General features: G+C 35.5%; 2 protein-coding genes across 5 annotated transcripts; both read right to left on the minus strand.

Moving 5' to 3' along the window:
* Window positions 1–26476: 26476 nt before the first annotated feature.
* On the minus strand, window positions 26477–38303 carry LOC131145235 (nucleolar GTP-binding protein 1-like). 2 transcript variants are annotated; one of them, XR_009134025.1, is made up of 3 exons: window positions 38134–38287; window positions 34277–37698; window positions 26477–26754 (listed from the first exon to the last, which is right to left on the minus strand). XR_009134025.1 is itself a non-coding variant. In XM_058094384.1 (3 exons), exon 2 carries the CDS (start codon window positions 37675–37677, stop codon window positions 35653–35655), a length of 2025 nt encoding a protein of 674 aa, XP_057950367.1. In that variant the 5' UTR covers window positions 37678–37698; window positions 38134–38303; the 3' UTR covers window positions 26477–26754; window positions 35643–35652. The 2 variants fall into 2 exon arrangements, 1 of the variants encoding a protein (XP_057950367.1); XM_058094384.1 differs by having other exon boundaries at window positions 35643–37698; window positions 38134–38303.
* A 3764-nt stretch (window positions 38304–42067) lies between these two features.
* Window positions 42068–89572, minus strand: LOC131145236 (uncharacterized). Of its 3 annotated transcripts, none has more exons than XM_058094385.1 (10): window positions 89255–89572; window positions 81248–81613; window positions 72228–72386; window positions 64805–64882; window positions 56016–56111; window positions 55671–55763; window positions 55378–55521; window positions 49146–49253; window positions 42672–42723; window positions 42068–42582 (listed from the first exon to the last, which is right to left on the minus strand). In XM_058094385.1, the coding sequence occupies exons 2-10, from the start codon at window positions 81578–81580 to the stop codon at window positions 42551–42553; spliced, it is 1095 nt and encodes a 364-aa protein (XP_057950368.1). In that variant the 5' UTR covers window positions 81581–81613; window positions 89255–89572; the 3' UTR covers window positions 42068–42550. The 3 variants fall into 3 exon arrangements, with proteins under 3 accessions (XP_057950368.1, XP_057950369.1, XP_057950370.1); XM_058094386.1 differs by having other exon boundaries at window positions 81248–81600; window positions 89255–89492; XM_058094387.1 differs by lacking the exon at window positions 64805–64882 and having other exon boundaries at window positions 89255–89492.
* Between the last annotated feature and the right edge of the window lie 38003 nt (window positions 89573–127575).

Below are 127575 nucleotides of genomic sequence, written 5' to 3' on the forward strand. Positions count from 1 at the left end.
CTTTATTTCAATTTTTATATTTTATTTTCTAAATTGTCTTATTATTGTTAATTTATTCAGATGTCGAACTTAAGTAAAGCTGAATTTGTTCCCCTTGATATCAAAAGTAATATTTATTATCATGTATTCTTGATGTTGATATCTATCTAAATGCAATGAAAAAATCCACTCATTCTATGGAAAAATTTAGAGGATAGATTTAATTACCAAAAAACTATGATTTTACCAAAAGCTTGATATTAATGATTGCATTTGAGGTTATAAGACTTTAAAACAGCCAGCGAATAAAATTAAGTTCTACATAAAATTAGCTCGAAACTAAAATTATGTGGTAAATATATTATTGATGAAGACATGCTAGAAATTTTTTTTACTACTTTTCATCCCACTAATGTGCATCTACAACAGTAATAAAGGGAGAGAAAATTTACTAAATTTTCCAAACTTATATTATATCTTCTTGTTGCTGAACAAAAAAACGAGCTTTTGATGAAAAATCACTAAACTCGTCCAACTTGTTCGACCTCATTCCTTGAAGTGAATATGAATACATCTCGTGGTCGAGGACGAGGTCATAGGTATGATCGTGGCTGTGGTCAAAATAATCATTGGCATCGACATAAGGTTACAATCCCCTAGAAGAGGGATAACCCCTAGCAGCAGGTTAATGATCAAAATCAGTAACCCAGGTAATATGAAACTGAATGTTATAGATGCGGAAGAAAAGGTCATTGGTCGCGTACCTGTCGTACGTCCAGGCACTTGGTAGATCTATACCAAGCCTCTATAGAAGAAAAGGAAAGAGTAAAGAAGTTGAAACTAATTTTTCTAATAATGTTATTCCAATAGATCTTAATGTTGGACCATCAAACTCTGTTTATCTTGATGTTGCTGATTTCCTTGTAAATCAAGATGAAAATAAAGATGTAATATTTTGAGGATATATTGTCACGACCTGCTCATTTTTCATATATATATATATATATATATATATATATATTATAATATCATCATATCATAAAATCAATACTACGTATCCCACAATCCAGTTCAGCAGATCATCATCCACCTGGACCCGTGGGTACTAGGGATATAACAAAATATACAGCAGAAGTCTACGCAGCAGAAAGTATAAAATCATATACATGTCATCATAATGTGCATAACACATATCAGAGTACTACAAATACTATCTCTCAGTATATACATCCCAAAAATGAATCTAGGGACAATTCCCACAAAAATCCAACTGTCCCTACCAAAAACTTACCCTTCCAAAAAGGACTGATAATCCACACTATGTTAGCGGGGCTTTTCCCGCTCTCCTATCTGGGTTCCTGAAAAGTTGATGAAATTTAGGGGTGAGACACCTCTCAGTAAGGGAAATAAACTAATACTAGTGTGTGGTAACATGAGTATTCTATGTTCTACATATACCATACATAACATATTCAATACTGTTTATCAAATCTGGGAAAACATATGTATATCAAAACATGGTAGAACATACTGCATTTTCATAAACGTATCTCATCTCATATCATGATAATAATAATAACATAAAAACCGTCGTGGTAGGTTAGCTGGCTGTTGTCATGTATTTCCCCCACATGACTGGGTTGTGTGGCGCGAAGGCTGGACCTGACAATGGTTGGCCGACCACTGCCAAGTCAATAGTCTAGTCTGTAGGTCCGATGGGTCTACCCAGACTGGTCCGTACACCAGGGGCGATAACAGCACACTTCTTAAAATAACCACATCGACCATCCAATTTCACACCACTCCGTACAGCGGCATTAACACAGATATCATGATCACGAGGACCATGGACACATAGCAATGGTACCATGCAAGTGTTAGCCTAGACCAAGCCAACCAGGTTCTGATATCATATACATATACTGAAACCGTGATACATAAGTATCTCATATCATTTATTTTCACATCAATCATATCATTTCACATATATACGTGTATCATGAAAATCATCGGTCCGTACGTCGGTAGTACACATTTTATCATAGCTCGGCCCGTACGCCAGCTACACATAGCATAGCCTGTACGCTGGCAAACAGTTATCACATAGCACGGCTCGTATGCCAGCAAATCACATCTCATGGTACAACCCATACGCCGGCAAATCACATCACATAGCAAGGCCCGTACGCCGGCAAATCACATAAAAATCTCGGCCCGTACGCCGATTTTCCATCATAAAAATCCATATCATTCATATTCCCAAAAAACAATATATCACAACATTTTTACTCATGCCACACAACAGATTTTCCACATATTCAACATACGATCATTTTCACAGTATTTTGTAAATATAAAACATATATATGTAAACATATACGTTTTCCATAAATCAAATGATAAGTATATATATATAAGCATTTTTTCAAAAACAGAAACTAGTTTAGTTTATCTCCTTACTTGATTCCTAGAAAGCCCCTAATAAAACTGTCCCGCACCCGCAGAGTTCCTAACTCAACACCCTGAAAATAAAAAATCCCAGAATTAAAATTCAGTATTTCGAAGCATACAATATTTTCCTCAATTGCCAAAAACCCAAATATTGAGTAGAAAGTTTTTACCCAAAAGCATTCAAGTTTAACACCAGAGGGGTTCCCTGACCAATACCCTGAAACTGAAAACCTCTAGTATTAAATTTTAGTATTTTCATGCGCACAACATTTTTTATAACTAGCGCAAGACCAAATATGGCTTAAAAGCCTTACCTCAACTTTGGGATGATTTCCAACTAGCTTTCTCCCACGATCCGCTCCAGCAGATTTGGAGAGAACTCCGCTAGGAGCATCGTGGTGACTTCGGACTGTCGATCCGGCGTAAAAATAGCCCAAAAATGAAGAGAGAGAGAGAGAGTGAGCCGAAGGGGGAAGAAGGAGAGAGTGTTAGCTTCTTTGAGAAGCTTAAATTATCTGGATTTTCATATATATAAAACAGAGGAGTTCATCGACGAGCCCGTTCTTCGTTGACGAGCCCTTCACAAATTTCGTCGACGAGACCCTGTATTTGTCAACGAAATTCAAACTGTCTTAGAACCCTTCTCGGTATTTTCTCGTTGACGAGCCCCTGTGTTCGTCAACGAATTCTTTTAAGTCTTTGTCGACGAATCCCCTATATTCGTCGACGAAGTCCTGCTGATCCCCCCCTTTTCCGTTAGTCCTTCCAAAGTTAAATGCCGTCGACGGCCTCCTTCTGTTTCCGGTTTCCATATCCCTTTTCTTTTATTATTTAACTACCATTTGATTTGGGTCGTTACATATATAGGAAGAACTATTGTATATTGATTTTAATAAATAAATTATCGTGTTTATTGTTGCTATGATCAATTATAATAATGAGTTTTTACAATATGTATTGTAGTATGAATTATCTTAAAGCTTTAATTGATTCTAAGATGTCTTTGGAAGAAGTTTGTTTAACTGACAGTGCTACAACACACACAATTCTTTGAGATAGGAAATGTTTCCATTACTTGAATATATCTTCAACAAATATTAATATAATATCTGGTTCTACAAATTTAATTGAAACCTCCAAAAAAGCTAATATAAAGTTACCCAATGGTACTTTATTACAAATTGACGAAACTTTATTCACATTGAAATTACAAATGAAGCCAGTAAAGAATTCCTTTATATTAATTTTATTGTTTCTGGAAGGAAACAAATTTTAGAAAAACTATAAACTTTATCTTCTGGATTATATTATACAAAGATTAAAGCAGTTGAATCATATAATGTCTTGCACCAGAAGTGCAATGACCCAAAGTTAATTACATTTTGGCATGATCGTCTTGGACATACTGGAGATGTAATGATGCAAAGAATCATTGAGAATTCACTTGGTCATCCACTAAAGAACTATAAGATTCTTTTATCAAATGATTTCATGCGTACTACTTGCTCTCAAAGGAAATTAATTGTCAAACCTGTTGACTTTTTGAGTCCTATCTCGTTTTTGATAATGACAAATACAAGATATTTAATGTTTGCCGAATTTGTGTGCAGGTTGAGTCTTGCATGAATTGGGAATATCATATGGTGGCACACAATGACTTGAAGAAAAAGAAGACCCAAAGTGTTCAATTTCTTTGTAATTCATATTCAATTCATTGGGTCTGTAATAATTAATTATCGATTTGTAATAATCTGTATATCATGCATGTAGGAACTACAAGCTCAAAGGCTTTAGAATGACCCTAGGTCCCTACACATCACTTGGAAATCGAAAGACCTTAGTCAAGACTTGGTCGACCGATGCCAGGTTTTTTAGGCTAAGTTAAAATGCCTAAAACCTTATAAAAAACCCTAGGTCCTTACACTTGCACTTAGGTTAGTCCCCATTATCACATAAACTATCATGGTAAACAATTGAATTGAAACAGGACTTAAAGGACTAAAATTATAGGGCTTCGGGTGACCGAACCTTGGTGTTCAAAACACCTCGGTCGACCGAATCGTTGAATGATCAAAAAGTTGACTTGACTTCTAGCGACCGAATCAAAAAGGACTTCACCATCCTCGGTCAACCGAATATGTGCCCTATCCTTTTCCAACAACTCAGACGCCCGAACTTCACGTTCAAAATGCCCTCGGACGACCAAATGTGCAAGTTCGGCAGACCAAACTTGAGACCAGGCGACCGAACCTTGAAACATTTTGGAAAATCGCCTTGGTTTAGCAAACCGACCCTTTCTTCGGGCACTTGAATGTGAAAAACAACTTTTTCACCTGTATCTATTCGAGCAACCGAACCTAAGGTCCGAGTGACCGAAACTCTCGGGTTGCTCAATTTTTACCATAGTTAATTGAGATTAATTAAGGGTAAATTTGATTAACAGCTTATTAAACAATTTTAATAATTCCTTCCATATCCCAATGGTTATGTTTTTTTTGAAGGCTATATATATACCTTCATTTGCAAAAATTAGAGAGTGATTAGAGATTAGATTAAATTTGTTTTTCTCTCTAAAATTCCTTGAGCATACAAGCCTATAGACTCCAACCTTTTTATTCCTTTGAAAAATCAACCACTGTGAGAGTATCTTAAGTTATTCCATATAGTTCCTACGTGCTTATACTCTCATATAAGTGTATTGATTTTTTGATTTTAGTGAGAGTAAGCCTAGAGGTCTTTCCCAGCGATTTAATTTATAAATTCATTGTGGGGAAACTGTTTTAAGCTTGTGAGTCTTTGCACTCTCATTGTCAAACTCAAAATCTTGTCTTGTGTTGTGAAGAAAAATATTTTTGACAAGCTTGTTTTCACACATTTCTCTTATGCTTAATATTTTCGAAAATCATTTTTGAGATATTTGACATTCTATTGGAAATCTTTGAAACCTGATTTGTGATTGATATATTGTTTCAAAGATAGTTTGAGAATACACTCTTGTTCTTGATTGACTATAGACATTATATTGAGTATTATCACACATATTGCACTGAGCTTATAGTTCTGATCTTGTTGATGTGCATTGATTGATATCGGTATATATCTGCTTATTGGAGAAGCATTTGAATTGTACACAAAAGTTTGTATTTCATTATCTGTTGTATTTTAGGCGTGGCCTGAGGGGGTTTGATCTAGCTCGGGAGGATAAGTTGTTAGGGCCTTCTCCGCCTTGTAAGGGGAGTGTAAAGGTTGAGGTCAGTCCTAAGAATTGGACCTGGTTGTAACTGGAGCCGCTCCACCCATTAAGTGAGCAATAATGGTAATCCTCTTGCTTGCGAGCTGAGGTGGGGACGTAGACAGTATTGGCCAAATCCTGATAACATATCGTGTGTCTATTATTATTTTTCAGCACTTTATATTCCTATACATGTATGTTATATTTAATATATTGTGAATGTTGCTCATGATTTAATTTCTGCATATCATTATCTACGCAATTGGTATATGATTAGAAAGACCCTAGGTTGTGTTATACTGTTATCTGGTTTAACTTAGGAAGAAAGTTTAAATTTTCAATTCACCCCCTCTTGGGAATACACCAATTCCAACAAAACTATCTGTTTCAAAAGTAAGTCTTGAATCTCCCAATTTTTTACAAAGAATTCATGGTGATATATGCATCTAGACAATTTAGATATTTTATGGTCTTAATTTATGCATCTACTAGATGGTCACTTGTTTCTCTACTTTCTACTCGTAATATTGCATTTGTTGGACTTCTTTTTCAATTGATTAGATTACAAGCTCATTTTTCCTAATTATTTGATTAAATTAATTCGTTTGGATAACGTTTGTGAATTTACATCCTAAACTTTTGATAACTATTGCATGTCACTTAGAATAAATGTTGAACATCTTGTTGTTCATATCCATACACAAAATGGTTTAACTTAATCTTTTATTAAGAGACTTCAACTCATGCTAGACCTATGATTATGAGAACCAAATTGCCTTTTACCTATTTGGGGACATGTTATTTTTCATGTTGTATGTTTAGTTCGTATAAGGTCAACTGCTTCCAATAATCTTTCACCCATGCAATTAGTTTCTGGGCAACAACGTGATATTTCTTATTTAAGAACTTTTGGTCGTACAGTATATGTTCCTATTGCCCCTCCTAAAAAAACTAAAATAGGTCTTTAATGTAAGCTTGATATCTATATTGGTTTTGATTCCCCTGTTATTATTAGATATTTTGAACCTTTAACAAATGATTTGTTTAAAACACGATTTCAAGATTGTCATTTTGATGAAACAGTTTTCCTTACATTAGGGGGAGCAAAATCAGTGCCTAAAGCACAACATGAAATTACATGGAATAACATGAGTTTATATCATTTAGATTCTCACACAAATCAAAGTGAACTTGAAGTTCAAAAGATTATACATTTGCAAGGGGTTGCAAATCAATTACCAGATTCTTTACGTATTAATGTCCCTGTAGGACTACAACCGGCTAATGAACTTGAACCGCAAGTTAAGCGTGGAAGGCCTGTTGATGCAAAAGATAAAACTCTCAAAAGGAGAAAATCGAAATCTGTAAACACTCCAGTATAGGTTACAAAGGTGGATAATTCATTCAACATTCACAAACTCATTTCTCCTGAAAATGAAATCTATATCATGGAACCTCCTGAAGAGGATCATCCTGAAAAGGAATCTCCTGAAGAGACATCCCTTGAAAAGGGACAGATACCTGAAAATAATAATGAGATCTTAGTTTACTACAAAGGAGAATTGTGGGATAGAAATAAAGTTGTTGTCAACAACACATTTACATATGCAGTAGCTATTGACTTTACCATAATAGTAATGAAGATCCTGAATCTAAATCTATTAATGAATGTTGATTAGCTAAAATGAAAAGAGGCTATCACGTCAAAATTAATGTAGCGCCCCAAACCCAGTGGGGTCCGAAGTGCTATTTCTACATGCATAATTCCCTGTAATAGTCTTTGATACCATAAATTACACAACCCACCCCCAGAAGGTGATCTCAGGTGTTCCTGTCCATAACTGCAAACAAAACATGCAACGGAAGACATACAACCTCAAAACACTTTACCAAAGTTCTATTTATCCTAGTTATACATATGGATCTCCATATTATATATTACATCCCAAAGACCAAACATAATAAGCTAGCGTCTCACTAGCACTTACAATAACTACCAATAAGTCTAATCCCAGCTCCGTAGCCCGCTAGGCACGATTCCCTGTAGGACTTGAAATATTAGATAGATATTGGGGTGAGACACTTCTCAGTAAGATGTATTAGATTAACATCACTGTGTGATTAACACGAGTTTTAGTGTGAACATAATATTTCCATTTATTTAATTGAACAGAAAATGACATTTGAAAATTGTACTCACCTGTATAATTGAAAATACATATACTTTCTTTCATAGCATATTTTGGCTCAATATAGTTCATTTCTTCTAAATTCACAAATATATGCATAAAAGAACCAACCTTGTTGGGCTAACTAGGCTAACGATATGGTTCCCCCCATGACAGGATGTGCGGTTCGAAGACTGGACTTAGCATATGGCCGACTGACCAATGCTAAGTCAAAACTGGTATGTCTGTAAGTACGATTTGCCTACCCTGTCCTAGAATGTTTTTCAGGAGGAGTCTCTCGGAATTTCCTTCAGGAGTAGTACTATACCCAGGCCAAATCGACTATCCCACACCACATTATCATACTAGTGGATTAACGACTTGAAGAATAATGGTATTTAAATAATAAAAAGGGAGAGAAATGGAAACAGAAACAGAAGGAGGCAGCCGACTTCGTCGACGAACGCACTTCGGGATGTAATGACCCAAGAAAATTTATCAGGTCCTCGTCAACGAAGACATGTTTCGTCGACAAGAAAATGCCGAGAGGTTGTTCCTAAGCTTTAAATTTCGTTGACGAGAAGATAATGTTCATTGACAAACTTCCTTCTTGGCCTTAGCGACGAGATGATGTGGCTCGTCGACGAATCTCGCAGTATAAATAGTGTTAAATGAAGATTTTTACACAGAAAATTCACTGACACTCTCTTTCTCTCCTCTCCTACGGTTCTTCCTCCTTCTCTCTTCGATTCTGGCCCTGTTAGTCGTCGGATCGACGATTTGAGGCCACCACGACGCTCCCGGGAAAGTTCTCTCCAAGTCTGTCGGAACGGATCGTCGGTTGGACAGAGTTGGATTTCATCCCAGATTCAGGATAAGGTCTTTTAAGCAATATTTAGCTTACCAGCAGTTGTAGGAAATATAGTAGACGTAGAAATAATGATATTTTATTTTGGGATATATGATTTTTAGGGTGTTGAGTGGAGAACCCTGCAAGATGTAGGACCCATCATAGTAAGGGATTTTTAACAGGAATCAGGTAAGAGAAATATATTATCCTAGGTAGTTCTAAAATGATTTTCAGTATGAAATGTATATTTTTACCAAGTTATTATTCACAGAAGAACTTTATACAGTTTATCAATTATGAATAATATGTTTTAAATTATTGTGTGGCTTGAGAATATAGATATAGTACAGAAACATGCTTTATAGTATTTTTCAGAGTTATGTTATACAGAATATACAAACAGTGGATATGCTTTATAGCAATTACAGAGTACCATGATTATACAGTTTATAGTACCATGACATACAGATTTACAGTTAATTTTAGAAACACAATTGATATAAATACAGTTTACTACAACGTCATGATTAATACAATTATTACATAATCATGGTAAAACAGATAGTTGTATATAGAGATGTATTATATAGTATTAGACCTTGATGGATCCTTATAGATACAGTTTACAGAGTACGGTACCGTTGCTATATATAGAATAGAGTGCAACGACCTATTTAGATAATACGTGGTAGGTAGGCCGATCGTGCCCACGTGTGGACAGGCTCTCCATCAGATATGGGTTGAGGAGGGTTGATCAGATTGACAGAGTATAGTGGTTTATCCTAATCGGCTAGTCAGGATAGATCCCGCTTACGGGCCGCACAACCTTGTCATGAGGGGTTATATCATGACATATAGTTATCCTTCCAGGGAAGTTTTCAGTTATTATTATGTATGTACAGTTTCACAGAAACAAGGAATATACGTATATATATTAAAAGTATTATGTATAGAAACCTAAAATACAGATATGTTAAGTAACATGGGAAAGGTGGTGGTTTATATTATTTATACTATCTTTACAGATTCAGTTATACATGATTATAAAGAAATAGATCTTCATAGTATCGTAACTCATTTGCCATACACTAGCAATAGCATATTTCATCTTATTGAGCGTCGTTTCATTCCATTAAATTAATATTTTTTAGGTGATTCAGTTAGGCGAGCAAATTAGGCTCGCAGATAAAGGAGGTTACGGTTTAGGCCTATCAGTAGAGTGAGTATTTTAGGAAGATTACCTAGTTGAGGGTATTTTGGGAAACAGTCGTATATGTATATTTTGGGAACATTTTAGCACTCTAGTATTGTATATTTTCTTGATTGTGTTTATATGAATTTTTTTTCTTCCTGCTCAGGTTGATGGTTTGGTTTAATCTAGTAAGTATTAGAGCATTATAAATTTCATAGTATATAAAAAAAAAACAACAGAACTGGAAAATAAATAGTAGGTCGTTTCAGTTTGGTATCAGAGCTTCGGTTGCTAGGTTCTATAAACTTTAGAGTGCAGCGGAAGCAATACCAAAGAATAGGAAATGACTTGAGGGTTGTTCTATTGTTTGGGCACAGGACTTTCCGTGGTGGTTTCTGTTTTTTCGTGGGGTGACGGTTTCAGTGTAACACCCCAACCCCGAGGGGTATGGGATATTAACTTTTTACTATTGATTTACAGCGGAAGCAAATAAACTCAATTATTATTAAACCAGAGCACTAATTATCCATATTACAATCATTTATTTTAAAAAAAGAAAAATTACATAAACATAAATATCTGGCATCATACTAATATTTCTAAAAAATCTTTATTTTTCTATCCCCACCCACATGCTTGCTAAGCCTGATTTCCAACATGCTCTTCAGAGTTATTTGAAATAAAAATATGATTGGAGTGAGATAATGCTCAGTAAGTAAATAAGATTATTATTAGTGTGTGGTCAAAATGAGCTTTTTAAAAATTTTGTAAAATAATATTTAATATTATAACTTCAAAACTGTCTCTAGAATAAATATAAATTTAAAAATTTCTGCATAAAACTTTTACCATCAACTATAACAGTAAAATTTTATAATCATATACTATAACTATTAAATTAAACTTTTAACTTTAAAATTATATAAATATTTAATGATAAATATACATATACTTTTCCTTATACGTTTTCTTTAGATCGTCATTTAAGCACTAGAATGATCCTTTTCATGTAAACTTATACTTTTCCTTCAAATCATCAGTGACTTTGTATACGTAATTAACTATGTATAAACATATATTGTAAAAACCACCCTTAGGCCTATTTGCCGTAAGTCATGTTTACCCCTATGACTGGGTTGTGCAGTCTGAAAACTGGACTTAGCTGGCTGGCCGATTAAACTAAATCAGCGTACGTAAACTTTAAGTGAGTTTCTTTATTAAGTCCTGATCCGGAACCAGGTGTGCACTTAGAAGAAATCCACTAACATAAATAACCACTCTGTAAACGGTGTGGGTGCACTCTGATCCATATAAACTTTAAGTTGCAGTACCGAGCATCTGTAACTTTGAACTTTCGTTGCCATAAGGGGTTTTAAAATCATCTTATTATAATTTATGCAATTTAAAATAATATCGTAAAAATCTCATCTTTACTCATATTTTCATAAAAAAAATACAACGTAAAAATAAACTCATACCACACAATTTTTGTGTTAAATATATATATAATTTTATTTTTGAATAGAAAAAAATTGCTGAAAATTTACCCGAGGGGATTAGAACATTTCTTAACTCAAAAATAGATGCAAGTATATTAAAGATAGAACTGGTATAATTAAATATGCGTAAAAATAAACTCATGAAAATTTTGTGGAACTAATTAACATAATTGAAATTTACTTATAAAATAAACTCGGGTATGAATTTTAAATAAAAAAAACTAACATAATCAAAATTTACTTACCTTCTTCCTTACGAACACTGTAACTATCTCTAAGAAATGAGATCGGAAAGAGTGGGTGATTGAGAACTTATTCAAAAATTCTCTCTCTACCACAAATTCTTTCACTCACTAATCATTCTCTTCCTTGAAAAATTGTTGTGAAAAATGAAGGTTGAGAGCTCCCTATTTATAGGAAAATTTTGGAGAAGGAATAAAATTTATAAAAGTGTGGGGAGATGGGTGAAATTATAATTTTTAAAAATTAAAGAATGGGTAAGGGATGGGGAAGGTATGAGTTGAGTATGAGATGGGGATGGAGGCCATGTGGGAGTACTTGCCACCATTTTCATTAAATAAATTTTTAATTAATCACTTACCTAATTAATTAATTAATTAGTTAATTAATTATTTTATTATTTTATTATTTTATTATTTTTATTAATCATTATTATCATTATTATTATTGTTGTTATTAATTTTAAACCATTTTTAGTATTTATTTATTTTATTATTTATTTTTGAATAAGAATTAAATTTGAATTTTAAAAACTCATGTAGGCCCCACATGGTCTTGTGGGCCCCACATCACTTCGAGACCCAAATGGATCCTACGTAACTCCAATAATCCTCATACGATTTTATGAGCCCTACACAGCTTTGAGACTCGGGTAAACCTCCACACGGCTTTGGGACTCATATAGGCCCCGCATATGATACTTATATTATTATTATTTTATCATATATTTCTACAAATTATGTCAGTCAAAATATTATTTTATGTACTTATTTACATATATAAACAGTGTCTACACTGTTTATCCTATGAAATTCCATTTTGACCAAGCCGACCTCCAGGGAGCGACTGAGCCGCAATAGTCTTTGAGCACTTGCTAAGACAAGATCTTTCTTAGGCATCAAATATGGAATCATGGAATTAAGGATCCTACAGAAAAACACTTCTATATTGATATTAACTTAATGACCATTTTTATTATTATTGTGCTTTAATTATATATATATATATATATATATATATATATATATATATTTGGGTCATCACATTCAGGAAAATCATAGTAAACTATTGTCAGGTCATGTGTCTAGGTAACATAACTCGATATTGAGTTAAGGTCAGGGAAGGTAGTTAATTTTGAATTAGTATAGGATAGGGTCGACGCAGGAGATAAGGTTCTTAAGTGTGTTCTTGTTTTTCAGGATGGACCTAGAAAGCAGTGGTACGAATGTTGGGGGACATAGGCCAGGACCTTCCAGCATAGGTGGAGGATATACAGATGTTGTACTACGTAGCGTTACTTAGCAAGTGATGACTGAGATGGCCAGGAGCTCTGGGGAGTGTGACTATTCGATCGAGCAATTTACGCGGATGAAACCCCCATCCTTTGTTGGAGGAGATGACCCAATTGCAGCTGAGAATTGGGTCCAGGACATCGAAGAGATGTAGGCAGTGATTCCTTGTTTGGATGAGCAGAAGGTAGTATTTGCAGCATTTAAGCTGACAGGGGAGGCGAGGCATTGGTGGAGATCAGCGCGATTGATAGAGGAGCAGAGGCCGGTTCCAATAACTGTGACTTGGGATCGATTCAAGGAGCTGTTCTTTGAGCGGTATTTCCCTGTTATCGTTCAAAGTGCGAAGGCAGCAGAGTTTATGCACTTGGTAAAGGGGCAGATGTCGATATCTCAATAAACGGCTCAGTTTATTGAGTTGTCGCGTTTTGCTCCACATCTAGCACCTGATGAAGAGAAAAAGGTAAGAAAGTTTGAAGAGGGATTGAGGTAGAACTTGTTTGAGCAGGTGATTGACTTCAGAACTCAGACATTTACGGAGGTTGTAAAAAGAGATGCGATCATTGAAAGTGGTATACAGAGGGGTATAGCGGCTCAGAGTCAGAGGAAAAGGCCTGCGACTCAGGGCTTTCAGGCTGGCTCCAGTAGGGGTCCATGGAGAGGAGGTCATGATAGGGGAGATTAGAGGCAGATGGCAAGACCTCGTGAGAATCAGGGTGCGCCGACTTTCCTAGTGTGTCAGACGTGCGGAAGACATCATTTGGAGGAGTTTTGGGTAGGGAGAGATGTATGCTATCACTGTGGGAAACTCGACCACATGACACGTGCATGCCTAGGTCCGCTAGACTAGGTCCTAGTTCCCAGGCCCTATCAGGGAGGATATCAGGCGCCTCGTGGAGGACAGTAGAGGAATGTGGCCCTGACGAGGGTTTATACGTTGACGCTGGGTGATGTTGAGGCTACCGCGGATGTGGTGACAAGTACTTTTACTGTTTTATCACATTTCGTTATTATTTTATTTGATTCAAGTGCTACTCATTCATTTGTCTCTACATCCTACGTTAAATATTTGGAAGTGAGACCCAATTTTTTAGATATGAAATTGTCAATAGCTACACCTTCAGGGTCAGTGATATGGTGTTAGAAGATGCTCAGAGGTTATCCAATAGAAATTCAGGGGAGAGTGCTACCAATAGACCTGATTGTGTTTGAGATGTGTGGATTTGATGTAATACTGGGTATGGATTGGTTGGGTGTTAATCACACCAGTATTGCTTGTTCTTAGAAGGAAGTAATTTTCAGACCCCCTGGTGAGTAAGAATTCAAGTTTGTTGGCTCTCGTGTACGTGCTCCATCGTAGCTAGTATCAGCAATGCAGGTGAGTAGATTGCTTCTTGACGGAAGTCAGGGGTTTGTGGTTTTTGCAAAGGAAGTGTCAGAGAATGAAGCGAAGCTTGACAGTACCCCAGTCGTATAAGAATTTCCAGATGTTTTTCTAGAAGAGCTACCTGGATTGCCTCCTGAACGCGAGGTGAATTTTCCTATAGATTTACCCCTAGGGACGACACCGATTTCTAAGGTTCCTTATCGTATGGCTACAGCTGAATTAAGAGAATTGAAGAATCAATTGCAAGACTTGCTGAATAGGGGATTTATACGACCCAGTGTATCGCCATGAGGAGCTTCAGTGTTGTTCGTAAAGAAGAAAGACAAGTCCTTGAGGATGTGTATTAATTATAAAGAAATCAATAAGGTTACTATTAAGAATAAATATTCGTACCTCGTATAGACGATCTGTTTGATCAGCTCCAAGGTACACGGTTCCAAGATCGACCTCAGATCAGGTTATCATCAAGTGAGGGTAAAAGCAAAGGATGTTGCAAAGACAACTTTTAGGACCAGGTATGGGCACTACGAATTCCTCATTATGCCGTTTGGTCTGACGAATGCCCCGGCTGTGTTTGTGGACTTAAAGAGTAGAGTTTTTTACCAGTATTTAGATCAGTTTGTGGTGGCTTTTATTGATGATATACTGGTGTACTCGAAGAATTTTTGGGATCATGAGGCGTATTTGAGGTAGGTACTGCAGACACTCAATAGGAAAAGTTTTATGCTAAGTTTAGCAAGTGTGAGTTCTGGCCTGAGCAAGTTGCGTTTTTAGGCCATGTGATCTCAGGGGATGGTGTTTCTGTGGATCCCAATAAGGTTGACGCGGTGGTGAATTGGGCCAGGCTAAAGAATGTGCAAGAAGTCAGAAGTTTCTTGGGATTGGAAGGTTATTACCATCGATTTGTGAAGGGATTTTCAGCCTTGTTAGGACCTCTCACGCGTTTGACTAGGAAAAATGCCAGATTCGTGTGGAATGAAGAATACGAGTAGAGTTTCCAGGAATTAAAGCAACGGCTCTTCACTGCACTAGTTTTGACGATTCCATCAAGAGGTAATGGGTATGTGATTTACAGTGATGCGTCTTTGAAAGGATTCAGTTGTGTATTAATGCAGCACAGTAGGGTGGTAGCGTATGTGTACAGGCAGTTGAAAGAGAATGAAAAGAACTACCCTACTCACGATCTGGAATTGGCTGCGGTGGTACAAGCACTAAAGATCTGGAGACATTACTTATATGGTGAGAGATGTGAAATATTTTATGACCATAAGAGCCTAAAGTATTTCTTTACACAGAAAGAGTTGAATATGCGGCAAAGGAAGTGGTAAGAACTCATCGAGGATTATGACTGCACCATCAGTTACCACCCAGGTAAAGCAAATAGGTGGCTGATGCTTTGAGCTGTAAAACAGAAGATACAGCACAGTTAGCACCAGTAGTTCAGCGCCCAATTCAGATGGACTTGGAAAGGCTTGGTGTGGAATTAATAGCAAATGATCCTCATGAGTTTATGACCAATTTGGTTGTACAACCTATGTTTTACGAAAGGATTAAAGCCGCTCAAGGGAATGATCTAGAATTGGCAGAAGTGATAGCCAGAATATAGGATAGTCAGGGAGAAGAATTCAGTATTTCTGATGATGGCGTTTTGAGATTTCGCACCAGATTGTGCGTGTCTGTAGATGACAGTATCAGAAGAACGATTCTAGAAAAGGCACGCAGATCTTTATATACTATTCATCCTGGAGTATTTCTAGTGGAGTGGCATGAAGAGGGAAATGGAAAAATTTGTGCAGCAATGCTTGACGTGCCAGCAGGTTAAAACTGAGCACCAGAGGCTGGCTGGTTAGTTGCAGCCACTTTTCATTCCTGAATGGAAGTGAGACCATGTATCCATGGATTTTGTTACTGGGTTACTGCCGACGCCGCATGGTCAGATTGCTATCTGGGTAATTGTTGATTGGTTGACGAAGACTGCTCACTTTTTACCCATTAAGATTAGCTACCCTATGAACATGTTAGCAGATATTTACATATAGGAGATTGTTTGACCCCATGGAGTGCCGGTATCCATAGTCTCGGGCCGTGATCTAGGTTTTACATCGCCGTTCTAGAGGATTTTGTAGGAGGTATTGGGGACTCAACTAGCATTCAGCACCGCTTTCCATCCTAAGACAGACTGTCAGACAGAGAGAACTATTTAGGTGCTTGAGGATATGTTGCGAGCGTGTGTATTGAATTTTGGGGGTAGCTGGACTCAGTATTTGCCATTGGTGGAATTTGCCTACAACAACAACTATCAGACTAGCATAGGCATGGCTCCTTATGAAGTACTTTATGGTAGGAAGTGCCGTTCCCCTTTATACTGGAGTGAGCTGGGTGAGAGGCGAGTTTTGGGGTCAGAGATAGTACAACAGGTGTACGATAAAGTTTGACTCATTCGAGATAGGATCAGTGTAGCACAGAGTCGACAGAAAAATTACACAGATACTCGCCGTTGAGAACTGGAATTTGAAGTAGGTGATCATGTATTTCTGAAAATAGCACCACTGAAGGGAATAATGAGGTTTGGGAAGAAGGGTAATTTGAGTCCTAGGTTCATTGGCCCATTTGAGATACTTGAGAAGATTGGATCAGTTGCCTATTGGCTGGCTTTACCGCCATCTCTATTCAGGATTTACGACGTGTTCCATGTTTCTATATTAAAGAAATACATCCTAGATCCTTCCTATATCATCAGCTATATAGAATTGGAACTCAGTGGTGATCTAGCATATGAGGAAACTCCAGTACGAATCTTAGATAGAAAAAATAGGAATTTTGCAATAAGAAGATACCGCTAGTAAAAGTCTTGTGGATGAATCATATGGTAGAAGAAGCCTCGTGGGAACTTGAAAATGAGATTAGACGGAAATATTCGCACTTGTTTAGTGGGTTATAGCAATGATGTGTAAATTAAAGTAGTTGTAATTTTGTTTATTTAGTATAATGTAATTGTAATGTAGAGTATTTGATAGGTAGTATTTTGGTTTTGGGGGAATTTTCTTTTATAGTTGTAATTTCCCAGAACTACCCATGTAACCACGGTATTCCTTCACCATAAGGGAGGGCAGGTAATAAAATAAGTAGACCATTTTTCCTTTAAAGGATAAGGAGTTATAAGAATAGTAATTTTCGAGGACGAAATTTTATAAGGAGAGGAGAATGTAACGACCTGAAGAATAATGGTATTTAAATAATAAAGAGGGAGGGAAATGAAAACAGTTAGAGAATGAGGCAACTGACTTTATTGACGAATGTTGCACTTTGGGATGTAAAGACCAAAGAAAATTTATCAGGTCCTCGTCGACAAACACAAGGGATTCATCGACGAGGGTACAAGAGGGCCTCGTCGACGAAGACATGTTTCGTCGATGAAAAAATGCCGAGAGGCTGTTCCTAAGCTCTGAATTTCGTTGACGAGAAGATAACATTCATCGAAGAACCTCCTTCTTGGCCTCATCGACGAGATGACGTGGCTCGTCAACGAATCCCGCAGTATAAATAGTGTTAAACGAAAATTTTTACGCAAGAAAATTCACCGGCACACACACTCTCTCTCTCCTCTCCTACGGTTCCTCCTCTTTCTCTTTTCGATTTCGGCCCTGTTAGTCGCTAGATTGACGATCTGAGGACACCACGACGCTCCTGGGAAAGTTCTCTCAAAGTCTGCCAAAGCGGATCTTCGATGGGACGGAGTTGGATTTCATACCAGATTCATGGTAAGGTCTTTTAAGCAATATTTGGCTTACCAGCAGTTGTAGGAAATATAGTAGACGTAAAAATAATGATATTTTGTTTTGGGATATATGATTTTCAGGGTGTTGAGTGGAGAACCCTGCGGGTGTAGGACCCGTCATAGTAAAGGATTTTTAACAGGAATCAGGTAAGGGAAATATGCTATGCTAAGCAGTTCTAAAATGATTTTTAGTATGAAATGTATATTTTTACCAGATTATTATTCACAGTAGAACTTTTTATACTTTATCAATTATGAATAATATGTTTTAAATTATTGTATGGCTTGAGAATATAGATATAGTACAAAAATATGCTTTACAATATTTTTCAGAGTTATGTTATACAAAATATATAGATAGTGGATATGTTTTATAGAAATTACAGAATACCATGATTATACAGTTTACAGTACCATGACATACAGATTTACAGTTAATTTCAGAAACATAGTTGATATAGATACAGTTTAGTACAACGTCATGGTTGATACAGTTATTACAGAATCATCGTAAAAAAGATAGTTGTATATAGAAATGTATTATATAGTATTAGACCCTGACAGACTCTTACAGATACAGTTTATAGAGCACCGTACTGTTGCTATATACAGAATAGAGTGCAACCACCTATTTATATAATATGTGGTAGGTAGGTCGATCATGCCTACGTGTGGACAGACTCCCCATCAGATATGGGTTGAGGAGGGCTGATAAGACTGACGGAGTATAGTGGTTTATCCTGGTCGACCAGCTAGAATAGATCTCGCCTATAGGCTGCACAACCCTATCATGAGGGGTTATATCATAACATACAGTTATTCATCCAAGTAAGTTTTCAGTTATTATTATGTATGTACAGTTTCACAGAAAAAGGGAATATACGTATATATATATATATATATATATATATATATATATATATATATTAAAAGTATTATGTATAGAAACCTAAAATATAGATATGTTAAGCAACATGGGAAAGGTGATGGTTTATATTATTTGTACTATCTTTATAGATACAGTTATACATGCTTATATAGAAACAGATCTTCTAAGTATTTTAACTATTAAAATAATAAGGAAGACAATAAATGGAATGGGGAAAAATAAAAGAAAGGGGAAAAGAAATTTTAAAAGTATCAAGCAAGGACTCGTCGACGAGATTGATCTTCTCGTCGACGAGCGATCTTCTAGGTTTCATCGAAGAGTATATACCGAGAGCAGGGAAGATTCGAGTTTTAAATGCCTCGACGATGAACATTTTTTACCTCAACAACAAATGTTCTTCTTGGCCTCATCGACGAATCCACGTGTCTCGTCTACAAGGTCCTGGTTATAAATAGGCGTTGACACTTCTTTCCGCAAAATTCTCTCTCCTCTCTCATTTTCCCTCTCTTAGTTTCAGTTTCCTTACTTGTTTTCTTCAAATTCGGCCCGGATTTAGCCTGATTCGACAATCGTAAACTACCACAAGATTCCTGGGAAGATTCTCTGCAACATAGGCGGAGCAGATTTTCAATTTGGAGTACTTGGGCACTACTCCAAGACCATGGTAAGGGGGGTATTTTTAAGTTTCATTAATAATATGGAATATATAGGGCTTAGGGAATGATAAAATAGCAATTTATTGAAATTTGGGTTGATGAAACTTGGGTTTTTGAATTAGGGTTCGGGTGAGTACCGCAGGCGATGTTACGAGGTTTCCGTGGGCGTGACTTAGGAAACCAGGTAAAGGAAAAACATTATAGCTGCCTTTTAATTAATTTTTGAACCGGTTAAATTCCATTATAAAATTATATATATTCAGGTATAATCTTCTAAATGCTTAAACTTTTGGATTAAGGATGATTTTAATTAAATATATGGTATTTGGGAAAAATTGTATGGCAAGGAAAATAACTTTCATAATTAAGTCGTTACAAGTACTACGGGATTATGATTTATTGTGTGCTTGTGGTTACTGTTTGGGCTACAAATTATGCTTGATTGAAAATACTGATCGGTTGTAAATACTGTCTGATTGTGTATATTGTGGTAAATATGTGGATGCGCTTGAGTGGTTGGTTTTGTTATTGATATGTGTTGTGGTTCATGTAAATTGCGATATAGCGTTGGTAGTGGTATGAGGAGGTCGTTATATCATACTTGATATAAATCACCATATAACGTTGGCAGTGGTAGAAGAAGATCATTATATGGACATTTATATTAAGGGGGTAAAACATTGGCGGTGAAATGAGGAGTTTGTTTTACCGATTTACTATGAGCGGGATTGTGTGTGTGAAATAGTAACCTGTGTGGTTGATAGTCCTATGTGGACCGTGTAATATGTGTGATGTTAGTCCTGTGTGGACGTTGTATTTTATGTGGTTATGAACCTTGTGTGGGTGTGAATGAAGATTGTGTAAATAATCCTGTGTGGATGTGGGTCTTGTGTGGACTGTATCATTTGTGTGGTTATGGACCCTTTGTGTATGTGCATGAACTATGTGTGTATCTTGTGTGGATTGATTATGGTATGTGTATATACGTGGATCTCTGTGAAATGATGGCATTGGATGCGTGTATCTATAATTACGTAAGTATTTATGGTAAAGTAGAATTCTCCACCCGAGGGCTTGCTGAGAAAGGCGAGTGCCCTAATAATTTTCTGTTGTTACCAGAGTAGAGGGAAGCTACCTGTATGGGTAGGTAATTTATCCTATTCTCGGAGAATTTACCTAGATACATAACCCGAGAGCTTACTGAGTAAGGTGATTGCCCTGGTGTTATCGTTAGAGTAGAAGGAAGTTACTTGTATGAGCGGGTAATCTTCCTTATTCTCAGAAATTATCAGTAAAAATAAATATGGTTGTATGTATGTATAATATCATATGACAGTGTGATTGTTGGTAAAGTGACTTCTTAGCTTCTATGTTATTGATAATCAGATAATTACTTTTGGTATGTATTAAACTCCGCCACACACTGTTTATAACTTTTTCTTCCTTACTAAGAGATGTCTCACCCCGGTGATTTATTAATCTTTTCAGGCCCTCCAGTTGATCAAGCTTAGAAAGCTCCGAGGCGGGATTAGTTTTGTGAGTAGTTAAAAGAACGGATATGTGTACAGTTCTGTGTTTAATAATTTTGTCCTGGTTTTGTAATATGGAGAATTTGGTTGTACCTTTTTGTGGGGTTGTATATGTAAATATAGTATTTTGGTATTTTATTTAAGGTTGTTTAATTAGTTCTGCTGTGTGAATGGTATCAGAGACATCGAATTTGGTCTCATAACACCCTGGACCCCACATGGCGGGTACAGGGTGTTACAGTTGGTATCAGAGCCTAACAATCTTGCAGACTTTAAGAATTAATACCATAGTATAGGTTTGAGTTGAATAAGGGTAGGAACGCGTAGATTAAGGTACTGATAGGAATTTGAGTTTTGTTTCATAGCCTGAAGGTAGAAATCCCTTGACGAAATTCTATGATTTTCTAAATTAGTCAACGGTTTCAAAAAACCATGGTAAATCCATCGACGACAATGATTCCAAATAGAGAAACTAAAATTTGGAATTTGAATTTGGAGGTTAAGATGATTGCCGATAATTGGATGTTGGATGTTTAATTGAGGGTTTTAATATTAAATTGGTTTCTTGTTTTATGATTTTGTCAGATATATTAAGATGTTGAGATTTTAAACTTGCCTCTATTATATATATATTTAGGATGGATCGTAGAGGTAAAGGTGTAGATGAAGGAGGAGGAAGTGAGTTCAGAGCTTCCAGCGGGAATGAGATTGACACCTCTCGACTATTGCAAGGAATAGCTCGTCAGGTTAGGGAAGAGATGAGACGAGACTTTGGGGGATCAAGCTATCCACCAGTGCACCAGGGTTGTACGATTGATCAATTCACCCACCTGAAACCCTCATCTTTTGAGGGTGGTACTGACCCGATTAAGGCTGAGACGTGGATGCAAGAGATGGAGAAGATACTAGCAGTGTTGAATTACACTGAGGAGCAGAAAGTTCTTTTTGCCACCTTCAAGCTGATCGGAGAAGCTAAATGGTGGTGGCATGCGGTGAAACTGTTGGAAGAGCAGCAAGCAGTACCTATAGTGATGACTTGGGGTCGTTTCAAGCAGGTCTTCTACGACCGATATTTTCCCGCCACCACCAGAAATGCAAAGGCAGAAGAATTTTTCAACTTGACTTAGGGACGTCTCACTGTTCAGCAGAATGTTGCTAGGTTCCTAGAACTTTCCCGCTTTGCACCTTCCATGGTTCTAGATGAATACCAAAAGGTGAGGTGGTTTGAAAAGAGCCTAAATTAGAGGATTCACGAGCATATGACATGTTTGCAGATTCAAGATTTCGCATAACTGGTGGAAAAAACCACTATTGCAGAGTCAAGTTTACAGAGAGGTGTAGAGGCGTCAGAACAAAGAAGGAGACCTGTGTCTCCTCATCCCCAAGCAAATGTCAGACAAGGGTCGTGAAGGGGAGACATAGATGCTTCAGGTCAGGGGTCGGAAAGGAATGATTGAGGACGACATGGTGATTCGTCACGCCCCCACTTTTCCCCAAATATAATAATCAAAACTATCATTTTCATATGCCTGATTCGTTCAGAAAACATATATACTATTCATGTAATCATATACTTCAATTTAATCGGTTTATATGTTAAAAATGACTGACATAATCTAATCCCCTTACCTGTTCTTGAGAAATGGCTTACAGCTTTGGAAAACGCAACCCTAACTTCTTAACCGGCTGAGGACGAGGATCAACAAGTCGGGAGGAGGGTGAGAGGACCGGAGAGTATGTGTTTAGATATCCTGGGCTAGAGAGAGAGTGAGAGAGTGAAACCCTAATTTGGAGAGAGAGAGAGAGAGAGAGAGAGAGAGAGAGAGAGAGAGAGAGAGAGAGAGAGAGAAATGAAAATTATAAAATTTTTAAGCTTACTTCTCACTTAAGTAAGCTCAGTCTGGGGGAAATTGTCGACGGTCTGGTCTTACCAAACCATTGCCCGGTCGAAACCATCGACAATTTTCCTAAAACCGTCGATGGTTTGGTCTTGTCCCAAATTGTTTTCCTTCTTTTCTTTTTCTTTCTCTTTTTATTTTTTTTTTCTTTTTCTTTTCTTGGTTCGGGTTCTTATAATTAAACTCTATCAAAAAAAGAGAAGTTTTTGGACTTGTAGTCCAAACACCAGAAGATGTCCACCTCATTGGATACAAATGGGTATTTGTGCTCAAGCGAAATGAAAATAATTGAATTATACGATATAAAGTAAGACTTGTGACACAAGATTTTTTGAAGAAACCCAAAATTGATTATGAGGAGATATATTCTTCCATAATGGATGGAATCACTTTTAGATTCTTAATTGCGCTAGCAGTCGCTGAACAACTGAGCATGTATTTTATGGACGTAGTAACAACATACATATATGGATCGTTGGATAATGAAATTTATATGAAAAACCTCAAAGGATTTAAATTGCCTGAAGTCAAACCTATAAATTTATGTTCAATTAAACTCCAATGTTCTTTATATGGTTTAAAACAATCTGGATGCATGCGGTACAATCGATTAAGTGAGTACCTTGTAAAAAAAGGATTCATAAATGATCCAATTTGTCAATGCGTTTTTATTAAAAGATTAGAATCCATATTTTCTATGACTGCTATTTATGTTTATGATTTGAATTTAGTTAGGACTCCCGAAAAGCTTACTAAAGCTACTAATTATTTAATGGCGGAATTTGAGATGAAAGATTTAGGAAAAATAAAATATTGTCTTGACCTACAGATTGAACATGTAAATAGCGATATTCTTGTTCATCAATCTAAATATACCAAAAAGAGGTCAAGGGAATTATATATGAACAAAGTTCATCATTTGGGATCTCCAATGATGGTGCATTCACTTGATGTTAAGAAGGATTCATTTCGACCTTATGTTGAGGATGATGAATTACTTGGTCCTGAAGTACCATATTTAAATGGTATCGATTCTTTAATGTATCTGGCCAATTGAACAAGATCCAACATTGCATTTGCTATAAATCTACTAGCAAGATATAGCTCTGCTCCTACTCGGCGACAATTGAATGAAATTAAGCACATTCTACGCTATTTGAGAGGTACATCTAATTTGAGTCTATTCTACTCATTTGATTCCAAATCTCAACTAGTAGGATATGCAAATGTTGGATATCTTTTTGATCCTCACAATGCAAAATCTCAAATTGGATATATTTTTCTTTATGGAAAAATTGTTATATCTTGAAAATGAGTAAAACATACAATTATAACAACATACTCCAATCATTCTAAAATACTAGTTATCCATAAAACTAGTAGAGAATGCGTTCCATAAAACTAGTAAAGAATGCGTGTGGCTCAGATCAATGATTTCTCATATATAAGCAAATTGTGGTTTTCAATCAATTAAAGATATTCCAACAGTTTTATATGAAGACAACGCTGCATATATAGCTCAACTAAAAGGACACATAAAGGGTGATAAAATAAAACATATCTCTCCAAAATTCTTTTATACACATGAACTCCAGAAGCATGGTGATATATATGTTCAGCGGATCCGACCAAGTGATAATCTTGCAGATTTGCTCACGAAAACTTTGCCTACTACAACATTCATGAAATTGGTTCATCTCATCGGAATGAAACATCTTAAAGATCTTAGTAGGAGTTAATATAGGAGTGACATCCAAGGGGAAGTGTTATGAAAAATATGAATGTCACCCCATCTTCCACCCCTTTGTTTTTCATCCCAATAAATGTTTAACTATCCTTATTGCCCTATAAAAGGATACCCTCCCCTTCTCATTTGGTACAAACATTGCATGCTTCCATGTAAGTAGAGATATAGTAAGGATAAGAGAAGAGGGGAGATAAAGAGAAGGATGGTATTTTTTACAAGGCCGGTTCTAAATCATCTTATAATTCCTTCCGAAATAGTGATTTTTTTATCCCATCCGCCCATGTAGTAGGCATAACCGAACCACGTAAATTTATGTCGCATTTCTATTTATTTTCCTGCATCTTTAATAATAGCTTGTGTATTATTCACGTTTTTTAATATAGAAATTGGTGAATACAATGAACAATACATAAGACATTATTACTTCAAAAATAATTACAAGATAAGAACACAAGACATGCATTTAGAAATTTCAAGATCAATGGTTGGGAGACGCGTGATATGATGACACAGGATTGTTCTCAATGGCTCCTAGTGAATTTTGAGATGTTGAAGGAGATTTAAAATGCAAATAAATTCAATATTAGATGTTGCGGATACTAGGCATTTGACCCAATTATGAGAGCAATTTATAATGCACGTAACTTGTAGATTTCAAATTTCTTTATTAAAAAAAATATATATTTTTAGTAAATTAAATTAATATTAAAGTGGAGTAAGCTTTTCCAAGCATAGATTTGGATTTGTGTAAATTTAGAAAAAATTTAATCTAATTTTGTACGATAGTTTGTGAAAATCTATACAAATCAAAATTCATACCCCAAAATTTATGCTACTAATCGCATAGTAAATGAATTACTAATAGATAAAATTAACATTAAATGAAATTTTGGAGTAGAAGTCATCACCATTTGATTTTATGCAGAGTGTATGGTTAGGTTTTTGATCAGTTTGTTTATATTTCTACGAAAGAAAATGTGTTAACAGAGAAATTCTGAGCTTTTCCAAAGTCATGAAGCTGCAATTTTTGATCCTAGGGGGATTATTCCACGGTTATAAAAGCATCCCCAGCCATGTATGAGCGTATGGAGTGCTTTTGAATGAAAATTCGATACTTTAACCTATCCCTCGTTTCTCTCCAATTGTTTTTTATCCCCCTCCTAAGTGGCGAATTTTGTTTCTTAAACTTACTTCTAAAGTGAACTATTTGGCTTTATAGAGATGAGCTTGGTAGCTTCTCTCTCCATGATGGATTCCATCCTGGGGTAAGCAAAGCTACCAATTTACCAGTCTCTGCATGTTGCTACTTCCTCATTTTCTTCTTTTTCTCATAGCATCTACTTCTCATTTCTAACAACACTATCATGTTGAGATGAAATCTAAGACCCATAAAACTTCTTATAAACACAAACAAAAAACAAAGAATATACGCGTCCCTAGCCACTCCCAAGTTTTGTTTCGCCAACACATTTTATACAGGCTGGTCCTCTCTGGATCGAAAGAAAAAGATGCCCAAGATACAATTTCTATTTAGCAACTTTTTTTTGTTGGATACCCTTCAGTCTTCAGCGACACTGCAATCCTGCAAATTGCTTCTATTGATTTACAAGGTCAGAGTTCCCTTGTTTGTTACTCTTAACAACTCAAAACAGATAAGCTCTTACCAACAAAAGCAGAGGAACCTGAACAATATGGTAAATTTTCCAATATTTTTGCCAAAGAATAGTACCAAAATTAACACAACAAAAATTCAAAACATTTGATAAGAAACATTCATGTCTACTTTGATATGAAAACCCACCAAAGTAATAAAATAAAACAGAAAAAAAGCCAAGCCAAGAAGGTTCCACCAAGCCTATGCTATGAAGAAGACTATATTTCCAAAAAACAAAACTCACTTCACAACATAATGAGGGTGTTGCATTCCACAGCTCAATATACTTTCTCCTGAAGGCCAAAATTGATGTCCACTGCAAAAAATAGACCATAGTGATATTAGTTAAAACATTAACCAAATTCATACCTTCAAAAAATAATAATAATAAAACACATGCAAGCGCTAAAAACTACTGATGGCATGTCCCATTGGAATGTCACATCTAATTTTCCATATGTAAGAAGCTCAAGCTAAGCTTTCCCAATATTTTGCCATGCGTCCAATTTGCTTTACCCTGTGCTCATTCTGAGTGCTGCCCCACATCTGCAATTTCTACAATTTGCAGGAAGCTCAAAAAAATAAAAATAAAAAGTAAAACCATGTTGCATGGATCTGAATGTTACAAATTACTATTTCAAGTACAGAAAAACAAGAATTCAAGCAGGAAGCCTCAAGTCCCACTAGGTGGAGTCTGCTACATGAATCCTTTTTCTCCAATTCACACAATCGAAGGCATTTTCCTCGGCCAGCTTAAAAGCTATTAAATCCTTCCTTACTATCTCATTCCATGTTATTTTAGATCTACCCTTACTCCTAATACCAGTAGTAATGACTAGCTCACTCCTCCCCATTGATGCATCATTTGGTAGGGATGTAAATGGATCCAGGTCAGTGGAGATGCGGCATATCTGGGAGTGGCTAAACTGATCTGGGGAGTTGTCGACAATATTACAATCCAAGGCAGATTTGGGGCAGTAAACAGGAATGGTTTTTTCCTGCTCCAAATCCACCCTGCCCTGATTACCGTGACATTTATAACCTCCCCGCCCCAAATATATATATATATATATATATATATATATATGTATGCATAATTACCTTAAAGCAAAGTCAATAATAATACAAACAAAAAAAGGGAGAAGCAAAAAATGAAATAAGGCATTGGGGGGTAAAACTGGTATTCTAAATGAAAGGATATACATCCTTTATGCTTTAGGAATTTGAAATAAATCATAGAACTAAAATCAGAATATCTGCTTTAGAGACTGGAGTGGCCGAGTGGGACTTGGGAGTGCCGATTAGGGTTAGGCGACTACTACTTTGGATGAGGGAGGAGGACTAGAAAAACATAATTAGGATTTAATGTGCCAAAAGCTTTCAGATTTCTGTATTGAATGAAGCAAAAATGCACATATGTGACACCCCAAACTTCAGTAGGTGCTTATAATCTAACCCTCAAAGTAAGTTGTCATATTGTCTTAAAGAGTAGACGATAAAAGGAACTGGAAGCCCAAGGATAACACACACAGAAACAAGAACACATTAGCGCATGGAGAGTTAGAAGTGCTTTACCCTTTTTAATTGGACAAAAATACCCTTCTTCATTTCCTCAAATTTCACTCTCCTCTCCCAGACTCCCACACAGGCATGTAATACAATCCACTATTCTGATCTCTTTTTCTCTCTTTCGGTCCCAAGATAGAGTCCCAATCTCCTCTCCCTTTCAAATGCATACTCCCTCACCTCTCTCCCTCACACCTCTTATGGAATTTCAGTTCAACAAGAACTCTCGCCAAAATGGAGTCCCAAATTAAAGGACATTGACAATCTGAAATACTGAGTTTCTTAAATTCCAATGTTCCCTCTCCCTTGAAACTACAAGGCCTGCTCTCTCTCTCCAATCCCCCTCGTTCTTGATTTGGAACTTGCTCTCATAAATTTTTTGTGGACATAACTAGGCAAATAATACACCCACAAAGTACACAATAAATTTATGCAAGCAAGTTTTAAGAAATTGTGTAGCCGACCCCACCTAGTAGAACTTGAGGCTTGGTTCGTTGTTACTGCTGTTGTTAAGTCCTAGAAATTGAAACAAATATGAATATCTTCCTCTTCAGAAGATAGGAAGCAGGTCTCCAAGAAATTGACAAGAAAACACGAGAGCGAACTGTAGCAATTAGCATGAGAACAAATTAAGGAAGATCATAGTAGTCAAAAGCATGCCTGAGGCGCACCTAGGCGCGAGGCACAATGAGGCGAGGCAACCTTTAAGAGGTGCAGGCAGGCGCACTGATGCACCATGCGCTGTGAGTCTCGCCTTGAGATTTTTGAGGCTGCTAATAAAGAAAATGTAGCCAGAACGAGCCCTAGCCCTCTTACAGTGATCAAGCCTTCGACTCGAACCAGCACGAAACCAGCCGGAACCCTTCTTCGACCCTTCGAAGCAGCATGACACCAACAGGAGCCCTTCATGAGTTCGTCTTCAAGCCTTTGAACCAGCAGGAGCTTCGTGAGTTCGTCTTCGAGGTTCAAGCTTTCATGAGTCGTCAGTTCATCTGCTTCGAAGTTCAAACCAGTAAGTCGTCTTCTTCTTCATCATCTTCTTCTTCTTATTCTTCTTCTTTTTCAACTCTTCTTCTTCTTCAGTTCTTCTGCTTCTTCTTCTTCTTCTTCAGTTCTTCTGCTGCCTGCTGCTTGCTGCTGCTTCTTATAATATTATATGTACTTAATTATGTAGTTTAATGCATGTTTATAACTGCTATAAAACATTTGTTTACTGAATTTAGCTGCTTCTTTTATTGTGTTCTTTTCTTTTGATGATGAACTATGTTGATGCTTTTGGGCCTTCGGCCTAGCAATTTCATTAAATTTCCAATTTTGATATTAAATGTTTTGGCATTTTAAATTATAATATTAATATTAATGTGTTCATATATCAATTACCCACCAAATAGGCATTGTACATAATTTTAATAATTGTGCGCCTCACGCCGCCTCGCACCTCGGCTCCAAGTACCCTTTGCGCCTTTGAGAGTTTGATTACTATGGGGAAGATTGCAATAGGATGCAGTAAGCGATTATACAAGGCATAAGCAACCTCAGACAATTTATGTCCCAACATTTTAGCTTGTTGAAAATCCATTTGCCTTTCAGTAAGAAGTCATGCAATCATAAACAACCTTTCAGTAAGAAGTCAAAAGTAATAGCACCAAATCTATGAGAACAGAACAGAAATTTTATACCAATCATATGCATTTAATGTGAACTTAATTATAGGGCAGCAGCAAATAGAAAGGTGACACTATCACATGATTGAAGATATCTTTTTGTTGCTGTTTTTATACTATCAGTTTTCCATCCTCATTGCATTCAGCATGGTTTTAGAATATGGTGACGATCAGAACAATGGAAAGTTGGTAATGGTTGCAGCAATGTAACATTTGCAGCCATTGCAGATGTTAGGCAAAGGGTAACAGACACAATGTCTCTGAATTCATTTTTTGCATCAGCAAACTTATTAAAAATATATAAATTCACATGATTTTTTTAAATTATTTTTTATTTTTTATTTTTTTTATAAAAAAACCAAAATCCTACATGCCAATGTTGTAAATGATTTAAAGCAAATCTTAATCAGTCTAAATGAAAAAAATGCAAAGGTTTGACATTACTTTGGTTTCTTTAGTTGCTATTGGTGAGGAGGACGCATTTGCTACTTTTTGCCACTTATTGATTATAAGTGATATTTAAACTAAGAAATTATAAATATAAAAAACATAAAAAATAAAATGTTCAAATTTCTAACAAGAACATAAATGCATAGCAATAAATAACATTTTTGTTCCCAAATCAGGTATAAGAAAAATAAAATTCATAAAATTGAAGGAACTTACAATAAGGCAATATGTACGTTATGTTAATCAGAAAAAAAAAGTGAAGTTCATTGAATGCCAGTTATTAAAGAAATAAATATTAAATATCAAAGTAAATAAATCTAAACATGAATTTTCTTTTTTAAAAAATTCTTAATTAAATTAAAACCACTTAAATTTGAGCTTCCAAGCTTTATTATAGGAAAGTGAGTAAATGCAGAAAAAATGACTCAAAATTCTATTTTAATCATTCACAAACAGCCAGTAATGATCCATAACAGCCTTTACCAGACCTCCAAATATTGCCCTATAATGATCTCCAAAGCCACCAATACTACATATCAATTTCTAAAACTATGGTTGAGCTAAATAAAACTAAGAGCTTTTTCAGGCAGCATCTAAATAATATTGAAGAGTTTGTAAATGGATTTCAAAATTTCAATCTCTGCTGCATAAAAACTTCTCATTCCAACAAATTAGAGAGTACTTGAGGAAACATGAGGCAAGCTCTTGCTATTCAACAAAACATTAGTAGTTAGTACCACTACTACTTAGCACAAGCACCTTCTTCCTTTGCATAGCAATGATGCATTAAAGTGGGAAAAGAAATGGTTAGGCTTTCACAATAATGGACATTTAAATTGATTATCATTTCTAGCATTGATACCGAGGAAAGCACCTTAACAGAAGACGAGGGAATCAAAACGAGCATCGATAAGTTATATAAAGTCCTCTACCCGGAATCCAAAGACTGGCCACTTGTGGTGGATGGTATCAACTTTAGATTTTTCAGCTCTTCCATCACGGAGTGGCTAGAGAGACTATTTGAATAAGCAGAAATCCTTCAAGCTATTAGAGATTGCAGTGGGGATGAAGTGCCTGTCCTGGATGGTTTCCCTTTGTCTTTATTTCAGTCAAACTGGGCAGTTATAAAGCAAGACATCATCAACACATTTGAGGAATTCTTTAGATCAGACAGATCTGTGAGCAGCATTGATCACTTTTAAACCTTGATTCCAAAGAAAATGGGGGCTGTCAACATAACGGATTTGCTTCTAATCAGCTTGGTGGGAAGCATTTATAAGATCCTTGCCGAGGTTCTCGCTACGAGGATCAAAAGCCATTCTGGAAGCCATTTGGTGGTTCCAGCATGCCATTGTGGCTGGAAGACAGATCATGAATGCTGTCCTTATTGCTAATAAGTTGTGGATTCTTATAAAAAAAGACTGAAAAACCGGTGTGTTGTACAACCTTGAAATGGAGAAATCCTTTCCCCATGTCAACTGGAGTTTTCTCCTTTACATTTGAAGGAAAATAGGCTTTGGGGAGCATTGGTGCAGTTGGATAGCTCAAGCTTCTCAGTACTCATAAATGGCTGTCCCTCTGATTTCTTTCACTCCTCTAGAGGTTAGAGACGAGGGGATCCTTTGTCTCCCTTCTTGCTCATCATGGCGATGGAGGCATTGAGCTTCATGCTGAAAAAAGCTACCAAAGGAGGGCTTAATACTGGTCTCAGAGTGGGCAAGAATGGAAGGTCCATGGAAGTGTCACATCTTTTGTTCGCAGATGGTACCACTATTTCCTGTAAAGGTTATCCCTGTCATATTTTCAACTTACGATGCATTTTGGCAGGGCTTGAGTCCGTCTTGAGCTTGAAAGCAAATCATGGAAAAAGTAACCTTATTCCCATCAGTAATAGCACAAAAGGGCATTTCCTTGTGGCCCTCGAGGATGCAAGATGAGGTCTTTCCCCACAACTATCTTGGCCTTCCTCTTGGGGCCAAATTCAAAGGATCAAGGAGTGGGACCTCCATCATCAGAAAGTTCAAAAAAAAATTTGGCAGGATGGAAAAGTAAGTTCTTGTCTAAAGGTGTCAAATTCACACTTATCAAAGTACCTTGACAAACCTTCCCATCTATTTCATCTCTCTCTTTCCTCTTCCAGCTTCAGTTGCCAAGAAACTTCAAGGAATTCAGAGGCAGATCTTATGGAGGAGTATGGGGGCAAATTCAAATTCCACTTCGCCAAATGGGGCAGGGTCAAACAATGTATTCGCTTGGGAGGCTTGTCACTTCACATTTTCAGCAAAGAACTAACGGAGAAATGGTTGTGGTAATTCATGGAAGGGAAAGAAAGACCATTTTTGGAGGGGAATCATTGCTCCCAAATATGGGTTTGAGCATAATGAATGGATTACTCAGGTTGGCAGAGAACCATATGGTATAGGGTGTGGAAATTTATCAGGAAAGGCTAGGATGAATTCTTCCCTTTTATCAGATTTCAAGTGGGGAATGGGGACAACATTTACTTTTGGCATGACCAAGAGGCCCTACATGTTTAGCCATCTACAACTTGGCTTGTGCAGGGGATCTTCTGGAACATTCCCTTTTCCAAAACATGGCAAATTGGGAACTCCACCATCTCAATAATTTCATAGACATCTCTATAACTTCCAAGACCAAAACATTCCAAATCAACCAAAGTGGAACATAGATAAAAACAGGGTCTCCATAATCAGATTCTTCTACAGGAGACTCTAACCAATAAAAACAAAGCACAACAATTCCCCTTGGACTCACATTTGGAAGACAGCTACCCCCACAAAGATAGCTTTTCTTGCTTGGGAGGCAAAACATTGAAAGATCTTAACCTTGGACAATCTGCAGAAAAGGGGGTTGATTGTCACCAACAGGTGCTCCCTATGCTGGCTGATGCAAAATCAATTGAGCATATCCTCCTTCATTGCCCCCTGGACCAAGAACCTTTGGATAATGGCTCTTACCTTGATCAGACAAAGGTGGGTTACTAAGGAGAAGAGAAAGGCTTTCTCTCTCATCCCTCTTGCAAGTTTCCAGTGTGCTTGGAAAGAAAGAAAGTTTAAGAAACAGGAGAGTATCCAAAAACTCTCTTATGCCACTTCAAACTAGCAAAGGGCAGTGAATGGTCATGATGTAATTTTAGATTTCTGCATCATTCTGCAGGGGGGATGACTGTGTACTCTGGGTTGGCATCCCCTTGATGCCCTTTTAATAAATTCGTTTACTGATATAAAAAAACAATAAAGAACATTTATCTTGAAAGGCTTCAATGAGAGTAATAGTTAAGCAATTTTGTAAATGAGGGGTAAATTTCAATCCTATGGCTAATTTCTGTAACACGACCTTGCACTTAAGTTACAATCTCTAACAAACCATACAATGGTTAGACACTTCAGCTCCAGCATATATCACCAAATAATATTGTTTCACCTTTAGGCATATCAATTTCATATTCATTATGCCTTTAAATTGAGAATAGTAAAATGGCATGTATACATAGAGCCCAATGCAAAGCCTGTCATGTATCAGAGCTAATACTTCTATCACAGATCAACCAAGAATGTCAAGTTGGCTATCTGATTGATTGACAAGGTTACATGATGGATAGATTTCCATCGTGTTATGCGAAAGACCAGTTTATCATGGTCAAAAAGTTCATGCATTCGACAAACAGATGGATGGATTTTCTTATGATTTAAGTTTATAAGGGTACTTTGATTCTAATTTTGTTCGTCTCTCAGTCTGAGTTCCTCCGTGGCGGAGATGAGGCACAACCATTTGAGCTTTTTGTTGATCTCTCCTATGCAATAACACTAATGATAAACATAAATCATAAATTTTTCAGTTCAAATTCAACTGATGAGGTTTGTACAGCAACAGTGAGAAAGGGTAGAACCTAAGAAATTGCAATTTAAATGTTCATTGCTTCGGAAATAGTTCAATAGGTAATCTGCAGCTCACAGAGAAACAGTGGGAGGATGATACAAGAGATTTCTAAAGGTGTCAGACTTAGGTTCTTCATTCACCATCCAAATCCCGTACTAGCAGGGTTCAGGCTTGTCATATCCCCCCTCCCCTAAAAAAAAAAAGGTCCTACGAGCAGGCAAGAAAACTGTTCAAAACGAGAAATAGCAGGGAATTTACTAGGATGTGGGCGATGGTGGTATTTGATGGATGGTTGCTTCACTGAAACTTGCTGCTCTGAGCTGTTCTTTTCTCTTTTATTTGTTTTAAGCATCATTGTCCTTGATTGTTCTGATTCTCTGCCGTGTTATGATGTTACCTCGTTTAGAGCTCTGCTCCCTTCTGTTTAATAAATTCACTCTCATACAAATAAATCATATCAACACATATAAACCACAAGTCATAGTTCTGATTCCTATTTCTAAAAGGTAGTACTTAAAATCCCACACACAACAATTTTGAACAGCGCATTATCCGCAGTGTAAAAGTTTAATCAGATTGATTTTTTAAACCATATTTCCATAATATTTTAAGCTTTGAGATAAAACTTTTTCTAAGCAATAAAAAAATGTCTCCAGTTGTTATAATGGTAGAAAAATAAATTAAATATATCGTAATATGAAGAATGATGAAATTATTTTGGAGCCTGGATTCTATGGCCCACTTCATCAGTTGTATAATTTTTACAGTCCCTTTTAACAGATGGAATGACCAACAATTGTACATTTATGATTTACTGAATTATACTCTTTCTCAAAATAAATAGGGACATGAACAGGTTGAGTTCCCATATAGAAGGAAAAAATTCTAGGACTTAAATGTTAAATTGGTAAACCATCGCAAATATTTTTTTTTCCCATTTTTAGTGCAATATATAACCTCATATGCAACACATGACCCCCCACTAGTAGTATGTGTGTGTTTATGAAAAGTCAAAACCAATCAAAGCAAGCAGACAAGCCCTAAAAATATCCAGATCAGAAAATGATATTTACTAAAAACAAAGAAATGAAAATTGGACGATCACATCTATTCGTAAGATGCACATGCATGCACCTCGCTCATGATAAATTGTTCTTTGAATATTTCCTTTGGGTAAGATTCGAAGACTAATATCCATTACCCCAGCCAACACTTTATCACCTAAGTCAGCATTAGAGGTGACAACATGAAAGGTTTTTCTACATTCAACTCAATTTAAGACTAGCTGTTTTTTTTATGCCTAAAAAAAGTGATATGCACATAGAAAGCAATAGAAAGAAAACAATCAATCCCAAGAACAACATGGAAAGACAATTCAAAGGTAAAATGGCCTTTGTACAAATAATCAGAGTGTACTAATCCCACCCCAATATAAACCTACCCCAGCTCACCAAAATACAGAATAAGGAAAAAAAAATACATCCACGGACAAATAAGTAAATGTATATGTTAGCATATATTTAAGCAACATAAAAATTCTCTTCAAATGCGCTTAACCAAAAAGGTCAGAGAAAGAAGTTCAAGAAAAGATAAAGAATGATGAAATGGTAAAGCAGTCAGATACCTTGAACATATCATCTTCTACTGGTTTTTCCAATGGAACGCTTCCCAGAAAACAAGTGCTTTGGTTTCAGATTTGGAATAACCCTATCTGCCTCCCCGCGACGTGCATTCTTGTTTCTCTTCTTAACAGATTTCTTGGCAATTTTCAGAGCTTTTGATTTTTGAGCAGAGTCCTTAAAGCCCTCCCCAGGGGCAACTTCATTGGGTGGTCGTGATCTCGACCTGGACACTGATCTAGACCTCACACGCAACTTTTTGTTTGGCTGATCAATATCCACGTCCATAGCATGACCATTTTCATGGTTAAGAGACCTCTCCCTCTTACGGCCCCTACTAGAGACAGACCTGCTGCGGGCTCGATTAATTGCCAAGGTAGGATCCAGCCCCAAAGCTGATAGTTGCCTCCCCATTCTTTCCGTTGAGAGCTCCCCATCCTTGTTAAATTTTCTTGGTACAATTGGCCGACTCTCAGCGGTGCTTTTCTTAATCCTGTGTTGCTGAATGAGCAAGCTTTTCTTTTTCCTAATCTCAGCCAATGCTTCCTTCTCTTCTGGGGTTAATTCTTGACCATCCATCTCAAAATCATCATATGCCTCCTCCTCTTGTCTAAGTCCATCTTCACGTTCCAATTCTTCAAGCCTTAGCAATACATCAGGATCAACAAAGTCATACACGTTATGTCCATCAAGTATTTCAGGCATTATGTCCTCTTTCCATTCATTATCAGCTAAGATATAATGCTTCTTCAAACTAGCAGAGTACACACCAGCACCGCCATTATCATTCTCCAAGTCCCTTTCAAGCCTCCTTTTCTCCTTCTCTGCAGCTTGCTTAGCTTTAGCTTCCAAAACTGCCTGGGGTATGCAGGGTGGCCTTTCCTTTTGATCACGTGGCTTAGGCACTGCAATATGAAAACGATTCAAGCAGTCATTTATCTTCTTAGACTTCATCTTAAGCTCCACCCTTTGGTTCAGTAACCTCTCACAAGCTGAATTCTTGACTGCAATGACCCCGTCCTCAGTCAAAGTGCTCATGGTCAAGAGCACCCCCTCATCGCTTGCAAGCTCACCTCCTTGACCTATAACAGTCTTCATAGCTTCAGATTTCATCTCCATGACCAATTTCATGTCATCCTCAGGGATTCCATCCAATGGCTGCAAGTCAGTCTTATTGCACACTATAATCAGTGGCTTGTTCATAAAAAGAGACTTGATACTGTGGAAAAGAGCAGCCTGTTGAGCAATGCTATATCCACATGATCCTGAGATGTCCATGAAGAATAACACTGCAGCTCGTAGGTGTGCCAGAGCCGTAATACTGCACATCTCGATAATGTTACGATCTTCAAATGGCCGGTCCAAAATCCCTGGTGTATCAATCACTTGGTACCTTAGGTACTTGTAGTCAGTATGACCAACAAAGAGTGATTTAGTCGTAAAAGCATAGGGCTGAACATCCACATCAGCCCTTGTGATCTTGTTAATGAATGAGCTCTTTCCGACATTGGGGTACCCACATATTAAAATTGTTCGTGTATTTGGGTCAATTGAAGGTAGCCGAGCCATGTGCTGTCTGATCTGTTCTAGATAAGCCAAACTAGGACCAATACGCTTTATTAGAGTACACATACGGCCAAGAGCAGCAACCTTCAAACACTTGCAGCGATAAAGTGAGTCACCATACTTCAACAATTTCACATAGTCCTTAGCAATTTTACCAATAAGGTTCCTAGCAGTATTGATTTGACCAAGAGCAAGCTTGTAGTGGTCTTTGTTGTAGAGGACATGAAGCAGGTCTCCGTAGAATGGATGGATATCATCTAGCCGGGGGAACTCCTCAATGATGGTAGAAAGCTTTTCATGAAAATTTTGTTGGGTATACTTCACTTTCCGCATGTAGAACTGACGGAGGCGGGAAATGGCATAGCCCTTGTGAACTACGGTAGGTGTTTGACGTTGTGTGCGAGATAAGATGATATCGATGAACTCCTTCCCATTGGGAACTATAGTAATCTTCTTGAAATTGTATTGCACCATATTTATGATTTATATTTTACCCTACGAGTTGAACGAGAAGCAAATCAAAAGAATTGATAGATGATAAATAATTGATATATATCAAAGTCTAAAATTTGACAAATGCGATCACATTCATATCGATATAAGCATAATCCGCAACAGAACTTTACATCACATAATCTTTTTTATTTTTTGGCTAGGTATACATCACACAATCAAGTTCATATCAAAGTAAGGAAAATTGTGGTCACAATAAGAGATACTGAAACATTGTCTTTCAAACGAAAATGGTTTTGTAAAAACATTATAGGGCCAATAACAACTGCCACTACGAGAGGAGGAGAACGTTGCACGGTTTTGCAGGTGAGAAGGAGAGAGACATTCGGAGGGTTGAACTGCCCAAATAAGAGAGAGAGAGAGAGAGAGAGAGAGAGAGAGAGAGAGAGAGAGAGAGAGAGAGAGAGAGAGATGTACCTCGAACCAATACCGGAGGAGGGAAGGACGATCGTCGGCAGCGGAAGAGCAGAGGTGGGGCGCTCAGCAGTCGCAGCAGAGGAGGTTATCCAAGGCGGCTGAATGGTGTTTAGCTGAAACACAAGGGAAAATTGCGGAGCTCTAGGGTTTAAGGCTTTCCCTTGGGTTTTAGTTCAGATGTGTGTAGCCCCACTGTATTTATGTAGACCAACTACTCAAAAACAGCCACGTTTTCTAATTTTTAATAATAAAAATAAAATAAAATAATGTCTCGGTGATCCATCGTTCGTTCATTAGAAATTGAATTGAAATCAATAATAAGAAAAATAAAATAATGAACTTAGATAAAAACTATAAAATGGTTTCTCAAAATTTTAGCATAATTGAGATTGTGCCACCTTTGTATTTTCAATTTTTTTTGAATAACTATACTTCCGTGAGTTTGAGAACACGAATTTTGAATCTTAAATTTAAATTTGAGTGAATTTGAACAAATTTTAATATAAATTTATATTATATCTTATATTACATTGTTGGATCATTCTACCCCTACTACCACCTAAACTTAACTATCTCATTCTTCCTCCTCAATTTGTTATTTGGCATGCATTGTGAGTGCTCAAACTTATTGAAAAAAAAATTGCAATGTTGCATTTATAGAGAATAATCCGCACGATATCTAAGATTACCCAATATTTTTTTATTTTATGTGCATTCGCAGGGACTTGATCAATAGGAATTGTAATGTATACCTACCCAAATAAGGAAACTAATAGACAAAATGTCAAAATTAGAAGCAATAGCCTAGTGAAGCAATGTGGATCTTAAAACAAGTAATCATTTGCATACACGGTAACTAAGATTACTAAACATTTTAGCACTCACAAAGCCTAGATCAATAAGAGCCTTAATGTTTGTGGAGAAAGATGCAGTTAGGTTGTCAAAAAAGCTTAAAGTCAACTACTAAAAAGTAATTTCTAACCCTACTATTTGCTAAAAATAAAATCATATTCACTATTCAAATTTCCATTGTAAAAAAATGAATTTGGGAATTGTAAAGAATAAAAATCTAATGACAAAAAAAAATTTAAAGATGTCTTAACAAACACAAATTGTTGCCATTGCATTGACAATGCCCAAAATTTTTTTAAAACTATAGGAACCACTATAAAAGGGAGGTGTGATTTGTGCATGTAAGGCACAGGGTGTGTCATGTGAATTTGCTAGGAACACAATTCACTATTATGATTTGTTGGTATGTAAGATGGAAATAGATGAAATGAAATTAGTTTTTGTAATTCGATAAATTCACCATATACTTTTTCATTTCATTCTATTTAATTATACCAAACATTGGAACAGAACTTTGCATTTCCAATCCCCATTATCCATAGGCTATAAGAATCAATAACTTGATTCCCAATTACATGATTTCGGAAAACACCTTCCCAACTTCGTCATCTTGAGAAATATTTAATTAAATCAATTCCCTCTCGCACAAACATTTAAAAAAACTAGTTACTAAAAAAAATGCTTTTGTTATTAAGAAAAAATAAACCTATTCAAATGGTACCACCTAATCGAATCACTGAAACTAACAAGAAAAAAATATATAAAATGAAGAAGAGTAGTGCTATACTCATTAAACATTATAATTTTATTGACCTTACAGACTTGGGACAAAGCATGCATTTATCCCATTCTTATAATAGTTATAGGGTTATGATGGACTCGTTCAATAATCCCGCGAAGGAAAATGCTTAGCAATAGGCCGGTGATGACACGAACCCATGTTGCAACACTTGACTAAATTTTGCTGCGTAAGAATCAGGCTCGTGCTGCATAGCACAATTGGCCTGCAAATAATGGCTCTTCTATTGGTGCACCTCTTGACATCACACTAGCTGCTGAATTCATCCTCTACAGTCTCCAATAACCCAGCAAACCCCCAATGCCTTTTTTGGGGCATGTAAATTTTAACCTGTTTCTGTCAACTATGTACAATCTATGTTATTAGTACTTTTATACATGATAAGTATATATACTGCTTTTTTCATATTCTTTTAGCCAAATGACTTTTTTTCCCTTTAGATTCAATCATATAACTTATCTAAAATAGCTTTATAAACGTAATTTTATTAAAATTTAGTTGACTTTACTTTTCTTTTACATTACTTTTTAGGAGCATGAATTTTAAAATTTGAATTTAAATTTAGATAGTCTGACATAAAATTTAATGCAATTTTGTATTATATTTTTTTTCAAATCCAAAGAAATCCAATTCCAAGAATTCTCTCATTGGAAAAGTTTTGTTTTACCTTTAAAAAATAGGGATATTATTACCACAAAATGATTACCTACGAATACTTATATATATATATATATATATATATATTTATAATATTTGTTTATTTAACTTTTAATTTTTTTTTTTTTTAGATTCGAACATTAACTTCGGGACATTCTAAGTATAATTTTTATCTCACTACACTTGAATTTACTTTCTACACATAACATAAAAATTTATTTATTTTTTTCAAAATATTTGGTATTACTAGAAAAAGATAAAATACATTTTATCTAAACATAATTAACACTATTTATAATTCAAAATTTTTACTTTTTAAAAAAAAAATATGTTGGTCTTATTTTCAAAAGATAAAGGATATTTTTATATACAAATTGATTTATACTATCCTTACTTCTAGGGGTGAGCATAATTCAGGTTTAACCAAATTAACTGAATTAACTGATTGAGTTCGATCGGTTCGGTTCGGTTAATATAGAGGTTTGGTTACAAATTTGGATAATTTTGAGTATTCGATTTTCAGTTTAGGTATGGGAAATTTTAATTCGGTTAACTGAATTACCCAAATTACTAATTAATTAAAAATTAAATATAAATTGCTAATATTAAATATAACTGGTATATTATATATTATATAATTGTTTGATTTTCTAAATTTATTTATTAACTCAATGTCATTCTCCTGATTCAGCTCTTACAATTTAAAGAAAGGGTAAACATTAATTTTATAATTAGTTTTAAAATTTGCAATCATATTTTATTTTTATAATTAATTTTATATTATTTCGATCGAATTCAGTTAACCAAATTATCCGAAAAGTTGGGTTAGTAGTACGGTCCGATTACAACACCTAATTTAGTCAATTTGATTAGAAATTGTTGTTAACCAAAAATTTTGATTAATTCAGTTAATTAATCGAATTTGGCCAAACCAACCGTTTGCACACCTCTACTTACTTATATACGAAAAAATAAAAAATTATTCTTTCAAGAATATTTGATCTTACTTTCAAGAGATAAGTTCATTTTTATCGACAAAATGATTTACACCATTTGTACTTTCATATATAATATAAATAGATTAAATTAAAATTTGTAGATAAATAATAAATTCTTAAAATTTAAACTTCCTATATGATTTTTCATTAAACATCTTACAAAAATAGGTTTGTTAGCATTTCTTTCATGTTTTCTTTGATTAAACCATTAACATTTTTATTTTTTCTTTATACATTTAATATTACCCAAGTGTTTGCTTGGTCACTCTTGCTTTCACAAGCTCAAATATTCTTTCATCTCCTTTCATTTCTATAACAACATTTAAATTATTACATTTTTTTAAAATTTAGCTTCATTAGTAATCCTTTTTTCTTTTTCTTTTTCTTTTTTTTTTTTGAATATTTTCTTCCTCTTTATACTTCTTAAAGTTCCCCATTTTTTTATTTTTTAACAGTTGTACCATGTCTTAAAAGACTTCCCACACCTCCTTTACTATCATTGACCTTATTGAATAGATTTTAAATTTAAACTTGTATTATATTTAAATAAAACGTAATATAAAATTATATTAAAATTTATCCAAGTCTACTCAAATCCAAATCCAAGATTAGAAACCCATACTCCGAATAAAATGATAAGTAGGTTTTTTTTTTTTTTTTTCATCCAAATTAGATTATCGTTTCTTGATTTTGCTTTGGGTTCCAAAACCTTGTTTGTTGCTTACCCCAACAGGGACAGGTGAAAATAACAGTCCTTGAAGTAAGACAATAATTTGCCATTACAAATAAATTAAAAAAAATTATTGAATAAAATTTCACTCATGCCCCACAAACACACACACAAGAAATAAAATGAGCTAAAACCAAAACTATACTCTCCTTCCTCAATAGCAACACCAAAGAACTGGAACCAAGACTTGCCGCGGATTCGATGCCTGCCAACCAATTAAACATGCCTGCCAACCTTCAAACCATATGCTCTTTGGGGAATTTAATCCTTTGATAAGAAAATCACCAGCCTGAATGGCCAAAACTTCTTGAGAACAATGCAAATTTTCCGTGATTGTACCAGCTGAATTTTCCTTCACAAATCCAACACTTATTCAGCTGCTTAATCCTCAAACTCCTCCTGGACTTGACCATCTGCACCAGCACAGGTAGCTTACCTTCAAAATTGAATCATTATTTGAATAAAACTCAAAAGGAGGCCAGATAAAGCCCGAGTGTCTCACCAGCAAGATTGACTGCCAAGTTTGCTTGTGCATCAGCTTCAGAGTTTAAGTTCTTCAAAAATGTAGAAGAAAAATGTGAGAATGTGGCACAGGACCAACTCAAGCTATAAGTAGCAGCAAGAAAATTATGTACAACTTAATTTATAAGTGATAACAGCATAATATAGAGAGCTGTTAAAAACGCAAATTCAATCTCGTGAACACAAGCTGATTCCTGCTGTAAAATGAATACAGACAGTTGAATGTCCAGTCTGACTAGTTAATTGAAATCAGAGAAATATAAAGTGAGGTGCATCCTATTGTAGAGGAAAGGTTGGGTCTGTAAACCCACGAACCAAGCCAACTGCTGGTTTGCTTATGTTCATCTCTTATTAAATTTAATGGCCCCTAAAATGAGAATGAGCCTTGCTCAATTATCTGAACCAGCTTGAATGGAACTTTACCCAAGCTAATCTTGACTTGAGCCAAAGTAGCTTGATTTTATATAGATTAGAAATGTTTCCAAACTTATTTAGCCGAGCTAGAGCCCAAAATCTACATTTAACGAGCTCAAGAAATATGGTTAATATGGTCCATCTTATGAGAAATACCTGAATGACACTAACCAGAGCCAATATAAATCTACCAGCTTGAGCGGCTTGTTTAGTTTTACAGCCCTACGAAAAGTAGGTCCTAGAAATCAGTAGGTTTCATTATTAATGTGCAGGAAAAATTCAAAATCAATGCACCTCATTTATTTTAAAAAAGATATCCTAAATCAATGTGAGCTTCGAGGCCTGCAACCCACATTCATCATATTTGGCATTTTTTAGAATTTTAGGCAATTTTGTAGTTTTTATTTTTCAGGATTATTTTTATTTTTGCGCATTTTTCAGTCAGATTTTATAAGGTAATAATATAGTAGGTTTTTTTTTTTTTTTTTTTTTTTTACAGTAAGAAATAAGCTCCATATATTAACTAAGCTGGAAAAAAGGCAGTTTAGCCATTACAAACAGAGGAAGTGCTGTGTTTCCTTTTTATTTAGTTGCTGATCCTATGCTGGTTTTCTGCTGTGCTATAAAGGTTTTACAATTATGATGTATTTTATTTTTAGGGATTTGAAATTGTTTCCTAGAGATTGCTTTCATATTTAGTCTTATGAGAAAGGCTATATAAAAGGTTGATGTCTAACCATGAGAGACAGATCTGAATATGGAGAATTAATTGAGTGACAGATCTTAATTGAGTCTTCCTTCGATTTTCCCTTTCTCTTTATTTTCCCATTTATTTACAGTTACCTTCTTTTGGTTTTCTCTTTAACTTTCTATTGTTTTCTTGCTTGCAATCTATTGCCAAGGGTCCTGCAACATATCGCTTCCAAGGATGATACAACCACCAGAATTAGATCAATAAGGAAAGAGGAACACAGGTGATCTATTATAACCACAATGGTCCTGTTTGGATGGGTCATTATGCATCCTCATAGGGCCATCAATTGAATCGGTATTATATATAATACAGACAACTTCCAAGGATGACACAATCACCAAGGGAAGAGAATCACAGACGTTATAACCACAGTGATCCCTCATAGGTCATTAAGCACACTAATGGGGACTAAATAACTAAAATTATGCTACTCTAAACCATGGTACTCACTGTTTTATCTTTAGGTAAATTTCAAATTTTATAAAGCAACAAAAAGAAAATTGCATTAGTTTAAGATGGTAGCTCATGGTGAATAACAGCTTTTCCATCCTTGCAATGCTAAATGCATTCTAGAAGGGGCAAGGAGGTATTGGGATCTTGGGTCCAAAATGGTATTATCCAGTCCCTTAATGTTGTGGCCATCACGAGCCGAGCTTGTTCAGGACATTATGCTTGCTTGTGACCGCTTGTATCGTGCGTTTGAAATGGGTTTCCATCATGTAAATACTAGTGTAGGTTTATTTTCTAGTAGTAGTTTCTCTGTATGCCAAATAAGGCAGTATGACTCCTCAGTCACTTTGATGTTTCCTAGTGCCAGGATGAGAATTGCATGTAAAGCTCTTTAAAAAGGGAGGAGGGGGGGAGGTGAGTGTTCATCAATCTTGAAAAACTCACTAGCTATTGTCAACGTGTTTAGCCTACTTGCCTCTCTCGCTAAACACACAATGTTAATGGAGGTGTTGTTAATGAATTACGTTGCTTCAATGTTTACTGCTTGCTTGCCACTGCTTTCATAATTGCTTATTGCTTCCGCTGATATTTGATTGAATGATAATGAAAGTATTTCGTGGATGAATTGTGGTAAACAACAGGCTGACCAGTTAAGCAAGAGTGCTTTAGTTAGCGCCACACGGTCCTTTCACAAAGGTGTGAAAATAGTCGGCCCGTGACACTTGGTATCAGAGCTCAGTTAGTTACTACATGAATTCAGTTAACTTCGTTGAGGGATTGGGAAAGCTTAGGTAAATGACCATGGCACCAACCAATGCTGAGAGAATCAGCGTGCTGGAAGCACAGGCTGAGACAACAGCCAACAATGTGGCCATGGAGATGGCCCAACTGAGGGAACTTGTTGATAAAGTGATGGAATCACAAAACCATCAAGCAAGTTTGATAGGTGAAATGTTTGAAGACTTTCACCATACTGTGGAAACTTTGCAGTCTCAGATAGCTGATCTAGATGCAAAGATGAATCTGATAATTCTTGCTATGGGAAACTCTAATGCTCCGAGATTTAGCAAGACCAAGGTACCAGAACCCAGGACGTATGGGGGTGCCCATGATGCCAAGGAGTTGGAGAACTTCTTGTTTGATATGGAGCAGTACTTTCGTGCTATGAGGACAACCTCAGAACAGGTGAAAGTGGATATTGCGACCATGTGCTTGGTTGGTGACGCCAAACTATGGTGGCGTACCAAGTACAATGAAATTGAAAATGGACGCTGTGTAGTGGATAATTGGGTAGACTTGAAGAGAGAGCTCAAGGCCCAATTCTTTCCTGAGAATGTTGAGTACAATGCTTGGAAAAAGCTGAGAGACCTCAAGCATATTGGGTCAATAAGGGAATACGTGAAACAATTTTCTACTTTGATGTTGGATATCAGGGACATGTCGAAAAAGGATAAGCTATTCTATTTTCTTGAGGGATTGAAACTGTGGGCAAGAACTGAACTTCATTGGCAAAGAGTTAAAGACTTGTCTACAGCACAAGCTGCCGCACAACATTTGACTAACTTCGCTGGTGATAACACCGCTTCATCCAAAGAGTCTAGCGGAGGGGGAAATAGTGGAAAGTCTTTCAAGAAGGGCAAACCCAAAAGTAGGTGAGCCTATTATAAGGCATCAACTTCAAAGGAAGCTTCATTGTCTCGAGGGTTCAACACACCCAATGGAAAGGGTAAAATTTCATGCTACTTGTGTCGAGGCCCTCATAGAGTTTTTGAGTGCCCTCACAAAGCAACATTTAATGCCTTACAAGCTTCCATTGTGGAGCAGATAGTAGAAAGCGATGGGGAAGAGGGTTATACCCCGAGGATGGGTGCAATGCAGTAGGTGAACGTATTGGAAAAGCAAACAAAAGCACCAAAAGTTACACGAGCAAAAGGATTGATGTTTGTGGACTTGAGGCTTAATGGGAAGAGTACCCGCGCTATGGTGGATACCGGGGCTAGTCATAATTTTGTTTTGCAGCCAAAAGCATGGAGACTCAACTTATCCTCGGAGAAGGATATAGGACGCATGAAAGCAATGAATTATGTAGCCCAGCCTACTCTAGGAGTAGCCAAGCAAGTGATTATTAAGCTTGGACAATGGGAAGGTCATGCGAATTTCACAACGGTGCCACTGAATGACTATCCAGTTATTTTGGGAACGGAGTTCCTAAAGGGGATGAAGGCAGTGCTGATCCCTTCTGCCGGTTCCCCATGTCTGATGGGAGATCACCTGTGCATGGTGCAAGCCGTTGCGACGAAAGGAGACAATGGGAAGTTCCTTTTAACCATGCAACTCAAGAAGGGATTGAGAAAAGATGAGCAAACATATCTAACCAAGATGGTGGTAGATGAAGAAGTAGGCCAAGAGCTGGTGCCTACGACCATCCAAACGGTGTTGGATGAATGCAAGGAGGTGGTGCCGGATAAGCTGTATCTCAAATTGCCATCACGACGGGGTGTGGAGCATGAGATCGAGTTGTTGCCTGGAGTGAAACCACCTGCTAAAGGGTCATATTGGATGGCGACTCCAAAGCTAGCAAAGCAGAGGAAACAACTTGATGAGTTGTTGGAAGCGGGGTATGTTTGCCCTTCCAAAGCACCATTCGAAGCACCGATGTTGTTTCAGAGGAAACATAAAGAGCATCTATAGAAGGTGTTCGACAGGCTGAGGGGGAACAACCTGTTTTTGAAGAAAGAGAAGTGCTATTTCGCTCAACTAAGCATCAAATTCCTTGGTCACGTGATTGAGCAAGTTCATATCCAAAGGGATATGGAAAAGGTAAGGGCGATTTAAGAATGGAAGATGCCAACAACAATGAAGGAGTTGTATTCCTTTCTTGGCCTCGCCAACTATTACCGGAAGTTCATAAAGGGGTATTCGCGGAGAATGGCTCCAATCACAGAACTACTAAAGCAGAGGTATTATTGGCCACACATGCTTGATGATGTGGTTGATTATACCGAAACTTGTCTCACTTGCCAACAAGCCAAGATGGAGTAGAGGAAGATTGCAGGGCCGCTGGAGCCCCTACCAGTACCATCTAAACTATGGGAAAGTGTCTCACTGGACTTCATCACCAACTTGCCCATAGGGGGAGATGCAGGGTCTATACTTGTGGTTATAGACAAGTTTTCGAAGTATGGTACGTTCATAGCCGCACCAAAGTACTGTTCGGCAGAGGAGACAACGCAATTGTTCATTACGAATATTGTGAAGTATTAGGGTGTTCCCCAAGATATTTTTAGTGACCGAGACTCAAGATTTACTGGCAACTTTTGGACAGAACTTTTCAGAATCCTCGGTTCACATCTTGACATCTCTTCGAGTTATCACCCACAGACAGATGGATAGACGAAGAGATCAATGGGCTATTGGAAGAGTACTTGCGTCATTTCGTCAACACTGACCAGAAGAATTGGGTGCAACTACTTGATTTGGCTTAGTTCTATTTCACTGCCCAAAGGAGTTCAACAACCAACAAGAGCCCTTTTGAGCTTGTTACAGGCCAGCAATCACTGTTACCTCACACAGTGGATGAGCCATACTGAGGAAAGAGTCCTAGGAGCGTACATCTTCACCAGAGAATGGAGACATAATGCAGAGATTGCTCGAGCCTACCTCGAGAAAGCTTCTAAGTGGATGAAGAAGTGGGCAGATCAAGGGAAAAGACCGCAACACTTTAGCATAGTTGACTTGGTGCTTGTTAAGCTTCTTGAACAGATCGGGTCACTATAAAGACAAGATAGGAGACTACTTCGCAAATATGAAGGACCAATCCCCATCTTGGCCAAAGTCGGGAAGGTCTCTTACAGAATCGACCCTCCAACTTGGATGAAAGTGCATCCTGTGTTTCCATCAGCTGCCTCAAGCCGTTCAACGCTGACACCAACGATCCGAGCAGAAGTTAGTCAAATAGAGCAGAGTTAAAAACAGTGCAATCTGACAGACGTGAAGTTGAAGATATCCTTGCAGACAGAGAGTTCATATCCTTAAGGAAGAAGTAGCGGGAGTTCTTAGTGAAGTGGAAAGGTCATGGTGATGAAGAAATCGGTTGGATTTCTGCAGAAGATATGCAACCGTTCATGGACAAAATTGAAGTATACCTAGCGTCAAAGTCTACAAGGATGTCGACCGCATAAGTTGGGGAGCGTAATGAGCCGAGCTTGTTTAGCGCATTATGCTTGCCTAAGACCGCTTGTCTCGTGCGTTTGGGATGGATTTCCATCATGTAAAAACTAGTGTAGGTTTATTTTCTAGTAGTAGTTTCTCTGTATGCCAAATAATAAGTTAGTATGACTCCTCAATCACTTTGATGTTTCCTAGTGCCAGGATGAGAATTGCATGTAAAGCTCTTTAGGGGAGAGTGATAGCTATTGTCAACATGTTTAGCCTACTTGCCTGCCTCGCTAAACACACAATGTTAGTGGAGGTGTTGTTAATAAATTACGTTACTTCAATGTTCACTGCTTGCTTGCCACTGCTTTCATAATTGCTTACTACTTCGGCTGATATTTGATTAAATGATAATGAAAGTGTTTCGTGGATGAATTGTGGTAAACGATAGGCTGGCTAGTTAAGTAAGAGTACTTCAACTAGCGCCGCATGATCCTTTCACGAAGGTGTGAAAATAGTCGGCCCGTGACACATAACATCTATACTATTACCCATAATAAAAGGGTTAATGGTGGGCAAATAAAAACATTTCATAAAACCTTTATACAAAGAGAAAAAAATAACTGAACAACACACAAAAAGCTAATACAATAAAATATGGACATAATTGGTTGAACATACCCTTAGAACATGACTGATCTGAAATGAAAGAAACTCATTTTTCAGCTCTTTTGTTGCTGCATACAATTTAGACATGTTCTGGTTTTTTACTTTCCATTGACCTTGAACCTGTAACAAAGTATGCAACATAAAAAAAATTTCAAACAAAAAATAAAAGATAATGTAGATAAATTGCAAATAGCTGCAATAGATTTTATTATAAAGATGCACGGAGCATGGACAGATGAGTTATTTTTACGAAAATAAGCTTGTTCAGAATTCAAAATCCTATAATAGGAAAGCTTGCAAACATATACAGAAGTAGGCCAATCCACATCTTAAGGATGCAGAATGCCAGCTACCCATGCTGTCAGGCCCCATAACACACATGGAAGACAGCCTACTTTTTTTTATTGGCGTGATGTAATTACATGAATCTACCAAGTTTCTCTTCCGCCACATTAAATGCAAGTACAGGCTGCCTCAACATCCTTGCCATGCCCAAGTCCCCTCCCTCTTTGACTCTATACAAGGAAGTGGCCAGTATCCCCCTAAACTGCCACAACAACATGATCCTGGTCCCCAGTTCATCCGCATCGATTTATCTCCTCCTCTGCTCCACCCCTCCATCTGCCACGTTGGCATCCATTTCTTCCAGCAGGAGTCATGAATTGACTCAGTGGCACCAACACGTTTTTCTTCCTGGTTGCCACCTCTCCGCTCGACACTGGCCAGACGTTGCTGCTGACCAACATTGGCAGGATGATGGCATCACTGGTGCAACCCCCATCTGTTTTACTAATGCTGCTAATTTTTATTCTCTCTAACTTAGTACTGCCACTATTCCATTTCAAGCTCAGATACACTAATTTTATGCACATCACTTGGCCCGCAAACATTTCACTATAAAGCATCCGTTTTAAAGCCATCTTCCAAAAATCATCACGCACTCCACCAGCACATATTTATTTTCTTTTAAGATAATAGTACAACAAAGCCTTTAACCCAAATCCTCCACTTCCACCAGGGATAATAAAAAGAAAATTATGGATTTGGAGTTTGGAGAAAGCATATGCTGTGCAACAAGTCAGCTAGGACATGGGCTAAGTGTGCAGTGCCTAGATGTGATTGCATGTAATGCATGATGCTCCCATGTAAGAAAGCTCTTTTATGCATCAGTGGGATAATAAAATATATGTTCTAAGATTCAAACATAAATTTTTTACTCAGGAACAGGTAATAATGCAGTAAATAGTTCAGTATCCAAGGGTGTTAGTTATACATTTATCATCAATAATTCAGTTCCAATGTTTACTTCCCACCTAATTCAATTCAATTATGTAAGCTTGAGCAATAGAGTTTGCACTTTGCAAAGCCAAAAGCTTAACAAAAAGTAAAATACGGCAGAGAAAAATAAAAAGAAATGGCTAAATTAAAAATCACAATCCAAAGGTAACAACAAAAATAAAGCAAGCCTGAAATCCCACACCCACTAGGTGGGGTCAAGTGTCATATACATAAATCCTTACCCGCCAATTTCCACGATCTTGGGCAAGTCCTCCAACAATTTAAGGTTTGTTAAATCGTTATTATCTCGTTCCAATTTATTTTAAGTCTATCCCTCCCCCTTCCACTGCCACTAATAGTAACTAGCAGACTCCTCCCCATGTGCACTATTTGACCTACATTGCAGGTGCTCAAACCATCTCTATGCTTAACTTACAGCGTATACGTTAATTCCTTAATTTATCTTTGACGTAATACAACTCATCCGCCTTAGCATTCTCATTTTGGCAACTTTTACTCCTTGGATAATTGATTCTTAGTTGCCCAATGTTCTAACCAATATAGCATAGTGTTAGGGTCTTCGATTTCTATGACCCTAACACATGATTTTGTTGTATGACTATTGATTTGGAGGCGCAGTCCATTAACATAGATATAATTGTGCGGTTGTCACAAGGATGATTTTGGTGTGTCACTATGACATTGTGGTTGGTCCAGATAATTCTGATGGTGGTGTTCTCGAACTTGAGACTTATGATCATTAAATCCTTGGTGGTTACTTGTACGTGACCAAGAATACTTCAAAGACCAAATTTTGGGGGAACACCAAGTCAACATCCTACATCCCCCAGTATCATGATGGTTACTAAGTGAGCGACCTTGAGGAGCGCTCAAGGGGAGGCTCTTGACATCCTCAAAGGGTGTCTTGGGCTTCCGTGTGGGATTGTGAGCCCCATAGACGATCCATTTGGGGAATGAGATCATGTGGATCTCTTGGCCTAGAGGTTTGGGTGTATGTCCTTCTTAGCAGTCGACTATACAATTAGGCAATATCCCTAGTATCCTGATTGTGTTGTGGGGATAAGATAAACCCTTAGTGCTAGTCGAATAAAAGGTATTTCCCTTACTGTTCGAATTTGGATTCATCAGTTATGGCCTTACTTGGATCAATGGTTGTTGAATCATGAATCTTGAACACTCGATTAGACACTTGAGTGTTTCCTTGGATAAGGATTTGTACGGCTGGGTTGGACTTGGTGTAGTCTTGCCACTACATAGGCGTGACTCTTTAACACTTTATGAGGATATTAGAAAGGGTGATTCGTTTTGGCCATTGAGAAACCCATGTCTGTGACAATTCTTATTAAATCGAATCTCTCGATCTTAAATGAAAATGAGATTAAAACTATTGGCATCGACTCAATGGTGGATATTTGTTTTGTAACATTGAGTGGGGGAAGGGGCAAGTTATCTTTGAGTAGGTTCTTGTCTCAAGCTCCCACTCCTCTTTTGTCTTGTGACCTATTGTAGGCAAATGAAATAAAAGTTGGCATTCAGTAAATATATTGCAAAAGTCAAGTTAGTTGATGGTGCCCTATACCCTTGATAAGGGATGAGGGTTGATCGAAGTGAATAAAGATGAGAATACCTTGTGCCCTTGGGGTGGGTATTGTTGCCAAACTTTAGGAGTCATCCTATTGTGGTTGGCATTGGAGTTTGGATGTTTATTCATGGAGACTGTGTCCTCGTTCTACACGAAGAGGTCATGCACTTAGATCTGGTGGAAGTGGACAGTTAGAGGAGTTTAGCCAAAGGTAGCCTTCATGGAACTTGTGATGTCTATACCATAGACAGAGTTGATATTTTTAGATCTATAGGGAAGAATGAGTTGTGAGCACCTCAGATAGATTGTCCTCGAGCCATGAAGGTGGCTTTGTGTTGGTCACAATGATGAAGTTTACCAAGTGGGGTATGGAGTCGAAGAGAACCATGAATGTTGCTCATTGGACTTCGTTGGAACCCAAGTTGATTGATTGACATGTTACGATGGGAATGTGGTTGGAGACCACTATTGTGGAATTGATCAAAAAGCATTTGCATTGTTTACATTTGTTGCCTTCTTGATGACCCATGCTAGAGGGCACTGGGATAAGTTTTCCAGAGGGCATTGTGACAAGTTTTTCCAGATGGCATTTGAGCTATATTGCCAACAAGCACATTAGTTGTTGTGGTAAGAGTGCCTTTCTTGTTTGTTGTTGTGCAAGTTTGTGCAAAATAGCTGATCTAGAGGGCTACCTTCAGATTGAAGTTTGAGCTCGAGCAGAGGATAGAGATATCAAAATGGTAAACACGACGGACTGTGGAAGAGATTGGTTTTGTCAGAGGACAAGTGTTTGAAAATCGTGGAGCTTCAATTTGGGTTTTGAGACTTGGATGTCTAAGGACTTGGAAGATTGGCTTCAAGATGGACTGATGGAGTATTGTCACATGATTTGTGACCTGACCTTGAGACTTGAGGACTCGGGAAAGTTCTCATTTTGCTCCTGTGGATAGATTTGTTTTGGTTGGTCTAACTTCAGAATTGTGGAATTATGAATTGTGTTGGATATCTCGTGAGGAATTGGATTGTGAACCCCGGATGCTAAGATTGTTCATGTTTTGTGGAGTCCCCTTGGGTCGGACTCATCCTCGTAGTTGTGTTCGTGAGACTCCTTGGGTGGGAACTCGCCTTTCGAGCAATTTATCATTTTCGAGCTTATTTGGCCAGCGAGACATGGTAAGAGACGAAGAATTGTCACTTGAGTTGTGACTTGACCTTGAGCCTTGAGGACTCAGGAAAGTTCTCGTATTGATTCTATGGATAGATTTGCGCTAGTTGGTTTAACTACAAAATTAAGGTATTCTAGATTGTGTTAGATATCTCGTGAGGAATTGGACTGTGATTCTGTGAACCTCGGATGCTAAGATGGTTCATGTTTTGTGGAGTCTCCTTGAGATAAACTCATCCTTGTAGTTATGTTCATGAGACTCCTTACGTGGGGACTCACCTTTGGAGCAATTTATTAGTTTTGGGGCTTGGTTGGCCTATGAGACATGGTAACCCCATGGTTTTGAGATTGATTGTTTGCGAAGAGACTCCAATATGAGGATACATCTTTGAAGTTGTGTCTTGTAAGACTCCTAAGTGCAAACTCACTCTAGCATTGGTTTGTTGGTTTTGAGCTTTGAAGCTTACCTGGTTAGTTGAGTACCAAGAGTTTTGATGGTTGGAATTGGAGGATCTTCAAGTTGGGATCTATCCTTGGAATGGTATGGTTGGCATGGAACCTTGAGATTGTGTTGATCATCAGAAGATGGTACCATATAGAGTATTAGAATTGGGTCGTGATAGAACCTTGATCAGATGAAATTTTGATTGATTGCTTTGTGGGCAAAACTGAGATGAGTCTCAGTTGGTTTCAGATCAAGTTTGATTTCTGGGAAGTGGTTTGCCTCCATTAATCAATGGGCGAATGCTCTTTATAACTTTGGTAAGAGTTTGGTCTTGAGAGACAAGGTTGCAAATATATATACATATCAAGGATTAGGAGTGTGTTAATCTTCAGAATTGCTAGTGTGAGGTTGGTGGTCAGCTTGCGGTGGAGTGTGACCTTGGATGTTAGAGTCCTCGGTTAGTTCAGAGATCTGGATGTGGTTCTCAAAAGAAGTTTCTTTCGATTTTGGCTTTCAATTAGGGTTGAAGACTTTATGTTCTAAGATGTGTGCCACGAGCAATTTCGGATCAAATTGAGGATCAAGTCTATCGTGGGATCAGAGACTATATTGCTACTATGTAGAGTTTCGGTTAGTGGATAGTAGAAGCCTCCTGTTTTGGGGTTCAAAGAGCATTGCTGGAAGCTAGTTCGTGTATGTTCATCAACGAGGATGTTGATACACCAAGTGGAGGAAAATGAAAGGGTCTTAGAATTTTGCGACCCTAACACATGGTTTTGGTGTATGATTGTTGATTTGGAGGTATGGTTGGTTAACCTAGATGCGACTATGCGGTTGCCACGAGGATGGTTTTGTCACTATGACGGTGTGGTTGGTCTGACTAGTTCTAATGGTGGTGTTCTCAAACTCATGATGTATGATCATTAGATCCCTAGTAATCACTTGTATGTCATCGAGAATATTTTAGAGACTGACTTTTGGCGAAACACCAAGTGAGCGTCCTACCTACCTTGGTATCATTCTGGGCAATAAGTGAACAAACTTGAGGAGTGCTCAAGGACGAGCTCTTGACATCCTCGAGAGGTGTCTTGGGCTTCTATGTGGGATTGATTGCCCTTTGCCCCAAAGACGATCTATCTGGGCAATGAGTTCGCGCAAGTCTCTTAGCCCCAAGGTTTGAGTGTTTGTCCTTCTTAGCCATAGACTATATAGTTGGGTGGTATCCCCTAAGGCCCTAGTTGTGTTATGGGGGATGAAAATTACCCTTAGTGCTGGTGAAATGTGAGTTGTTTCTCTTATCATTTGAGTTCGGGTTCATCAGTAATGACCTTAGTTGGATCAAGGGCTCTTAAGTCATAAGACTTGATCACTCGGTTAGATACTTGAATGTTTTCAGGGATAAGGATGTGTACGGCTGGGCTGGACTTGGTGTAGCCTTGCTGCCTCATGAGCATGACTCCTTAACACCTTGGGGTGATTCCTTTTGGCCATTGAGAACTCCATGTCCATGACACATAGTTGGTCTTATAGTCTCCAAGATTTTCTTTTTAATTCAGGGTATCATATGATTACACTACACATCCAAAGCACTTCTCCATTTTACCCAACTTGCTTTAACTCTATCTCTATGTTTGCATCTTCTTCAATTTCTCATGCAGTGTGCATAATTGATCAAGGTATCAAAATCTACTAGTGCTAGTACAATTCAAAACAAATTATTTAACATCTAGGGCATGGAAAAGAAAAAACAAACCTGCATACAAACGAGTTTGGAGTCACCTTGAACACGAATATGTGTATACCCTTTTTTAAGAGCATATTTCAGACCTAAAATCATGGCACGATATTCAGCAGCATTACAAGTTGCTTTGCCCAAACCTTCACGCAATCTACAGATCTAAATAAAATATATGGTTAGATGAAGAAAGTATGAATAGAAGAAACACAAACTCCATAAAAGCAACAATTAGAATTTATGCCTTCTATATTATATTTGTTTGAATATGAAATAAGTTGCTAAGGTGGCCAAAGTAATGACATGCTTACCAAACTTCCATTGACAGAACGCAGAATAGCTCCTGCACCAGCTTGTCCAGGATTACCTTTAGAGGCACCATCAAACTCAAGAATACAGGAATGCTGCACACGATTTCAGAGAAGAGAGATGGTTATGCCACAAATTTATGGAAGAATTAAGATATAAATATATTTTTCAATGGACCTGGAAAAGACAATTATTAAGGTTACTATGATATAACTAATATAACAACTAAGCAGAAGGAAAAGGTGATTGACTGCAAGAACTCAAGACATTTTATTTATCAACTGAAGGAAGGGAAACAAGGACACATGTTCCAGTATCCATCACGCATCATAATGACATGAACTTACACTATCGGTGAATACTGATTGCGTGTCAGCAGGGTCACCTAATTCAGCACACGTTCTCACAGGATCAATTAAAATAGAATTTGATTCAACTGCTTCCTGTAAAACAGCGCGAACACAACCAAAACACACTCAGCTAAAACAAAGTCGAGACAAGGTACATTCTTCAATGAACAGAACCTAATAAACCTCCAATTGTGATCCCAGTCAAATTATATGCAAATGCAAAATTGCAGCAGAATCTACATCACAACAGCATGCAATAAACACAAGCAATAATTAGTGCAGCCATCAAATCTCTCACATGAATATTATGATATTAACCAAACTTTATTATAAAGCTAATCAAAGTTGAAACATGAACATAATCAACAAGTTGCACAAAAAATTCAATACTTGCTTGCTTGCTTTTACCATGTGATTGTTGAATTTTATTGCCATTTTTTCCTTTCTCGGGTTGGGAGAGGAGGCGTATTATCTTCTTGCTATATGTTCTTAATTTATAAAAGGGGAACCTGCTATTTCTTCTTTCATGATTGGCACAGCATCTCCTTTGAAATCAAGACAACATTTCCAATTTGAATAAGAGCTCAAACTTCGAATGGCCACTAATTCTGGCAAGAAATCTAACAAGATTGAGCTATTAACCTAGGACAAAGCCAGAGTGTAGACTATGCTGCTGCACGGCATCTTGGTGCTCAGAATTTTCGCATACAGTAGGTTGGTTCTTCATTTTGACTGTATATATATATATATATATATATATATATATATATATATATTCTTTGCAATTAAGCTTTAGTTACACTGCCTTCCTGATGAACACACAGACAGCAGTCTTCTGATTCGTGGCGGGGATGACCAAGGAAAAGAGCAGGCAGTGAGAATGAGAAGACTGGAGGAAGACCTGGAGAGAAGAGAAAACAGCAAAGAGACATATATAAAGAATTTCAATATAAGACATCTCATTTTTTCCTCAGCATAATCCTTTACAAGATTCTCAAAAAGCTGAGATGCAATAATTACAATATCCAGGTAATTCTGACTATTATCATGCTTCTGTATAATTATATGATCAATTGAATGTTTAAGAGTAACATAAGAATGAAGGTTACCAATAGCTCTTACAGGATTATTAGAGCATGAAGCAACTTTGGAATCAACACCATGCACAATATTTTATCAAGCCTCCCAAGAAAGTTTTAAGGCAAACCATGCTGTTTATATCTTCCAAATCTTCAAAATTTCAGCCTTATCACAATAGAATTTCTTACAGAAGACACTTCCACTACCATTTTCAGGTAGTATACCTCTATGCATCATTTAACAAAAATTATCATATTTCGTCCTTGTCTTTCTCTTAACATGATGAAAACCTTTAATGCCCAAATTGACAGCCAAAACAGCATAAAAGTTGAGAAAAGGACTAGTTTGGAATAATATTTGCCAAAATTTCTCTTTCTCCTATCATGATTTGTCAATGATTAAAGAAAGCATTGAATATAGACTCTAGTAATACAAGATCTTATATGGTGAAGCACATGTATGTAGGAGGCACGAAACACAGGTTTACTACAAAAAGGGCAAAGATATTGCAAATCCAAAAAAATAAAACCAGGAAGCAATGCAGTGGAGACATGTTATTTAGTTAAAAAATATTGCAGGAGTGGTCATACATATACATATATATATAATGTATGTATGTTTTCTTGGAATACTTAGAAAAAACCACCAGGGATCTTCAAATAAAAATGGTTTGCCCTCAAAATTTTGAAGACTTGTCTGTGATTCACTCTAAAATTTGGAAGCTTTGTTTGGAGCAAAAGATAAAAAGGAAAAGATTCTTTGGTATTGAGAATTTCTATTGATGTATTTACGGTGTGCTACTTCTAGGGCCTTCAAGGGAAATTCCAAGATTGAAAAGTTTTATTACTTTTACAAATTTTTTCATTAATTTGCTTTTTTCCTTATTCTTTCTTGGAGGATGTCTTGCCTCTTCATTGCAATCCCTTTTCTCCTCTTTTAATAAAATTTCTTTTTCTTTTTTATTCAAATAATAATCATTATCCAAAACCATGTATCATCGATGAAACAAAAAGCTTTTAATAAGTTATAACATATGTATGTGTTGAAGTGTTGAGTAAATGAAGACCTAATCACAATGATAGGTATCTGACCGTATCTCACTCAATTTATAATATATGTCAAGTACATACCAAAATAACCATTGACAGCATGTATTATGCCTGTTTGTCATGCTTACTATTGTCAACGGAACAGCAAACAGCAAAAGATTTCTTTCCTTAATTCAGCCCACAATTATTTCCTTATTTCTCCATTCATTATTTTGTACAGTTAGCATATATTTAGTTTACATGTATAGGGCTAGAATCAAGCTAGAATTTATTTACTTTCCATTTACTACATTCTTGAAAAGTCTATATATAATATGCAGAACTCAAGGCCAAACCATTCGGCCATTCACACAATACTTTGACATGGTATCAGAGCCTGCCAACTGCTAATTTTTTTTCACTCGAAGATTTTTTATATTTTTTTGTCTTCTCGGTTTCGGAGGTGTCTCTCATTTCTGTGGCTGTTGTGGGTCTATTCTCTTCTGGAATTTTTTGGTTCTTTGTTTTTTGGTATTTCTGTGACTGAGTGGCTGTCAGAACAGCTTTCTGTTGCAGTTCGCGTGCTTCTCTGTTCTTGTGATTCTTGGCACATCAGGTTTCTTGGTTTGCAATTTATTTTTAGTGCAGGCAGGTCGATCGGAACAGCTTTCTGTTGCTGTTTCTGGTGCTTCTCTGTCCTTGTGATTCTCGGCACAGCAGGTTTCTTGGTTCAAGATTTATTTTTTAGTGCCGGAAGGTTGATCATGGTTCTTTCTATTGCTGTTTCTGGTGCTTCTCTGTCCTTGTGATTCTCGGCACAGCAGGTTTTTGGGTTCAAGATTTATTTTTTAGTGCAGGCAGGTTGATCTTGGTTTCTTTGTACCTGCGTTGATTTATTTTTGGGCTTCTTGATTTTCAGGTAGTATTTTTCTTTCGGCACAGTCTATTTTTTTTGGGCTTCTCGATTTTCTCCTTTATTTAGCATGGACTCTGCACCTGTGTTTGCCAAGTTTACGGGCAACAATTATTCTACATGGGCTTTTCAATTTGAACTTTTCCTAAAGGGAAAAGATCTTTGGGGTCATTGATGGCACGGATTGTGCACCCAATCATGATAAATCCAAGGATTCAGCAGCTTGTCCTTCATGGGTTGTGCTTGATGCCAAGGATTCAACGGCTTGTCCTTCATGGGCTGTGCTAGATGTTTGGATTATGTCTTGGCTTCTAGGCTCGATTGAACCACATATTGTCCCCAACTTGCGACCTTATCGCACCGCTCAATCCATGTGCACTTATTTAAAAACAGTATATCATCAAGATAACGGTGTCCGTTGTTTTCAATTAAAGCATGCGATTGCCATGTTTCAACATGACAATCGCTCCATCCAAGACTATTATTCGGTGCTTCTGACTCTTTGGAACGAATATTCTGATCCGGTTACCACGCATGTTCCTGTTGCCTCTCTTCCCATTATTCAACGTCTTCACAAGACTAGTCGTCGTGATCAATTTCTTAAGAAACTCCGCCCCAAGTATGAATCTATTTGCTCCTCTATTGAATTGCTCTCCTGTTCCTTCTCTTGATGTTTGTTTTGGTGAGTTACTTCATAAAGAACAACGGCTTAGTACTCAAGTTACTCTGGCACAATCTTAAGGTAGTTTAGGGTCCGTCCCAGTGGCTTATGATGCTCAACGACAAGGACCACCTATGCATTCTAGCACCTTGCAGTGTTTTTGCTGCAAAGAATTTGGGCATATCGCTGCTAATTGTTCCAAGAAATTCTGCTCTTACTGCAAGAAGAAGGGTCACATTATCAAAGAGTGTCGTATCCGTCCACAAAATCGTCAGGCCCAGGCATTACAGACTTCTGTTATTGTACCCCCCACAATGAATTTTGCGGCCCCTGGCTCTTCTTCAGGTAAGTCCTTTGTTCCTGCACCTCCTATAGCGAATTACCGCACACCCCAAATGGTGCAACAAATGCTAATTTTGGCATTATCAACAATGGGGCTCCAAGGTAATAATTCTACTAAACTTTGGTATGTGGACTCGGGTGCCTCTAATCACATGACGAATAATCCCACTACTTTGTGTCATGTTCAGCCCTACGCTAGTCAATCTGCTATTCAGACTATTATGGCAGTTCTCTGCCAATAGCTGCTGTCGGAGATGCATCTTCTACGTTCACTATGTGTTTCTTGCTCCTCAGCTTTCCACAAATCTTATTTCTGTTGGTCAATTAGTTGATAAAAATTATGATATTAATTTTTCTAGTGATGGTTGTGTTGTGCAAGACCAGGTAATGGGGGAACCGATCGCGAAGGGACCTAAAGTGGGGCGCTTGTTTCCACTACTTTTGCCTGTTCTAGCACTTTCTCCTGTGTCTTCTATTAAGTATTTTGCTTGTAATAATGTTTCAGATCTTAGTATGGTGTGACATCGTCATTTCGGTCATCCCAATACTCAGATCTTATCTCATGCATTGAACTCTAGTTTACTTGGCAATAAAGAACGTTCTTCTTTATCTCTTGAGTGTGCTTCTTGCAAACTTGGTAAAAGCAAAACTCTTCCCTTCCCTTTGCATACTAGTAGAGCTTCTTAGTGCTTTGATCTTATTCATAGTGATGTTTAGGGACCTTCCCCGGCTAGTTCACATGAAATATTTACATACTATGTGACTTTCATTGATGATCATAGCAGATTTACTTGGGTATACTTTCTTCGCTCAAAATCTGAGGTTTTTCGTACTTTCACTGAGTTTTTAACGAATGTTGACAATCAATTTTCTGCTTCTATTTAGACGTTACGCACAGATTCCAGTGGTGAATATTTGTCTACTGAGTTTCAGGCATTTTTGGCTTCTAAAGGTATTATTCATCAACGTTCATGTCCCACTACTCCCCAACAGAATGGAATAGCCGAACGCAAAAATTGTCATCTCCTAGATGTGGTACGTACTCTCTTGAAGGAATCCTCTGTTCCATCCTTGTTTTGGGTTGAGGCTCTGAAAACTGCTACTTACTTGATTAATCGTTTACCTTCTCAAGCCCTACTCATGGAGTCTCCCTATTTCCACTTATTTGCAAAGCAACCTAGTTACGATAACCTCCGTACCTTTGGTTGTGTATGTTTTGTTCATTTACCTTATGAGCAACATAAATTATCTACTCAATCTGTTCGATGTGCATTCTTGGGATATAATGTGTGTCAAAAGGGATTTGTTTGCTATGATCCTACATTACATCGTAAACGCATTTCTAGGAATGTTATTTTCTTAGAAAATCAACATTTCTTTCATGTGTCCTCTGTACCCTCCTCTGCTTCTGTGATTCTCCCCTCCTTTGAGGCACAGTTCTCAAATCCTCAACAAGTCAGTTAAACCAGGTATTGTGTATACGCGACGCTCTTGCCCACAGTCTCTTCTCGTGGTTCATCCAATATCTGATCCTACCACACTCTAGATTCAGTCAATTGCAGCACCTCCAGAGCCTTTGGTACGTTGCTCTCCTCGAGTGTCTGTACTCCCGAATAGGTATGGGTTTCCCTCTTCCAGTTCAAGCAATTTTGTCTCAGCTCTTACTGCTGCATTGTCCAATTTAGATATTCCCACATCCTACTCACACGCTACCAAGCATGATTGTTGGCGACAAGCTATGCACGAAGAAATTGCCGCTCTAGAGGCCAATCACACCTGGGACATTGAGCTTTGTCCTCCCACCATTGTTCTTCTAGGTTGTAAATGGGTTTACTCAATCAAGGTCTGATCTGATGGAAGTTTGGATCGTTACAAAGCTCGCCTTGTTGCTATTGGGAATAATTAGGAATATGGTGTCAATTATGAAGAGACCTTTGCTCTTGTGGCTAAGATGACTACTGTTCGTACGATTCTGGCTATTGCTGCTTCCAGTGATTGGCCACTACATCAAATGGATGTCAAGAATGTTTTTCTTCACGGGAATCTTAAAGAGTGTATTTATATGAATCCAACCCCAGGCTTGTTTCCCTCTCCGACTTTACATGTGTGTAAGCTTCGTCGCTCTCTTTATGGTCTCAAACAAGCTTCGAGGTCTTGGTTTGATAAATGCCGCACCACTTTATTACAATTTTCATTCAAGCAGAGCAAGTATGACACTTCATTGTTTCTTCGGAAATCGAACATGGGTATTGTTGTTCTTTTGGTTTATGTTGATGATATTGTGATTACTGGTTCTGATTCTGCTTTACTTGCTCAGCTCAAGACTCATCTCTTAGAGTCCTTTCATATGAAAGATCTAGAGTCTCTCACATATTTTCTTGGTCTTGAGGTGAATCGTAGTCCCTCTAGTATTTCACTCAACCAACATAAGTATGCTAGTGACTTGGCGGCTACAACTGGCCTTCAGGAGACTACTTTTGTTGATACTTTCATGGAATTAAATGTCAAGCTTCGCAAAGAGGAGGGTGAACCAGAAGTTGGTGGGTAGTCATGTCTATCTCACCATTACTAGACCGGACATTTCTTTTGCTATATAGCAAGTCTACTAGTTTCTTCAGACTCCTCATCATTTTCATTTCGCTACTGTCCGTAGGATCATACACTATGTTCAGGGCACTTCTGTCTGTTGTTTTTTCTTCCCTGCAGGCAATTCTACTCGCCATGTTGCTTATAGTGATGCTGATTGGGCTGGTTGTGCGGATACACGTCGCTTCATCACTGGTTGGTGTGTGTTCTTAAGTGATGCATTGATCTCTTGGAAGAGTAAGAAGCAAAACAGAGTTTATAAGTCATCGACGGAATCTGAATATCGGGCAATATCTCTTGCTTGTTCTAAAATTATTTGGCTTCGAGGTTTTCTTGCTAAGCTAGATTTTTTTGAGACTGATCCTACACCTCTACATGTCGATAACACGAGAGCTATCTAGATTATGGCCAATCCTATCTATCATGAGCACACGAAGCATATTGAAGTCGACTGTCACTCTATCCGTGAAGCATTTGAAGCTCGTGTTATCACTCTTCCACATATTTCCACTGAATTACAAATTGTTGATATCTTCACCAAGGCTCTCACTCATCATCAACATTGCTTCCTAAGTAGCAAATTGATGCTTGTTGATCAACCTGCATCAATTTGAGGGGGGCTGTCAACGGAACAGAAAACAGCAAAAGATTTCTTGGCTGTCAAGTCAACGGAACAGAAAACAGCAAAAGATTTCTTTCTTTCTTTCAGCCCACCATTATTTCCTTATTTCTCCATTCATTATTTTGTACAGTTAGCATATATTTAGTTTAGATGTATAGGGCGTGACAGATTACAGTTTACATGTATAGGGCTAGAATCATGCTAGAACTTATTTACTTACCATGTATAGCATTCTTGTAAAGTCTATATATAATACACAGAACTCAAGGCCAAACCATTCAGCCATTCACACAATACTTTGACAACTATTACTCTTCTTCCCATTGAAATTCTTAATATATCACTTCTTTCATCATGACAACAGTCAAGTTATACAGAGGCTCTGGTTTTATTTACATATCCAAAGAACTCAAAAAAGCAAAAAAAAAAAAAATCATACAAGGGATGTTAGATAAGTGTTTGAACTTTGAACTTATAAATGTATTTTGAAATTGTGACCATGCCTAGAGTGTGTCGAGTGCTGAAGAGTGAGGCAAGTTCAGGTATCCCACACAGACAGCTCCTTTGTAAAGTGTCCGGCCATATAGGTCAATGCTACATCAAACATGCAACCAACACTGCTATTACTTCATGAGGAAATGCTTGCTTAGTTAAACAAAAAATATTCCATTCAAATATACAAGTCTCAACTGAAGGAAAATTGGAAAACAATGCTTTTCCACTTGAGAATATGCATAAGTCCAGTAGTCATGGTTTGAAGAGAACATCAACACCCACGTGATGGATATCACCAGAAAATAATTTGAGGAAAAACTCAATTAATAAACTTCCAAGAACAAATTTTACTCCCATTATGTCAACCCAAAATTGCCAGTGCCAAGGGCGATATCCACCCATTTCATAATCATCTGAACTTTTGGTCCTTTGGAGGTTGGGCTATCCAAACATCAAAATTAATCATGCGGATTTCTAGAGATGTCAATCTGTTGGATCAAACAAAAATCCTATTCTAAGGGCCAAACTCCAAATACAGAAATCCTCTCCGTATAGCATGCTCCTGCAACTAATTCAAATTAATAATGACTCATATCTTAATCAATCCTTTTTAAGTGAATAAATATAATCAATGAGAGGGCATGCAGTCTAGCATTAGAATCAGAAACATGGCTTAAAGCAGCCCTATTAGGGATTCAGTTATTTATCCACACCAGCTCCACCTTTATACCATTATAAGTTCAGCCTAATTCATATCACAGTATGGCATAGAAGTAGTGCAGTTGCAAAATAGGGGTATCAGTGAGCATGAGACCGTACTTCTCTACGAATTTACAACATGAACAAATACGTGGTAGAGGGAAGGGTGGGGGAGAGGGAGGAGGAGAGATAAAGAGATGCATGCAAATAAGATAATGAAAATGCTTCTGAGATTTCTGCCATATACTAAGTTAATAACATTTTCAAATCAACGTCTTCTATGCACAAGAGCATAGATTTAGGACTGATTATCACCCAGACTGAAGATTTTGATGATATTGCTACTGGTTTCCACCTTACCATGATTTCTGATCCAAGCACCTCCTGCGATTTTGTTGTCAGAGGATCTTTGGATATTTCATCTTTAAGAGAGGGTTGCTGAAAGCAACATAAGAAATGTTTCAATTCATAAAAAGAAGATTCCCTACAGTTAAACATTTGAAAATGACAAAACAATAAGCTATGATGGAAAAATGTAGTGTTTCAGCAATTTGTAACAGCTATTGTTTGTTGACACAGTACAAGGTCAAATGCTACATTAAATGAAAAAAATAATCTTACATGACTTTGATGTATGTCTATCATGAGTTCAGAAAAAGGACAGCAATGACAATTGCTTTAGATAGACAGCCAGCATGAAACTTTTAGTCAAATCTTTACAAATTATAGATTATTAAATGCAGGCAATGAAATTTAGAGGAATTCCAGGGTCCAGGCACTCCATGTTCGAAGTTGAAAAAACTCCTGAGGAGATCTGAACACCCACACATGCCGACAAAGTGTTTAGCTAAACAAAGAGAAGTAGAAAATGAATTAATAATAGCACCAAAGCAGTGCACGTGTAGCGCTGACAGAAGCTTTAGAAGGATTGTAATAGTAAACCCTCTATCCGCACAGGCACCCTCAAGAAACACACACACTCTGGGTACCAACCCTGAAAAACAAACCCAAGTTTATTTCAATAATCAACCAGCCTCCAAAGGCTTACAACCCACTAAATATAAGAAATTAGTTTCTTAAAAAAAATTAAAAAAAAAATCCGTAACTTGCTACACAGAAGTATTTCCAAACTCAAATCAAAATAAATAAGAAATAAACAAATTAAATCACGTCATCAAATCAAATCTAGATGTTTAAATCACGCCTCACAGGATTGAAAAGGACTATGTGCTGTATTCAGATTGGGAACCTGACTTTCATCTGGACTATTAACACCTTAGGAATAAGCTTTTGGGCCTGCCCATTCAGTTGGCCCAACTGAGGCTTAACCAGATTGCTTACTTTCTCATTAAACAAGCTCAAAGAAGGATTAAAATTCTGATTTTGGGCCTCCTTAAGTGAAAGGCCGATCATCTTTTTTAAAAGGCCTATGCTGCTGTCAAACAGTTGGCCCAGGTCTAGCGTTATCGTCAAAGACCGTCCAAGCAGGAAGAACTAGCTGCCCCTGGACTCAGACCTTCAGTTGGAATCCTTGTCAGAATACTCAGCCCCTCAGCTGCCACTGGACTCAGCAACTCAGCCGTCACCAGACTCACACACCACCTCCAGCTTACACTTAGAAATTGCACGAGCAACAACATCAACTCTATTACCTGAAACTACCTGACTCCATGAAAGATTATTACTATCCCCAACACCATTAATGACAGGATGAAGAGAGGTACCAGAACACTGAATTCTTCCCCAAAACGAAGCCATCATCGCCTTTGGACCCTTTAGGAACAAATAGAGAGTATCTCGTCTTGCAATCCATGCCCTAATTCCAAGAACTTACCTGCCATCATCGCATGTATCACCATCCGGCATTCAGCAAAACCAACCCGAGATCTTCTAACACCCTTGCTTGACCTTCCATTAAGAGACAAAAATCACTGAGAGAACCATGTTGCAGCTGCCAATGAAAGTCTTACCTATCAATTGCCTATCAGATTCTTCTCAAGAATGAACAGAGCTACCACCTTACCCACTTTATACAATCTCAGATCAAAGGATTTCCCTTCGGTCTGAACTGAATGAAACCCCACCATCGAAATCAACCAGCCCTATGACATAACATGATATCGATATGAGAGACAAGAAGATTTTTCTATGTGAGAGAAAGGCATCATGAAATAGCGTCAACGTCAGAGCACTGCTAGGCCAGTGTTGGACCAGCACCAGCTACATTGGAAACCCTAGGGCTATCGCAAACAAAGAGAGAGAGTTTTTCTATGTCGACATAGAGTCCCCATAATCAATATGATATCCACGCAAGAGCACAAACTATCTTTGAAACCTGCTTGAAATCCAAAAATATATGCACTGTATGAATCTTAAGAACATCTAACGAGTGATGAGCATGTGGATATCAAGTTAATATATGCTCTGGTGTCAACGATGACACTTACTAGTTGGGAACTCAGGATCCCTTATGCTTGATGGGCTTCGGCCCAGCTTTATCACACCTCAGCAAAGAACAATGCAAAAATGTACTTGTTGGAACCCTCTTCCTCACAACTAGGAGGGTCCAAAGGTTCATAGATGTAATCAGTCTACTTCAGCTTAGTCTCTTCTGCTATATGCAAGGAGTTCTCATTAGCGCAGTGCCAAGACACATGACCCTTCTCCCCACTCTAGTAGCATTCTATCAGGGGCTTCTTTGGTTGGCAGGACTCCATAAGCTCTGGAGTACTCTACACTTGAGATGGCCATAGCTTTCAGCTCCCAGCGATCCAGCCACCTTTTTTCTAGTTGTCATTTCTAAAGATGAATTCCTTTTCTACATTTCTTGCATAAGACACAGCCTAATCAACAGGTTTGAGACGTCAGTCATTGAGCTTAAGTCAGATGCCATACCACAGTCCTCCAATGTACCTGATGAGCTGTTCCCTCTCATCAATTGACATTGGGCAAGAAGATGGTGAAATTCCTGAGTGTATCTGTCAACATGCTTGCCATGTTGAGTCAAATAACACAATTGGCTCAAACTTCTGAATCAACATCTCCTTTATGAGACCCACTCGGCTATGGGACCCTCTACTCGACTCCGACGCTGAGACTCTATATTACCCCACCATGCTAACATGCCCTTTAAACAAGTTATGGTGAGCAAGGTCTTAAATTTTGATTTCAACTCAAATTTCAAAGATCCAAAAGTGCGGAAGTTTCCACGCAAATTTAGATTTCAATGTCAATTTCAATTTCAATTTTTAAAAATAGCAGAAATCAGTAGTAAAAACATGTAATTATTTATGAAACTTTAGAAATGGTTAATAGACATAATAATGCAAGTTGTAATCTAGTATGTGTATCAAACATATTTGTAAGATAATGTGCATTAAACATATTTAGTTAATACAAATGAAATTCATAAATCATCCAAATATTATCTATTATACAAATAATGGTAATTTAGACATGAATGGTTAAAAAAAAATGCTGTTCAAAGTTTATTTTTTCATATTATTTCAAACTCACTTGTAATAATCTTTTGTTTCAATAAAAATAAATAAAATAAATTGAGAGAAAAGTTCACTTCACTCATTAATCTCTCATTTGAACTCCGAGGAAATTTCATTGCATAGTTAAGACTTCAACAAGTTCCGCTAAAATTTCGATATTTAGATAAATTTCAGATGATTTGTTGAAATTTGAATGGAAATTATGCAAAATGGAAATCAACTGCCATTTCGATTTGACAATTTCATGGAAGTTTAAGACCATGATGGTGAGGTTGACCTTATCCTCAACTTGTACGCTCCAAGTAACAAAGATGTTCTCTAGTTGGTCAAACTAGTCATAGAGTTCATTCGGCTCACCTTCCCATTGAAATCAAGCAGTGCGACCTTGATTCAATAGTTGTGGCGAAAAGTATAATAATAATAATATTATTATTATTATTATAATTATTATCATTATTATTATTACTATTATTATTATTATAAGAAAGACAAAACACCAATTGCTGAAGTATGATTATGAAAGTTAAACACATGTGTTTCATGACTTCTAGTGTTTGCTCGTTGGAGAAATCAGCCAAACCAGATGTATCTGCACATCCAAGCGAGTCACACTTTGCCCAATTGACTGCCAACAGCGCATGCTCATGTCAACCTTTCAAATTGGGCACATTTTGTTGCACATGCTCAAACTGATGCTTGGTGATGCAGGGGCAACATCAAGGATCTGAAGCCATAGGGAAAAAGAGGAAGAAATTGAATAGAAGGAAGGGGAAGAGATGAGAGAGGAGATACAAGTACAACACAGAAATCTCACATTTACTACAAATTCAAATTTAATAACCTCTACAATAGACAAATATTACAAACAAGCCCTTAAATACACATAATCCTAAACTAAACACACAATAAACTACTAACTAAACCCAACAATCCCTTGACCCAATTCTTCTTAATTATTCTCCCACAAGGATCTTCCCAAGGTCTTGCTTCTTGTCCTACATCACTTGGTCACCATGGTTTTGTAGGAACAACTGAATTGCAGCTAGCTCATGGTTAGGCTTGTGGTTGACAAAGGCAAGGTCACCCTTTTTTTTTTTTTTTTTTTTTTTGAACTAGGGTTGGAAATAGAATATGTTTAGAACTAAATGGAAAGATAGGGTCCAGCCCACAGCGGGTTGGGTTAGATAGAAGCAATTATAAAAATATGGACTTTAAATGGGACGCCGAATGGACTGCAGTTGGCCTAACATGAAGAAGAAAGGCCCAGGTTAACCAAGATGGTATTAGGTCAAAATATCCAAGTATTTTGCGGATGGATCTTGCGATTAAGGTAGATGGGATGGTTTTCTCACGGTCAGCTGCTACAAGTGAATGAACTGTTCGCCACTGGTGGTGGGGCTAGAAGCAGTTTGCTGACAGAGCAAAGGTGACTATGACGTAATCGCTAAGTGGACAATGAAGATTGCAACGAGCTCCACTGATCACGTCGTGATGAGGTGGTGCACGCATGGTTTTAAATAACAGTAACAGTTGCAGTGTAACGATTGCAGCCATCATGGACATCACATAACGGGTAACGATTGACGTGTCCATGAATTCGTTTTTTCATTAGAAAACTTCTTTAAAACATATAGATTCCACATGTTTTGATCCTAGAATCCTATATACTAATGCTTTAAATGATTTTTAGTAGACTTTAATCAATTTAAATGTAACATATACTACAACTATTAGATGTCATCTTGGTTGTTTTAGTTTCTACTGGCGAGAAGAAGCATGCATTTGCTACTTTTCACTACTTTATTGATTATAAGTGAAATTCAAACTAAGAAATCATAAATATAAAGAAATATAAAACATAGAATGCCATCTTTTATACTCTTTTAGCCATTAATGGAATTTTTTGTTATCCATAAATAAAATATAGAATGTTCACATGTGAAACCAGAACAAAAATGCATACAATAGATCATATTTTAGTCTCCAAACTAAGTGTAAGAAAAATAGAAATAAACAAATAAATTGAAAGAAATTAGAATACGAACAAATGCAACTTAATGAGAGAAAAAGTTGGGTTTATTTTAATGGTAGTTGTTTAAAAATTGCATACTAAATGTCAAGGAAAATAAACCCAAACAAATGAATTTTTTTAATAAATAAATCACCAACTAAATAAACCAACTTAAAAAATTGAGTTTCTAAGCTTCAATATAGAGAAATAAAGGGGGAAATGCAAGAAGAAGAAGAAGTAGAATAAAAAACATGTTTTAGTCATTCTCAACCAGTCTGGCACTGTAACAGCCCATAACGGCCCATAACGTTCTATAACAGCCATTATGGTTGTGAATCGGCATACCTTTGAGATATCGCCTCATAACAGTCTCAAAAGCCACTGCTATTGCTACATAACATCCGTAATGGTCGTTATGCACCAATTTTTAATACTATGGGTGCAGGTTTGCACCATAGATGAAGATTGGGAGATAACTTGTTTGGGGTGCTATGCTGATGGATGCCCAACAGACAGCAAAGGTGCTGTTGTTGATGGAAGATGGATGGTGGTGGGAGTGGGAGGGAGATGCTACAGCATAAAGGCAGGCTCTGATAAGCAGTTGATGCCTCACAGGCACACCCAAGAAACACACATACTGGGCAACAACCTTGAAACACAAACCCAAGTTTATTTCAATAAATAACCTGCCTTCAAATGCTTACAACCCACTAAATATAAGATATTAGTTTCCAAAATTGTAAAATACAAACTTCTCTAACGTGCTAGAAAGAAATATTGCCAAAGTCAAATCATATTGTAAGGTTGTGGGCCAACAATAAGCTTTAACACTCCCCCACACGCGCAGCCTGACAGCATGAGAAGAGATAAACACATGTTAAATAACACCCATGATAGGGAATACAATTTTTTTTTTTTGAAACACCATACAATAAATGCAGACAACAAGACCAAAACCCACGACCTCCTGGTAACCAGGTCTGATTACATGTTAGATTACCACTTTACCTAAAAGCTTAAGTTGTTAGGTTGTAGGCCACGGCCAACAATGTATATCAAGCTTTAACACACACTAACTAAGAAATAAAATCAAAATCAAATCATAAATCAGATCACATAATCAAATCAAAATCTAGAATGATACGTAGGACCTCTGGGTCTGTCCAAGCCTCCACAATGAACAATCTCTCTCGCCATCATTTGGTCTCAAATAGATATGAATGTACAAGGTGAAATAAGTCTTGATGCTGATGAACATGCAAATGAAGTAATGAACTTAAAATGATAAGGCTAACAGCTTCAAGATCAACAGCATCTCAATTGAATAATGCCTTATATTATAATGATCTACTGACATTTCAGATTGTGACCAGGATCAATGTTCAGACTGGATCAACTATGACTGAGCATGTTTGACCATAAAGATGGTTTGCTATTAAGTTCATGGAAATAACTGAATAAATGGAAAGGCTCAAGTGATATAAAACTGCACATCCATGGAAAAGATTCCACAAAAACCTAAAACATATTGCAAGTATATTAAGTATGCTATCACGAGTTATGAAAATGACAACCCAAAACACACCCTTTTCTGAGTTAAGTTCCAAATCAAAATATTGTAAGTATTGGTCTTTAAGGTTGCTCAAAAGTTCATATTACAATTTAATACACAAGAATTGTTTCCAAATTGAGGGCGGGCCTTTGATCAATTGTAAGGTTAGTCCTTTGACCAGTTGGTCGAGGGTTCGAGTCAAAGAAAACAACCTCTCAAGCCTTGTGGCCCAGGACGCCCTTCTTTTTGAAATGTTTCCAAATTCCAATAACAACTGTTTTCCCCCTTCTCTCTCTTTTTTCTTTTTCCCACTTTTTTATCTTATATAGAGACAAATGCATTTGCATCTAAAATGATAATACAAAGATGAATCAAGGATGAGTGAACAAATTTTTAAAAATAAAGAATGAATGCATCCGGAGTACGCTAAGTGTAGAACCTGTAGAAGATCAGGAAAAAGAGTTGCAATAATTGGGGCACTTGCAACATAGATCAAGTGGCATTCTAGTACGAAAGGGTGATCAGTTGATGCTAAAGGTTGTAGAGGGGTAGGGGGTGACCTAGAATAACTTGGACCAAGGCAGTAAGAAAAGATTTGACAACACTACAACTTCTGATGAGTTTCACCTCAAATAGACAGAAATAAAGTCGCAAAATGTAAAGATTGATGCAAAAATATATCTACAGAATAATAAGCATAAAATATGACCAATCATCTACCTGAAAGGGGCAGGGCATCAGCATACCAAAAAGATCCTCTTCCAAGTCTGCAGCTCTGATGGAATAGACAGCATTCTTAAGCCCACGAGACAAAAGATATTCCTCTGTTTCCTTAGGCAAAGAATGTCCTTTGTACACACTGACAGGAGGATCACAAATCTATCAGGAAAGAGAAAAGCCAAGCATCTGCTTAGTCCATAGGAACTAGGAAGCAAAATATTTTCACTATGCATCTACATATCCAAAAGCTGCTGCTCTGTGTATCAATTCAGGAAAAGCAACAGACAACAAACTCATTATTATATTAATGAAAGAATAGTACAATACCACAAAGAGATCTACATATCAACAAACAATAGCTACTAAGTCAAAGCCCTCCAAGAACTAAATACATATGATGTAATTCTCAACAATAAAAACCATGTATTTTTGTGCACAAGGTTCCTGCCAAAGTAGGGTCTAAGAAGGGTCAGACGTACATCACATTACCCCCACATGTGAAGAGGCAGTTTCCTCAACTTGAACCCACTATCCCAGATCTCAGCAGGGCAACCTTACAAACACACTAAATCACTAAGACTAGTTGACAAGATAGTAAATGTGCACTTTGTTATTATGTTCTGTTAGAGTCAGATCTCGTGAGGTTGAGGCCTAATCTGTTTCATTTTGAAAATAAGTGGTTGACTCACCGTGACTTTCATTGATTAGTGGCTGGGTGGTGGAGTGGTTGCCATTTGCAAGGCTGGGTGGGTTTTGTTTTTATAAGGAAGTTGAGATTTTTAGAAGATGAGATTAAGGTGCGAGCTAAGGAAGTTTTTGGGGATTTGAAGGTGAAGAAAAAGGAAATTTTGAGCGAGATTGAGGTTTTAGATAGGATTGAAGGGGAGGGGGATTTCAATGGAAGAGCAGGACAGTGAGAGATTGTGAGGATAAAAAAGAGTTAGAAGAAATGTTATTTAAGGAGGAGATTCATTAGATATAAAAAGTAAGGAACTAAGGGTGAAGAAAGGAGACTGTAATACTTCTTCTTCTTCTTCTTTTTTTAATTCATAGGGTAGCCCATGGGAGGAGGCGTAGTAATAGCAAGGTTTTAAGGCCAATGATCTAAATTGGAGTCTTTTTTCTGAGTAGCAAAGTGTTAGTTGGATACACCTTTTTCCCATGAGGATGTGGTGAAGGAAGCAGTATTTGGCATGATGGGGAACAAAGCACCTAGTATGGCTTTCTTTCACCATCGCTCGGTTATTGTGAAAGGATGATCTTTTGGAGGCTATTTTATGAGTTTCATGCTAGTGGAGTCATAGGAAAGAGTGTTATTTCTACTTTTGTCACTCTTGTGCCCAAGAAGGATTTTGGTTAATGGTAAGAGATAATAGACCTATTAGTTTGGTGATCACTGTGTAACTGCGTATACAATATGACGAAGATATTATTTGGAGGATTGGTTGCACTATTGAGTGGCACTGTTTCTCCCTCCCAGGCAGCATATGTTGGAGGTAAGTATAAATGCTACCTTGGTTGCCAATGAAGCTGTAGACGACACTAGAAGAAGGGGATTATTTTAAGTTGGATTTGAGAAGACTTATGATAGAGTTGGTTTGGTTTCCTTGGTAGGGTTTTGGTAAGAAGGATTTTGGTGAATGGGGCAGGAAGTGGACAAGGGTTTGTTTTTCTTCTTCTATATTTTCAGTGAGTATTAATGGTCAACCTAGAGCTAGGTTTTAAGCTTCAAGGCATTTGCACCAAGGTGATAATTTGTCCCCCATTTCTACTTTAGTTATTGGCATCTCGAATAGGATGTTATCTAGGTTTGACTATTTAAGTTTTTCTTTTGGATGAGATTAGCATGAGTAGAGAGGAGATTGTTGTGTCCCATCTCCAACTTGATGATGATACTATTCTTTCTAATAGCTGGTTTAGCGAATTTTAAAAATACTTTAGTTTTTCGATTGTTTTGGGTTTCAAGATTAATTTGTCCAAATCGAGTTCAGTTGGTTCGAATATGAGTGCACTGGACAGCTGTCATTATGCTTCCTTAGCTGGTTGTAATGTTCAAGAGTGGCAAATGACTTACTTAGCTCTTCCTTTGGGAGGAAATCCCCGTCCTACACTTCTTAGATGGGTGGAAGCATGATTATTTTTCTTTATGCAGTTGTACTTTAGTCTCATCCTCCTTGAGCCAAATTCAAAGACATGTTTGGGATCCCATTATTATTGAAAAGCTTGAGAAGAAGCTAGCAGACTGGAAAAGGAAATATTTTTTCAAAAGGTGGGAGGCTCACTCTCGTCAAGAGCACCTTGACGAATCACCTGGTCTATTATGTCCCTCTTCCCTTTGCCCTGCTGTTGCCAAAAGACTTAAAGGAATTTAAAGGAAAATCCTTTAGGGGAGCTCATAGTATGAATCCAAATATCACATTATCAACTGTGGGGGTGGGGGGGGTCATCAAACAAACTATTTGAATTGGAGGCTTAGAGCTAAAATCCTTCTCTACCTTCAATACAGCTCTCCTTGGGAAATGGCTTTGGAAATTCACGAAGGAAAATAACCGCCTTCGGAGGAGAACGATAGCCTCTAAATATGGTCTTCATCACAATGACTGGATCACTAATGTTGGGAAAGGAAAGGTTGGATGTTTTTTTTCCATTTTATCAGTTTTGAAGTGAGGAATGAAAACAGCATTTTTCATTTTCTTTTGGCATGATACTTGGAGTGGCCAATCACCACTAGGAAAAAAAATACACTCCCATTTTCACTGTTTGAGATAAGGATATCTTTGTAAGCAATCATCTTCAAGTTACAGATCGAAGGATCTTTTGGGAATATTCCCTTGGTTAGGAATGTTGCTGATTCAGAAATTGACCATCTCACAAACTTTTATGATGGCTTATACAAATTTTATAAATGGAACCACAAATGATCCAAAATGGATCCTGGATAAAAATGGCAGATTTACAGTCAGATCCTTTTACAGGAAGTTGGGAACCTCTGTTCATTGGAAACAACCAGCAACAACTTCTCATGGAAACCCATCTGGAAAACAGCAGCCCTCGCAAAGGTTGCTTTTTGCTTTCTTTGCATGAGAGGCAATGCAGATCGTCCCTTGATAACTTGCAGAAAAAGGCCTATCCCTTGTTAATAGGTATTTTATGTTTGGATAATGCTAAATCTATTGCCCACATCCTTTTGCACTTCCCTGGAACAGGAACTTCTGGAATTTGGTCAATTCTTAGACCCTGCAATGTGAATGATCATTTTGACTTTGTTTGGACTAGGGTGGCATCCCCTTGATGCCCTTAATGAAATTTTCTTTCTGATAAAAAAAAATTACTTTAGTTCCAGCTTCTCTTATTAGTATTTCTATTTATTTTTCATCTCATGTTGATGTCGGATTCTATCCGGGTGCCAATGGAAAGGGAATAGAGGTTCCCAAAAAGAAGTTTGAAGAAAAAGGGGGTAAAACAGTTGAAAAACATGGAGTCACCACCTTGTTTTTTGAAAACATGAATAATAAGGAAAAATCCTGAAAAAGGTACGGGGAAACGAGATTTTGAGTTCAGGAGTACATTTGTACGTAGGGAAGGTGATTAACCAACCATTTTATGATGATCATCCATTCAGCACCCCTAACGACACCAATTCGCAAAACAGTTACCACAGTTACATATGTGTTGACTTTAAAAAAAAAAAGATTAAAAAGAGAAGACCCCTTTTGATCCTCTAGTGTTAGTATCACTATCTAAGCACTCCAACATGGCTTCAAGGACCCAGAGTATTGCTCTAAAAGGAGTTGGTCTCAGACCCTAATTTTGAGGAAAACATGATAATGATCATGATGGTGATGGATGATAAAAAAAATAGTTGGTTTGAAAACATCAGGCTTGAATTACCGACTTGAAAAACCAAAGTTTGTGAAAAGGGCAGTGGGCTTGCATTACCAGTCTTTGAAAATGGTGAGTAAATGTGGTGAGTTTGGAAAATGAAGTTTAAATTTTAAAAATGTGATGAAATACATGAGTATTAGAAAAGCTAGGACTTCATCCTCGGCCAATTAAAATCAAGAAAAAAGTACTAGAAAACAAGACACTTTTGGGATTTTTTAAAACATTTTAAACACAGACTCTATTATTAAGCAAAACAACCATGGTTCTTTGATCTAACTCTGTTGGTCAGACCACTTGGTGCAATCAAAATTGACAGAAAAAGACTAGAAAAGCTAGAAATGCCAAAAATGTCAGGGTTTTTTCTCAATTTGCATGCCCAAAGTCAAAATCACTGTCAACCCTCCTCTTACCATTTCGAACTGCCCCAAATCAAGTGGTGGAGTTAGATTTGGCAAGAGGACAGAAAATCCCAAAATGATAAGGATTTTGTCTCGATTTGCATGCTCAAAATCAAAATCATTGTCAGACCTTTTCCTACCACTTTAGATTGCTCCAAATCATCTAGTGCAGTTAGAATTGATAGAAAAAAACTAGAAAATCTTGAATGACAGGTGTTTTTCCTTGATTTGCGTGCACAAGATCAAAATCGTTGTCAAACCCCACCTTACTATTTTGGACTATACCAGATCACCCGGTACAGTAAAAAAAAAAAAGCCAAAAGTTAAGCAAAAAAGTAAAAAATAAAGTGTAAAAGCTAGGGAAAAGCAAAAGGAGTTTCCAATCTCTGTTTTGGTCATCCGGTCAAAATGGCCATGGACATCTCTTTTTAGGATCCCTACTATGACTACGAGAATAGGAAAATTTATGAGAGATATTTTTTGACTTATTAAAGGTAGATGATGGTTCTAAAATATGGTTTTAGGAGGATTTTTGGACAATGATACTCCTCTTTGGGATGCATTTCCATGGTTATATAATATTTCCACCATTCATGATGCTAAAATGATGAATTTCTACAGTTGGAATGAGTATTTCTTGGAATCTTTTGTTCTTTGGTAATCTTAATGATAGGGAGGTGGATGAAAGTAGTTCTTCGAGCTCTATTATCAATTCTTTTGGGTTCTCTTTTCTCTATATAGAAGACTTTGATGTTTTGATAGTTACTGCTATTTTTTTCATGCAAATCTTTCTATTTTTATCCGAGCCAGACCCCAATGGATAGTCCTTTCATATTGAATAAGATTGGATAAGTTTATTTGGAAGGCCAAGGCTCATTTTCAAGTTAAGACTTTTGCTCAGTGCATGATTTTAAATAGGATAATTTTTTTAATAGAAAAGAATATCATTAACAGAAAACATAAAGAAATACAAATATTGGAGAATAAGACATCCTCCTGAAAAACCAGACAAGCAGTTTACAGTGAAGCCCCCCTTCTCCAATCTCTCAGAAGGCCAGTCAACAAACTTCCCCAAAAGACCCCCAAAGAATGTGCCCAAAAAGAAGCAAGGAAAACAACTATATCCATATTAGAAAAGAAGGTATTGATTAGTTGTTGATTTGTTATTAAAGACCCTAGCATTTCTCTTGACCCACAAGTCCAAAAAAGAGCCAACACTGCACACTTCCATAAGACCCCATCCCTTTCTTACTCCTCCCAAAACCCCAAAATCTCATCATCAGAAAAGCTTTAATAGTGCAAGGTGATACCATCACCTCATCAAAAACCCAAAAAAAAATGCTGTCCTAAGTCTTTTAGCCACCCTACAATGATCATTTGCATTGGAGGTGGCCTAATAAGCCTTTGTTGCTGCCCAATGTGTGGTGTTTTGTGTAATCAAATTTGTGGGACAATTGTTCAGCTTTTTCTGTGTTGTCCTCATTTCTAGAGGTCTCAAAACCTTCTCTTCAACATTGATGAGGAGTGTTGGGTGTGCTCAATACTGTTGAAGAACTGTTACGCATGAGATTTTGGTGATTTAGACAAAGCAAAGATAGTAGGACTTTATGGATTGTTCCTTAATGGATATGTTGTGGTGCCTTCGGTTAGAGAGGAATTTGAGGGTCTTTTGGGATGCTACTCTCCCCTTTCATTTGACCTGTGGTTTTCTACGCCCTGTTTTGGGCTGTAGTAACTCGTGCTTTTGCAAGAATTCCTTTTAAGTTAAATTCAAAGCGATTGGAAATCACAGCTATACTGATTTTTTACTTGAGCGCTTTGCTTATTGTGGACTTCATGTCCTATATATTATATATTCTTATCCTATATCTTTATATAGTCCTTTTCTCATCAAAATAGTAATAATAATTAAATGTGCAGTTTATAACTTTTTAGAATTCATTTATAGAAGTACATCAAAAACTGCTCAAAATGAAAATTTGACTTTAGAGTTGACGAAAAAAAACCTAAGGGCAAATTACAAAATTTCCTCTAAGGTTTATTAAATTCACAATAACCTCACTTGAGTTTACAAAAATTGTACCAAGCTTCCTTTTACTGTGAACTCAGCATTTTTCATTAATGGCGATTATAAGAAGTCAAGGATACCCTTAGAAAATATCGTCACACAATACACACACACACATACTATTTAGTTTTCTTTTATTAATCTTGATTTAAAATTTTTAATTTTAGTAATTTAATGTCTACAGTTTCTTATGGTCATTTGTTGGTGGCGCGGTCTTTCTTAAAGAACATTAATACTCAAATATATGCAAATTGTAGGAGAAATCTTAATAATATGCACTCTGTCACTTGCACAAATCCTATTTTTTCTTTCCTCTTCAAAATATATAATTGCAAGGTCATCATTTTCTTATTGAAGGCAAGATTATCACCTCAAAAGGTCTGTTTTAAAAGTTCAGTCAATGACATTATCATGTCAAACTACTTTGTTAAGTCAACTAACCGCTAGAGTTATGAGTGCAATCAAAACCAGGAGAAAGGTTTTTGAGTTGCAGTTTTTGAGTCAGCATTGTTCCTAATTCTGGCTTTAACTTTTTGTTTCTGGTTATATTTTATTTATCGGTCATTTAAGTAATTTTTAGGGAGTATGTCGATAGGGATTATTTAAAAAGCCATGCAACTTTATAATTAAATCATGCAACTATTTAAGGGTGTTTTGGTCAGTTTCATGTTTTAATTTCTGCTGAACAGATGGACAGAGATTAGTTCTAAATGAAGGGCTTACAACGGTTTGTTTGCTACAGAAACTCTAGAACCTTATAAAAGGATTGTTCCAAGTTGTGTCCAGCAGAATCTTTTCTTATGATCTATCATTATTTTACAGCCTGCTATGGCAGCTTCTATGGTTCTGCCTCTCCCTTTCTTCTAAGGATTACGATGTGCACTTTTTTACACTCAAATTTTCCTTCTTTTCTTTTTCCTCTTTGATTTGGTACGTGATTTGCATCAAGTTTACCCAAAACCTAAACAAAATATACCACTTTTAGCAGGTATCATTCAAGGCAAAAACCTTTAAAAGAACAATATGGATTAAGCTGCAGTTCTTATTGTTTGCAGAAAAAATATATATATAAATAGCATTAATAAGCAAAGACAATAATATACCAATGAGTTCCCAAAACTGTGAAAAGATATACCATAAAATGCAAAAACAGCAATCTTAGATGTGCATCTGAAAAGGAATAACATATACATACATACATATCAAAACCATAGTAACACGCCTTATTTTTCATTCCATATACAAGATGTATGCTCTAAATCCAATATGTGGCTCCAAACATCGGACTTGCACCCATCTAAACCATTTACATTAAAGCTCAAGCCTCAAACTTCCATCCAAATGGCATTTTCCCCAAGCCTTGCTCAAGGCATACTAATATAACCGTAACTTCTTAACTTTGCTATGGTAATAATAATGAAGTACAGCCTTCAAAAAGATCAAGATAATGGAAAGGCTAAAAAAGGTATGCCCTTGAACATCACCAGTTCAAAGACATGACATTTTGCGCACCCCCCCCCCCCCCCAAAAAAAAGGGTTTTTTGTAGAATGATAGGATCAAGTCATCAGCCAAAAGTATGATTGAAATCTATCCACATGGACCAGACAAATTTTATAACAATAACCATCCATAAAAGGCAAGACACAGATTCCTAGGACCATGGACTGCAAGTTCCAACTACTAAGTCGCAAGCAGTTTTCTTAAACTGTGAAGTCCCGGAGGAAAAAAAGGCACACTAGGTTGAAAAGCACAAATTGATGCAGGCTTCTGTTATTCAATACATTTCATTTCCTAAAAAAAATATTGAAAAAAGAATAAGCAACGAATTGCACCAGATCCACAAGAAAAATATGTTGAGTATCCTCAATCTTGTGCTAGTCACAAGGCTTATATACCATTCAGAATATAGCTTTCAACATTACACAAGTAATAAAGGAGAAAATCCTTCAAGAACATGTGGAAATTGGAAAGACCAACCAAGTTCACAACTTAAAAAATCATGGTGGAAAGACATGGTGTTTTAACAAAAGGAAGAAAACAAAATTTTGAGTCATTGAAGAATTGACTAATACTATGATATAAAATTACTCCACGATTATTTTGTATAAACAAGACCAGAGTGATCGAGGCCCATTGACTGCAAGTTTCTAAGTCAAGAGCAGTTTTTATACAATGATGACTAAGTAGATATTTAAAACAACTGAACTGAAACGCCAGTTGTTGATTGCCCTTGATTGATATGCAGGGATTGGAAGTAATTATTTCATTAGTCTGCTTTCCTTTTATTCCTTTCATTCCTTTTTGTTTTCCTTTCCTAATAGGATGCCCTATTATCCTGTTTCTTGGCTCTTTTTTCTTCTTCTTAATAAAATTGTTCTTTTATCCAAAAAAAAAAAAACTGATTGATGCAAGATTTAATTATTTAACATATTTCATAAATTAAAAATATGTAATTTTAAAACAAAAATTGATCATTGGTTCAAAATCCACAAAATATATACATAAACAATATATATGTTAAAATATTTAAAATTTTTCATTATAGGATGCCAAGACATGTGAAGGGCATGTTAGAGATCCTCTTGACAAGCAGAAATAAATAAGAGGGACATATATAGGGTGCAAAAAGAATTAAAGAAGATCCAAACTGAGGTTGACAATCACTTACAGAAGAACCAACTTGTGCTTGGCAATCACTTAAGCTCTTGTAAACACCAACAACATCCCCCTTGCGCACAACAAAGAATTCAGCTTTCTCATCTTTAATCACTGGCTTAGGATCTGATTTTCGAGACCGAGATGTGCTTTTGCTGCTCTTTTTAGAGGAGTAACAATGAACATGAAATCTCGTCGACAAAGACTCTAAATTAATTGCTCTAATGCCAGCATGCTCACAGCTTCTGTTCCATGAAGTAGAACCACCGCGCAAAGAACTCCTTGCAACAAGACAACCAGCCCTTGACAACAAAACCGTAGAGCATGCATGCAACAAGCAGTTCATCACAGCATGAACCACCCCAACTTTAGCAGATCTCTAGAAATACAAACTCTTTAACTTATTTTGATACAATAGATGGTGCAGGGGAAAAAAAGTGAAAGTAAATGAGAAAGAAAGCATTGTTAGCATTTTCAAAATATTATGTGAAATTGCATTTTTTTTAGCTCTAGTGCACAAGAAAAAGTTCTTCCCAAAATGCTAACTTAATTAAGTGAAATTTTATAATAGACTAGCTTGAAATTCCACCAGTGAAATGAGTGTAACATTTTAATAAAGCAGGTGTTTTGCTACTTAAGTTTAAATATTAATGACCGAAATCTTGTGATCATGTAATTTTCAAAATACTTATCTCTGTCAGAAATGTATTTGATCTGGTGTGCCTTGAACAACCGACTAACTATTGCCAAGTATAAGTCAATAGGAAGAGTCAAAGGAAAGATACGAAAAGTAGAGAAAGGTGAGACAGAAGTGATTGGTTAGCACAAGGCCTTTATAAGTTACTCCTGTATAAGGAGGTAATCGCAACCATTTTCAACCACAGCTTTTCCATCAATCAATAAGTATGTGACAAAGAAGGATAGAGGAATTCATAAAATGCATAAAAGAAAGGAATGCTGGCTCAAACCACAGCTTTCATTCAAAGAAAAGCAGCATTACCATTTCCACTAGTCAAGAACGAGCTCCTATTGAGGTCAGTTGACTAGTGATCGACAAAGGGCAAATGATTCATCCTTTACCAAAGGTGTTATGATTGGAGCTCTAATGAAATTTAAAAAAAGCTTCATTGTTACAATATGATTACTTTATTTCACTTGAAGGTGCATTCTAAAATCATTTACGTCAAAGCAAGAGTACTTAATTATTTTCATTATCAGAAAAATAAAAAGAAGGGGAGCTTAGGCACAACAATAAAGTTGTCGCTGTGTGATCTAGAGGTCACGGGTTTGAGGCATGGAAACGGCCTCTTGCATAAATGCAAGGTAAGGCTGCATACTATAGACCCATTATGGTTCGCCCCTACCCCGGACACATATGCAGGAGCTTGTGCACCAGGCAAAAATAAAAAGAAGCAATGATATTTGATCTTCGTAGTGATTTCACTGTGCCATCAGGCTAAAAAATGTTGTCACAGCCTTAGCTACCCTCAAAGTTTTAAATGATTAATAGACAAAAGAATGTAAGTTTTAGGACTAATATGTTATAAAGTAAATACATTTAATGTTATGTCTGAAGTGCAATAGTTGTACTATAATATGTGTATTAAACAACTTTGATTGGTATGAAGGAAATTCATAAATAAATTAAATATTAATATATATAAATAAGTATAATTTAGACATGAATGGTTCAATAAAATGTTGTTGCTAATATCCAAGTTTGATTTTTCATATAACTTCAAAAGCCCTTGTAATAATCTTTTGTTTCAATAAAAAAATAAGATAAATTAAAAGAGAAATTTCACTTTGCATTGAAATCATACATTTTAATTCCAAGAAAATATCACTCTACGCTGAAATTTCAACAAGTTTTGTTAAAATTTGAAGATTTTGATAAATTTTTTATGATTCATTAAAATTTTGAAGGAAATTTTATAAGACAGAAATTGGATGCCATTTCGATTTCGAGGGTAACGGAAAGCATAAATTTTGACAATTTCATGGAAATTTAAGAACATGGCTATCATGCAACACTAAGGCAAGCAATTTCCCAACCAAGCAAACCATAGCCAGCCTTTCCTTCCTACACCATGAAGAAAACCAAGGTTCCCCAAGAAGATAAGATAAGTAGGAAGACACATGTGTAGAACAAACAGGAAAGCTTGTACCATGCTTGTAAGGAGAGCATACAAAGCTTTGAACGAAGTCATTATAAACAAGGAGAAGACACCCTCGTGTAGGCTCTCATGCCCAACCAAGAACACTAAAAGCATGCCATGTATACTCATATGGATGGCCATCAATTCTCCACAAAATATCCTATCTCTACAACAAGAACACTCTAAAACTTCACACAACTCCATGGGGAAAAGTTTAGATTATTCTAATAAAACCCTTCCTTTCTAGAATCATATTTCATGGTGCTTGCTTGGCATCCATTTTTGGCTCCCACATGCATGGCATGATCCTATCAACACATGACACTCTCCCAACCCATTCTCGCAATGTCCTCATTGTGGTGCTCTAGTGATGAAGCCACACACCAACTTCCTTGGTGTAGCTCCTTCCTTAGCCCTTTTAATCTATAGCCTTCAACTTGTCTTCATTGGTCATTGATGCTATAGTGCAGCCATAACATGGATATTGGATACCCTCCCCTTTCTAAATCAATGCTTTCACCATATATGCACTTCCCACAAATTGGAACACTGTCTATGCAGCCTTTGACTCTTCCAAGAAATACATTCCTAGCACAATCAAATATAATCCATATCCCCCACTACAAAATCCATATTGTTATTCAACCCACCAATACGTAGTTTCTCCCCGCCTAAAACTCCACAAACAGGTACTCTGCTTGAGTTTATAGCTTTAAGATATCCCTCTTCATTGAAGACTTCCAATATGAATCTCCAAACTTCCTTCACTAACAAAAGTCATTAGGGGGTCTCATGCCGTCCAAGGCTTGAGTGGTTTCCCCGTTGCAATCAACAAACATCAAGTCCCAACTTCCTGCCACTCATTGAGCTTCCCTCGCACCCATAAAATTAAGGACCTTCAAGGATCCATCTGCATTTGATGTTCCAACCAGCACTTGGCCTTTATCTTTTCATTTTCCAAGTGTCATACCATGGTGTTCATCTAGTTTGGCATGGGGGAATCCTTGACCAAATGTGGCCCATCGCGTAGAAAGCAACTTAAGCAACCTCAGTCTTTCATATGGTTCTTACACATTTGATCCTTTGTGATTGCCTCCACATCAGTATCACCCTTGTCTCCCCCACCCTTTCCATGGCCATTGAATGAGCGAAATTTAAATGACATAGCATCCATAAGTGACTCTACAACAACAATAGCGCTCCTCACATCTTGCACACCCTTATGTAGACCTAGAAAAGCTGATCAAATTTGTATAACCCATGGTGGATAAGCCAATAATCAAATGAACAAATTAAAATCCATATTTAACTCAATTAAGGAGTTGATTGATGGCAATTCGGATATGATAATCCATGGCCGATGGTAGACAATCCGCCATTCCTAACAATAATTTTTTTAACTACTTGATCATTAATTCATTAATGTAACAACCAAATTTTTGTTTTAGTTTATAAGTTGGTAAACTACAAATCATTTAGTAATCAATTACATGAATGGATGATTGAGGTTCAATGTTCAAACATACTAGAATCAAGAAAAAAATAAGTTCATGAACATGAATGACTGATTTTGTGGGCTGCACCGCAACATTGGAGGAGTTGCGATTGTACGACCAAATTGTGTGCATCTGGGTTGTCTAGTTTCCTTTACACATTTGGGACTTAAGAGTATTGATATGGCATAAGCAGTGTAATGGCAATGTGGGAACTACTCTCTGGGAAGTATGGGGAGGGACCAAAAGAGATAGAAACTGAGGAATGTATGACTGAACTTTTAAGGTTTGATGTGTGGGTTTTTGCTACTTGTGGCAAAGGGAAAAGGAGTTTCAATTATTCGAGTAAGTCAGTAAGGGCCTAAGGGGCTTTGGGATTGGGTATTTGGGAGGGGTCCATGGGTTGTGGCCACATGGGGTGAGGAGTCTGGTTCCCTGATTTAGGGCCCCTTGAGATCTTGCATTGCATAGTCGCAAATGGGCTTGGAAATTGGGCTGGTCAGGTAGTAGGCATTAGGTAAAATGTAAATAGTAAGTAGGCTAAACTCCTTTTCTTAACGGATTAGCGAATATCCATCAAATATAACCGACTCACCCTGTTTAACATTGAGTAATCATTTTTTAAACCATATTTGACTCATTTATCAAGCAGATTAGATATGAGTTGGATTAGGCGAATCAAATTCGGTTTGGATTAATGAATTTCTATCCATAAGGGCCTTTGCAATAGCCTAGTCTTCACATGTGGTTGGAGTCCAACATAAAATTTTAAAAAGAAGAGTTCCCCCTTTGACGTCTTTTAGACATACAAGAGAGGAGAATTCCTTCACAAACTCTAAATTGCCCCCTTCTGCTATAATTCCATCTTTCTCACATGGTGAGCAACATTGTTGAGGAGAATTGCTTCTTGACTTTCTCTCAAAATCTTACCATGTCTAGATCTTACATATACCATTCTTAATGTCCCCATACTTTTGCCGCCACCAAATCGTAAGCATATCTTTGAGATACAGGAAGATTGTGTATACCCTCTCTTCATCATCCACCACCTTTGGGTCTCAAAGTACTGCTCTAAGTTGTCCAAATCCTTCGAATCTTGCGTAACATTATAGGAACTAGGCTTTGGTGCTTCCACCTTAGGAGTAACAACAAACCCATTAACAACCACATGCCTATAGATAGCCCAATTTTCCTTTGTCACCTAGACATATTCCTTCAATCCAACAACCTCTGTCTTTGAGTGCTATGATCCAACAAATATTTCCACAAGTCGGTCAAACACTATTGCATATTATGAGTTAAACCATTAACCAAAAACAAAAACTAATCCTTGACATCATACAGCTTATCTTGTAAATGACCCTTTGTCTTCAAGCTCACCCCCATGATCTTGCATGTCTCCCATGCACTAAACCCTTTTTAAACCCTTCCCATCATAGTTCAATAACCACTTCAAATTAGCTAATTCCCTCTAACCCTTTTTCACCTTGGATTTGCCACCATCAAGCCTAACTTCATTATCTCCTTGATTAGACAACAAGAGGCCTAAGTCTTCCAACAATCTTTAAGTTTCAATGCCCTTCTCAATAATTTCGTCTTGAACGGGAGTAGGCAAAATCTCATCCTTTACCTTTTTAACAACTTTGGGGACCTCCTCTTCAAATAGATTAATACCTTGTGAACCTTCTAATGGAGGAGGCGGCACGAAGTTAAATCTCTGAGACGATCAATGGAAGAGTTAAAGAAATAACCACATTGTTCCCGAATATGGTCCAATAATAGGCCTTTTCACATTCAAAATCACTATTTCCTATGCTGTCCTCATATGAAACATCTCCCTATCTCTTACTTTCCTTGCTCAAATTGCCATATCATTGATTGGCTCTTCCTATATACTTAATATCCCTTCGCAATCCCTCTTCATAATTTTATGTGTTTTCTCACTAGAAAACTCTTGCTTATCTTCAATACATTTCCTCCCTTCAAAACCCATTTTCATTTCCTTACGACATGCATATACCTTACCACTCCTCGAATTATTCAAATAGACTCCCTCTCCAACTTGGCTTCCCACCAAATCAAAAATGAAATCCTGATTCTCAAAATCACAAGAACTAAAATTCTTAAACTAAACTCACCCCTTACAATCCTAGAGCTCCCCCTAGTGTTATTTCCCTCCAACCAAGGAGAAGAAACATACCTATCAGGTCTTCCTCCTTTCGTCTCCTGCACTTTACTTTTAATGAAACATCCCTTATCATGGCCATCAAAGATGTTAGCAAGAGGAGAACAAAATACCGGATCATCTTGTACACCATTTGGAGATGGACTCTGTTTAATTTGTTTTTGCTTCGAAGGACGATGATCGGATCCTCCCTAGGTGAGACGAAGAGACTCCCTGAAGATAGGCTCCTTTACGTTTAAGGAACGATAGAAACTCTTGGGTCTTCCTAGTTAAGTGGACATGGATTTAATTAAGTACATATTCTTAGTAAGCTTTCATGTTAAAAATATAATTATTCTTCATATTTACACACTTGTCAAGGGTATAATGGTAATCTTCTAAAACACCAGCCAAGATTCCCGAACCAAACATTGACACCTAGAATCTGTGTACATTCCTAGGATTTTAAAACGAAAACCAAAATAAAATATTCCAATGAAGCAAGCAACCTATTCCCAAGAATGATATTCCTGCGAACGTCATTCTATAAAAATATTTTTAGTCTAGAAACCAAACGCCCCCTAGGACTGTGTTTGGCCCCATTTTTGGACGAATACTTATTTGATAGTGAATGGTCATTAGTAAATGGATTTTGAGCTTTTAAAAACCAAATTTTATCATTTTATCATTTTTGAGAGATTTTCTTTTAAAACAGGTTATGCTATTTAATGGGTGTCCCTTTTTTTTTCAAGCATTATCAAATATTACTCGCACATTGTTCGCATATCCTAAAATGACATCCATTTTACCCATTTCAAACATCTAATTTTTTTTATGGCAAAAAATTGTTTATTAATAAGAGAAGAATTGACAAGATGGAAAATGAGACATCTCCCAAAGAAAATCTGTAACAAACAAAAAAAAAAAAAACTTAAAACAGAAAGAGAAGAAAATCAACAAGCCAGCACATTCCTCCAATTTCTTTGAATCTCCTAGAAACTATTTCCTCAAAAAAAACCCAAATCCAACGCACCACAATGACACTAAATACTCAATTTTATCCTGGACCGTCTCCTAAATTAATTTATCCCCCGATAATATCCTTGCATTGCGTTCCACCCATATCCCCCATAAAGATGCAAATAAGCCACACCTCCATAAGGCTGCCCTATCCTTCCTTCAAACATCTAAGATTGTGAAAAGCTATGGGATTTAAAGATTTTAAAAAATAAAGGCTTTTTTTAAAAACAGATTATTTTAATTCATGAGTGTCTCTCTTTTTTTTCAAATATTATCAGATTACTCACATATTATTGGTTATCCCAAGATGACATCCATTTTACCCATTTCAAACATCAGAGTTTTTTTTTGGCCAAACACTAGGGATCAACTTTTTCTTTTTCTTTTTCCACATCTCCTTTTTCACAGGGGGCGAATAATTTATGCACAACTAACTAGCTATTTTAGCTATTACCACTACGGATCATTTTTTTTTAAAACTAATTTATGGTGTATGTGTGTGTGTGTGTGTGTGTGTGTTTTCTAATGACAACCATTTTGGCCATTTCAAACATTTAAGCTAATTTATAGTTTTTTTTTCTTTTTGGCCAAACACTAAACATTATTTTCTTTTTTTTCCACAGGTCCTCTTTTGCAAGGGGCAGACAATTATTACAGTAATCTAAATAACCAATTACCACTTAAGCATTTTTGCAAACATCCAATGGGCATAATTTATTGACATGAAGAAAGAGCAAAGTACATGCAATCTTGGTAGTACCGAAGCATACCATACAAACAGTATATATTCAATGCATTCAACAGCTCTAGACAGAAAAATGAATGTTTCATAACCGATAGGGTCTTGGAGCCTGGACGATATTTTATTCATGAAAGTGCTCTTGGGATCTCATGAACAGAATTCAACAATGTTTTAACGTTTGTTGAGGAATATTATCGAGCACACAATGCACAAAAGGAAACAAAACAGTATTGTTTAGAAGAAGAATATCTTCCCACTATGAAATTTCTGACACCCTTTTTTTTTTTAAATCTTTCTCATGAAATTCTTTAACGCCCAGCAGACATTATCCGGGGTTTCTCCAAGTGCCACATTCATATGTCAATGGGCTACCCCCCCCCCCCCCTCCCCCAGGGTAAGATTGAAGAAGAATAATATGATTGAAGAAGAAGAAGACACTTGCCTGAGAATTGCTGGGTTGACGGCACGCGGGCAACGGTGGCTAGCACCGGCGAACAGTGAAGACAGCGGCAGTTTGGCTCAATGGGTTGGGTGTGGGGTACTGGCGTCGGTGCACAGCGGGAGGACGAGAGGCAAACAGAGAAATGGGGTCGCGTAGTGTGCTTGAGGCTAGAGACCTCAGAGTCAGACTCGGACTTGAGATTTTTGAAGCTGAATATTTTCTTCAAAATTTTCGAACATAAACCCAAAAACGTCAAATTTATATGTTATAGACCATAGGTAGGCAGGATAAATAAGCGTGGGCAGCAACTTACCTAAAAGCATAAACCATTTAGGTCTCATACCCAACCATATATCTAACCATCTATTATCTATTCTATTTTTCTAAATATGGAATGTGGGATGAAATCATGAATGAAATTCTTAACAAAGATTTTTTTTTATTTTTATAATTTTATTTTAATTAATATTATTTAAAAACAGCTCAGATAAAACTTTATTTCTCAATTTGATATGTTTCAAAAAATGCTAGTCCATCCAGTATTTTTGGTTAAAAAATGTTGGATGGAGCAACTTTTTTTAATCTGGGCGAGCCCTCCATTGGCTTATGCTATGCGATTAAAAACTATTATACCAAGTAGCATTTTTTGCTTACTTAAATCTCGTCTTTCTCCTTACTCTATGTCTGCAAATGTCTACAATTTGCAGAAGCTAAGATAGTTGAGAGAGTCAAGCGTTGACGAAGCTTGCAAGTCATTTTTGCAGGTGTACATTGTCGTTCGGGTTGTACAATCAGAACGTTCTGCCCTTAGGTACAAGTGAAGGTTGGGGAAGTAGTATATAAGGAACAAAAATGGGGTATGTTTTCTCATGTCAACTTGTTTAAAACCCTAGTTCTTGTAGTCTGCAATTTGAATTGAGATTCTGAAATTTGAGTTAATTTTTTTATTGGTTTGTAGTAAAAATTGGTATTTTGTATCTTGAATTAGATTCTATTGAAGACAATTTGGTGATTTGAAACATCATTGTGGAACCCCTAATTTGAGGTTAGAGTTTTTTTTTTTTATGTTTGAATTTTTTCATGTATAAATGATGAAGGTATATTAAATTTATTTGATTTAATGATCAATGCATATTAAATTTTGTGTTTGATTATTAAGGTTTATTAGTTTTAGTAGCAATGGTGCTGAATTGTGTAGTGCTTGATGATGAAAATTTATACTAAATGAAGGATAGTCAGATAACTAACTGTTATTTGATCCAATTAAATTTTTAACTTTTTTCAGTTTTGCGAGTACAGCCAAATAGCTACCATTTTTTTTTTTTTTTTTATTTTATGATAGTGATACAAAAATTGACCCTTTGGAAAAGAATTTTAATAAAAATAAAATTAAAATCGAAAAAAAAATCTCAAAATTTTCTTGTATGGCCCATATTTCTCTATCACATATTTGATGTGAAATCCCAACATAAAAATATTATACTTGTCACATTATTTATTTTTTTCTTAAATCATATCAAATTGAGTTAATTAATCTATTTAAATCTAATTATCTCTAATTTCAATTTGTACCAAGTCAAAAGTTAATTGAAATTGAAAATAATATTGTAAAAGTTTTACTTCTCATATTTCTTATTTTTTTTAAATCATTATGGGTTCATTGAATTACTTGAGTTCAATTGTGCTCAACTCCAACTTAAGTTGGTTCTTATCAACTCAAATCAAATCAATATATGGTTGAACATCGTGAATCATAGGGTGCAAATTTATGTTGCGTGGTCATTAAGACATTTACTAATCTTTTTAATCTATAAAATGACATTAACATGTAGTTAGGAGAACAGACATTGATATCATGGAATTAGATTATATCATTTGTGTTTTTTATCTTTTCTTTTTGTTACAACAATATGTTTGTTTGTCGTTTTTTATTTTTTATTTTTGTAGTCAATTTTTTTAAGAAAACCCAAAATTTATGGTTTCTAGTTGTTATGTATTAATATTCAAATTAATTTTTTATGTTAAATTATTCAATTTTATACACAATTATTAATTATGATTGAAATAAAATGACAAATTAATCATAAAATAATTAAAATAAAAATATTAACAATATTTAGAAGTTTGTTTAAATTTGAAAAATGAACTTAATCATTCAAAAAGATATTTTTTTACTACCATGTACAATAGAATTATTATTGAAGCATTAAAAAGTGAATTAAAAAAATATAGCAATTAAATAAAATTAATATAATCAATTTTTTATTATTGTATTCTCAATTTGTATTCTTACATATTTTATTATTGTTGTGTTTTCCTTTTGGATTCTCTATTACCTTAGCGGACTTAATATTTTTGTAATCATGGTCTCCTCATGCACTCACCGCTATACAATCCTCATTTGCCTTTGACATTTTTTTAATATATTTTTTTATATAAATGCCGAAAACATAATAATTATCATAGATTAGATGCTGAACTACAAAATTATGTATTTATTGAATGGTGTGTGTCTACCATGATGTGTCCTATTTTTTTTTTGGAATTGCTATTACCCGTTGACTTAAAAGAATAGAGAATAAATTTTAATAAATTTTTAGGGAATTACTAAGTTTTGAGTTTTGGATCAAAATAACCGAACAAGTAACCAAATAGTATTTTTCATGCCGCATTTGAAAATTTTTTTGAAGTATAAAACGAGAGTATGATGTTAATTTATATATTAAATCTATAAAAAATGTTAATACATAATTCAGATTTATTGCAAAACTTAAGCTAATTGATATATTATAATTAAATTAAAAAAATTATTGTAGTAAAACCATTAATTTTATTATTGACCAACATATCAATTTTTAAAATATTGTTTTCATAAAAATCATCATGAAATTTATTTTAATACATCTAATTAGAAAAAAATTATTGAAAAAATGAAGAAATGTTACTTTAGTCAAACTTTTTTACTTTTTCATCCTTTGCTTGTAAGAATTTTTTCATGATAATTTTTTTCCAAATTTTTTATTTTAAAATATATTTTTTGTTAAACTATATTTAAAAAAAATGTATTTGTCTTTTTTCCAATTTAAGTGTTAGATGTACAAAAGATGCAGCTCATCAACCTCCACATATCACTAATCATGTCTTTTTTTCTCTAGCAATATAGTCAACTAATGAAATAGTAGAATTGCATTCACCTTTCCTAACCCACCTAAAGCCAGTTGTTTGCCTCCAACTTCTAACTTCTTCGAGAATCTAATCATTCAAGTTTACCTCATTCTTAAGAATCAAATGATTTACGCATACATCTCAAATGACATGCATAAATTGACAGAGTTTCAAATAAAGTAAAAGAGGAAGGGAAAATGAGAGGTTTGGACTACGATTACATCATCATAAGTAATTAAGCCAAAAAAATAAGATGGTTAAATGGAGGTGGAATAGATTCGAGAAAAAACTAAAAGATATAACATGGATTTAGAAGTACATTATTATTTTCTAAATAGAGCAATGTACTGCATGCCACTTTTATATGATTATTTATTTAAATTTTTAATAACATTACTAGTTAAATCAACAATTCCAATAAAAGATTTCCAACTAATGGAATGATTATTATTTTCACAGCAATAAGTTCATAGCAATTATGCCTAATTGACCACAATTATAATTATGTTCGTATGTAAATAATGACAAAGGTTTTTCACAACATTCATACACAGAAGTTATACATTGATAGTATGTTAAACTTTTGTAAAAATTTCGGTAGACTCTCCTCTTACAATTGTGTATACCCATTTCTGACCACACTCATGTATAGCTTATCCATGTCATACGCAGCCATTTCATAAGAAGGTGTCAGTTGTGTGTCCTCTTCCACTTCAGCAACTTGTTTGACAGACGTCAACGTTTGCATATCCTCAACGACGCCAACTTCCACATTAGTTGTTTTGTCTAGATAAAATTTCACAATGTAAATATTTAGGCATGAGCTGTGTGCACTCAACACAATGCACAAATTGTAATCATCTTGTATAGGAACAACCTGGAAGAATACTGTATTATTTAGCTCCCTTATAGGATATCTTACAGTCACCCACACTGCATACTGGTTTGGATCAATGTGCGGATATTTGTGTTGACTTTTTGAGTCTACTCCCTATTTTGATTATGACAAACCACGGCATCTCATTTGTGCATTTAGTCTTTGAATAGATTTATGATGCAAAAGTCACAAATGAGGGATGCAAAATGGAAGCTAAGGAGTACCTAATTGAGCATAAATTATGGCGTATTTCATGGAGTATTAAGGAGCAGAAGCATGAAGATTTTATTTATTCTTTAAGTTGTAATTGAAATTAGGTTTCAATTTGTGTATGCATAATCATCTGATTTGAATTGAAGCTCTCACAAAATGACCAAGACCTTAGATTGACCTTAAGGGCATAAACTTTTCATGAAAACATTTTTTCCAAAACAAGTTTTTTTTTTTTTTTTTTTTTCAAGAAAACCCTTCATGTTTCTTCCGTCGCATTGATGAACACATTTTCCTATCAATAACTCATTATCATAAAAAGTGTCCAACATAAAGGTTGTGGAATTTTGCCTTAGCTTTCTTTTGATACCAAGTACGTTTAATTTAGAGTTATATAGTAAACTTTATGTGCAAAATACTGAAGGGTGTCCGCAACAGAAAAATTCTCTTCATGTTTCTTTCGTCTCATTGATAAGCAATTTTATCAATCAAAAACTCTTTATCTTAAAAAGTGTTCAACATGAAAGTTGTGGCATTTTCTCTTAGTTTTCTGTTGACACTAAGAACGTCCAATTTGGAGTTATATATGAAAACTTATGCTAGAAAAAAATAGAGTGTCCGGACAGAAAGCACCCCAACGGCCAAAAAATGGTTAGTTTTCAAATTTATTCATATAATACCTTAACAGCCATAAAACGGTTATATCTCCAATTTGCCTATAAATACCAAGTCTATACACTTGGAGAAGACAAGAGAGACACTTGGAAAGCCTTGTTGAAAATTATTTCATTCTTATTCATCTTTTTACTCTCTTTGAAGATCAAAATCTACTTTCTCCTAATCTTTCTTTTTGAAAATATTTTTGGGGAAATTCTTTTGGGTTATACAAGCAAAGCTTGAGTATATATTCTCTTCCATATATTTTGGTTGAGAGCCTTCTTGCTATTGGTTTTTAAAGGTCAATCTTGAAGAAATATTCTTCTCCTACTCTTTATTTTGAAAAATCTTTTGGAGAAAATATTTTGAGTTTTACATGGTAGCTTTGAGCAAATCATTTCACTCTCTCATTTTTACTTAAAAAAATATTTTTGAGAGGAATATTCTTACTCTACCAAACTTCATATTTTATAAATCATTTGAGAGTGCATTAAGGTTTTTATATTGTACAACTCAGCTTATTGAAATGCATTTCATTGTACGGAAAATTCATTCCTCATATCATTTGTATTTACGGTTCGGATTGTGAACCGTGGTGAGGTAGCTACGCCACGTGTGGAAGCAGTGGATTGTAAAGAGGTAGTTATGCCTCGTGTAAGTAGCAGGTTGTAAAGGGAAGTTTCACCCTAGTAAGAAGCGAATTGTAATGGGAAGCTTTGTCCCAGTTTTAAGGGGCGGATAGTGGAATCCTTGGGTGGTTTGCCCAAGGCGAGGACGTGGGCGGGAGTTGCTAAACCTCCTTAAAAACTTTGTGTTTGCACTCCCTCTTCCCTATTATATTTAATTTCCGTACTTTATTTTCCGCACTAGTATGCTAATGTTCAATTTGTGCTGAATGTTATAATTATTTTAAATATTTGCATACATTATTATTTGTGGGATTCATGCTTGTTTAGAAAAATCTTAAGTTGTGTTATACTGATTGTGGAATTAAAATAGGGATAAATTGACCTATAGAGAATTTTTAAATACCCAATTCACCCTCTTTTTGGGAATACACCATAACTCTCAATTTGTATCAGAGCCCTGTTACAAAAAAACTTAAACACATTTGTTAAAGATCGCGATGGCTCACATTCGTGTATCCCTATTTTGTGAGGGACAATCTTGTTCTAGGCCTCCAATTTTTTATGGTAAATATTTTACTATTTGAAAATTAAAAATGAGTGTTTTTATCAAATATATGGATTGGAGGGCTTGGAGAATAATAACTCAAGGGAATTTTGTGCCTATGAAAAATGTTGATAATATTGAAATTCCCAAATTAGAGAATGAGTTAAATAAGCATGATATGAATTTATTGCAAATTAATTCAAGTGCTTTGAACATGATTTATTGTGCTTTAGATGCTAACATCTTTAAGAAAATCATGGCATACTCAAGTGCAAAGGAGATATGGGATGAACTCAATAGGAGATATATGGAGGGACCAAGGAGAATGTAACTACCACTCCGGATGCTTCAAGCTCAAAAGATCAAGAAGGAGAAAATGTTTGCTTTATTGCTCTAACCGACGAAAAGGTATATTCCTCTCCTTCTATTTCTTTAAATAATTCATGCACTGATTCTTGCGATTTATCTTGTGAAAATTCTAGTGAATCATGTGATGAATCTAACAATGATGATAGCATCTTATGAGGAATTACAAAAGGGATTTATTAAGGCTCATAAGATTCTAATAAAGTTGTCTAAAAAGAAAATATTTTTGAAAAATAAAAATAAATTTTTAGCAAAACAAATAGTTGATTTAAAAGAATCTTATAATATCCTAGAGAAGGAAAATATTGAAAAGGAAGTACAAATTAAGGAATTAGAAAACAAGAATAAGACATCATTGAAAAAACTAGAATCTAAAATTCTTGTTAATAAGGAAAAAGATTTGAAAATCATAAAATTAGCAAACGAGAATGAAAAATTGGAAAAAGAGTTAAAAGTCTTAAGATCCCAAATTTCGAGTGATAATACAAAGGATCTTCTTATTTCTGAACTTGAGTGTAAAGCAAACATCACGACCAAAGAGTTCGTAAAATTGCAAGCAGTTTGCAAAGGCTTAAAAGATTTTAAAATGATAACCCTAGAAAAAAAAGTAGAGAACCAATCTAAGATCTTTCACACATTACTAGGGGTAGAGAAAATTTTGACAACCTTTTAGGTTCTCAAAATATGACCTTAGATAAGGAAGGTATAGGTTTTAATGGCACTGAAAATAGGAATAAGAATAACCTATACATGTGGTACTTTGTAAGAACATCTAAATATTATGCTAGTACCTCTTCCGGTATATATGTTCACACCACGTGCTTTTTATTCAAAAAGAAGAGTCATATCAAATTCAATTGTCCTTTCAAAAGAAAAAGTGTAAAACCCAAACAAGTCTGGACTCTGGAGAGTCAAAGAAACGCCAGGTTTTAACCTGCCAAGAGTTAAAGGAGAATGGGTTATCAAGAAAATCAACTCCTTAGAAACCAAGGAAAAATGGTTCCAAAAAGAATTACATAAATTATTTTTTCCTTAGTTTTTAGAATTTGTCTAAAAGGGGTAGTGATAATTAATTAGTGAATAGTGCTTAAATGTCTAGTCTTAGTATACACATTCAATGTTATACTAAGAACCATTGAAAAGCAAGGCAATATGAAAAATTTGTGTGATAAGTCTAATCTAATCGTTTAATGTTAACATATCATAATGATTGTATAAAATATGAAAATTTTGGTTATAGCTTGCTCAAATATATCCACTTTCAAATGGACAAACATGTCTTCATTTGTTAAATGAGTTTAATGCTATATGAATGCTTAAATGTGATTATCTTAATTATAGCATATTTTGTCCATTACACAAGCTTGAGCTTTAGGGAATTGATCATAGTACTATTTATCTTTTATCCCTAAACTCATCAAAGAGCTTTCAAGAAAGATCATAATACTAGAGTTACTAGATTTTCACAATTTTTTTTTTAATAAACATCTTTAGTGGAAAGTTTGGATGATGTTATTAAAGATGGGTTCTCTGAAGATAAATTCTAATACTAATCCAAGAACCCTCACTCAACCTTGAACCTCAAAGTATTTGTGAAATGCAATATGTTTTATTATTCATGTCATACGGTTGAGTTAAATAGAAAGTAAAGTTAGTTTGAATACTCTTCTGAATTCACAATTGATTTATCTTGTGTAAGAGTATTTATGCATTCTCCCCTCAATAGTTCTCGACCTTAAATCAAATTAATTAAAGTTTTTGAATAATGTTGAATGGCTAGGATGACTGCACTAGCTTTCAATCTAAAAGAAGATTAAAATGTCTAACAAACCTATGCACAAGTAGTCAAAATGGAAGGTCATTTGCACTAGTGCCCCTCCTATACTACTAAAATGTGAAAATAGGCTAAATTCACTAAATGAATATTGATTGTGACCTTTTGGTTCCTTAAGCCTATACATTCAAGGTTAAATCTAAAATTATTGAAAATTGAGGGCATAAGATAATAAAAAGTTGGCTGCATTATTGAGGGGGAGCAGCAGCAATTTTGAAATTCATCGGATAAACACTATAAGGCATTGTACTTATTTTAGGAATATCTTTATGCTTTACGTGTAACGACCTGCTTATAAATTCATATAATATAATTAAAATACACAAAACCGTCAACTCGAACCCATGGGTAATGGGGACACCTGTCAATCACAGCAGAAACCTAAACAACAGTAAATATAAATCACATTCTCAAAACCATAGCATACATAATACCAGAGTTTACTATAATCCCATAATACTGTGTTTATATACAATCTCCAAAAGTGCCAAAATAAACCTAGGATCATACAACAAAAAATCTCCTGATCCTAGTACAAGATTTACCCTCCTAACGGGGTAACTTGATAAACTCAACAACGGCCATGACCCGCCGGTCTCTCAGGGTCTCCTGAAAAATTAATTAAGTTTGGGGGTGAGACACTTCTCAGTAAGGGAAAATAAATTAAATACAGTTGTATGGCAACATGAACATTTAATGCAATTATACATATACAGTACATTTCATATTTCTGTAAACGTTCATCATATCGTACTGAATAATCACATACTTTCATATTTGCTAATAAATGATATCGTACATAAAACATATGTTATAATTGATAATACTGAAAACATACTCAGGATGAATAGCTAGCTGATATCATGTATTACCCCCCATGACGAGTTGTGCAGCCCGAAGGCGGAACCCGACAATGGCTGACCGACCACTTCCGAGTCAAAAATGTCTGCAAGTACGATGGACCCGCAACACCCTAGTCCGGACTGTCAAGTCGACGTCCACATTCTACTGAAAGCCACATCGACTATCCATCTCCCACCCCCTCGTGGGGTAGTTAGCACCAATCTGATCATAGATATCTGATCTATAAGCTACGGTACCGTGCTCCTGAACTGAGCTAAACTAACATCTGGGTTCTGATAACATATAATACATGATAATATAGCATCTTTCATAATTTCATAAATACGGCATCGCGCCAAACATTTCATAAATACGACCTCATGCCAATCGTTTCATAAATACGACTTCATGTCGTACATTTCATAATTACGGCCTCGTGCCAAAATTATACATAAATACGGCCTTGCGCCGAAATCATACACAAACACGGTCTCGCGCCAAAATCATTTCATATATACGGTTTCGCACCGAACATTTCATAAATATATACGGCCTCACGCCAAAATCATTTCATATATATATATCATCCTGAAAATAAATCAATTATCATGTATTTTCAACATCATTTGTACTATAACGTTTCATATTCCTAAAAACATGTTTCATTCGTAACAATGTCATATCGTAATACATTTCACATAAAATAATATTCATGCCACACATTTGTTGTATAAAGTCATACATTGTGTTTTAAAAATCATAATTTCTGACATTTCATACATATATATGCATTTCAACATAATAGTAGTATTTTCTCAAATGTGCATTTCCTTTGTAATATACATATATAATACATGCTTTCCTGAAAATAAATTTACTCATACATAATAATAATTTGCATAGAAAATAATTGCTTTAGTTTATTCCCTTACCTGGCTACTGAGAAAGCCCCTAAAAATCTTGGTCTAACACCCGTAGGATTTCCTGATCAATACCTTGAAAATGAAAACTCCCAGTACTAAACTTCAGTATTTTCATGCGAATATCATTTCCTATAACTATAGTAGGATCAAATTCGGCATAAAAAGTCTTACCTCAACTCAGGGATGATTTTCAATGGAGTTCCACTGACGATCTGCTTCTGCAGATTTGGAGAGAAATCCCCTAGGAGGGTCGTGGTGGCTTCAGATCCTTGAACCGAAGGAAATTCGGCCCGAAATCGAAGGGAGAAGAGGAGGGAGCCAAAGGGAGAGAGAGAGAGAGAGTGAGAGATTTCTTAATTATAAAGATTAAATTTAGGTTTTTGATATTTATAAGACTGGATTTGTCGACGAACCTGCATCTTCGTCGACGAATTTCAGGTTTCCCCAAAACCCTCTCTCGGTATCTTTTCATCGACGAATCTTGTCTTCGTCGACGAGGTCCTCTTATACCCTCGTCAACGAATCCCCTGTGTTTGTCGACGAGGCCTTGATAATTTCGTTCAGTTATTCCTTCCAAAGTGGAATGTCGTTGACGAAGTCGACTTCCTCCTTCTGTTACTGTTTCCATTTCCCTTCCTCTTTATTATTTAAATCCCATTATTATTCGGGTTGTCACATTACGCCTTTGTGAGAACTGCATATCATTATCCATATCCTACTAAATGTTTAAATATATTTGATGAATAGTTAATATTGTTTATAGCATGAACTATTATTGAGATATACTAAATTGCAAATTGTAGAGATAATTAGGGTACTTGCATGCTGGAGCTGAATGTCATCTGCATGGCTAATGCAGATCCTTATGAATTGCATGCTGGTAGTTAACTAGGATCTTGCATGTGGTCTTGAATGATCATATACAGTCATACATGCCAACTAGTTGACCGAGGATATATCTCCATAAGACTGATTTTAAATACAAAATTATTTTACAAGTCTTATGAAGCATCATAGTAGTGACAATGTTGAACTTATTGTTTTAAACTTAAGTGGTCAATTAAACTATTGCATATGGGTTGGACTTTAGGATTACATTTATTGAAAAATGCATGCAAAATCAATGGGATAAGTTGGTACATGTTGGATCCTATATGCTTTGCGATAAACTGAAATACATGTACAAATTTTCAAATTTTATGAATTTTCCTAGAGTGCCCTAAAAACTTATGCAAATTCTCTAAGTCTAGGAAAATTTAGTTCATGGACATCACTTGGTCCAAATCTTTGGATTCTGAACTTCACTCAGGACCTAAATGGTAAAACATCATCCTTTTAATTAAATGTTTCATGGTTTGATGATAGTCCATAACTAGGACAAATGCATGACATAGGGTGAGTTTTCATGTTTCACACACTCATTGAGTATTTTGAGTTGTGTTATCTTCGTAATTGAACCCCACAACATAGCTATTGCGTGAATTCTTAATATAAGCCTTGATTGGCTATCATACGGTGGCTATAATGCACAATGTCATGCTTATGTGCTAAATGTCTCATATTTGTTGCATGCTGATATTTTTATTAAGGATGAATATATGATGCATGCCAAATGGATACCATCCTTGGACTAAATGTATGTATGTATGTATGTATGCAAATATACAGGGGAGCTATGCCCCATCATTAAAAATATAATAGAACTTTATTATAGTATCTTGTGGATTCATATGCATCATTGGTTTTGTTTTTGAGTCCTAAGTTTTTATGAAATCCATGAACATCATAGCTTGTTTGTTATGGATTTATACTATGATATGGATTGTTCTGGGATATATGAACACCATTGTAGGACTTAATTTCAATCTTCCAATGCATGTGTATTCTATAGAATGATTTTACTGGCTAGATAAAAGTAGTCTTAATTAATATCCAGTAATTTTTTTTTAAAGACTCATATTCATTACTTATACTGTGTTAACGAATTTTTCACATTTGGTATCAGTATAAGCAATTAACTTCATCTAAACCCTCTTTTCAAATTAATAGGGGGAGCTCTTGAAATTAAATTTCCATATCTTGTTGTACTCACCCATATTTTAACTTAGATTAGAAGTTTTGTGTGGCTTGTGTGTTTAAGAATGATGCTTTTCTTGAATATCAGAAGTAAAATATATTACTTAGCCACAATTTTTCAAAATTTACCATATGATCTGGTATTTAAATTGTCATATATTTAGGATCTATATGGTTTGTTTTTCTGATTATTTGTCAAAATATTATGTGCTTAAGCCTTAAATCAGAAAAATATAGCTTGCTTGAACTTGCATGTTAAAGTTTCTTTTTCAGCAAACATAATCCCTAATACTTATTGATAATATCCAAAGGGAAAATTTTTTAATCTTTATGACAAGAAATGAACCTTTTATAGATATATTTTGTTCTTTTGCTTCAAAATTTGTAAACTTAAATGCATCATGACATGTGCTTTCGTAATGTTCTTAAAATCAATTGTGTCATGAAATTTTAAAATTCAAGGGCTTTATTTTTAAATGGTCTTCTTATCATAGAAGAAATTTGTTAGCCCTTTTGCTAATGACAAAAGGGGGAGAAGTGTTTGGAGCAAAACTATCATATAAATTGCATCCTCTTGCCCTTTTGTTAATTAAAAAATAGAAAATGATAAATGTGTTTAACTGAATATTTTTTAAACCAGTTTCAACATAAACTGTACATTAAACTAAACTAATCTCAAATGCTCAATTTAGAAATTTCTAAAGTCTTCATGTGTGAATATGAACTTTACTGAATATCATTTTAAATTATGCATTTTGTAAGGGGGAGCCTTGTCACGCAATCCCAATTTTGTTCATGTGTTTGTTATCATAAAAAAATGGGAGATTGTTGATTTTTTGAGTCTCATCCCTATTTTGATTATGACAAACCACATCATCTCATTTGTGCGTTTAGTCTTTGAACATATTTATGATGTAGAAGGCCAAAATGAGGGATGCAAAATGGAAGCCAAGGAGCACCTAATCGAGCACAAATTATGGCGTATTCCATGGAGTATTAAGAAGGAGAAGTATGGAGATTTTATTTATTCTTTAAATTGTAATAGTAATTAGGTTTCTATTTATACATGCATAATCATATGATTTGAATTGAAGCTCTCACAAAATGGCCATGACTTTTCATGAAAACATTTTTTCCAAAACAAGCTTTTTTTTTTCAAAGAACCCCTTCATGTTTCTTCTGTTGCATTGATGAACACATTTTTCTATCAATAACTCCTTATCTTAAAACATATCCAACATAAAGGTTGTGGTATTTTTCCTTAGCTTTCTTTTGATACCAAGTACGTTCAATTTGGAGTTATATAATAAAAGTTATGTGCAAAATACTGAAAGGTGTCCGCAGTAGAAAAATTTTCTTATGTTTTTTCTGTCTCATTTATGAGCAATTTTATCAATCAAAATATCCTTATATTAAAAAGTGTTCAACGTGAAATTTGTGATATTTTCCCTTAGCTTTTTGTTGATACTAAGAACGTTTAATTTAGAGTTATATATAAAAAGTTATGCCCGAAAATCTTAAGGGTGTCCGCACAAAAAGAGCCTCAACGGCCAAAAAATGGCTAGTTTTCAAATTTATTCATATTTTAATACCCCAACAGCCATAAAACGGCTGTATCTCCAATTGTCCTATAAACACCAAGTATATACACTTGGAGAAGATAAGAGAAACACTTGGAAAGCCTTATTGAAAATTCTTATATTCTTATTCATCTTTTTACTCTCTTTGAAGATCAAAATTTATTTTCTCCTATTCTTTCTTTTTGAAAATCTTTTTGGGGAAATTCTTTTGGGTTATACAAGCAAGGCTTGAGCATATGTTCTCTTCCATATAGTTTGCTTGAGAGCCTTCTTGCTATTTATTTTTAAAGGTCAACTTGAATAAATATTCTTCTCCTACTCTTCATTTTGAAAAATCCTTTGGAGAAAATATTTTGAGTTTTATAAGGTAGCTTTGAGCAAATCATTCCACTCTCTCATTTTTACTTGAAAAATATTTTGGAGAGGAATATCTTTAATCTACCAAACTTCAAATTTTACAAATCATTTGAGAGTGCATTAAGATTTTTATATTGTACAACTCAACTTACTGAGAAGCATTTCATTGTACAAAAAATTCATTCCTCATATCATTTGTATTTACGGTTTAGATTGTGAACCGTGGTGAGGTAGTTACGCCATGTGTGGAAGTAACGGATTGTAAAGAGGTAGCTACGCCTCATGTAAGTAGAGAATTGTAAAGGAAAGTTTCACCCTGGTAAGAAGTGGATTCTAAAAGGAAGCTCCATCCCAGTTTTAAGGAGTGGATAGTGGAATCCTTGGGTGATTTGCCTAAGGTGAGGACGTAGGTAGGAGTTGCTGAACCTTATTAAAAACTTTGTTCTTGCGCTCCCTCTTCCCTACTCTATTTAATTTTCGTACTTTACTTTTCGTACTTGTATTCTTATGTTCAATTTGTGCTGAATGTTATAATTATTTTAAATATTTGCATACATTATTATTTGTGGGATTCATGCTTGTTTAGAAAAATCTTAAGTTGTGTTATACTGATTGTGAAATTAAAATAGGGATTAAGTGACCTAGAAAGAATTTTTAAATACCCAATTCACTCTCCTCTTGGGAATACACCATAACTCTCAATTTGTATATCTTATTATAGAGTTTGTTTTATTTTTCCCTATTGTCAATTCGAATTACTCTAACTGGTTGAGTACTATAACCAACTTCTTCCACTCTTGTGATTATTTCCTCCCATGTACAATAGGGCAGTCACCGGAACACTGCTCGAGCTTTCATTCATTTAAAGTAGTACTCTCAAAATAATAAATACCTATGAGAAATAGAAAATTGTAACTTTCAAAATTCACTTAATTATAATCTATCGTCTTACATACAAACATAATTATAATTGTGGAAAAAGACACCCAACTGACATCTCCTTATGAAATGGCTACGTGTGGCATGGATAAGCAACAAAAAAGTTTGGCATAAATGGTTATACACAATGTTAAGAGGAGATTTTGCCGAAATTCTTATAAAAGTTCAACATATTGTCAATGTCACGCCCCGAACTCGTCAAGTGGGGCTTGGGGTGTGATGTGATCCAATCACTTGTCTTTGATACCATAACCTCAATCACACAGTGGAAAAATAAATAAACATCCTTAATAATATACTAGAGTACTATATAAACATCCAAAAACAGTATTTCTCAACATCCAGTATCTATATATATATATATATATATATATATATTTATATATATATATCAGAAAAATTAAAAAATATAAACCAAAAATACAACCAAAATATGTACCCTCTCACAAAAATACTATGCCAACAAACCCAATCCCGAGCTCGCTAAGCTCGATCACGCGGAGGTCCTAAAAAAGATGAAATTCATATCGGGTGAGGCACGTCTCAGTAAGACGGAATAGATTAATACTAGTGTGTGGCTATCATCAGGTTTGTGTATAAAATATAATCATCATTTACAAATTAATCCACAATTATGAAATCATTCTCTGTCTCTACTCACACACATGCAGCGTATTTTATTAACGAGAGTTTCCCAATGATTGGGGTGGTTACCCACATATACAAGTAGCATCCATCTGCTCTGATACCTTATACAACCGGGTATGGCTACAACTGATGCTCATTAGGGCACTTACCTTACTCAGTAAGCCCTCAGGTGGATAGTTTGTCTCGTATTCACACACATTCACACAATTATTTATCAGTGACGATTCCTAAGGATAGGGAAAATTACCAGCCTATACAAGTAGTTTCCCTCTGCTCTAATACATTATGCAGCCTAGTATGGCTACATCTGATACCTATCAAAGCACTCGCCTTTCTCAACAAGCCCCTAGACGGAGAGTATACTTCGCGCCAAATGCATACAATACTACAATATATAATACTTTTATTACTTTCATCTGTGTCTATTATCTCTGTATTATTCATCTTTTCAAATTCTCAGTTTTCACACTTCTCAGTATTTCACATCACATAAATCTCACTTTCACATTTCACATTCACATTTCACTTTCTCGGTATCTCCGTCTGCATTCATATAATTTGTTCTCAATTTATTCATTGGTTAAATTAACAATTATGCATTTAGAACTCACTACTAGGTGGATAACACAGTGTCATGCTTTCCCTCATGACGGGTTGTGCGGTCCGAAAGCTGGACTTAACCCTAGTCGGCCTACACAGTTAAATAAAAAAAACAACCTCTTCAGTTTGTAAGTCAGATTGACTTTCCCACACTGGTCCGAACCCTAGGGGGAACTCTACCTTACATAGCACAATCGACCATCTCGTCTCCACACTCTCCACGAGACGTGTGGGTGCACTAACTCTTCAGAAATCACGCACAACAATACTGTGCATAACACAAAACCACAATTTCTCTGAATTCTCAAACCATAACTTGTAATTTAACATTCACATTCAACTCGGATTTAACAATCACACACAATCAATACTCTCAACGCATTTTAGTATTTCCAATATCTCATAAATATATATATATATATATATATATATATCATAATTCATCGCATTATATTATTTTTACTCATGCCACACGATTTAGAATAATACACATATTTATACATTTACTAAAAATACGCCAACCCACATTCATCATTCACGTTACTGAAAATACACTTTTACTTATCTCCATAATTATTCAGAAAGTCCATTACTTTCATTATTCCATTTTTGCAAATAATAACTAATAACACAACCCTAGGATCAAAATCAAAGTTCAAACAGTTGGCTTTTCTAAAATTCGCATAGTAAACATATACTTACATATATTATTTTTCCATTCTAATCAGAAAATTCATAAAATTACTGGCTTAATCTATTCCCCTTACCTGGTTTCCGAAAACTACGCCTGCAGGGATCTCGAAATTATACCCATAGCGCTCACCCGAACTCTAAATTCATAAATCCTAGTTTATCAATACCACCCCAAATAAAATACCATTATTTTCCACATTTCCTAAACTCATAAACTTCAAATAAATAATTGAATTACCAAAAATCATAAATTTGCTCAATTTCCTAAATCTTACCCTAACCTTGAATTGGTGCCTGGAAAACCTAGTTCAAAAATCCATTCCACTAGACTTGTAGAGAAACGCTCCTAGAAGCACGTGGTGGTTTCAGATCGTCAGTTAGGCTAAAGATTTGAGAGAAATTGAGGAAAAAGAGTGGGTTTACCTTATTCCAGGAGTGGTGCCTACAATGCTCCAACGAAAAATCCACTCCGGGAGGAATGTTGGTGGCGGAGAATGGAACCCAATGGTATTTTTTGTTTTCCGATCGGCCGAGTATTTGCCAAGAAAATAAGGAGAGAGAGAAGGAAGGTCGAGGAGAGAGAGATGAAAGCCTAGGGGGGCGCTGCTCTGTTGTTTTCTTGAGGAAGTAAAGTTTACTTCCTATATATATAATATGTATCATTATTCTATTATGTAAATCTTATATATATATATATATATATGTATATATATATGTATATCTATCATATTATTTATTCAATAAATTCAATTTAATAATGCTTAATTAATTAATTAATTCGTAATAATAATTTTTTTTAGGATTACTACCGCCAAATATTTTTGGGGTTGTTACATTCTCCCCTCCTTAAAAGAATTTCGTCCTCGAAATTTGTTAACCGATAATTCTATTTAGATTCTATTATTAACGAACCAACCCTACCACATATTCCAATATGCTTTATAACTATAAATGACTACATTAATTTAAAATCAGAAATAACTATTGCTTATCTCATAATATAAAATATAAATTTATTACCTTCTCCTGCCCTATGGGCAATGTCCACACTAGTCGGGATACAAATATTAAACTGAAAAAAAATCAATAACGTCGAAAACCGGAGTCAGTGCTTAGAAACATGATCGTCGATGGATTTACCATGGTTTTTTGAAACTAATTACTTTTTCAGAAAAATACAGAAGACAATCAAGGGATTTCTACTCCCAAGCTTACGAAACAAAAACTCAAAAGTCCTAATAAGGTCCTGATCTACCCATTCCTATCCTCGTCCTAACTCGATCCTATACTATGATATTAATCCATCCTAGAGTCTGCAGGACCTAACAACCTAAAGCTTTGATACCACTTTGTCATACCCCGAATCCGCCAAGTAGGTCGTGGGGTGTGATGTGATCCAATCACCTGTATCTGATACCATAACCTCAATCACGCAGCGGAAAAATAAATAAGCATCCTTAATAATATACCAGAGTACTATATAAACATCCCAAAACAATATTTCCCAACATCCAGTATCTATATATATATATATATATATATATATATATATATGTCAGAAAAACTAAAAAACATAAACCAAAAATACAAACCAAAATCTTTACCCTCTCAAAAAAATACTATGCCAACAAACCCAACCCCGAGCTCGCTAAGCTCGATCACGCGGAGGTCCTGAAAAAGATGAAATTCATATCGAGTGAGATACATCTTAGTAAGATGGAATATATTAATACCAGTGTGTGGCTATCATGAGATTTGTGTACAAAATATAATCATTATTTACAAATTAATCCACAATTATGAAATCATTCTCTGTCCCTACTCACACACATGCAGCGTATTTTATTAACGAGAATTTTCTAAGGATTGGGGTGATTACCCGTCCATACAAGTAGCACCCCTCTACTCTGATACCTTATGCAACCGGGTATGACTACAACTGATGCTCATCAGGGCACTTACCTTACTCAGTAAGTCCTCAAGTGGATAGTTTGTCTCGTATTCACGTACATTCACACAATTATTTATCAGCAAAGGTTCCTGAGGATAGGGAAAATTACCCGCCCATACAAGTAGTTTCCTTGTAAAGACCTGAAAAATTAAAAATGATTAAAATAATTAGAAAAAAATAATAATAAATAAAATGATAAATAAACAAATAAAAGGAATAGTATAAAAAATTAATATAAAAAATAATAAAATAAATTAAGATTAATTATTAATTAATTAATTATTTAATTGAATTAATAAATTAATTAAATGTTATTTAATTGAAATAATTAAGTAAATTATATGATGGTCATATATATATATATATATATATATATATATATATATATATATATATATATATATATAATGATAAGGATAAGGATAAGGTATATCTATATGGTTAAAGTAATAAGTATATGTATAATAATGTAATGATAGAGTTAAATGAATTGGATTTCAATTTGAAATCCAATTCAATTGGAACCCTTACCTCTCCAGCACCTCCTCTTTGTTCACGCCTCTCAAATCTCTCTGTTTCTCTCGCTTCCCAGCATCTCCGTCTCCGTCTCCCTCTTCCCTCATTTCTCGACAGATATTTGGCTGATCGGGAAACGGAAAGTACCGTTGGATTTCTAACTCCGCCACCGACATTTATACTGGAGAAGATTTGTCGTGGGGGCAGTGTAGATACCATTTTTGGGGTAAGATAACTTTTCCCTATTTCTTCACTTTCTCCTTAAATCTGCCGTTAAATTGACAATCGGGCACCACCACAAGGTTATAGTCATGATTGTCGGCATTTTGACCGGAGTAAATTTCCAATTTGAGTTTCCTAAGCCCCACTCTAAAGCGAGAGTGAGATTTAGGGAATTAAGTAAATTGGTTATATTTAAAGGTATAATTATTCATTTGAAATTTATGAGCTTAGGAAATATTAAAATAGTATTTTATTTAGGGTTGATTTTATGGAACTAGAATTTTTTATTTAGGATCCGGGTGAGCACCACAGGTATCATTTCGGGGTCCCTGTTGGCGTAATTCAAGAAATCGGTAAGGGGGAAATTATATATATTAAATCAAGTTTTTATGAATTAAATAAAAATAGATTATGTTATATATGTATATGAGTTTTCATGTGGGTATAAAATGTCAATCATGTAAATTATGTTTTCTGAGTTTAGAACTGCTTATTTAGCTATGTATATGTGAAAATGAACCAATGAAAATGAATAATATTTTCAGGATAATTATGTAAGAAATGAAAGGTATATTTTTAGTATATAAACATTAAAAGTTGATTGGCCTATTTTTCAGGGAATGTATGAATTTTACGGCTAAATTGTGTGGTATGAGTAATTATAATTCTATGTAAATATATGTTATACATATGAGATGCAGGCTATGTACGAAATGCACTGTTAATGAAATGTTATAAGGACCATGTTGCTTGTGTTTGATAATGCAACCATGTATGCAATGACAGTTAAAAGGAGCTGTAGACTAATTGATGATAACTAAAAGGAACTGTGTTAGCAAATTCTAGTACATATCTATGTGGACTAATTGATGTACAACTAAAAGGAGTTGTAGTACGAATGAATGAAATGAAAATGAAATGAAATGGATATGAAATGTGAAATGTGAATGATGTAAAATGTGAAAGATTACGTAAAGTGAAATGCTATGAAATGTTAAAGTTATGAACATAAACAGATATGGATGGTGTAGTACTCGAAGAAATACTGAAGTTTTGTTCAGGAAAATGTTGTTTTTAGGGTGTTGAACGGAGAACCCAGCGGGTGCAGGGCTGGTTATTTTAGGGATTTTTTAGTAGTCAGGTAAGGGAGTAAACTAAAGCAGTGATTTTTCATGAAAATCATTATTATTTAATAGCAGATTAATTTTCAAAAAGCATGTATTATATATGAGATATTTGTGAAAATTTATATTTGGAAAAATACAATTGTAACATCCTCAAAATTTCTCCATTTTTTTTAAATATCTATATAACCATACCTAAGCAGTGGAAACATGAGTCATACAACCACATATACACTATACAATACCAGAAATCTATATTTCCAAACTACAACCATATAATACATGTTTTTCCAGTAATATCTACCCAAAAATACAAAAACATGCATCAACTTACCCTGAAACTAGGGTAACTGAGAAATCTCTATCCGCGAGCCTGATCCGCTCACCTAACTGACTCACCTGAAAAATGGTAAAGTAATAATAGGGTGAGTCAACGCTCAGTAAGTGAAAATATGCTATTACTAGTGTGTGGCGACTGAGTTGTAAAACTATAACATTAATATATAAATGCATAATCTGGAAAATCTGTAAAACACATGTATAGTAGCTTTAAACATTTGTATCATATGAATTTTCTATCATTTATACTGCTATATCATACTATATACGATAAAAGTTGTAAAACTGTATACGTATACATAAATGTGCTCTTTCCCTAGGATTCTGTATGTCATGATTTGACCCCTCATGACAGGGTTGTGCGGCTCGTAGGCAGGACTTAACCTGATCAGCCCTCCAGGATAGTCACTATACTCTACACTACCTCAGCTCGGCCAAACTGCATACTCTCCTAAGCTTGAGACTAGCTGCTACCTCGTCAAATTGACCCCCTCAACCCAGCGAACTGGGAAGCTGCATTCTCTCCGAGCACAATTGACGGTACCCACACACTATCTGAGATATGTGGTTGCACTCTATCTATATTAGCAATAGTACCGTGCTCTATAAACTGTATCTGTCTGTAATTCTTACCACAGGGATATGATACTATATACATACATACACACACACACACACACACACATATATATATATATATATCTTTACTGTTTTCATCATGTTTCCAAAATAACCATAACACCATAATTCTGTATTGTGAATACTGTGATATTTGTAACATCTTGATTTATAACTGTATAATTTGTCTTTATAAACTGTCTGTATAAACTATCTGCATACTCTGAGTGTTATGACATTTAGGAAAACATATGACATTCTGTAAATACTATTCATATTGCTCTGAAAAAACATCTGTATACAGTTATATATACATTTATCTATGTAATCATCTGACTAAAACTGTGAATATACATATATCTATCTGTGTAATATCCGACTATATCTATATATGCTGTATAACTCAATATATTGGAAAACTGCATAAAACTCTATATCAGGTAATATGTACTCAGGCCACACATACTTTAAAAATACAAATTCTGTAAAATTTACATAATAACTAGTATACGTGCATGTTTGTAAAATTTCTATCAACATATTCAAATCTCCTAACATAACATATTTCCCTTACTTTAAATCTGAAAAGTCTCTTGTAGACACCCCATTTTTACCCAGGCCCAATATGCTTATTATTATTATTATTATTATTATTATTATTATTATTATTATTGTTAATATTATTATTTTGCTATTATTATTATTATCATCATTTTTATTACTATTATTATTATTTTATTATAATTAGTATTTTTTTTATCTTTATTTTGTTGATTTCTATGATTATTATTATTATTATTATTATTATTAGTAGTAGAAGTTTTATTATCTTTATTATTATTATTATTATTATGATTATTATTTTGCTATTATTATTATTATTATTTTTGTTATTATTATTATTATTTTTCTATTATTGTTATTATTATTTTTATTACTATTATTATTGTTATTATTATTATTTATTATTATTATTATTATTATTTTGTTATCATTATTATTTTTAGTTTTTTTATTATCTTTATTTTATTTTTACTACAATTATTTTTATTATTATTTATTTTACTATTATTATTCTTATTATTATTATTATTATTTATTTTTCCAATATTATTATTATTATTTATTGTTAATACTTTTAGGGTTTTGGGGAATGCCTATATAAAGGCCTTATTCACACAGCCAACGGTGGGGGGGGGCTACGAACATAGCCGCGGGCGCACACAGCCGCCGCAACTTCTTCTTCTTCTCCATCTTCCGGCCACCCCTGCTGCTCCTCTGGCCACACCAAGCTCGAAGACCACACTGTTCTATCCCTCCATTCTTGCATCACCTCCAACTCACCCTCATTCGCCCCCTCACAGCAGCACCGCCGTCGCCGTGAACTCCTCACGTTTTCTCAGAAAATTCAAACAGTTGCCGACGGAGCCGGCGCTGCACACACTCCGGGAGGGAGACACACAGCCTGGTTCCCTCAACTCTCTCCATCTCCTTCATGCACAAGTAGCTCCGGCGTATCCCACTAAGTCACAGAACCCCCTGCCAGAGTACCAGCAACCATCAACCGCACCACCCTCCACTGCGGATCACCACGATTCCAGTTCAGACCCCAGGACCTCCGGTGACACACACACACGCCCGAGCCCTACCAGCCATGCCGCTGGTTCCCCCAAGGTCTCCGGCTATCCCACCCGGCGCTTTGGTGAGCTCCCCACGGTACCCCCTGCTGTAAGTCCCCTACACATGAACACACCCCAGCACACACAATCTGTATATATATATATATATTTGATTACGTTGTTATTATTATTATTATTACTCTAATAGTTGTATGTTATTATTATTATTATTATTATTATTATTATTATTATAGATTGTAATTGCCCTTGTTTTTTTTTTTATATATACATATCTCACATCAATTTGTTTCTTTTGCAGGATTTTTCTTCCTTTTGTAGCAACATTTATTTAAGTTATATATAAATTATATAGATTTGATATCAATTTGTCTTTTATGGCAGAATTTTTCTTCTTTCTAATTTTAGGAAGTCCATATTATTTCTGTATTAGTATTTAGGGTTTAGGCCATATTCATTGTTGTATGTGTTTTAGTGTGTCTTGGTTATTATTGTATTCATTTTACGTTGAATAATTGTAAATTCATGGTTGTGTATTATTTTTGGTTGTCATATTGAATAGGTACACATTAATTTTGACGATAACTTGTTTCCATAAGTTCAATTATTTGCTTACCCTTTTCATTGGTTTCCATACGTTAATTTTAAGTTCGATTTGTTTCTTTAATTAATTGTTGGCATATGTGTGTTGCATATCTTTGACAGCGTGTTAATATTAAGCTAAAGATCCTATCAGTAAAATATGTATATTATTAGTTAACAATATTTATTATTATGACTGTTAATATTATTCTTATTACTATTATCGTTATTTATTATTATTATTGTTATCATTAAGGTATTTTTTTTTATTATTATTCTTAATATTAGTATTATTATTACTATTATTTATTCTTATCATTATTAATATTGTTATCACTATTTTTAGTATATTGTTATTGCCTTATATGTTTATTTGTATATTTATATTATTTTGAATGCACATTCCTTTTTTATATAGTTTGTATATTTGTATTATTATCGTGATTGCCTTATATAATTATTTACATATTCATGCACATTCTATTGTATATTAGCTTACATATTTTCATATTATTATTGTGTTTCAATTTTAGGTTTTTCTATGTTTCCATATTGTATAGTTTACATTTTAATTGTAGGATTGATTTGTTTCTTTAATTATTTCCATATTGTATATATTTATATATATTGTTAAGTTGTTATATTATTGTCGTATTGTTATATTGTTATTGTTGTAGCGAATATTCCTATAGTGTATATTGTTATATTGTTATATGGTGTATATGAGTATAATGTTATATTAAATATGTTGTTATATTTAGTATCCTTAGATTACACGTTCATATTAAGAACATTGACATATTTTAGTATTATATTAAGTTTAGTATTTTATTCTATATTATTATTATTATATTTTGTATTATTAGTGTATATACATATATATATATATACATATATATTTTAGTATTCTAATATATATGGTATTATTTTGTTTTAGTATCTTTAATATCTTCATATATATAGTATATGGTATTTTATTGCTTATTATATGTATTGTGGTAGTTTAATATCTTAGTTTTTTTATCCTATTATCATGTATTGAAATCTCCTAGAGAATTTTGGAAAATATTTTAAATTATTTATGAAAAATCTATAAATTTTGAAAATAAATCTGGGAGCTATTTTTGTAAAGTATTTTCTTGATTTTTTTATCCCTATGATTTTATTGCGGGGGTATGAGCCTTCGGGCATCACGTACCTTTAAGCTCTGAGGGAATATATGTATATTATATTATATTTATTTATTTATTTATGTATATTTATAAATTCATAAAAAGGAGTAATTTAAAGACTTATTAGATTAACTTAGGGATAATTTCAAATTAATTAGGTACCGTTCGTAAGAACGGGCGCGTAGGGGGTGCTTGTACCTTCCCCTCGCGTAATCGAACTCCCGAGCCTAACTCTGGTAATGTAGACCGATTCTACTCCTAACGGGGTAGTAATCATGTGTTCTAACCGCACTAAAGGTTAGTGGCGACTCCGATATCCATGTTTTTCCATGAAAATATTAAATTGATTTTAACCTCGCCGCCCGGGGTACACGCGCTCCCGGGACGTCGCGACATCTCTCACTGAACTCTAACCCTACACCCGCAGGGTTCTCCACTTAACACCCTAAAAGCAACATCCCCCAGAACAAAACATCAATATTTTCTTACCTACAACATTTCTTATAACTATAAGGAAGACATATTTTGAATAAAATACCTTACCTTGGATTTTGGATGAATTCCAAACCACTTCCACCAACGATCAGCTCCAGCAGTTTGGCAGAGAACTTCGCCAGGAGCATCGTGGTGGCCTCATATCTTCAATCCGGCGAGAAATGGGGCCAGGATCGAATAGAGAAGGTGAGAGGTGCATTTTAGAGAGAGAGAGAGAGAGAGAGAGAGAGAGAGAGAGAGAGTTTGCGCTGAATTTTCATCAAAAAATTCGGGTTTCAACTATTTATAGGGCCAAATTCGTCGACGAGTCCTGTAGAAATTTAGTTGACGAACCTGCACCCTCATTGATGAGTTTCAGTCAGCCTTAAACCCTCTCTCGATATCTTCTCATCGACGAGACATGGCTTTGTCGACGAGGTCTCCTTATGCCCTCGTCGACGAACTCCCTATGTTCTTCGACGAGGCCCTGTGTAAAATTTTTCAAGCTATTACATTTAAAGTGCAGACGAAGCCTGCTGCCTCCCTCTATTTCTGTTTCCATTTCCCTCCCTCTTTATTATTTAAATACCATTATTCTTCGGGTTGTTACAACTACTGCTACACAGGAATATATATTTTACTATAAAATGTTAGGAAATGTGATTTTAGAACAAAATTCATGATTTTATTCTGTTTGTGTGGCATGAATATTATTTTGGGCATTTTGTATTATGTTAAAACAATTTTACAAAAAAAGCATGTTTCAGTTATTTTTAGGAATATCATGATAATACAGTAAACTATGGTTTCAAAATACATGATAAATAGTACATTTATTCAAATAAGTATATATGAAATGTTTGACACAAGATCGTGATTGATAGCTGGTGCAAGGCCGCAGTTATTTATGTTATTCGGCGCAAGGCCGCAGTTATGCATGTATTTGGTGCAAGGCCGTAATTATTTATGTTATTACAAAATTCAGAAATGCTATCAATCTATTTATGTTAAAACAATATATTATCATGTACTATATGTTATCAGAACCCGGATGATAGTTCAGATCAGTTATCAAGAGCACAGTATCGTAGCTATACAGTTCAGTTTAGTTCAGACTTGTGCTAACTGCCCCTACCAATAAAGGGGGTGGGAGATAGATAGTCGAAGTGGCTTTCAGTGTAGAGTTGTAGACGTCCACCTAGCAGTCCAGACCAAGGTGTGGCAGGCCCATCGTACTTATAAACAATTTTGACTCGGCAGTGGTCGGCCAGCCATTGCCGGGTCTCGCCTTTGGGCTACACAACCCGTCATGGGGGGTAAAACATGATATCAACTAGCTATTTATCCTGGGTAAATTTCAGAATTACTAGTTATATCAGATGATTTTATGAACAGTGGAATAAAATATGATTTAGTAAAACTATGAAATTGTATGTTTACTCAGTTATGATATTATCAATTTTTTCAAGCATGTGACATGTACTATATATTTATTATAGCACTAGATATTCATGTTGTCACACAATTGTATTTAGTTTATTTCCCTTACTGAGAGGTGTTTTACCCCAGCTTAAATCATTTCAAGGAACTCAGAAAGACAGGCGGACCGAGGCCACCGTTGAGGCAGTGTTTACTACCTTGCTAGGAGGGTGAGTTTTTGAACTAGGGTCAATAGGTTTTTGTGTTAGGTCCTAGTTTTATCTTTTCGTGTTTTTGAGGATTGTATATATATACAGTAAATGATGGAATGTAGGTAACTCTAATATATTGTAATATATGGTTGGATGAATGGAATTTATGCTTACTGCTGCTTAGGTTTCCGCTGTGTATGATAGGTGTGTCCCCGTTACCCACAGGTTCGGATTGACTTTGTTATATTTTAAATTAATAATAATTAATGTGGTTGATTATGTAGTAAATTAAGCAGGTCGTTACAATTTGTGCTTTACTGCTAAAACAAAAATGCATTCTTTTAAATGTATTCTTGATATGCTTGAGCTTTAAAGTTTATGTTTTTATTTATGCGTATTCTTAGGGGGAGCCTTTTTTAGGCTAAATCCCATTTTGCTCTGGTGCGTTTGTCATTATCAAAAAGGGGGAGATTATTGACTTTTTGAGTCTAATCCAAGTTTTGATGTTGACAAAGCACAAGGTTCTTATGTGTTTTTAAGTGCTTGAACATGTTTATTATCTTGAAACACACATAAGATAAAGGGTAGATGGAAGCCATAAGGATTTAAAGCTCACATCATCTGGCGTATTCCATGAAGGCAAAAGAGTAAAGAAGAAGAAGAAGACTTTTGGTTTTAATTTGTAAATGCATTTTGGTTTTTCTATTTGGTCTATAATAATGTATGTCATACATGATGTGAATGAAAAGCTCAAACTGACCATAGATAGACCATAGGTGACCCAACATTATCAAGAAAACCTTTTCTAAAATGCTTAAATCATACATGGTTTTTATAATGAATTTAGGGTTAAAAACTGGGACAAACCTAGGTTCTATAAAGACCTCAGTCGACCGGCCACCTTAGGCTTACACCTCGGTCGACTGATCTCAGGCGACCGACCTATTTTCAAAGACTCAACGCTAGCCAACCGACCTTCGTTTTTTACCTATTTTCAATACCTCGATCGACTGGTACTTTTAGTTCAAAATGCGCTCAGTCGAACGAACCTCGAGCTCAGCAGGCCAGTCCTTGCCCACAGCCGACCGAACCTACGAATGTTCGGAATCACCTTTTGGCCAGCCGACCGGTCATTTAGCCATAGCCAACCAACACCAAAATAAATTTCAAAATTCTGAGTGTGGTCAGCCGACCAGCCCTAGTATCAGTCGACCGAACCTCTCAGGTTCTAGCTTGTTTTCAGTGCTAATCACGTTTCAATTTTAATTAATCTTTTTTGAAAATATCGAGCATGTCCCTAACGGTCAAAATTTTTCTAGAGTCTATATATACCCTTTCATTACTTATTTTTAATAAGGAGATTAGAAAGAAAATCCTCCTAAATTAATTTCAGTTCTTTATTTAATTATTACTCTCTTTTCATCTTTCTTTTGAAAAATCTTGTTGGAATTGGTGTGATCCGAAGACGGGTTGAATTGAGTTTTAAAACATTTTAGCTAAATAAAGCATTTCTCTGATTCACCACAAATCATATCCCATCCAATATACACGTGTATATGTAAAATAATAAAACGATAAATGAAGACATGCACGTGTGCAGTATATCTTATTTAAATCAAATGTGTGTATATAAATAATTATGACATCAAATAAACATTCATACACATGCTGAAATTAAAGTGCAAGAATTTAAATAAGATAGAGAGAGAGTGACACACAGATTTGTTATTGAGGTTCGGCCAAACCAGCTTATGTCCCCGCCTTAGGCATACCCCCCAAGGATTCCACTAAACTTGCTCACTTAAACAGGAGGAGCGAAGCCGTTTACATCCTCTCCTTATGGGGCGAGGAAAAACCCTAGTTCAATTTTTGGGCTGAACCGAACCGGTCTCACTTACGAGGTCGAGACTCCCCAGTTCAATTCCGAGCTGAACCCAACTAATTTTACTTATGGGGCCGAGACTCCTCAGTTCAATTCCGGGCTGAACCCAACTGATACAATAAAAATCATTTTTGTACATATAATATGTTTTTAAAAATAGAAGCAAAGATGTACACTTTTAAGCTCTAACAAATGCACTCTCTAATGATATGAAATATGCTAAGTAGAGTAAGGGTGCTTATCTAAATAATTAATGCACAAATAAAACATATGAAAATATCAAAATGATTATTATGTTCTCCGACAAAGATTTTTGCTAATTAAAATGTTTGGAGAATTTGAAGTTTAAGTTCAAGAAAAATATTTGTGCAATAAAGGATTTCTTCCAAAAATGTTTAACAAGAAAAATTAACCAGAAGAAATCTTAAGGCTACTCTCAAACATGATTTTAATAAATGAGATGCAAATGAGAGTAAGTGTATACAAATGTAAAATAAATGCCTAAAATAAATATGCTCTCTTTCAAAATGATTATGAAAAAAATGGGTGGAAAGAGAGTGGAAGAGTTTTGATAAAAAATATGCCCCAAAGAAATGATTTTATCAATAAAAATTGGTTTTGGGAGAACTTTGATTAACAAAGGTTTAGAGAGAATTTGGAGTTAATCAAAGTTGCTAATTTGAGTTATGGAGGTGTATTTATAGATTTTCAGGAAATCTAACCATTAAGGGACACACTCGGTATTTTGGAAAAGATTAATTAAAAGTTAATGACGTTTGAACTCATTTAAAAATTTCTATCGTGAGAGGTTCGGTCGACCATATTAAAGGTTCGGTCGACCATATCATTAAGTTTGGTCGATCTGGACATTTTTGAACTACGGTTTTGGTCATCCAAATTAAGGCGATTTTGAACCCTCCGAGGTTCGGTTGACCAGGGCATGTTCAATTGACCAAATTTTAAGGTTCGGTCAACCATATCCGATTTGAACTAAGGGTTCGGTCGACGAGGGTGTTAACAATCACCCACGTGCCAGTTCAGTAGATAGTAAGTGTCAAGGTCATTTAAAAGTGGTTGACCAAATAGTCAAGAGTTTACTCTTGGAGGTTCGGTCGACCAAATCTTCTATGAAGGTTTGGGTTCGGTCGACCGAACACACTCAAAGTGTGCATTTACGTCCTGATTTTCATTTAAAGTCACCTCTGTTCATATAAGTATAATTTCTAAGTTATAGGGGCCTTTTCATGGGATATTTAGAGACCTAAAGTCAGTCTATGGTTTTTGAGCTAACCCTAAAAAAATCTGGCATCGATTGACCGAAGGGTGATCCCTAAGGTCATTATACGACCATCTGAGCATACAATCCATATCAAGCATGTAACGCCCCGAACCCTTAAACCCGAGTTTAGTGCGTTATACCTGATAAAATCCTTGATAATCCATAAATCAATATATACACAGCGGAAAACATAAACATAGTCTCCATATAACATAATACTAGAGTTTACTAATTCTAACTATAATCCATAATAAATCATCCATCACCTGCATTTCCATAAATCTACATAACTCTCAAAACATTTTAGTATTTTCACAATCATTCCTTACTCAACAACCTTAAAACATAAAGACATAAAACATAAATATTTATATTCCCCATAATTAACATAGAAATATACCCTTTTCTTTTTCTATTTCCTAATAATGTTATAAAAACCTCGAGCTCTCAAAGCTCGATCTCGAGGAAATCCTGAAAAAAAATAAATTCATATTCGAGTGAGACACATCTCAGTAAGGGAAGAAATAATATATTAAACATAGCGTGTGGCTAACATGAGGTATATAGATATCATTTTAAATACATTTGCAAATCATTATTATAACATTAAAACCATTTGCTAAACCTAAACAATCACATGCAGAGATTTACCCACGAGATTACTTGAGGATAGGGGTGATTACCCACCCATACAAGTAGCACCCCTCTGCTCTGATACTTAGGTAACCCTAAGGTCACAATTAAAACATACCAGATCACTCACCTTACTCAGCAAGCCCTCAAGTGTAAGATCAATCTCGTACTCACACAGTTCAACAATAGTTTACTGGCAAAGGCCCTAAGGATGGGGAAATCTACCCGCCCATATAAGTAGGTTCCCTCTGCCCTAGTACGTTATGCGGCTACTGCCTCTGTAGCTACTAGTGCACTCGCCTTACTCAGCAAGCCCTCAAGCGAATGGTACGCCTCACCCAATCATAACATGTTCTACGTACATACATACTTCTAATATCACAATACATCATTATTTCTATCATTATTCAATCATACACATCTGTTTATATTCATAGCTTAACATTGCATTACATTTCACTTTAAGTGACTCTTTCCCATTTGTATCATTCACGTTTCACATTTCATTTCATTGCATTGTACATTTCATTGCATTGTACATTTCAATTCCTAGCTGAACCCAACCGTTACAATAAATGCATTTTTGTACATATGAAAAAACTTCTAAATAAAAGCATGGATGTACATATTAAGCTCATAAAAATACACACTCCAATGATATGAAATAATGCTTAGGGAGTAAGGGTACTTATCTAAATAATTTGCACAAATAAAATATTTGGATATAAAAATGATTATTATGTTCTCCAACAAAGATTTTTTCAAATAAAAGTATTTGGAGAATCTAGAGTTTATGTTCAAGGAAATATTTGTGAAATAAATAATTTTCTTCCAAAAGTATTTATCAAAGAAATAATTTGGGAGAAAACCAAAGCTATACTCTCAAGAAAATGATTTTCAAAGACGAATAATATGTGAGAGTGTAAGCATGTATATATAAAAATAAATGCCCAAAATGAATATGCTCTCTTCCAAAATGATTTTGAAATAAGTAAATGGAAAGAGAGTTGGAGAGTTTTGTTTAAAACTTTAGTCCCAAAGAAATGATGTTTTGCAATAAAAATGATTTGGGGAAACTTTGATTAACAAAGGATTAGAGAGAAATTTAAAATTAATCAAAGTTGCTAATCTGAGTTATGTCTGACTGTTAGAGACATATTAGTCATTTTTAAAAAAGTTTAACTAGGGTTAATAAATTTTAATTGCATTTTCACCTTGGTAATTCTCGCCAACCCGAGAGCATCGGTCGACCGAACTTAAGGTTCGGTTGACCAAGTGGCTGGGTTCGGTCGACCGAGAGAAATTTGAACTAGAAGGATGGTCGATCAGACATGAGGGTTTCAAAGGCGATTTTCCAAATCCGTGTGGTTCGGTCGACCGGGTCAATTTGAACTACGTGGTTCGGTCAATCGGGCATTTGGCATTTCCCACGTGAGGGTTTGGTCGACCAGGGCATTGCCCATATAATTTTGGTCGGTCGACTGAGCGGTCAATTTGTTGTCTTGGGGAGGTTCGGTCAACCAGGGCTTCCTATATATATATATATATAACTAGTCGTTCGATTGAATGGTCAACATGTTGACTTGGTTGGAGTTCGGTCGACCGAAGATCTTAGTATAACTGAGTTCGGTCGACCGAACTTGCCAATTTGGGCATTTTCGGTCCTTTTTTCTTTACAATGTTGTCCTTAATTATATAATGTTTATTTTCAAGACTGTGAAGGACATTTTTATGCAATATTCAAGGTCCTAAGGTCAGTCTAAGGCCTTTGAAAAATAATCCTAAAAATTCAGTGTCGGTCGGCTTTTGGTCGATCGAAGGGTGCCCTAAGATCCTTCGGTTCGCTATGGTCAAACTACGACCAACTGAGGATATAATCCATATCATGTAAATGCATGCATTATTACAGACTAAATATAAAAATAAATGCATATACAAGTAAAAAAAAATGTATTCTTTATCTTCTTTACTCTTAAATCTTCATAGAAAATGCCAGGAAAGTGTGAGTTTTATGTTCATGCTAGCATCCATTTTTCGATATCTTATGTTCATGCTAAAATGAAAACCTGTTCACACATTAAATGCACTGATAAGATACTGGTGTTTTGTCAGCATCAAAATAGGGATCGAACTCAAAAAGTCAACAGACATTAATCAAAAAGAGTAAGATATCAAGAGAAATGTATAACTACTAAGGCATTGAGCAACCATAATCAAAAGTTTGCATTCATCATGTACGAAAAGATAGACAACAAGATCCAAAGTAGCATGAGAAAATACAACAAATTGTACATCATAATTTTCAATGATTTCCAATAATCATAGATCATTATTATTTTTCAAGTCTAACTCCCCCTGAATTAAATGTATTTTATATTCAATAAATTTATATACCAATTGTGAATTGTAGACTATGTATTCATGAAGATGTCAAGATTACCAATTGAAAACTGTGTATTCATAAAGATACCAATTGTGTTTTTAAATTTATCATGCCATATTCCAAAAAAAATATTTTCATGTTAAGTGCTCATGGATACTAATATCAAGAATAGTACCAATATTATTTCAATATTATCTATGTCATAACATGCTTATGTTTATCCATTAGTCAATTATGCAAGAGTTATATAATGTGGTCATCATTTAGCATGTAAACTGATATGATCAAGAATTAATCTCATACTCATATATCAATATCATATCAATATCATCACATGTTCATGGATACAAATATGCTGTCATGCTCAAGTATCAATTATCATACACATAGATACCAATATATTTCATAGATACTAATACTAATATCTTATCATACCAAGATTCATGCTTTATAACCATGCTCAATAATTTTATGCTCAAATTTGCAATGTATAGTGAGCCTTAAATTATCAATATAAGTTAAGTCTTGGACAATATATAGATATCATACATGTTAGCATTATAGCATATCAGCATATCATATAAAATGGAGCATATTATAATTATTTGTGCATTGTGCTCAATTTGTTTCTTATGTTTCTTAAGTATTTCTCATTCATCTTAACTACCTCTCATTTTGCTCAAATATCTTTCTTAATCAAAGTTCTCATGCAATAAAGTCAATTTTGCTTCAGATTTTCTTTCTTTTGATTTCATTTCGTATTGCTTTCCAAACCTTAGAAAGTTAAGCCTTGTACAAATCATCCTATTATTTTGGCCAACAATGCCATTTTTGTTTGTATTTGTTATAATTTTCAGTAAGCTCTTAATCTCATCTTTAAGATTTTCTATTTCAACTAGTTCATTTGTTGAAAAATGAATTAAGTGACTTTCTTAATTTTTAAAGGGGAATGACTTAATCCATGGAGTTATTTATTTATGAACTAGTCTTTTATCTTGATACCCATACTTTCTTGGGCCCCGGATGGTTTAACAAGAGATGTTTCTTTTACTTTCTAAACTTGTTTAACTTTCTCATCTTTCCTCTTTAATGGACATTCAAACTTTATATGTCTCTTCTTTTTATATAGGTAGCATATAGTGTGAGTATAGATATTAGAAGAGGTGCTAGCATAGTTTTTGGATGCTTTCATAAAGTACCCCATATAGAGTTGTTTTTCTTTGTATTTTCCACTCCATTGAACCCTATGCTCTCTTTATTTAAAGACATTCTTTGTGCACCTATCATTCTATCAAAGTTTTCTTTTCCTCTTGTGAAATTGTAAATTATTTTAGCTTGATCTTCAATTTGTCTTTTAATATCATGGATTTCTGAATTTTGTAAATTTTTGTCCTTTTCTTGTAGTTTTACTTGGTTTTGAGACACCTTACTGATTTTACTTTCTAATTCAGAAATATATATGTATTTCTTATGGTTTTGAGATCTTAGGTCTTCTAGTTCTTTTATTACATTCTCATTCTTGCTTTCTAATCTATAGATTTTTAACTCTTTTTCACTTTCAGGAAGTCTTAAAGATTCTAGCTCTTTCATCCCACCTTCATTCTTGTTTTTCAATGATGTGTATCGTTTAGTCACATTAACTAAAATCTTATGAACTTTGAATAATTCATTTTGAAGTTCTTCATAAGAAGGCATACTTTCATCATCGGAATCATTAGATGAATCACTACAAGAACTTTTAAAAGATTTGGATAAGGAGCTTTCCTCATCGTCCCATGTCATATAGCAAGTATAAGCAATCTCTTGGTCACTTGATTCACTTTTTGAATTACCAGAACTTAGATTATACCATGTAGTGGCCTTCATTGCCTTTTTCTTTTTCTTTTTAGAATCTTTCTTAAGTTTTTGGACACTCCGATTTTAGGTGTCCAACTTTCTTGCAATTATAGCATGTAGGTAGTTCTTTCTTTGTTTCTTTCTTCTTAGTTTCTTCCTCATCTAAACTTGAGTTTTGAATTTCTTTTGAACTTATTCTTCCTTCTTAGTGTTCTTGCAAATTTTTTGGATATGAAGGCTAGTTCTTCTTCTTCATCTTCACTGCTAAAGTTTTCTTTTGATGCTTTAAAGGCTATAGATTCCTGGGCTATAGTTTTTCCACTTCTTTCATTCATGGACATATCATACGTGAGAAGGGATCCTATGAGTTCATCTAGGGATGTATTTTTGAGATTTTTTCTTTCCGTAATTGCTGTAACTTTGGGTTCCCATATAGGAGGAAGTCCTCTAAGGATTTTCCGAATCATTTCATGAGTTGAATAATTTTCCTCAAGGCATTTAAAAAATTTATTATGTGTGTGAACCAAGTATACATGTTTGTAATTGATTTATCCGGGTTCATCTTGAAAGTCTCATATTCGCTTGTGAGCATGTCATTCTACTATCTTTAACATCTATAATGTCTTCATAAGTTACTTCTAGTTTATCCTATATTTCTTTAGCTGATTTACATGTCATGACCCTATTGAATTCATTTATATCAAGAGTTCAATATAATGCATTCATAGCACTTGAGTTTACTTGTAACATCTTATGGTCATTGTTGGTTATGTCTTTTTCTTCTTTGGGTACTTCTTTTCCATCTACAAGTTTTGTATGAATTAAGTCACCATGTGTGACAATCTTCCAAGTCTTCCAATCCATTGTTTGAAGATAAATTCTCATACGTTGTTTCCAAAATGTATAATTTAAATCACAAAAGATGGGAGGCCTAATTGAAGATTTACCCTCTCCAAAGGGAGCTACTCCTATCTGTGCCATCTAGATCTTTATATAGCTTCAAATTAAGATTTTTTGTAACCCCTCTCTGATACCAATTGAAAGTTAAGGAGTTGTCCCAAGAGGGGGGTGAATTGGATTATTAAAATTTCTTTTAAATTCCTTTTATGAATTCTCAACCTTTTGTTTATTTATCAAATACACAACAAGTACTTAATTACTTTAATCAATCCACAAACCAATCACAACAGAACACAAGTAAATCAAAACTCAAACAAACAGTCAATCAATTAATAACTCAAATTAACCAATAAGAAATACCCAATCAACCACAATTTGCAGCACTTGCAGAATTTCAACTTTTGAGAATTTTTGCTTTGTTAGCAGCCCTGTGAGTAATTGCAAGCCTTGTATTTAAATGAAATTACTTGCTCTCTCTTAATTAAGATTTCCACAAATGATTAACCAACATACTTTCTTTTTATTAAGAGTCTTCTTTTAATTTCAATTTTGTTCTTTGCAGCCTGCACTTGGCATACAACACAATACAATATATAAAGGTGTTGAAAATAAAGAGTGGGGAAAGAACACTAAGATTTTTACGAGATTAGGCTTATTCCCAGCCTACATCATTGTCTTTGGCCAATACCACCAAAGGATTCCACTATATCATTCATTTTGGGGCGGAACAAACCTTTTACAAGTAATACCCTACACTCAAACACTCCTTAAGTAGGCTAGAGCAACGCCTCTCCAAGTGATACCCCACACTCGGTCACTCCTTTAATAGGCTAGAGCAAGACCTCTCCAAGAGATACCCCATGCTCGGTCAACGATCCAACAACCTGGAATCGTTAAGAAACAAGAAACATTAGTTGTGTACAAGAACACTCTCACATAGAGCAGATTAGTACAAATTCAATCACTATGTACTTCAATAATTAAATAGAAACATTAGTTGTGTACAAGAACACTCTCACATAGAGCAGATTAGTACAAATTCAATCACTATGTACTTCAATAATTAAATATCAATATGAAATACAATGAAGCTCAAGTAAGAATTCACCGAGTTCTTTCTAAATGAGAATTAGCAACTCTAAACTCAGAAGTAGGATGGATCAGCAACTCAAAAATTCAACAATTCAGATTTTGCTATGAGTGAGCAAGAGAGAGCTTTGTTTACAAGATAGCTTATAGCAGATTTTTCAATTCTTTCTTTTCTTTGCTGCCTTGGTGTTTTAATTTGTTCTGCAAAACCATGTATTTATAGGCTAAGAAAAGTAATTTCATGATACCCAAGTTTACTTGGAGTATCTCCTAAGTTTTCATTAATTTTTGGGCTCAAGAAACCTTTATTTGAAATTTAAAACATTTTAAATTTCTAACCGTTAACAGTGTTCAGATGACTGAACTATCGGGTTTAGTCTTCTGATGTTCCTTAAAGTACTGAAAGTTATAGTCTGGACACAGGGTCAGATGACTGAACATCAAGTTCAATCTTCTGAAGTCCCAGCTTAGACAACTAAACTGAGGGTTCAGTCTTCTGAGGGTGTTTTGTGTTTCAACAAATAAATCTTCAGTTGACTGAACTAATTTTTCAGTCTTCTGAAGAAATTCTTCAGACGTTTGAAGTAAAACTTTAGTCGTCTAAGGTTGCATCTTCAGACTTCTAAGGGTACACCTCAGTCGTTTAGGCAGACCAACTTTAAAATTTTCATTTTAGTTTTCAAAATCATTTTTGCTCTCTTGCTTTGATTTCTTATAAACATTTTCTAGGTTTTGAAATAAGATCTCTAAGTCCATAATTAACCCTAATGAGCTTTCAACATATTTCCATAAGATATTTAAATACGAAGTACTTACATAAAGACTTCTTATGACTTTTGACATTCTAAACTCTTAAGTTTTCATGCTTTTCTTTTGGCTCTCTTACTTTGTCTTTCTTTGGCTCCATATTGTCTTTAAACTTCAATATACTTTAAGCTTTTTAGCAAGTCCTCTTTAACATCCATGTTCTCATAATCTTCAAGTTTTATTAGGACATCTTTGAATTCATGTTTTGACTATTTAAGGTTCATTTGATCATCTTTCTTTGGAACATAAGCTTTGAATGATCATTGTGAGCATTCATCCTTGTATTCATATACTTGAATCTTGAA

Source organism: Malania oleifera, chromosome 12, assembly GCF_029873635.1.
Source record: "Malania oleifera isolate guangnan ecotype guangnan chromosome 12, ASM2987363v1, whole genome shotgun sequence".
In the NCBI taxonomy this organism is placed as follows: domain Eukaryota; kingdom Viridiplantae; phylum Streptophyta; class Magnoliopsida; order Santalales; family Ximeniaceae; genus Malania; species Malania oleifera.

What these genes read in the sequence shown, in the direction of transcription:
- LOC131145235 (XM_058094384.1), bottom strand. Translation starts at nt 37,677, where the DNA reads ATGGTGCAATACAATTTCAAGAAGATTACTATAGTTCCCAATGGGAAG.
- LOC131145236 (XM_058094385.1), bottom strand. Translation starts at nt 81,580, where the DNA reads ATGAACTGCTTGTTGCATGCATGCTCTACGGTTTTGTTGTCAAGGGCT. An exon ending in TGATGCCCTGCCCCTTTCAG is followed by an intron (nt 64,883 to 72,227) that starts GTAGATGATTGG and finishes TGTTGCTTTCAG; the next exon opens with CAACCCTCTCTTAAAGATGA. An exon ending in CTTGGCAGTCAATCTTGCTG is followed by an intron (nt 42,583 to 42,671) that starts GTGAGACACTCG and finishes GTGCTGGTGCAG; the next exon opens with ATGGTCAAGTCCAGGAGGAG.